Source organism: Prorops nasuta, unplaced genomic scaffold (genome assembly GCF_024137725.1).
Source record: "Prorops nasuta isolate Cenicafe-Biocafe unplaced genomic scaffold, Cenicafe_Pnas_1.2 PNAS00011, whole genome shotgun sequence".
Lineage (NCBI taxonomy): Eukaryota > Metazoa > Arthropoda > Insecta > Hymenoptera > Bethylidae > Prorops > Prorops nasuta.
The window spans coordinates 6,550,291-6,694,469 of NW_027116808.1; the positions used below are offsets into that span (position 1 = coordinate 6,550,291).

A 144,179-nucleotide genomic window follows, 5' to 3' on the forward strand; every position below is an offset into this window, starting at 1 on the left:
TATTGGGCTCAACTGTAGTATTGAGCCGACTGTAGCATAAAACAATCAATCAATCACAATGAAAGAGTCATCGCTATTCCCATTGTGATTGGCTCATTCCTTGCCTAGTGAATAAGGCGTCATCACTGACATCACTGTACAGCGTAGAATAATGAAAATGGCGGAGTTGGCAACGCTGCTCCACAGTGACCCTAAACGAGCGCGCGTAGGCATCTGTAAATTGCTGTAATCGTCCTTTTTATTAGTACCGGCATTTCACTTAAAATTTTGTCTAACTATTTAATATTATATAAGTAATATAAATTATTTAAGTTTTTGATATATATAATTAAAATAAAATGAAGTAAATATATTCGTGCTAGTAATTTATTATATTTTGAAATAGTCATTAATTCTTACATTGGAGTGTTTTTCTTTCAGAATTATTGTTGATGGATTGATTGTTTTTTTTCCATATGACTACATTTATCCAGAACAATATGCCTATATGTTGGAGCTTAAACGTGCATTGGATGCTAAAGTAGTTTAAACTACAGATATTTTAACAAATTGTTTTAACAAATTGCATATAAGTTCAAATTTTATACCTATTATTCATTTGCAGGGGCATTGTCTTTTGGAAATGCCATCTGGTACTGGGAAAACTATAACATTGTTATCACTGATTGTGGCATATATGTTAGAAAATCCTTTGGATATAACTAAGTTAATTTATTGTTCTCGAACAGTTCCAGAAATAGAGAAAGTTATACAAGAATTGAAAAGATTGATAGAATATTATGAACAGGAAACTAAAAGTAAACCAAAAGTTTTGGGGCTAGTACTTAGCTCTAGGAAAAATATGTGTATTCATCCTGAGGTAAAATAGAATAATAAATTTTTAAACAAGGTCAATCACTGAGAAAATTATAAATTAATTAATGTGGATAGGTAAGCAAAGAAAAGGATGGTAAAGTTGTTGATGGCAGATGTCACTCGTATACAGCATCATATGTCCGAGAAAGGCATAATTATGATGATATTACACCGGTATGTAATTTTTATGAAGGTTTTGACATAGAAGGAAGAGAACAGGTGATACCTGCTGGGATATATTCCATTGATGATATGAAAGATTATGGAAAAGATAGAAATTGGTGTCCATATTTTCTTGCTAGATATACTGTAAGTAACATACATAAACTATAGTAATAAGTAGCAAATACTTTCCATATATACCCAAACACAAACAAAGTATTCTAGAACCTTCAATTTCCCAATTAGTTTTCTTTGTTAGTTTATAAGATTAATTATATTTTTGCTATTGAATAGAAACAATTGATTTATCATAGTATTTATAAACAAGCAGCAGAAACAGGCTCAATGAATTGAGTTGGTTAGGTATACAGGGATGCTTGTTCAGAGACAATTGCAGATTTCTTTTGTATATGATAAAGAATTTAGGTTGCTTCAAAGTTAGAATATAAAAACTCAATTATCTTATATATATATATATATATGTATATGAAATTTCAATTTTCTATCAGGCCTTGCATGCAAATACAAATGATTTTCTAGAAGGTCCTATAAAAACAGTTGGCATTCATTATAGTTATTGATATAAATGTCCTCTTTTATGCTCCTGGGTATCTTAAGTGACTTACTCTGCATAATTCATGAATTATCTATGGAAACTTGATTTGATGATCTTTTAACTAAATTCTGTATTTTTTTGGCTAAATATGTATAGGATTTCTAATTAAAGGATTCAAAGCTGGAAACCTTATATTGAAGGATCAATTCTTGGAAGAAATATCTGAAACAATTTTTGAATACCATCAAAATTTTCAAAGTTATATAGTAATATAATTAAGCAATAAGTCTTTATAAATTAATATGCAGCATTATAAGTATTAAAAATGTGAAAATGATTTTTATATTAATTTTTTCTAGATATAATAATAATGACAAAAAACATGTGATACCTTTTTTTCATATTGCAAAATTTTTTAAATTTTATGAAAATCTATTTCAGTGTAAACTTGTTAGGTCGATAGCCTCATAAGTTACTGCATAACTTTGAATACTTACAAAATTGAAAATAGTGCAGAATAAATTTTTGTGTGGATATGGTAATATAAAATGAAAAGCTAATGAATGTTTATCATATTTTTGATATTTATCAAGTTGTGTAATGATATGTTTAGGATACATACACTGTTATGTAGCTTTATAAGTATCAATTATATGTGTAAACAAAAATTTATTGGAGTGTTTTACTATCTAATATTATCATGTCTACTGACTAATTATTCTACAAGATATATAATATTGTTCATATTTAATGAGTCATATAATAATTTTTATAGACAGTCATTGTAATGAATGTATATCTAAAGAGATTTTTGTGTATCTTGATAAATATTAAGAATATGAAAAATAGTTATGAAACGTTTTTTATCATCATTATTGTATCTACGAAAAATTTCCACAAATCTTTTCGTATTACTAATATTTACCAAGCTATATCACAATTTATGTAAACACTTGGTCTAATTGTATTATTATATAACAGAGAAAATATTGACAAAGTTAAAAAATAACATAAGAATTTTTTTCTCAAATCAGTCATTCTATTTAGAAATTTTAAAATGGAACTCTTAAAGTCAATACCTTACTTACTACATTGTAAAAAGTATAAGAAATTTTTTAATTTAATATTGTATATTGTGTATAAAATTATAAATTAATTTAATAAATTTTAACATAATAATATATATATTCTTTGACAGATTTTACATGCACAAATTATTGTATATAGCTACCACTACCTACTTGATCCAAAAATTGCTGAAACAGTATCAAAGGAGCTTAATAAATCTTCTGTTGTAGTTTTTGACGAAGCACACAACATTGGTATGTATTGTAGCATTCATATATTTATAATAGATTTTATATATATTTCTTTTAGATAATGTGTGCATTGATTCAATGAGTGTAAAACTCAATAGAAGGCTTATGGAAAAAAGCTCAACCAATATATTATTGCTTGAAAAGACTATAGCAGAGTAAGTTGAATATTTGTGATCATGCTAAATTTAACAACAATAAAATATTTATATTAAAGTGGTATCTTAATTTTTCTAAATATTTGAATGTATAGAATGCGGGAGGACGATGCAAATAAATTGAAAGATGAATATGATCGTTTGGTTGCTGGATTAAAAGATGTGCAAGTAGCAAGAGAAACCGATATAATCTTAGCTAATCCTGTTTTACCAGATAGCATTCTTCAAGGTAAATGGCAATTTTATAATTAAATAATGATTACAATTGTCCTGATTTCATTTAGGGTAAATGAAACAATATCGCCAAATCCACACTTCTCACCACTTTGTTTTGCTTAAATATATATAGTTTTTAGGATCCATACAAAAAAATATAAATATGCAAATATTTAGAGTTTCTTTTACGTTCCTCAAAAGATTTTTTATATTTTAAGATTAAAAAATGTAAATATTTAAAGAATTACGATTTAGTTGGTGTAGACTGTAAGTATATGTGTTTTGTATTTTAAACTTTTAATTTCATACCTTTTATATAGGTTGAAAACACGCTTGAAAAATTTTGTACATTATTTGTATGGAATTTAAACTGTAAAATCAGAAATGGTATGACCTGTATGATTTGGCGTGGATGTCTCATAAGCAAAGTACTCGATTAGTTTGTCATTCAGATAAATAGAAAGAACAGAGACGATCATAATCTGGTATTTCATATGCAAATTCCCGATCTTAACCTCAACTGAATAATTTCGATCCAAACTTGTTTAATTCAAATGTTTCATTGCTGTAAACATTGCTAAACCAATTTAGATGAGAGGATGGACTCAAACCACAGTCTTACATATTAAATCATTGGATCCCTTTCTTTTATAGTACTTGTCAGGAATTGAGATTTTAAAATCAGTTAAAAAACAAATAATAAATTGAAAGTTACAAAAATAAGAAAGAAATTTCATATAATTGATAGTTAGGTAAATGATGAAGATAACAATTTTAAAAATGCAGATTGAAAATTTACATTACTGCTTTAAGATATTTTAGTGTTATTGTTACTTTCTTCAATATTTAAAAGTTGCTGCTAAAAGAGTGACCTAATAAAACATCTGTTAAAACAAAGGGTTCAACTAGACGGGGCGAAAACTTCGTATTCATGGAAAAAATTATCCGAGTCGATTTATTTGCATAAACACATTTGTTTTATGTGCTTGAATAAGGTCAATAGTTTGCCAGGTTAAAATATGGGGAATATTTATTTAAACAGTTTTTTTCACCAGTTAAATGCACAAATAATTTTTTTGACCTAAAACTTTTTGTTTTTTCGGTATTTTAGGATATTTTGAAGCATTAAAGTCTGTAGACATTTTCTTGTAAAGTTGCTCATTTTTGAGTTACAACTATTTCATGTTCTAAAAATCGCAAAAACGTCGATTTTCCACAGTGAAAAACGATATTAAAAAATGACATTTTTGTATTTTCTAAAATTTTATTGTTATCTTTGGACATCCTTTAACCCTTAACGCTCGAAACGCTCTACTGAGGGGACATGTATTAGTGTTATAAAAATCTAAAGAAAAATTTTTATCTAGCATTAAGGGTTAATAACCAATGTTAGTCTCAATCGTTTTACAGATACTTTGTCGAATGAATTAAATTATTAACCTTTAAAACTCGATAAAAATTTGTCTTTCGATTTTTATAACACTAATACATGTCCCCTCAGCGCAGTCTTTCAAGCGTTAACGGGAATTCGTATACCGACATTACAGGGCAAAAACTATTTCGCATGTAGCGTTGTTATTTGTTGACGGATTGTAAAGTTATTAAAGGTTTTTGGAAATGCCAGAAGCTTATTTACTAAGTTACGTTAAGAAAGTTAACAAAAAATGAAAAAAAATTTTTGTTTAAATAAATATATTAACATTATTAAGAAACAACAATTAAATCGCAAAATCCCCCAACGCACTTTACTAGATAATGTTCTTACGGTTCTAAAAAGTCCACAAAAATGCAAATCCGTCAAGAAATGATGATGCTGGGCCATTACACATCAAAACGGACAGATTTCGGAGTACAACACCGATTTTTTTTAATTATATGTTAATGTATAAGAAAATACAAGACTTTTGGCGCTAATTAGAGTCAAAAATCTTTTTTCGTTTCGGAGATACGAGCTATCAAAGTTTGCACTTTTGCTGTTATAGCTAAAAACACGTAATCTTTGAAAATTTATATATCCTAAACGAATAAAGATAGAAGACTCTGACTGGACCGAGAGCACTCAGGCAGAATCATATTTTATTAGAGAAATATTAAAAAAAATAGTTTTTTATAATTGGTTAAAACTATTAACAATTAAAATAAACATTTGAATTAACAAATGTGTTGTCATGCTCTGACAATTAGAAAAAAATACCAGGAATGTTCCTTGTAATGTCCTCTACAAAGAAAAAAATTAAAACGCGTATACTCTCTTGGTGTTCATAGTGAAAAAAAAAATTATCACGACGCGCACGGCCAGAAGCGTCGTGATAATTTTTTTTTTCACTATGAACACCAAGAGAGTATACGCGTTTTAATTTTTTTCTTTGTAGAGGACATTACAAGGAACATTCCTGGTATTTTTTTCTAATTGTCAGAGCATGACAACACATTTGTTAATTCAAATGTTTATTTTAATTGTTAATAGTTTTAACCAATTATAAAAAACTATTTTTTTTAATATTTCTCTAATAAAATATGATTCTGCCTGAGTGCTCTCGGTCCAGTCAGAGTCTTCTATCTTTATTCGTTTAGGATATATAAATTTTCAAAGATTACGTGTTTTTAGCTATAACAGCAAAAGTGCAAACTTTGATAGCTCGTATCTCCGAAACGAAAAAAGATTTTTGACTCTAATTAGCGCCAAAAGTCTTGTATTTTCTTATACATTAACATATAATTAAAAAAAATCGGTGTTGTACTCCGAAATCTGTCCGTTTTGATGTGTAATGGCCCAGCATCATCATTTCTTGACGGATTTGCATTTTTGTGGACTTTTTAGAACCGTAAGAACATTATCTAGTAAAGTGCGTTGGGGGATTTTGCGATTTAATTGTTGTTTCTTAATAATGTTAATATATTTATTTAAACAAAAATTTTTTTTCATTTTTTGTTAACTTTCTTAACGTAACTTAGTAAATAAGCTTCTGGCATTTCCAAAAACCTTTAATAACTTTACATTCCGTCAACAAATAACAACGCTACATGCGAAATAGTTTTTGCCCTGTAATGTCGGTATACGAATTCCCGTTAACGCTTGAAAGACTGCGCTGAGGGGACATGTATTAGTGTTATAAAAATCGAAAGACAAATTTTTATCGAGTTTTAAAGGTTAATAATTTAATTCACTCAACAAAGTATCTGTAAAACGATTGAGACTAACATTGGTTATTAACCCTTAATGCTAGATAAAAATTTTTCTTTAGATTTTTATAACACTAATACATGTCCCCTCAGTAGAGCGTTTCGAGCGTTAAGGGTTAAAGGATGTCCAAAGATAACAATAAAATTTTAGAAAATACAAAAATGTCATTTTTTAATATCGTTTTTCACTGTGGAAAATCGACGTTTTTGCGATTTTTAGAACATGAAATAGTTGTAACTCAAAAATGAGCAACTTTACAAGAAAATGTCTATAGACTTTAATGCTTCAAAATATCCTAAAATACCGAAAAAACAAAAAGTTTTAGGTCAAAAAAATTATTTGTGCATTTAACTGGTGAAATACTGTTTAAATAAATATTCCCCATATTTTAACCTGGCAAACTATTGACCTTATTCAAACACATAAAACAAATGTGTTTATGCAAATAAATCGTCTCGGATAATTTTTTCTATGAATGAGAGGTTTTCGCCCCGTCTAAATGCCAAACTATTCATAAGGTGACTGGATTGTGGTGCAGAAGGAGGAAATTAAAAACATCTGAATATATATGTTTATCAACACCGAGTGTAGTGAAACGATTGCCTTTTCTTTAAACTACATGTTCGAAGTGGAAATCTAAGCGCAAGTTTTAAATTTTATTCAAATTAGTTGAGAGATTGGAAAGTTATTCCTATTTTAACGGAATCCGTTAAGCCCGTTTTACCGACAGTACAAGTCAATAAACAATTAGTTTAATAAAATTCAAACAAAATAAATAGAACACACAGGCGTCTTTAAGAAAAGATGTCAGTCTTAGCGAGTCAAACAAGCCCAAGAAGACACTAATCGGATGAGAAATAACTCTGTACCATTGTCCCGCGTTCTAGAAGTGGAAATAACCCGAAATGACGTCTCTTCAAAATAGCAAGACAGTGGTACAGAGCTATTTATCATCTGATTCGAGTCTTCTTGGGCGTGTTTGACTCGCTAAGACTGGCATCTTTTCTTAAAGACGCCCGTTTATTAAATTTGCTTCGTGTTGGAATTTTATTAAACTAATTATTTATTGACTTGTACCATCGGTAAAGCAGGCTTGAGAGATCCCGTTAAAATGATCCTTTCGGAATGAATTTGAGAGCAAGGTGCAAATTGGAGAAAATGAAGAAACAAGTGACAATGAGCGACCCGCGAGGAAGCAGCAAGTGTAGATCGCATGATTGTATATTGGCTGTTTATTTCTTTAACTTGGTTATTAAATTAAAATCAGTTTTATAAGGGTGTACCACTTAAAATGACCCAACGCGAGATCAGGCTGAAAGCGAGTGGGCGGGGAAAACGTCGGTTGCTAATGGAGTGTGGGAATAGCGTTGAAACAAGCCTAGCCTTTGTGGTCGATAGCTGTCGAAAATTAGACCTTCCCTCCTCACTCCCAAACCAAAATCTCGACAGCTGTTTGGATTTGAGAATCTAGGGGACAGGGAGCTTCGAGTGTCAACGTTATGTACTAGGTACGTGTTTCTTCATTCCTCTCTCTCTCTCTCTCTCTCTGTCCTTTATAATAAATTAAGCTATCTTTTATTATAAAAAACAGAGAGAAAGAGAGAGGGATAAAGAAACGCGTCGTACCTAGTACATACCGTTGACGCTCGAAGCTCCCTGTCCCTTAGATTCTCAAATCCAAACAGCTGTCAAGATTTGGGTTTGGGAGTGAGGGGGGGGGGGAGGTCTGATTTTCGACAGCCGTCCACCACACAGGCTAGACTAGTCTCAGCGCTATTCCCACACTCCATCAGCAACCGACATTCTCCACGTCTGCTCGCTTTCAGCCTGATCTTGCACTGGGTCATTTTAAGCGGTTCACCCTGTATAAATCCTTTTCATTACAACCCTGAATCAAATCAAGAGAAAATTAAAACTACTATCATTAATTAAATTAATAAAATATCAAATTAACATAATTAAAAAGAAAGTATCAGATGCTATAATGTAAAGAGCAAACTAAAAGGTAAATAGTTAATACACACGTAAGCATGCTTTTTTTATTGAAGTTGAAGAATGATTTAAAATCAATGCCTTGATGATACAGTAAATGAAACTTACCGATTTAATGGTTACGTGTTTCCTTCGAAGCGAAGATCTAAAAAATGCTCCAGACAGATTTCTTGATGGGGTTTTCTAACACAATTGCTTTTATCACTTTTAAGGGAATCCATCGAGAATGTGAATATTTTAATTTCCAATTGTCTTCTAAAGCTTTAGAAATATTAACTTCTTTGTAAGAATTAAATCGATTTATTGGGATCCGCCTTAAGTCGGTAAAGGGCCGTAATTGAAAAGAATAATAACTATTATGCATTATTATAACAAAAATCACGAAAATAATTTAAAATGTAAGTTTTTACGCAATGGGCTAAAATTTAAAGTGTAATTTGAGATCAAGAATAAGCTGATATTGCTGAAATTGTATAAAATTTGTGGTTAAAATCAATTCAGTTAAAGGGAGAACTAATTTTAAACTGTTTTATCGACACGAACGCATGGTAATATGTCAGACAAAGAATGGTGGCGCGCGCGTGCGCGTATTAGCTCTCTCGCTGTATTAGGAGCGTCTCTATCTTATCCTCGCTACTCCCAGCCTAAATACACTAACAAATCTTTCATACTAGGCTGTGTTCGGAAATTCTTTATGCGGGTAAATCCGGGTACATTCGAGTAATTGGTGGTGGGGGTCAGTTTTACTCTGAGTGAGATTAGGTAAGAATAGTTTTCCGACCTAGTCTCTGAAGTAGGGTAAGGAAATTAAGACATTTGGAGGCGGGCAAGAATTCATTTTTGTATCAACATCACTAATATACACACGTGTATTATATTAGCAATACCAATGGACAACGTAAATTAAAACTGTATTTTAATTGATATGGAAAAAATACAAATTGCTTCTATTATTCATTATAAATATCATTTTAATTAAATAATCTTGGTGACTACGTTTAATACTTAAATTAAACGGAAAATAGTAATTTTACTATAGTAAAAAGTACTATAGTCAAATAACACGAAATCTCATATGTCCCGCCGTTAGGAAAAGACTCTGTATATATAATAAATATATTAAATAATAATTTAATAATGATAATAAAATTACTTCTTTACTTTGTTGAAAGGAATGCCATAAGGCATATATAGTCGAAAGAACAAATGAAGCTATTACAATATCATCCACTTTTAACACATCCATCAATTTGATAAATTCTTTAAGCCAATTAATTTAATTCTTAATCGTCTCCAAGGGTTTCCAACTGTCTCTGAAGTCTGAAGACTGAAATAGTCTGAGTGACTCTTTAATTTTCATATCCCCACCACCCAGTATTTACTATTCACCCGATTCACCCTGAAATTTCAAGGTAGAAAAATTTCACTTTATGGTGTGACTCGAGAAAAAGTTTCTGATTTCCGAACGACATTGCTAAAATCACTCCAGTGCAACCCGACAGTTTCCGAACGGCTAAAGTTCATGGGATCACTCTAGAGTGCACCCGAGTGGTGTTTCCGAACACAGCCCTAATATTCCTGTCTGTGTGAAATTGCAGCGCAATGGTGTAATTATGATTTATTTTTAGATAAGAGAAGAGCTTATTAAAAAGATTTCTTGGTCTACCTCATTTCTCATAAAGCAACGAAACTGCATAATTTTTTATCGTAATCTGGTCTCTGGAAATCGAAAAAATGGGATAAAACTATGTATGCATGCATCTCAGCGTGCTTTGTCGCGAGCTTCTTTATGTTTATCGATACGAACAAATGAATGTATAGAAGTTCCCAACATAGCACGCTTCTTCGTTTTCTTTCTTTGAATTAGGTTTCACCTTCAATGATTGATGTCCTACTTGTGAATCAATGTAATCGGCACCGTAAGCGGAATGAAACGATAGAGAAGTGAGAATGTGGTGCTTTATACGTATATGGAATAAGCAGTGAAAAACTGCGAAAATTTAACGATAACAGTGCTGTTAGCAAGTTTTTCACTGTGCTTTTCATATACATACACAGCGATACATTTTCACTTCATTAACATTGTATTTCGCGCACGATGCATATTGCTAGTCTGAGTGCTACTTCCACTATAGGTTTGTGCTATTGTATTGCTGAGTGTAGTTCCCGATCAATGTGGCCAAATGTCTGTGTTTGTCAACTGTATTGACCCTGTGTTATCTTTTAAGATAATATGGCATTTGATACGAATTTCAAATTGGCAGTAAACGAGTTAGTCTTATTAAATTTGATTATATTTTGTAGCTTGCAATGAAATGAAATAATTTCTTTAGGTGGACCTCGTCTAGTTGAAATATGATGTTGATTATGTATAGTCGTTTAGATCGGCGCATTTTTCTAGTATTAAGTTGAAATTGGGTCTCATGCTGTCATTAGTCGGACAGTCCCATAGTGTGATTAAGTTCTGAGTTGAAGCGGTGTCACAATTGCAATATGGAGAATCTTTAATTCCGATATTATATTAGGTGAGAGATAATTGCATATAAACTAGTTTGTTAGGATTTTCCTCGGGATTTTCTTTATAGTGGCAACTTTGTGTCTACTTAGATTTACTCCCTTAAACCAGAGTGTTTTAAACTTCTGTCTTATATATTTTGAAACTCTTTTTCAGTATTATTTTTTTGTATGTAAATTTTTCTGATGAATTCTTCGATGATAGTTTTCAATATGTTTGCAGATAGTGGTTGTGTTTTTGGTAAGTTTGTTTTGAGATGAATAGGTAATTTCCTATTTTTGGCAATAGGGCCAGCTATTTCATTACCCTGCATACCATTGTATCCAGGAACCCAGATTAGGATAATTTCGATTTTGTAAGTGGATAGTTTTGACAGTATAAGCAATGGTTGAACGATGAAAAAGTTGTAAAAATTTTTGTAGTTATTAGTTTGTACTTTGCGGATTGCGCTAAGAGGATCAGAAATTAGAATGAATGATTTATTTCTTAATGCATTATTTCTTAATGCTTTATCTGAGATTTGTTTGTGGATTTTCCTGAGAGTGTACCATATTGCAGCCATTTCTATTTGTACTAATGTCAGAGAATTGAATGTAATTTTAAAGTATATTTTAGTTTTGCTGTGTTATATATGGCTGCGCTGTAATAACTGAGTTCTGAATTGATTTCTGATTTAGGACTTTTTGACCCACCTGTGTATTAGATATCTTTGATGTTTTTTAATGGAATAGCTTTGTTCTTTAGTATTTTAGAAATGCAAAAATTAGGGGGCTTGCGTTTCTCTTACATTTTCCCCCCATGTCCACTTCCACTAAGAAGGTCTTAGATTTATCAAAAGGAGATATCAGTAATTATGAGAGACAAGGGAATATGGGTATGAATTTGATCCATTGGAGTAACTGCATAAATGAATTAATGAAAAATGATATACATATATCACTTTGAGGTGTTCAGGTTTTTTGTCTATGGTTGAGTTGTGATGATATAGGTTTTTGATAGTGGGATGTGTGGCAATGCATAAATGAGATAATAAGAATTTGGTTGTTTTTATCTTGGTAGAAGAAAGTATATCGTGAGAACTTCAGAGATATCATGTAATATTGTTAGGAGCTGAATTTGAAATGCATAGAGATCTTTTTACTGTGATAAGTAAAAGTATGTTGGATTTATTTGCTCTGTGATTGTTTGAAGGTTTCAGATAGATGAAGAAACCCAATTTTAGTTTTGGCCTAAATAGTTTTTTATTGTTATGGAAAATGTGTTTGGATGACTTTCCCATTTAAGGTGTGGGTGAGCCATCTTATTAAATTATATAAAGTAATAAATTTGTCCACTGTATCTTTTACATGTTTATCCCTAAACTGTTTTTCATCCAATGTTATTCCCAAAAATTTGACTTCTTTTTTACTTTTGTATTGTACCTGAGTTGGATGTGATATAATCTAACTTATTTACAGAAATCTTCCTGGTGAAGTGTATCAATGAAGATGTTTGGATAGAGATGTTAAGACCAATATCTCTTAAGTAACCATCAATATTGTTTAAGGTATTTAAGAGGATGGATTTCGCCTGGATACGGTTGTCCTCTTCGGTACATATGATAACATTATCCGCGAATTGTAATATTTTGCAGTCTGGTAACATCTGATTTACAAGTGTACTAATGTATAAATTAAATAAAATGGGACTAAGAGGGCAGCCTTGTGAAAAGCCTAGAGAAGTTTGACCTTGATAAACAAAAAAAATTGTTAATGAAAAAGTTAATTTTTCTATCGATTAAGGAATAATAGATGTATTTTTGGATTGAGGTAGGGAAATAAAGAGAGACTATAATTTTTAATAATATTTGAGATTGAACTTTGTGAAATACTGACTCAATGTCCAAAAAGACAACTATTAAATTGGATCTTTTGATAAATGTCTCATAAATGTTGGATGATAATATTAATTGGCAATCCGTAAAAGGTCTATTAGATCTAAAGCCGAATTGAGAATTTGGGAGTAAGTTATTAGCTTCTATATAGTTCCTGATTTTTTTGGTTATTAGTTTTTTATACAGTTTTTTAAATCCTCCTTGTAATGCAATTGGTCTGAGTTTTACCGAGTTGGATTTTTGAGTAGGATGGTACCGTTGGTGTTCCAGTCATTTGGAAATATACCAATAGTTAAAATGAGGTTAAAAATAGTAAGAATTTGCTTGAGGAACTCATCAGGAAGTATTTATAGAATTTTGTTGTTAATTAGGTCAGGATCTTCGGCGAGGAGGAGATTATCCCTTCGATGCCTGCCTCTAGTTCTTCTAAGGTTATAGGATTTATATTGAATTTATTTTTATATGAGTTTGAACGACGAGAGGGAAAGTATATTTAGGACTGACAATGGTAGATGTTAAATTTGTAATTGTATTGAGCAAGTTCGACTCATTAGTGAGTTTCTTAGTTGTGATTTTTGCTAGGTATTTAGAATGTTTTAATTCGTTAATGGTATGCCACATGTCTTTTGTGCTAGTATTGCGATTGATGCTTTTCACAAATTCGTTAAATGAGCCCTTTTCTTCTCGGTACAGATTTTTTTAAATGATTTTTTCTCTGATAAGACTGTTGAGGTTTGTATCTGATGTATCGGTAAAGTAGCGTTTATATGCTATGTTTTTATTCAACCAAACTTTCTTCATCATTCCACCATATGTTGTTAGTTAAGTAATTGTTTCTCCCTGGATGGGTTTTTTTTTGGTTTAATTGATGTATGGAATGAAGGGTTTGTTGGAAGGTTCGAGACCGCCGCTCAGTTCCATCGCGTTGATTATATCATTTATGATAGCTTCGTATTCTAAAAAGTAGTTTGCTGAATTTATTTCTCTAGATGTATTTATATCTTTTAGAATTGTAGATAGTTGTATTAACTTGATTTCTCTGATATTGATACGTTCTTTTTTGGGGTTGTTGTTGCTGGAACAAGATATTTCTATATCAGTTATAATAAGGAAGTGGCCACTATCAAAACTTGAACTATCTATCATAGTTGTGTGCAGTTTTATAAGGGAATGATGAATGAACCAATTGTATGTCAGAAATGCTTAGTGTTTGTATTATTGCGGTGAGTACCTACGTTATTGTTATATAAATATGCGTAGAGAATTCCCATTAATAAAGAATTTAAGGGTTATCCCATTCCTATTATTATTTGTGCAGTTCCATTTTTTGTTTAAACAGTTTAAATCGCTTAACGTAGCTCATGCGATGGATTCAGACTGTACTAGTCAGACATATTTTAAATTTGAAATAAACAAAATGCTGATTTATAATTTAATCAATAAAGATGAAATATTAAATAATAGGTGGAACACAATGTAGAAGAAAAGTTTTTACTTTTATATTTGCATCTAATGCCATTTTATTAACTATCATATTTTTATTAATTTTTTAACTTGGTTTTTTGCATACAACATTTTTATTTTTCGCTCGATTTTAAACTTCGATATGACATATTAATTGCGAGAACATACCATACAATTTCACCGAATCAATTTTTCAAATCAACTACAGAAACAATAATAATATCATTTTTTCTCATATCATTAAGTATCTTTCTATTAAATAAAAAGATTTCCATACACGCTAATCATTATTTTAAAAATTCGATTCCGTGAAATTGTAGAGTACGTTTTCATAATTAATATGACATATCAAAATTTAAAATCGAGCGAAAAATAAAAATTTAGTATGCAAAAAACCAAGTTAAAAAATTAATAAAATTATGATAGTTAATAAAATGGCATTAGATGCAAATATAAAAGTAAAAACTTTTTTACTACATTGTATTCCACCTATTATTTAATATTTCATTATTACTAATTAAATTATAAAGCAGGATTTTACTTCAAATTTAAAATATGCATGACTAGTACAGTCTGAATCTATTGCATGAACTGCCTTAAGACTAAGCTTTTTTTTTTTAAATTAGAAATGTGGTCCATTTCATTGATAAATGTCTTCCAATCTTTGTAGCGAATTTTGTAACTAGGCTTTTTATATGTGAGTGTCAAAAAGGGATATTCTATTAATTTTTAATTTAATGGTAATAGATTCGGGGAAAACGTTATCTATTATGGTATTTTGGATTGAAAAGGCCAACATGTCATTTCTTATGAAAATATGGCTATACCGCCTCCCAAACTGTCTTTGTCGGATCTAATTATCTTGTAGTTAAAAAAATGGAATGGGTCTTCATTATCGAGCCCAGTTTCTGTTAAACAAACTAACTCACATTAAACTTATCAACCACAGACGGATCAAAGAAAATTTTTTGTACTTAAGGCTTCGAGCATTCCAAAGAGCTATTCTAAATAACATGGCTAATTTGGTGAAGATGATATTTGTATTGTAATTTCGATGGAGATGGTCTAATAATGAGATTGTATTAGGTTGATATAAAGTTTATGGACTTGGTTAAATGGTCTAATTTCTCATTGGATTTGTTTTGATTTCATTTTAAGGAAGTTTCTAATATCTTCATTTTTCGTTAACAGGTCTTGATTCCTTGTTGGTTTAATAGATGGACTTTTTGTTTGAATTAAAAAGAGAAGTTAATTGTGTGTATTGGAATAAACTCAGATGTTCTTGTATGATCCAGGCTGTATGGTGTTTGTGGTATGTGGCTGTAAGAAAAGACAGAAGTTTTTTCATTAGTTACGTTGGGAATATGGAAGTTATTGTTTTAATTTTCAATTTCATTCTCCCTAAGAATGAAAGATTCTAGGGGCGGGGGATGTTTTCTATGTTATCAAAATCTATTGGGAATATAGTATTACTAACAGGATTGTCGTCGATATTTGGCTCGTTAATAGTTTTAGTTATTAAGAAATAGTAAATATCACTTGGGATAGTTGAAGGTTGGGAGTTTGGGAGTTAGGGAGAATATGATGAGGGTTAATGATGTTGTTGTTTTTGTCCTGTAAACCTATGTCTCACTCCGATGGGAATTGGTTTTGGGCTGTATGTGAATTTTCGTTGGGATGATTTACTGTTTGGTGAGAGCATATATGATTTTTATTTTCTATTTTTTTGACTGGATCGTCGTTTGCTTAGGAATATTTCCATCCATTGAGATAGGAAATTGTTGTTATCTTTAAATAGGTTTTCGAAGCAACTATCGACTTCAACGTCAGAAATAAATTTATGATTGTTTAACCCATTTAGTGCCAAGGAGCGCCGTCGCGCTGCTCTCGCTAGTTGCAAAAAATGCTAGCGTCGCGATAGCGCTCCTTTTGACAGTTCACTTTTGGCGCGCGCAGGTGACGGCCGTGTTACCGTGTTCGTATTTTAATTCATTATATTGCATTCTAACTATTTTCGATCGTATATTCTTTTTTACTGGCATTTTTAGCATATATTGGTAAAATATGTATAGCACTAAAAGGGTTAATAATATTTTCCCTTCCTTATTGTGGAGCAATTTTTATATGCCTTAATTTTCTTTATTAACTTGAAATATATTTAGGAACTGGACACAATTGGCTTAACTCTCATGTGAACTTTTTCAATTACCGCATTTAGACTTGTTAACGCAATCCGCTGATAGATAATTGCACGCAAAATTTTTGCATCACGGATAGCCTCTACATAGAATTTGTGAATGGCCAAATCTTTGGCAACTGCAATATTTACTGGCTTTTTCTATGTAAAGTTTTACTTTTAACTTAACGTTAAATAGATAAATGTAGGGAAGGAGTGTATTGGATAAAAAAATAAGCTTAACAGAATTGGTGGGAATTGGAACGTTGTTTGAATAGTCCCATCTGGCTAATATTTCAGCATTGATAATTTTCAGATTTTTATGGTTATGATTTATATTTTTTATAATTTTTTTATTTCATTAAACTATAAATATTGTACAGCAATTTTATACAAAAAGAAAACAAATTAATTGTGATCGATCGAAAACTGCCATACGACGTTTTCTTTACAAAATGGTTCGACCGAAGAAGAAGAAGGAAGTAGCACGCAGTTACAAAAGATATAGATGGCGTTCCTTCGTTCCTTTCAGTGTTACCGAGTCACCTGTTACACAAGTGAAAAGAAGCGCGCCAATATAAAATCTCCGATTTATACATTTTTCCGTACACATGAGTAATGTTAAGTCCAACAAGATCGTTGAGGACGTTTCTTACAATTCCCAATTTTGCTCTTGTGTAATTTGGTATGTGGAATATTCAGTTTTTGTGAACTAATTTGTAATTTAGTTCCACTAATCTGTTTGCAAATTTTTTACTGTTCAGATTAATTTTAATGGTGTTGAAGTTGATCTTTGCTATATTAAAATTGTCTTTGAAGACTTCTTTGATAAATTTGCTTATACTCATTAGATGCAGGTTTTCCAAATTGCCTTCAATGTCCGAACAGATTACATTGACTATGAATGGTCCTACATGATGATTAAAGTATCTATTATTTTGCTGCTCCTTTGCATATTTTATTTGTTTTTTTTTTCTTGAGGTCTAGTTCATTATTGAATTTATCTGGAAGATACACTTCGGCTTGTATATTGAATAACATGTTGAATTTTTTCACGCTATTGCTGTTATTGGCGTTCTCACTACTGCGGTTGTTTTTGTTCATCATTGACTTTGCTTTCTGATTTGTATTGTACTGATATTTTATTATAACTCTAGTATAGCTTGTGTTTGTGTGGTATAAGCCGCATCAATAATAGTATTTTTTAAAAAATGAAATATTGTCATGGTGTAATTATTTCGATATCAATATTCCACGGTGTATAGAGTAGTTACTTTACTGATTGCCCGCCACTCTTCGAGTGAAGAAAGCACGCTGAGATTCGAATACATCCGTAAAATTGTATCCCATTTTTGAGGCTTTTGGAAGGTAAAATATGGCCGCGTTGGGGAATCTACTGTCAGTACTGCAGGTAGCGTTCGTTTTTATGCGACAGTATACTTTTACAGTACTACAATGCGTTCCTGACGTCACAAATTTGGCTTTACTTCTTACTGCGATTAGTGCTACCAATGAAGGTAGTATAAACGTAGGTATTTAAGATTTGAGAACTTCAGTGTTTTTATGACTCTATGTCACTTTCTATGCTGCGGGAAATTGATTCGGTAACCTTTTTGGCTAACTCCACTCCGTACATTCTCTTTTAAATTCCTATACCACAATATAGCATGAAGACGACGATTCAATTTCCAACGGTATACTGTGGTTCGAGAGGCAGTGTATTTGCAGTAAAACAAACACACTTCTATACAGAAATCATTGTGTGTTTTGGCATTATTATTTTATGTTCGGCCTACGTTAGTCAAATTAACTGGATCCCTCACGCCTGCTTTACCGACAGTACAATTCAATAAACAATTAGTTTAGTAAAATTCAAATGCGAAGCAAGTTAAACAACCGGGCGTCTTTAGAACAAGGTGCCAGTCCCAACGAGTCAAACGAGCTTAAAGTAACTCAAATTAGTTGAAAAATAACTTTATACCATTGCTTCGCGTTCTTGAAGAGAGGTTACTTCTAGTTATTTCCACTTTAAAAACGAGGGACAGTGGTACAGCGTTATTTTTTATCTGATTTGAGTGATTTTAAGCTCGTTTGACTGGTTGGAACTGGCACCTTGTCCTAAAGACACCCGTTTATCCAATTTGCTTCACATTGGAATTTTATTAAACTAATTGTTTATTGATTTGTACTGTCGATAAAGCACGCGTGAGGGATCCCGTTAACGGGATCCCTCAAGCCCTCTGTTATCAACCTTACGGAACGAAAAACGAGGGACAATGGTTTGCCGTTATTTCTCATTCAATTTTAATGTTTTCGAGGTTGTTGGAATCATTACGACTGATACGTTGTCATAAAAAAACCAAAGTTTTCAAAAAACGACAAATAAAACATTGTTTAAACAATTGCATTCATAATATTTAAACGCAAAACAAAATTGAAAAAATGGTTTTCTTTAAGACAAGGTGCTAGACCCAACGATTTCAACTACCCTAAAAGTATTGAAATCGGATGAGAAATAACGCCATGCCATAGTCCCGCGTTTTTGAAGTGGACGAAATCCAAAGTCAGGAGAACGATAAAGAATGAAGGTAGTTTCTCGCCCCTCTCGCGGCTCACGGTAACGTGTTCCCCCATTCTAAAGTCAAAATATGGTCTACTGCGAAAGCTTTCCCTACTTATGCTATTCCCCTACCTGCAGCTACAAAAAATAACAGGAAAATAATGTTGAGAACATTTCATCTTGCCGATATAATGAAGTTGCTCAAAATAGCTTTATTGCTTTAAAATAAAATTGTAGAAATGTGATTTCGTAACGCTTGAAATATAAGTCATACGGCACAAATGCCGTATACTCCTACAGACGTATTTCCAAACAGAAATTGATGAAACTGGACATAATAGAAGTTTTTCTTGATATAAATCGTCATAAAAAACTTGCATCTTCTCTCAATGTAGCTTATAATTATACCATTAAGGACGATTGGAAATGGGCGTACGCCACAGCTGATCAATACGGTCAAATGAAATATATGTGTGTGCGCCATTCAACTTCAATCATTCATAACTATGAAAGTAAAAGTCCCAAAAAAAATTCTAGCTATTTAGGAAAACCTGCACGAAGAATAGCTTCAATTATGATGAGTCTTATCAAATTCTGTCAACAAATGCGTTTGTTTCATTGTTCTACGTTTTTGCTATATTTTTAGATCTTCAAGCGTCACTGATTCGTCCATTTGGCAATTTGTTTCAAGAAAAGTAAATATGCACCAAGAATTTGAGTAACATCATTAAGAAGAGCATGAAAAAAAAAGTTCTCATAATATTTTCATATATTCCAATGTTTTTTGTGGTCAGGGTAACGCAAAATGTAAAAAGACGCATATTCGGTGTAAATAAAGTTGCCTTCCCCTCTCCCCTCAACAGTTTGTTCCTAATTCAGTGTACACTGGCCTTTGTCGAATTTGCTCCTGGGGACAATGGCGTGCAAAAGAATCAAGCGCAAACAATAGCACATAATAACAGTTTGCTAACAAAATGGAGGTAACATTGGCGTAAGACGAGAAATTATAGATATTTAGCTAAAATTTATGCCGCCTGATCGTCATTTTATTCCACAAAATACTGAAGCCGAAAAATGCTATAGAAAGTCAAATCACTCTGGACGTTTACGTTCGTGATCCGATCCAGATCATGATCCAACCTAACCTGAGGAACGCAACGTCGAAAAAAAAAATTTCTAGATGGATCAGAGGCTTCCGCGTGAGCTCGATCTCCGATCCGCGATCAGAAGATTCAGAGAGTTAGTAATCAGACTGATCAGAGAGATTTGGCTACCGCATTGGGGTATTGCTGACATTCGAACGGCGAACGGACATTGACGTGATTGAAATAACAATAACTATTATCCAAAATATTTTTAATTTAAAAATTTATAAAAAAGTGAAGCTGATATTATAGAAAGTAATTATATTTAAAATTATATAAGCCTAAGGTACCTTTTTATAATTCTTTGACATGGATATTGTACAAAGTGACAGAATTAATATTGATTTTTTTCTATAGATTTATGAAATAGAACAATAAATTGAAGATGGCAATAGCATAGGTATTTTAATGATATTGTAGAATATATTATAAAAGATATGTACATAGTTAAAATGATTCTCCTATTTAGCGAGATATGACACGGATAGCAAGGCCTATCGGCGTTTCAAAATATTATGGGAGATCGCGGACGAACACGCTCAAAGACTCGGTGTGTGCGAAAAGCGTGCGCGAAAAGGCGGGAGTCAGTCGAGCCTTGGCGAGAGCACGAGGAATAGCGTGTAAAATAAGAAGGCAGTTTGTCCTGCAGTGAAAGGAGACTTTGCTTTCTTTTAAGCCTGACCTGTCCTCCGAAGAGCCGAGTGTCCCGGTCAATCGCGAAAAATTCTTTATTTCTCCTTACCATATAGAAAAATAAATATCTGAAAATATTTATTTTTTTGATTACTATATATATATACAGGGTTAGCCACTTAATTCTTATCAAGAGACGGAGATCCTCTTGATGCCCCATAGTGGGGACTAAGCGCGTGATTGACCGATGCTTAAGAGAAAAAGAATGAACGACGGAGAGAGACGGCAATGCTGCTCACGCTGCTTCTCTATCATTTCTAGCAGTGTTTCTTTCTGCAACATAGTTACGCTAAACGTATTGGTTGCTAGAGAGAAAGGCTACTAGAAGTGAGCGAGAGAGAGCGATGCAGCGTGGAGCGTGGTAACATTGTAATTCTCTCTCTCTCTCTCTCTCTCTCTCTCTCTTTTACTCTTGCTCTTTCCAGCAGCTACTCATTTGACTGAAAGAGAGCTATCTTTTCCTCACCACTTTGCGGTGGATAGATAGGTGCGTTTTTGTTTTTACATTCAGAAAAATTTTTCAATTCATTAGCTGTTATTCATTGCAACAATAAATTAGCTTTATTATTGTAACGGATATCAGTTAATAAATGGAAAATTTTTTCTGAGTGCTAGTGGTTTCCCCGGTAGGCCTAATCCACTAAACTTGTATTGACTTATAATTGCTCGAAGTGCCTACCTCTGCTTTGAAGGCAGAGTTCGGCTCTTCGAACAATGTCGCGCGTTGCTCGATGCACCATGTCTGGCGTGAGCGTTTGGAAAGCCGCAACAATTGCATCGCGAACCTCCGATTCTGAACTCTCACGCCACTTTTCCACCAGACACTTAATGTGTCTCCACAAGAAGAAGTCCAGTGGGGTCAAGTCTGGTGACCGAGCTGGCCAGGTGATCGGGCCACCACGACCCATCCACCTGTCCGGGAATCGCGCGTCTAATATGGTCCGTACGTTTCGATGAAAATGTGCATGAGCTCCGTCGTGCTGGAAAATCATACTTTCTCGCACGAACAGAGGCACATCTTCGAGCAATTGCGGCAATTGCTCCTCCACGAATCGCAGGTACTTTTCTCCGTTGAGCCTGGGTGGTAAAAAGAAAGGTCCAATCTGTAAAAAACCAAATTATATCAAATTTTCACATTTTTTTTATCTTTTTGTAAGTTTTATTTGAGATTAGCTTACCACTCTATCTCCAATGAGACCAGCCCACACATTTATCGTCCAACGGAACTGAAGGGCCCCCACTCTTACAGCTCTCGGATTTTCCGTTGCCCAATGCGTGGATTCGTCCGTCCACAGAATTCGGTCGGGGAATTGACTATTGCGCCTACATTGCGCCAGGAATCCTAAATTTAAATAGAGAAAATAAAATGAGAAGAAGTAATGACAGCAATTTAATTAACGCAATAAGAGGATATAAAGCAATGAAAAAACATGTACCTTCGCAAAAATTCACCCTTGGCTGATAATCTTTGGCCAATAATTGATGTACCCGTTGCAGATGGAACGGGTGATAATTATTATTGTGCAATATTCGACGAACTGTTGTACCGCTTACGCATAGCTGACGAGCCAAATCGTTCGTACTCGTCCGCGGATTTTCTTTTACCGAGTCCAACAGCCGCTGTACCAACACTGGATCTCTGTATCGAGATCGATTAAATTTCACTACTGACCCTGTACGCTGGAAACGTCTCGCCGCACGTAAAATTACATTATAGTCAGGGTGTCGCCGGCTTGGAAATTTCATGCGATATATTTGTGCGGCTTTTCGCGCGTTTCTATTCGCTTGACCATACGCAAAAACCATCTCACAATATTCTTCTTGCGTGAAAACCATGGCTGTTGCCTTCTTCTCAGCTCGACGAGAACTGACAACTTTTATTACAATATTGAAACATCAGCAAACTGCGGCAGAACCTTAAAAGATTCAATGAGACTTTTGTCGGTTTTAGTTCTAAGATATCATTTTCCATGTCGGGATTGACTTCATTGTTTACATCTTAGAACCAAAACCGAGAAAGTCTCATTGAATCTTTTAAGGTTCTGCCGCAGTTTGTTGATGTTTCAATATTGTAATAAAAGTTATCAGTTCTCGTCGAGTTGAGAAGAAGGCAACAGCCATGGTTTTCACGCAAGAAGAATATTGTGAGATGGTTTTTGCGTATGGTCAAGCGAATAGAAACGCGCGAAAAGCCGCACAAATATATCGCATGAAATTTCCAAGCCGGCGACACCCTGACTATAATGTAATTTTACGTGTGGCGAGACGTTTCCAGCGTACAGGGTCAGTAGTGGAATTTAATCGATCTCGATACAGAGATCCAGTGTTGGTACAGCGGCTGTTGGACTCGGTAAAAGAAAATCCGCGGACGAGTACGAACGATTTGGCTCGTCAGCTATGCGTAAGCGGTACAACAGTTCGTCGAATATTGCACAATAATAATTATCACCCGTTCCATCTGCAACGGGTACATCAATTATTGGCCAAAGATTATCAGCCAAGGGTGAATTTTTGCGAAGGTACCTGTTTTTTCATTGCTTTATATCCTCTTATTGCGTTAATTAAATTGCTGTCATTACTTCTTCTCATTTTATTTTCTCTATTTAAAATTAGGATTCCTAGCGCAATGTAGGCGCAATAGTCAATTCCCTGACCGAATTCTGTGGACGGACGAATCCACGTTTACGCCTAATGGCGTATTCAATAGCAAAAACTATGTGCATTGGGCAATGGAAAATCCGAGAGCTGTAAGAGTGGGGGCCCTTCAGTTCCGTTGGACGATAAATGTGTGGGCTGGTCTCATTGGAGATAGAGTGGTAAGCTAATCTCAAATAAAACTTACAAAAAGGTAAAAAAAAATGTGAAAATTTGATATAATTTGGTTTTTTACAGATTGGACCTTTCTTTTTACCACCCAGGCTCAACGGAAAAAAGTACCTGCGATTCGTGGAGGAGCAATTGCTGCAATTGCTCGAAGATGTGCCTCTGTTCGAGCGAGAAAGTATGATTTTCCAGCACGACGGAGCTCCTGCACATTTTCATCGAAACGTACGGACCATATTAGATGCGCGATTCCCGGACAGGTGGATGGGTCGTGGTGGCCCGATCACCTGGCCAGCTCGGTCACCAGACTTGACCCCACTGGACTTCTTCTTGTGGAGACACATTAAGTGTCTGGTGGAAAAGTGGCGTGAGAGTTCAGAATCGGAGGTTCGCGATGCAATTGTTGCGGCTTTCCAAACGCTCACGCCAGACATGGTGCATCGAGCAACGCGCGACATTGTTCGAAGAGCCGAACTCTGCCTTCAAAGCAGAGGTAGGCACTTCGAGCAATTATAAGTCAATACAAGTTTAGTGGATTAGGCCTACCGGGGAAACCACTAGCACTCAGAAAAAAATTTCCATTTATTAACTGATATCCGTTACAATAATAAAGCTAATTTATTGTTGCAATGAATAACAGCTAATGAATTGAAAAATGTTTCTGAATGTAAAAACAAAAACGCACCTAGCTATCTACCGCAAAGTGGTGAGGAAAAGATAGCTCTCTTTCAGTCAAATGAGTAGCTGCTGGAAAGAGCAAGAGTAAAAGAGAGAGAGAGAGAGAGAGAGAGAGAGAGAGAGAGAGAGAGAGAGAGAGAGAATTACAATGTTACCACGCTCCACGCTGCATCGCTCTCTCTCGCTCACTTCTAGTAGCCTTTCTCTCTAGCAACCAATACGTTTAGCGTATCTACGTTGCAGAAAGAGACACTGCTAGAAATGATAGAGAAGCAACGTGAGCAGCATTGCCGTCTCTCTCCGTCGTTCATTCTTTCTCTCTTATGCATCGGCCAATCACGCGCTTAGTCCCCACTATGGGGCATCAAGAGGATCTCCGCCTCTTGATACGAATTATGTGGCTAACCCTATATATATATATATATATATAGCACATGTCAGATCCATGTAAAAGTGTAGTTTCTACTAGTTATAATAATATTTTAATTCTACATATATGCTTAATGTATGATAATGAAAATAAATAACATTTATAACACTTTAAACGACAGTATAGGCTTTGCTAATACTATGTGTGAAATAAAAAATTACTCACTTTATACATTTTAGTAATAATTTAAAATTTATCATTATTTGGAAAGCTTATAAAATTTATTTCTGAAGTCATATTTGAGCAGTGTCTCCTCTTGACAATTGCCTTATCAAGAAAAAGCATAATTAGTGGAATCATTTGTTGAAGGCATATTACAGATGTAAAGAGACTACGCATGAGGTAAAACTTTTTACGAAGAGGTGATATGACTATATAAGCTAACAAATAGAAGAACATGCACTAATTATGTCTATGTAAAAGGTTTTACCTCGTGCATATAGTTCCTTTGCATGTGTAATATGCCTTCAACAATTGATTCCACTAATCATGCTTTTTATTGATAAGGCAATTGAGAAGAGGAGATATTGCTCAAATATGACTTCAGAAGGAAAGTTTATAAACTTTCCAAATAATGATAAATTTTAAATTATTACTAAAATTTATAAAGTGAGTAATTTTTTATTTCACAAATAGTATTAGCAAAGCCTATACTGTTGTTTAAAGTGTTATAAATGCTATTTATTTTCATTATCATACGTTAAGCATATATGTAGAATTAAATTATTATTATAACTAGTAGAATCTACACTTTTACATGGATCTGATGTGCTATATATATATATATATTTATTCTTCTTTTTTACTTATATACTTGTACATAGTTTTGTTTTAATGAAGTACCTCCAGACTCAGGGTTAATATTATATTCTGGATAGAATATTGGTAATGAATTGGTGCATAAGCACACTGAAAAGGGAGTGTAAGAAACTCCATTATATAATCCTAGTCATTTAACTTTCTTAGTAATGATTTTGATATTGATGGACCTGGCAACGCCTTGCTTGACCTGGTGTTACATATTTTTACTTGTGTTTTATATTTCCTACAGGAATAGTGCAGCAAGTAATTAGGTTCTTGAAGGGCTAGCGTTGGATAAAATTGGAGAGAGTCTTTTGTCCAATTAGACTTATTCATATCTGGACTGAGGGTCATCCGATTAATCCACCTCCTGAATATTATCTAATATTCATTTTTTTCTATTTAAATATAACTATTTTCTTGTAAATAATTATCACTTCATGGCTCTTGTCTTTATAAGTTAACGGTAGATCTGGGGAAAGTCCCATGTATCTTTATGTAATTATCTATAGTTGATACTTGTAAATTGATTGACAGAGCAGTTATAAAATATAGTTCCTATTTTAATTTTTATTAAGGTGTAAAAGTAACTTTTCTAGAGAATCCACATTAATTTCACAGCATGCCACGCTTTTGAAAAGTCTCAAGCCGGCAAGCCTCAGACTGGCTCATATACAAGGTTCATGAGCCTGGCGCTCTTTATAAGTAAAGTCTGTGTGCCTTTGCACTGATTACTAGTTAAAATTGTGTCTTCCCCACAATAACAGGAATCATGTCGCAAAGCATTCATACTGAATGACACCTCGATTAATTTTACGTTCGGCAAATACAATTTTCTCGTATTATCAGATATTACCGTCCAGAAAGAACCGGAATCAAGTTCCATTTTAAACGCAGTCTCATTTATTTTTACATCGAAATACGCAGGCGACAATGCTATCTCGCAGTTTGTTCCGCTGTTCATCGTATTTACGTTACCGCTTGGCGCCATGCAGTGGAATTCGTACGTCTCGTTTTCTTGCTCGTTCTCGCTTGTTTCATACTCGCTGTGTTGCTCTAATCCTTCCTGTAGGTATTGTAGATTCCGACCTTGTGATCTACACGCTGCCTGTACGCGACCCCAACGATGACATTGCCTACAGACTTTAAACCTCAGGCTACAATTCCTGCCGATGTGTTCAGCTGTACCGCAACAATAACAACGGATTTGCTCTTGTTTGTTTACATATCTTCTATTGTGGTTAACTTGTCGACGAGTCGATTCTTGGTGTTCCTCTACCTTATTATGCTTATAACTCGATTGCTATGGAATTCGGTTGTTACCACTATTTTGAGATGGTGTGCGTCGCTTGTAAATTTTATTTATTTCCTTATTCGATATGCTGGCTTCGCTTATTTTATTTGCTGACGTCGCATTCTTCTCGGCTTTTTCTTCGGCTACTGCTATTTTATATGCTTTGTCATATGTAAGACCTTCCTCCTTGAATAATTCTACTCTAGTACCATGGTCGCTTAATCCGCACGCCAACTGATCCCGAAGTGCCGTTTCCACCGATGCGAAATTACAGTTCAAGGACAAACTTTTTAAACGAGCTACATAATCCGATACCGTTTCTGTTTGCGCTTGCTTCGCCATATTAAAATTACATCTCTCCATCGTCTCTGACGGCTTCGCACAAAGGTGATCTGTAAGAACTTTCACTATGTCTTTTTACTGCTTTTCTTTCGGTTTCTGGGGATGACATCAATTTCTTACTAATTTGTATGTGTCTGGGCTCACCTTTGCCAACAAAATAGCTGTCTTCTTTGTATCAGCTGTCATGCCGTTAACGTCGAAAAATAGCACCAACCTTTCTATGAAAATTTCCCAGTCGTCCTTCCCGAGCTCGAATTCCAATTTTATTTTTGAATCCATCGTTATCCCTTCCTCTGCTTGTGATTTACTATCGTTTGTTTGCACTGTCTCCGTAATTACTGCTTCTTTTTTCTTTTTATTTTCTATCTCCAACAGATTTTTTAGGTTTTGTCTAAGTCGATCCGTACTATCCTTTGATTCGCATGGAACGTTAGCACTTCTTAAACGTGTAATCAATTCATCTCTTGTAAGTGTTGGTATTAGTGCAATAGTATTCTTGCCATTGTTTTCTCTATCACTTGAATTATTTGCTGACATTGACTCACTAACGCACGGTTCATTACCTCCTCGTCGCCAAATTGTTATATATTAACTTAACTAGTCTGGTTTCTCTAACAATGTTTATTGATCTGAAGTTACAGTCACCCGTCCTGACTCGTCACGCCTACTCCCGCTTCTTGCTCCACGCAGAGAATGTAGCTACTCTCGTGTCGCCATCTGTCCTGTCGGTACTACTCATACATTACGGAATTTTTTTTTAATTTTGTGGCTTGTCCCTTCATAAAATGAAAAATGGCATCTTTATTCGTAAAGGGGTCCTTCAAGCTCTCCACTTAGGTCTAAATTTCCAGAGAAAACTATGGCCTTACTTGAAAATCTATTTTCGAGTCATTTTGCTTTTCCAATGACGTAGCAAACTGTTCTTTCTGATAAAACAGTAAGATTTTCAAAAATAGAAAAAATAGAATTTCTTATAAAAGCTTTTTTAATATAATACTTATTTCTTGACTACCTTAAAACACTTCATATGTCGCGTCACCGAAAAGATAAAATGACTTGAAAATTAATCTACGAATAAAGCCGCGTATTATTCTCCAGGCAATTCAACTAAATGGGTGCTTTCGAGGAATCTTTTAAAAATAGGCAGAAAATGAATTTCATCAGCACCAGGATCAGGAATGTAAGACATTAGGAGGTAATATTAATAATTGGCGTAGTTGCGTTCGTGTGTGTATATGCGTGTACGACAATACGGATCGACAGAGAAGTACAAACTTCTTTTGTTTTTTAAAGGGGAATTGTCAACTAAAGTGAAAGTAAAGTAAATTTTCCGTTGAACCAAAGCCTTGATTCATCGGTTTCTAATTGATTTATCTCAGCAATGATGCTTTTACGGATGGTATAGTATAGGAATTTTCGACTTAGTTTAGTCCCAAGAATATGTGGTTAAAATTAAAAACATCATTACTGATACACCCTGTATAATAATTAAAAAAATAAATATTTTCAGATATGAATTTTTCTATATCATTAATATACCTATGCTATTGTCATCTTCTGTTTATTGTTCTATTTCATAAATCTAAGGAGAAAAATCAATATTAATTCTGCCACTTTGTACAATATCCATGTCAAAGAATTACAAAAATATACCTTAAGCTTATATGATTTTAAATATAATTACTTTCTATAATATCAGCTTATCTTTTTTATATATTTTTGAATTAAAATTATTTTGGATAATAGTTATTGTCATTTCAATCACGTCAATGTCCGTTCGCCGTTCGAATGTCAGCAATACCCCAATGCGGTAGCCAAATCTCTCTGATCAGTCTGATCACCAACTCTCTGAATCTCCGGATCGCGAATCGGAGATCGAGCTCACGCGGGAGCCTCTAATTTTTTTAGAATTTTTTTTTTCGACTTTGCCTTCCTGCAGCTCGGTTGGATCGTGATCTGGATCGGATCACGAACGTAAACGTCCTCTATCTCCGTCTACTTGCATATAAAAGCGAGAGAGAAATATATATATTGGACTCTACGCGCGCGCGTAGGATCATCGATTTTGTTTGAGCATATTTTAATATAGTTTGTTATACGAAAGAGTAAACTGTAGTTTCATATTATAATCATATATTATGCTTATGACTTTAAAAAGCGCGTATCTCAAATTAATGACATTTAACATTGATAATAATATCGGAGTTTATTTATAAGCCATATGATTGATAAGATGTAAATACTAGAGCAAAAACAATTTGAGCGCACGAAGAATATATGAATGAAATATATCAAACAATTTGACATATAATTCATTGAGAATATATGGAGGGAAAGAAGATAAATAAATATTACTGCTATTTTTTTATTTAACTCATTATCGCCGAAGACGGTCGATTTTAGACCATGTTTTTTTAGCTGAATTTAAGGTATTTAACGAAGTAGTAACTGGATCTAAAGTGTGATTCTTTATGTTTTTGAGTGTGCTGAATTAGAATCCGGGCTCAAAATCCAAAATTTTTTGCCACAAAATTAAATATAGCGGTGTTTAACGATGAATTTTTACGAACATACTTTATTTGCCAAAATGGTTGGTAAACTGCAAAAAAGTAAAAAAAAATTGATTTTTTTCTTCATTAATTTTCTTCTTAATAACTAAATGCTTAAATAAAAATTATTCAAGAAGAAAAATATCTTAGAATTAATTGAAGAATTCTCTTAAATTTTCTAGAGACATTTTTCAAATATTTTTATTTTGCAATTTTTTAAAAAATATAAAATTTTTTTCTAAAAAACTGAACAAATTTGGGAGTATCTTTCAATCAATTCTAAGATATTTTTATTTTTCGACAGTTTTGATCAAACTATAGTTTTCGAGAAAAAAAATTATTTAAATTTTAACTGCATGTATTTTTAAAACTGTACATATTTATACTTTAATAATTTTTTTCTTGAAAACTATAGAGTTTATGAAAACTGTCAAAAAATAAAAATATCTTAGAATTGATTGAAAGATACTCTCAAATTTGTTCAGTTTTTTAGACATAATTTTTGATGTTTTGAAAAATTAATAAATTAATATATTCAAAAAATCTTTAAAAATTTAAGAAAATTCTTCAATTAATTCTAAGAAATTTGTATTCTTAAGTAATTATTATTTAAGGCTTTAATTTTTATGGAAAAATGAATTAAGAAAAAATTCAACTTTTTGGATTTCTTTTACATCTTACCAGCTATTTTGGCAAATAAAGTATTTACGTAAAAATTCATCGTTAAACTTCAGGAAATTTTTGCACCGATGATTGATCGAATCTCCATATATTTATGCGTTTTATACTTGAACAAAATCATAAGCTTAAAAAAAGACAATTTTTTTTGCAAAAAAAACCGCGATATATGATTTTGTGGCAAAAATTTATGGATTTTAAGCCTGGATTCTGATTCAGCACACCTAGAAACAAAGAATCACACCTAAGACCCAGTTACAACTATGATAAATATCAGAAATTCAGTTATAAAAACATAGTCTAAAATCGACCGTCTTCGGCCTTAATGGTTTAGGAAACATTTGGGATAAAAACAACATAATTAAATATAATAGCATACTTTTTTTAACTATTCTTTATAATAAACTAAAAACAATAATATTAACCTTACCATAGATCATTTAACTTTTCTATCATTTTTAAAGTTGCAACATTATATTAGTAATCTTTTTCATATTCCGTCCCTTCAGTATTGTAACATTCATTGCCAATAAATGCAATGTGGTCTCGGCAAATATTCCTTTGACATGATTTGCATTGATTTTCAGACTGTCTTCTCTTTTTAGATAGTTATATTTTACAGCTTCCTCTCGAAGTATTAAAAAACGTGTTTTTGTACAGTTAGCTCGGAATGGACCAAATTTAAAATGATCGACGGTTTTTTTCCTAATAATTTCACATTTAGAAAAATTGGTGTACTAACTGTACAACACGTATCGTTCGATATACGTGCGGAATGCTTATTCCAAATTCGATTTTTTTCGACATGTCACGAAGTCGAATGTCGAAAAATCTCTCGTTCGGAATAAGCTATATTCCGCACTTATATTGAAATATACTGTTCTTTGCTTGATGAAATCATCATCATGAAGCTGTAGATGATCTCGTATACTCCTTTTTAATTTTCTAAGTAAATTGACTAATGGAGCTGTCCTTCGCACGTATTCTTTCATTAGTTCTAACTCTAATTCATGTCAATATTTACGCCTTTTGTTTATTTTTTCTCAATTTGCCTTCAATATTACCATTGCATTTATTCCACTCATATCCAGAAGACGAAAAAAAATGTTAATGGCCTTCAATTATATTTTCTTGATGTAGAATAAAATTTTACTTTTTGTCAACATCATCAACCGCTCCTTTAATTTTATCACAAGAAGTTATAATAGAAGGTTTCTTGTTTTCCTGCGTACTTTCATCAATTTCAGCGACGTTATGAAGCGATAATACTAAGACGACAGATCGATTTTTTTTGGGCACATATACAAAATAAGCGTAGCGACATCTGAAAATCCAAATTTGCATAAATATTATGATCTGTCTTTTGCAATAAAATATGGCGGAATTTCTTTTTTATTTTTACGCAAGGTGCCTACGACTGAAAGTTTATAATTTTTTGCTTAGTCATGAGAGAACCAAAGAAATATTGGTATTCCAGTTATCGATAGTGAAGTTATGCTCTGTCCCTGAAATTGGTGCAACCAATCTCTTCACAACGTCAATACCAGTATTGCTTATCTTGTATGGTCCTTTTGACTGCTTACCAGCATACAGCTCAAGATTCAAGACACGTAAAGTTTTTGAATTCACTAGTGGGTATAGCTTGATTCCATATTTATCTGGTTTTTCTGTTATATATTGTCTAAAGGGGCATTTACCTCGAAATCCGATCATCATTTCATCAATGTCGACATTCTTTCTTACAGAAGAGGGAAATAAGCGGTTTTCAGTAAATTTTTGGAAAACTTCTCTTTTACGTGCAGCTTTGTCCTTAGCACCGCGAGTAGAACGTGTAAGTGCATCATCAAATCATAATGCGTTCAATGGAAATTTTAATCTTGTTAATGACATAGTAGTTGGAAATATGGAAATACCAATACCATAAGAAGCAGACAGATTTTCTAAATTTGCACGTGACATTCGCAAGCTTCCAGCAATTTAAAGTAATCTTAAGAGTGCCCGAATCTCGATAGTGTCAGTTATTTTACAATCACTAGTTCTACTGCATGATGCACGTTTATTTTTTTTTTTTTTTTTATAAATTCCTTTGTATATTTGACCACCATTTCAATAATTCATTACGTATAAATAATTTGCAAGCTTCTATAAAAGTAGTTACTCTTACGCCGTTTCTGCATGTGTGAACTTCTTCTGTAATGTGTAACGCTATTCCCGTCAGTGTAAGGGGCCACTCACACTACGGGTTTTCCCATTACCTTCGTCCGTCCTTATTTATCGGTATCAGGGCGCCAGTTGGTCAGTTGGGTGGCCAACAACCCTACGGTATCATTTGAGTCTTTCGACTCCATTTTCTTTGCATCTTATACGGCCCTGCGGCCATGCATTTGGACGGTAGCGGTAGCCAGGGTCGCTCAGTATGCTAGGTCGTGGAGAGAGGGGAGGGTTCCTTGCGGAAGTCCGAGCCTCGCAGACCTACCTGCTGAGGGGCATACATTCATCCCTCACCACCCACACCCAGGTGGTGGTGAGGAGTGCGGGAACATGCGGTATCCTTTGCCAAGCATAGAGCTTGCCAGGAGCGGACCACCACGGAGGCAATGTTCGCGGCCCGTCCAGCCATAGCGCAAGCCTATGAGATTACGGAGGGCACCGGGACACATTCCAACGGGCTAACTACGCCCCTGCACAACCCACTATGCATTGGCCGGTATCCTGTCATGACGTACGTGCAGGCTGGCCTATAGCACACGCCTCACGTACGCGAACCGACCCATGGCTGTCCGAGTGTCACGTCACGCGCTCACCAGCACGCACGGACACATCAGCACAGTCTCATGGTCGCGTTCCGACTGCCTGCTATGGCAATCTGCGCACGACATTCGCGCAGCCTGCTAGAAGCGCGTAACTAGCGTTCAAGCCAGGCTCGATGTTCTATCTCCCCTCCTCGTGGGGACTTATAGACACGGTCATTCTTTTTAGGGCTCCCCGAGGCCGCTTCTCCTTATCTCAGGTTGCCTGGGTTGTTTGGTATGGCCCTGCCTTACTTCTCAGGGTAACCTGGACATCGTTTACTGGAGCGTCGGTCTTTTCATCCGGGCCTCTGCCTGTCAACGGGGTCTATCCTTGACGTTAGCTATAATCCACTCGTCAGCCTATCTCATGAGTCGGTAACGTAGGGATTAATAATATCCACTGTTCGGTAGCTTTTATACTTTTTATTCGGTATCTCGTATACGTAACGGGGAACTTCGTTACAAATGATATTATCTGACAAATGTCTCATCATGTGGTTATTAGATTTTCGCCATTGCGTTGTTTTATCACGTCCTGTGAAAGATATAGCTCTAACTGATAGGGGCACATTTTCATATAAGTTATTTGTCTCATTTGTTGATTCAGCAATTTCTTCAACGTCTGACAGATGATCTGAAATTTCTAAGCCCTGATCATTGAGTACTGGATTGCTTTCTATTTCCTCTTTATGAAGCAATTATGCTATTTCATCGTCGCTAATATATCTGCGAATCATTGTATATTACACTCCGAATTTTTACCTTCCGCGCAGTCCGAAAACTAACAACCAGATTCTAAAAAAAATGTTTTGTAACAAATACAAATTAAGTTTTGGTGAGTAAAATGTAAATAAATTAGATATTTACTATTAAGCTTTTCCACTGATTGCACTAAAGTAAATAAAATAATGGTAAATTAAAAAAATTCTTTAGATTCATCTGTACTAAGCGCGCATAACCGATTCGACGCTTAGATCCAACAGATAAAAAAGGCCTATTTACGGGATAGGACGTGTAAGAAATAAATTAAAATAGATAATTTACATGCTGTATAAACTAAATAAGAGCTATTCGATATAAAAAATACCTTCAATGCAAAATAAACATATTATCCAGTACTGCTTATTAAGAGCGGTCTATTCGACATTGCACGACCGTTTGAAAGTTGAAATTGCATTACGTTAAACCAAATTAACTCTGAAATCTATGCCTATTATGAGGAATGGTCATTTTTAATTGAGATCGGGATTTAAAAATAGAACATGAGTTTTTAGCCTACAACCCCGACTGCATAATACATCGTATTTCAAGTCATAATCAAACCTATAACTTAAATGGAAGGACCGATTCTGAGATGAAAACAAATAATTTTTTGTATTACTAATATTTTGCAAGACATGTAATTAACTGGCTGGGTGTAAATTCGATAGGTTGATAGCCTATAATAATAATTATGTCTCATCAAATATCAAAAATACGAAATAATTTCAAGAGTTTTTTTATTGCCTATTATGTCATATCCGCCAGCAATTATTTACATTATTATTTATAATCTTCACACTTGATGAGTTTCATAATTATTTGTTGTAGGCTGTCAACTTAATAATTTTATATTTAGATGGATTCGGATGTTATTTAAAAAATATTAGCAGTATAAAAGAGTAATTACTCTTATTAATATTATCCTATCTCAAAAAACTCTTACAATTTGTTTTAATTTTATGAATATTTATAGAATGGTAGAAAAATTTATGCAAACTCGTGACCTAAACTTATTTTTATGTGGCACCTTAAATACTGACAATCTTATAAAATATTATAGGAATTTTCTTTTCAAAGTCTACCCTTTTATCAACAGTTTCTGATTTAACTATGGTTTTTCAGAAACCCTATGTTTTATACACTTATCGTATTGCTCAAATTGCATAAAGACACTTAAAGTAATGGTCTCGTAAATCGACCGGTTTTACAGGGTATTTTTTTTACTACGTAAATGAAATGCAATAAATCCAAAAATTGTTTATGTTATTAATGGTATCTCCAGTTATAAATTTTTTTATAATATTTTATATAATTAAATGGGATCAAAAGAGGTGCCGAAAAAAAAAATGCTACAATGTAAACTACATTCTATGAACGCTGTCCCGTGAGCTTACTTCAGTTTAGGCAATACGAAAAACAAAAAAAATACAATAGATTATTGTTCTGTAGGATTGTTATTCTGGTCGGAACTAGAATCAATTAATTTTGTTAAAAAATAACAAAATGGCGGACTTAGACACAAAAGGTACCATTTTTTGTAGTGTAAATTGGCCTGAAAATTGAAAAACAGTGGATGAAAAATATAATTCTATTTCCGGCCAGAATTACAAATGGGTAGATCAATCTGTTAAAATTTCAGCCCGATCGGCTTAATAGAAAATCTGTTATTGCTCGGCCCGACCGAGAGAACGTGATTTCGAAAAAACGCGTTTAGTTTGGTTAACAGAACTTTCATGCTCACACTAATCGTCGATCCCCGGTGCGTACAACAAGCCTTTGGTCTTTTCATATGCGTCGAACACTGGTATATGTTGTTATATTCTTTCGTGTATCGAAAGGTAGAAGAAGCTCCAAGAAAGTATATAGGTGATGAGTCATAATAGAGTGAGGAACAACCGTTAGCAGCTATCGCGCAACTTACAGTGTGCAACTATGTGGGGCTCTCGAATATGTGATATATCTTTGTTAATATTTTGAATATCGGTTTAAAATTTATACACCGTATTCTTATGATGGTTTACTATCAAAATACGGGGAAAAAATTCAACCCAAACAACTAGACTACTACCTTAAGATGGTCTGCTTTATTAGTCTGTAAACTTTAATATAATAATATATTTGTTTATTTTCAGAAGTGGTGCCCGGAAATATAAGAAGTGCCGAACATTTTATATGCTTTCTAAAAAGATTTGTCGAATATCTGAAAACTCGTTTACGTGTGCAACATATTGTCCAAGAGTCACCATCGGCATTTCTGCGAGACATTCAAACCAAAGTTTGTATTGATCGGAAACCTTTACGTTTTTGTGCTGAAAGATTGGCATCTCTTCTACGAACTATAGAAATTACTGATTTAACAGATTTCTCACCACTTATCTTGGTTACCCATTTAGCAACTTTAGTATCAACATATACAAAAGGGTTTACAATTATTGTAGAACCGTTCGATGATAAAACACCGACTATTTTGAATCCAGTTTTGCATTTCAGCTGCTTAGATTCATCTATAGCGATAAAACCAATTTTCGATAGGTTTCAATCAGTAGTTATTACATCAGGAACTCTTTCACCGTTAGATATGTATCCAAAAATTTTAAATTTTCATCCTGTTGTAATGTCATCATTTACTATGACATTGGCTAGACCATGCCTATTACCAATGGTGAGATGAAAATGGTAACAATCCAAATTTCGTATTAATTTAATTTGTACATAAAAGCACCATTTTTCTAATAGATTGTATCCCGAGGAAATGACCAAGTTGCAATTTCATCTAAATATGAGACAAGAGAAGATGTGGCTGTTATAAGGAATTATGGCCAATTGTTGGTCGAGTTTGCTGCTACTATTCCTGATGGACTAGTTTGTTTCTTTACGTCATATTTATATATGGAATCAGTAGTAGCTGCGTGGTATATATTTAATATTATTATTAATATTGAACATAGATTATTCTTAATGTTGTGTATTATTTTTGTAGGTATGATCAAGGAGTCGTAGACCAGCTACAAAGATATAAATTATTATTTATTGAAACACAAGATTCAGCAGAAACCAGTTTAGCTCTATTAAATTATATTAAAGCGTGTGAAAATGGGAGAGGAGCAGTTCTTTTGTCGGTAGCTCGTGGAAAAGTTTCTGAAGGCGTCGATTTTGACCATCATTTGGGAAGAGCGGTATTAATGTTTGGTATACCGTATGTGTATACACAATCAAGAATTTTAAAAGCCCGGCTGGAATATCTTCGTGACCAATTTCAAGTATACCATCAATATTTTAAAATAGGATATAATATATTTCAAGGGGAATATTCAATTAATTTTATGCATTTAGATAAGAGAAAATGATTTTCTAACTTTTGATGCTATGAGACATGCAGCACAGTGTGTCGGGCGTGCTATAAGAGGAAAAACAGACTATGGCATAATGGTGTTCGCAGATAAGGTATATTTTAATAAAAATTGTTATTACTATACCTTCATCTAAAAACCTTACCTTTAATAATTTCAGAGATTTTCAAGGATTGATAAGAGAAGCAAATTACCAAAATGGATACAAGAACATTTAACTGATAATCTGTGTAATCTTTCAACAGAAGAAGCAATACAGGTAGGTCGTTACTTGCACATTTCAATATCGGGCAATTCACAAAAAGTACAGTTTTTGAGTTTTGTTTGCTTCAATTTTGATTCAACTTTAATATGCTGTAGGGGACGAGATACTAAGTAATGTTGTCTCTCCCTATCATTTACTACCCATTAAACACATGTATGCAAGGAAAAAATATGCAACAAGTTCTTCCCGTGTATATCTTAACACTAGATTTACGGACTGAGCCAATTTGACTCATTCAAAGGTATTTCAAAATCATAATTTATATATAAAAAATATTTTCAATAAATTTTTTAATAATTAATCTTTCATTTAATTTAAAGTAGGACTAATTTCTATTTATAAAACTTCAATTTTCGTGTATTATTCAAATTATCTCACTTTGCTAAAAATAGGTTTAATCAACGTCCGTAAATCTAGTGTTAACGGGAATCCATATACCGACATTACAGGGCATAAACTATTTCGCATGCAGCGTTGTCATTTGTTGATAGATTGTAAAGTTATTCCAGGTTTTTGGAAATGCCAGAAGCTTATCTACTAAATTACGTTAGGAAAATTAATAAAAAATGAAAAAAAAATTGTTGTTTAAATAAATAAATTAACATTATAGAGAAACAACAATTAAATCGCAAAATCCCCCAACTTACTTCACTAGATAATGTTCTTACATTTCCAGAAAGTTAACAAAAATGCAAATCCGTCAAGAAATGACGATGCTGCATGCGAAATAAATAATAGAAGAATTTCGTGTTCGGGAAGTTGCCAACACGAAATTCTTCCATTATTTAGTTCCCATGTAGTATCATCATTTCTTGACGGATTTGCATTTTTATGGACTTTTTGGAAACGTAAGAACATTATCTAGTAAAGTAGGTTGGGAGATTTTGCAATTTATTTGTTGTTTCTCAATAATGTTAATATATTTATTTAAAAAAATTTTTTTTTATTAATTTTCCTAACGTAATTTAGTAGATAAGCTTCTGGCATTTCCAAAAACCTGGAATAACTTTACAATCTATCAACAAATGACAATGCTGCATGCGAAATAATTTTTGCCCTGTAATATCGGTATACGGATTCCCGTTAATGTTCTTAAATTAACTTTTAAGTATGTAATTCACCTTACCTTTATTGATAATTACATTTTCTCGGTCGAAGATTTCAGTCTTCTTTGAAGGACTATTAAATTAATAAAATTATACTTGTTGAGTTTATAATATTTCTGATATAAAGGATGTAGCAGCAATGATTCTAGATAACATTTTGTGTGCAGATTGGCAACAGAATGTGCAAATTCTGTTGTCAGATTGGTATTAAATATAAAAGCATTTGACTTGGTATTTGCTGTCATAACATGTACACACTATCCCTTCAGCAGATTGGCGCCAAAAACAAATGGAATCTGTACACAACCTGAGCGCAGATTTATAGCAGATTTGCGACAGTCTGCAGTAGTCTCTGAAGGCAGATTACAAACAAAAACAAAGCAGGATTTGTTACTCAATGTACGCTCCTTAAATAGCTTTAAATTGTTACCCTATAAAACCAAAAACGTTGAATCGACGTAATTTTTTAACGCTTTATTTATAGTTGAAATAGCGTGCCCTATGTCGCCAAAATCAACGTTTCTATCAACAATTGATTTAACGTTAAAATAACGGTTAATTTAACGCGTTTTTGTCCGGTTGAAAAAATTTTAAAATGAATAAATTCAACCGCGTGAATAATTGTACACTTCAATTTGCATTACAATTACAACATATTATAAGTTACTATTATAGAATCAATTTTTATTAAAAAAAAGAAGAAAAAATATTACGAGATAGTTGGACGCGAACCTGCGTCCTGAAGGTTTTCCCTTACGCATGTAAACGCATCTTAACACCATTAGTAGTCAGGGAGAAATAGCATTTGAATTTCCACTTCGTGCCATAGAGAATTTTAATTTTTGTATGTATACTTTAGAACGTCCTTAAAGAGCTCCTAAAGTCTCGCACACGAAGGAGGTCGGGAAAGGTTATTATTAATTCAAAAAAATGTTGAAAAATGCGTTTCTTTCTGGTATAACTTAAATAACTCGCTTATTATTAATCGTATCAAAAAATGTGTCAAATAAAACTTGTTCGTAATTAAATTTTCAATAAGATAGGCGGGGTTTAAAAAATCAATTTGTTTTGTTTATTTGTAAAATCATTAATGAAGTACAGGAAGTGGAGAAAAGTTTAAGTAGTGAAAAACCATATAACAAATGCTTCATTGCTACTGAAAGTTCACTAGAAGGTGTCGTTTAGTTAGTAGAGTTTGCTATAAAAGCCATTTTTCGATATCTAATAATGGTGGCCTATTGCAAAATTATTTATGTCAAAACTTTAAGTAGCTGCCAATTTTTTCCTGGCGGTCATAAATTAATGAAACTAATTGCTAAAAATTGGTATTAACGTTATTAACAAATAGTGTAAAGAGCATATTTTTTAATAATAAACAAAGCATTTTTTAATTGAAAAAACCCGTTGCTACCGTCCGTATTTTAGCAACTATTGGATTTTAAAAATTGCAATAAAATGCATTGTAATGTTTATAAAAGACCATGAATTTTATAAAAAAAAATCATGGCGATTGGAGCAGTAGAAGCTGAGATCATCAAGTTTTACTTCACGGTGCACTACGTCGAAAGTATTTGACCTATCGACCTGAAATTTGGCACAGTAGTAGTGTAGATATCACCCTATCATATAAATTTTTTTCTTAATCTTTCGTTCAATTTTTCTTGTTTGCAACGAAGAAGAATCTGTTAGAAATCACGCGCTCGGTGGTAGCAATCTCCTCGCTGCGTAGCGCGGTGGTGGGGGTAGCGCCTGAACAGTGGAGGAGGCGCTCTCAAGATATTAAACAACTTAATTGCAAAATTTATTTCTACATAACCAAAGGTCGTAGATGGATTTTTTTTTTTTAATTGTATATCATTTTTTCCGTACTTTCCAGCAATATTTATAAAAATTTTATAAGAGTACGGCAAGTGTCAGAAAACTATGCTATTTAACTTATTTGTAATTTTCCAGGATTTCGAAATAAAGTACAGAAATGTTTTTAAATTGTATAGTTAAATATACATATAATATTTAACTGCAATTTAAAAACATGTCTGTACTTTATTTCGAAATCCTGGAAAATTACAAATAAGTTAAACAGCATAGCTTTCTGACACTTGCCGTACTCTTATAAAATTTTTATAAATATTGCTGGAAAGTACGGAAAAAATGATATACAATTAAAAAAAAAAATCCATCTACGACCTTTGGTTATGTAGAAATAAATTTTTCAATTAAGTTGTTTAATATCTCCAGAGCGCCTCCTCCACTGTTCAGGCGCTACCCCCACCACCGCGCTACATAGCGAGGAGATCGCTACCACCGAGCGCGTGATTTTTAACAGATTCTTCTTCGTTGCAAACAAGAAAAATTGAACCAAAGATTAAGAAAAAAATTTATATGATAGGGTGATATCTACACTACTACTGTACCAAATTTCAGGTCGATAGGTCAAATACTTTCGACGTAGTGCACCGTGAAGTAAAACTTGATGATCTCAGCTTCTACTGCTCCAATCGCCATGATTTTTTTATATAAAATTCATGGTCTTTTATAAACATTACAATGCATTTTATTGCAATTTTTAAAATCCAATAGTTGCTAAAATACGGACGGTAGCAACTGGTTTTTTCAATTAAAAAATGCTTTGTTTATTATTGAAAAATATGCTCTTTACACTATTTGTTAATAACGTTAATACCAATTTTTAGCAATTGGTTTCATTAATTTATGACCGCCAGGAAAAAATTGGCAGCTACTTAAAGTTTTGACATAAATAATTTTGCAATAGGCACCCATTTTAAGATATCGAAAAATGGCTTTTATAGCAAATTCTACTAACTAAAAGACACCTTCTAGTAATCTTTCAGTAGCAATGAAGCATTTGTTATATGGTTTTTCACTACTTAAACTTTTGTCCACTTCCTGTACTTCATTAATGATTTTACAAATAAACAAAACAAATTGATTTTTTAAATCCCGCCTATCTTATTGAAAATTTAATTACGAACAAGTTTTATTTGACACATTTTTTGATACGATTAATAATAAGCGAGTTATTTAAGTTAAACCAGAAAGAAACGCATTCTTCAACATTTTTTTGAATTAATAATAACCTTCCCGACCTCCTTCGTGTTCGAGACTTTAGGAGCTCTTTAAGGACGTTCTAAACTATACATAAAAAAATTAAAATTCTCTATGGCACGAAGTGGAAAAAGTGCTATATTTTTGTGTCATTTCTCCCCGACTATAGGGGCACTAGGCTACATTATCATATACAATAGATTATTTCAATTTTGATGAATATACAACTGATATTGAAAATCACCTCAGGTTTTTTTTTTCAAATTGAATCCTAAAAATCTGTGTTGTTAAATATTTTTATATCTTATAGTTTTTTAAACAATTGAATAAATGTTATTAAAAACAAAATTTGAACTATATCCTCGACATAATTTCAGTTCACTAAGAAAACGTTGTTGTGCTAACGTCATTTAATCGTTGCATCTACAGAAAAAATCAATATTTAAAATACGCTAGAAAGATGTCATCAATTCTACCGTTTCATGTTAGTTGTGGAGAAAACCGTTGCTTCATCAACGTAAGTTAAACGTTATATTTCATGGAAAAATCAACATTTAAAAAGCGTTAGAAGATGCCTTCCATTCAACCGTTTTGAATTGGTTATGGGTAAAAGCATTCATCTGTCAACATCAATTAAACGCTATTTCTCCTGGATATTTCTTATTATGTTTAAAAATTTTCGGATACTATAATTAATAAAATTTTAAACGATGCACCACACCTAGTAGCCTTAACGTTGTACTAAAATGTGTTGTTATGTTTTTCGTTCTGTGCGTGTCAAAAGGGGTAAGAGATTTAAATACAAGTATGCAGAGTCTGTTGCGTTTCTGCTACAAATCTGCTGCAGGCTCTGACACAGGTTCTGTTGCGTTTTATGTGCTAATCTGCCGCAGGTTCTGCCACAGAAAGCGGTTTCATTTTGTTATTAACACTAGATTTACGGACGTTAATTATACCTATTTTTACCAAAGTGAAATAATTTGAATAATACACGAAAATTGAAGCTTTATATATAGAAATTAGTTCTACTTTAAATTAAATAAAAGATTTATTATTAAAAAATTTATTGAAAACTTTTACATATAAATTATAATTTGGAAATACCTTGGAATGACTCAAATTGACTCTGTCCGTAAATCTAGTGTTAATCTGTTTTAGGAGGAACTGACAAGTCAGGCTCGGTTTCAAATATGGTGTCATTCTCCTGACCAGATTTTGTAGCAGAATTTCGTTTACTTTTGCAAAATCAGAAAATGTTATCTGAGAATGCTTTTCATTTTATCCACATATTCTTGAAGATAAACTAAGTCAGAAAGTCATATAGGGTGTAACGAAACGACCGCATTTTCTCGTAACTGGAGGTTCGGGGTGACAAACTGAGTGCACATGTAAAATTTCGTTCGAATCGTTCAAGGGGTTTAAAAGTTATTTACATTTAAAAATCACCCTTTTTCGGTCCTTTTCGAACGACTTTGATTGCACAATGGAAAGTGAAAAAACAATTGATGAACACCCCAATTAGAATGTAAAAGTTATCGATCGCACGCGATAATACTTTTGCTATTTATTCCATTAATCTGGCTATCAGATTAATTTTAAATATAGCAAAATCCTTTTTTTTCACATTTCCAATTCAATTCAGTACAATTATCATTGATTGAATTTATGGAAAGAGCGAGAAGACGCAATGAAAAGGAAAGTATTAAAAACTAAGATGTCGCGCGAACGCACTGATAATTTAATAGGAAACGCATGAGGGCATTCTTTTTCTACTAACAAAGCTAAAGAGAATGATTCAAAATCAATACATTGATGATAGAGAAAACTAAACTTACCCATTTAATGTTCTCCAAGTTCTTTTACATCAAAGTTTTTAAGAAAGCTTTAAACTGGCTCCTCGATGATTTCCAGAAAGCACACTATCACTGATTTTGCATTTAAAAACTCGCGAATTTAAGCAATTTAGGTATTAACCTACGTTTCTTCAAAACACCGGTTAATTTGACACTTTTGAACTGTTTGAAGTATGCTGAAGAGAAAGAGAGAGAGAGAGACACAGAGAGGAGAAATAATAAGTAATTCGTTTCGACTACTCTTAATCAGCCTACTTCAAACAGTTCAAAAGTGTCAAATTAACCAGTGTTTTGAAGAAACGTAGGTTAATACCTAATTTGTTTAAATTCACGAATGCTTAAATGCAAAAACAGTGATAGTGTGCTTTCTGGAAATCATCGAAGAGCCAGTTTGAAGCTTTTTCGAAAACTTCGATGTAAAAGAACTTGGAGAACATTAAATGGGTAAGTTTAGTTTTCTCTATCATCAATGTATTGATTTTGAATCATTCTCTTTAGCTTGGTTAGTAGAAAGAGAATGCCCTCATGCGTTTCCTATTAAATTATCAGTGCGTTCGCGCGACATCTTAGTTTTTGATACTTTCCTTTTCATTGCGTCTTCTCGCTCTTTCCATAAATTCAGTCAATGATAATTGTACTGAATTGAATTGGAAATGTGAAAAAAAGGATTTTGCTATTTTTAAAATTAATCTGATACCCAGATTAATGGAATAAATAGCAAAAGTATTATCGCGTGCGATCGATAACTTTTACATTATAATTGGGGTGTTCATCAATTGTTTTTTCACTTTCCATTGTGCAATCAAAGTCGTTCGAAAAGGACCGAAAAAGGGTGATTTTTAAATGTAAATAACTTTTAAACCTCTTGAACGATTCGAACGAAATTTTACACGTGCACTCAGTTTGTCACCCCGAACCTCCAGTTACGAGAAAATGCGGTCGTTTCGTTACACCCGTATAATTATATCCGTAAAAACGTTATTGCTGAGATAAATCAATTTTAAACAGATAAATCAGGTCTTCGAATCATCGGGAAAATTACTTTACCTCTCCCTTTCATTGAAACTTCCCTTTCGATAAACAAAGAGAAACTCGTACTTCTTCACCTTTCCGTATTGCCACACGCACACGTGTGAAACTGTACTGTTATGTCGCGTTTCGCGTGGCCCAGTCACGAAAAGTGTTCTCACTAAGGTATTACCTAAATTTTTACTTTAAGATACCATTCGGCCTTGGTTTACCGGGGTAAAGCAGGGACTAGAAACGGACGACAAGATACGTGGAGCGTGATGTTGGCCTAATGACGATAAATGATAAATTATATACACCAGTGTGAATTTAAATTTGTTTAAATCCTTTTAACGAACCATACTATTTTACAAATTTAACAATTATTACAATTTTTGTTGGGCGCCAAGTTCGCTAATAGTTCTTTTTATCTCTCTGTGGTTGACCAGCTTGAGACTGTCTCTAGGCGTGTACCAAGATGCTTTAAAATATTCAACCGGAAATCAAAATAAAACCAGGAGGGGGGGGAGCTATCGCGCAATAGGCAAGAAAAGCCTTAAGGGGGTTGTCGCAATATATCGTTTTCTTAAGAATTCTTTGAAAAAATTAATATTGGTTTATTTCATTAATATCTACCCCATGTTAACATTTCAAGAAGGTAGGCTTCATAGTTTTTGAGAAAAAAATTCATAAAGTTACACGCTTACACATTGCATCTTATGGACAAACCGTTGTGAAAGTTAGAGTTTCATTAATAATAGCAAAAGTTTTCTTACCATTTGTTTCAAAAATCGACTTTATGTTGAGAAAGTTAAGTAGAATAACATGTTTCAAAATGGAAACATGTGCCTTCATAGTTTGCGAGATATGTCCTTCGAAAGAGTGCCCTTTCGTAAAATTATCATCGTGCGTAAGACATGGGTGGGAAGTCAGAACGGAGACTTGGCAACGCCGTACGTTCGAAATATCAGCGCGAAGATCATAAGTTTTGAATGTGCATTAAGAGTATAATACATAATAATTTAAGAAAAAGACTGAATAAAATCTTATAATTTTATAAAATTGAAAATGGATAAAGGATAACAATAAATTAATAATAATAAATGGTAAATTTGGATTGGATACTACTAAGTACTAACAGCCAGCTCGTAAGGCTAGGTAAAAATGCAACGCTGCCAAACCGCTGTACTCTCCTATATAAACTAGTGTACGTATGCACAGACAAGGCGCAGCTGTGTGTGCGTGTACAATCCCTACCAAAAATTTTGTTTCGAAGAAAGAAGTAGGAGCATAAGAATACGATTACCGTTGGCGGCATAATTTTTGATGCGGCAGTAACACGACAACCCCCTTAAAGGAAACATCCACGATACTCACCTCCGTCGAGGGGTTACACCCCGACCTATGATTATCTCTAGGATATAGAGTATTCCCTTAGCGATTCGCGTTATTAATCCCAAACTAGGTTTAGACAAGCACGCGAAAAAGTGATAATTAATTATAAAATACTCGTGATACAATTAACACAAATATATAGAAAATTCTACGAGTAATAATGCCGGACGAAGCTCAAAGAAAGAAGAATATAAGATAAGGAAGCTTGACTTAGCAAATGCGAAGTCAGAGTTTCCTAGAATCATCTATATAAATAGATAAAATGGGAATATCATGCAGGGGCCTAATTAAGAGGTTTACCACGTGTTAGACACTCCTTTCTAAGTTCTGCCTTCCTTCCATGCTTCCTGTATCGGCTCCATCCACCATAATACACTTTTCCCTTAACAACCAGGAAATTTCTTTAGTATAATCGCTATGGAGCACTACTACGGATAGACAGTGATGCCGATCTACGGACGGACGGACTCCCCACCATCCGTCCGCGGATTTACTAACACGTTTAGGGATGCTTGCATCCGTGAGTCGACCCCACTTCCCTAGTTACGCACACCATAGCAGGAAGGTATAAATGTCTCGGCTTGCATTGCTCAACTTCTGTGAGCGTCGGTGGTCTGAGGTGCAAAAGAGAGCGAAATCATTTTCTCGGATCTCTCTGTCTTGACCCCGAACTGATTCGAACTTAACTTCGTTCAGCCGGCAGATTCGCCTTTTCTTTTATAGAATCCAGTTCGATTACTCCGAAGAACTTTAAAATGATAATTCAGAAATGCTCAACATGCTTATTTGTTCTAGTACCATTAAATAATAAATAAAAATAGTATTCTAAAATAAAATAAATATAGAAATGTACGAATTTAATTCCTACATCCTATTTCACGCAATACAAATTTCATTTTCTATTCCATTAATAATAATAATTATATTATTAATTGCTATTCACAAGCACTCTTCTAGTATATAAATCTTATAAAATTAAAAAAAAAAAAAATTTGAAAAGGATTCGATCCCGCGACGATCAGCGTAGCGAGCAGATACTTAATCACCTGCGCTACATATGCTTTCAAGAGCTTGCGGATAAGTAGGAAATATAAATGAAGGCTCTCTGGAAATAATAATTATTTATATTCTTTTTTTTTCTTGAATATAGTTTAACCCTTTGTACCCCGTTATCCCCTTTAAAGAGACAATATTTTTTGTGTGATAACAGTGGAGTGCAAAGAGTTAGTAGCTGAAATTATTGAAACTGATTTTGGGATTCGATTAGTATTAATTGTTTGGCTTCCGTTCTACCTGATTTGTCGTTTCGATTTATAACTCTAGATATGATTTCATCTATTAAACTATAATCAATAAAAAAAAGAATATAAATAATTACCATTTCAAAAGAACCTTCATTCATATTGTCTACTTAACCGCAGGCTCTTGAAAGCATGTGTATCGTAGGTGATTAAGTATCTGCTCGCTACGCTGATTGTCGCGGATTCGAATTCTTTTCAAATTTTTTTTACTTTTTTAATTTTATAAGATTTATGTATTGGAAGAATGATCTTGAATAGCAATTAGTAATACATTCATTATTATTAATGGAATAGAAAAGCAAATTTGTATTGCGTGAAATAGGGTGTAGGAATTAAATTTGTACATTACTATACAGGGTGTTTTTCTAACGGCGGCATATTGGAGATTCGTGTTAGATGACTATAGCGCTTAGGATGATGGTATCTGAGAGCGCTGATTGGTCAATATCATGTAGTGCCAACATGAAATGGTCCGTTACCAATAGATGAATAAGAAAAATGAGACCTATCCGCCATTTTGGAGTGGAGAAGTGTTTACATGCTAGTTGTAGCAGAAAGAGGTGTGAAATGGAAAAATGTCAAATAGTGAGGTTACTAAAGTACAAATGGAAAATAATGAATGGAAAGTAAGAATATTCGAACTTTCCATTCATTATTTTCCATTTTTACTTTAGTAACCTCACTATTTGACATTTTTCCATTTCACACCTCTTTCTGCTACAACTAGCATGTAAACACTTCTCCACCCCAAAATGGCGGATAGGTCTCATTTTTCTTATTCATCTATTGGTAACGGACCATTTCATGTTGGCACTACATGATATTAACCAATCAGCGCTCTCAGATACCATCATCCTGAGCGTTATAGTCAACTAACACGAATCTCCTATAAGCCGCCGTTATAAAAACACCCTGTATATGGGGCATTCCATGTCAAATCACTGAGTCGCGGACCCGACCATTTTTTATTTTCTTGTAAATTTTTTGTTTTGAAGTAATCACAAAAAAAAGCTCTTATGCAAATTTTTAGAACTTTTCATTAAACTTTAAGAAAGTTACGAATTTTTGAAAATCTCAGAATCTTTAACGTTTCCGAGTGTTCAAATGCTTGTAACTTCTTGAAAAAAAAAGATATTTACATGATCGAAACGCCATTTTTCTCGTCTTGAATTGAAGTTTCTTCGAGAAAATTGAAGCAAATGTAACTTTTTTTTATCTATGATTTTTTCCAATCTAATCAAAGATTCATGTTTTCGACTACAAACGTCATTTTCAATATTTTTTAAATAATTATATAAAAATTCTATGGTTTAAAACCTAACTTTTAAGCCTATCGCTAGCATGGGACGATTTTTGCTTCTACTTTTTTTTACGATAAAAATTAGGAGCAAAAATCGTCCCTTGCTAGCGATAGACTTAAAAGTTAGGTTTTAAACCATAGAATTATTATATAATTTTTTAAAAAATATTCAAATGATGTTTGTCGCCGAAAACATGAATCTTTGATTAGATTGGAAAAAATCATAGATAAAAAAAAGTTACATTTGCTTCAATTTTCTCGAAGAAACTTCAATTCAAGACGAGAAAAATGGCGTTTCGATCATGTAAATATCTTTTTTTTTTTTCGAAAAGTTACAAGCATTTGAACACTCGGAAACGTTAAAGATTCTGAGATTTTCAAAAAAACGTAACTTTCTTAAAGTTTAATGAAAAGTTCTAAAAATTTGCATAAGAGCTTTTTTTGTGATTGCTTCAAAACAAAAAATTTACAAGAAAATAAAAAGTGGTCGGGTCCGCGACTCAGTGATTTGACATGGATTGCTCCATATATATGAAAAAAAAGGTAGAAGCAAAAATCGTTCCATGCTAGCGATAGGCTTAAAAGTTAGGTTTTAAATCAGAATTTTTATATAATTTTTTCAAACATATTGAAAATGATGTTTGTAGTCAAAAACATGAATCTTTGATTAGATTGGGAAAAAATCATAGATAAAAAAAAATTACATTTGCTTCAATTTTCTCGAAGAAACTTCAATTCAAGACGAGAAAAATGGCGTTTCGATCATGTAAATATCTTTTTTTTTTCGAAAAGTTACAAGCATTTGAACACTCGGAAACGTTAAAGATTCTGAGATTTTCAAAAATTCGTAACTTTCTTAAAGTTTAATGAAAAGTTCTAAAAATTTGCATAAGAGCTTTTTTTGTGATTACTTCAAAACAAAAAATTTACAAGAAAATAAAAAATGGTCGGGTCCGCGACTCAGTGATTTGACATGGAATGTCCCATATATTCTATGTTAAAATATTATTTTTATTTATTATTTAATGGTACTAGAACAAATAAGCATGTTGAGCATTTCTGAATTATCATTTAACGGGATCCCTCACGCGTGCTTTACCGACAGTACAAGTTAATAAACAATTCGTTTAATAAAAGTAAAATGCGAAGCAAATTGCAAAAACGGGCTTCTTTATGACAAGGTGCCAATTCTAACGGGTCAATCGAGCTTAAAAAAACTCAAATCGGATGAAGAATAACGCTGTACCACTGTCCTGCGTTCTTGAAGTGGAAATAACCAAAAGTTACCTCTCTTCAAGAACGCGGCACAATGGTACAGCGTTATTTTTCAACTAATTTGAGTGTTTTTAAGTTCGTTTGACTCGTTAGGACTGGCACATTGTCCAACAAACGCCCGATTGTTCAATTTGCTTCGCATTTGACTTTTATTAAACGAATTGTTTATTGACTTGAACTGTCGATAAAGTAGGCGTGAGGGATCCCGTTAAAAGTTCTTCGGAGTAATCGAACTGGATTCTATGAAAGAAAAGGCGAAACTGCCGGCTGAACGAAGTTAAGTTCGAATCAGTTCGGGGTCGAAACAGAGAGATCCGAGAAAATTATTTCGCTCTCTTTTGCACCTCAGACCACCGACGCTCACAGAAGTTGAGCAATGCAAGCTGATACATTTATACCTTCCTGCTATGGTGTGCGTAACTAGGGAAGTGGGGTCGACTCACGAATGCAAGCATCCCTGAACGTGTTGGTGAGTCCGTGGACGGATAGTGGGGAGTCCGTCCGTCCGCAGATTGGCATTACTGCATAAAAGTAACCTTGTGTTTTATAAATAGGACCGCCTAGTTTTTATTACATATTTTTATGTAGCTTGTCTCAAGATCTTTTTAAATATCAATACTAGTTTTCAATATCACTCATGCGTTTAGGAATTATTTCGATTTTAAAATAGAGATAACTTAATTAGTAGGTATATGTTCGCAGAGCGGTTACGCATACTACTTCAGGAGAACCCACAGCTCAGTCCAATTTCACATCACAATGTATCTCGTAAATACTTGGATGAAATCGAAAACCATTACAGGGTTTTGGAAAGTCCTTGATATAAGCTACAGTACAAGAGTTGGCAATAAAAAATAGGGGGTTCTATTAAATAATCTCCAGATGACTTTCATATGATTTTCAGTAAGAATACCAAAGTGAAACCAATACAGCAATTTAATAAAAATTTTTAGGCATTATACTTTTTATTTGAAAATTTGTTGGAAAAGATTTACCTTCTCTAACAGTTCTAATCGTTCCGGAACTTTGAGTGTACACAGTATATTTTAGATCGTATTAAAATTGGAACAAAATCAAAGCAACAAAATATGAATTGTGTGTTTAACTTTTAAAGGGATTCCTCACGCCTGCTTAATTGACAGTACAGGTCAATAAACAATTAGTTTAATAAAATTTAAATGTGAAACCAATTGAACAATCGGGCATCTTTAGGACAAGGTGCCATTTCCACCGAGTCAAACGAGCTTAAAATCGCTCAAATCAGATAAAAAATAACGCTGTACTACTGTTCCGCGTTTTTGAAGTGGAAATAACCAGAAGTGTAATCTCTCTTCAAGAGCATGGGACAATGGTACAGAGTTATTTTTCAACTGATTTGAGTGATTTTAAGCCCGTTTGGCTCATTGGGACTGACAGCTTGTCCTAAACACTCCCGTTTGTTCAATTTGCTTCGCATTTTAATTGTATTAAACTAATTGTTTTTTGACTTGTACTGTCGATAAAGCACGTTGAGGGGTCCCGTTGAAACATCCTACATAGTAGTATCTCAAACGTATTGTAATTATATTTTAAGATAAGTAAGGGATGGCTGCGACAAATGGCACAACCGTTCTCACGCGAAGATCAACTAGGCCTCTCATTATTAACACGAGAACAGCTTGAAAAAGAAGAAACTAGTAAAATAGAAAAGAAGGCACAGCAAATTTAAGAGAAAATGAAGAAATTGATTGTACGATAAGACATAGTTTAGGATTTTACTATTAAGATTTAATATTCTTAAGAATATTTCATGTACTCTCATAAAAATAATTATTGTTATTTTTTTGATGTTATAATGATTTTTTCTTATTTCTCGTTTTTCATTATATTTTTGATATTTTATTATGCTCCAACTATAAAGTTGATAACAGTTCGACTTTTCCGATTTGTTTCGACAATAATCTATTATTTTAGTCCGATTATTTTTTACTTAGTGTACTGTTGTTTAACTGAATAAGAATGTATGTTACTGAAATGACGATGTTACAGTCAAAAGAATTACACAAAGAAGACATCCCTAACAACAAAAAGTCTACTATAAGCCTCCTTTTAGTAAGCAAATCTTCCGAATGTATTGCCAGCATAATGTCGACTTTTTAGAGTTAAGTGAAAGCCGAAGTGAAGAATTCAAAATAGTAGAAGTTACGCAATTTCCAATTAGAGCTACTATGAATTGTAGTAGTAAAAGATAATACATAGTACATGATGTTACATACTAATTATATATTGCGACACTACAAAAATTTTGGCTATCCTACTAAATGCGTAAAACTGCAACTAATTGATGATATACAGCAAACTATAGTATTATATGTATGTTGGGCACCAAGTTCTCTAGAGAACCATCTGTACTGTAATAGTTGCTAAATACTGAAATCCTCAAAACTATAATGCCAACTAGCTCAGTTAATGTCAGTTTAGAATCGCGGAAGCGGAGAGTGGGTTAGTTCCTGAAAACATAATAGAAAGGAGACTGGCAATTCGGGTCAATGGACTAAACATTGTAACTTCATTTTAAATCAAAGTTTCTGTATATTTCCTATTAGACATTGATAAGGTTAGTCCAATTTGATAGCGCAAGATCGTTATTACTATAATGAATGAACTATAATTCGGAATGGTTAGTCGGAGTGCTCGGGAATTGATCCAGCGAATTTTTTAACTAGCATTAACTCAATAATCAAAAGGTCTTCTCAAGGCAGGTGTCTCTCCTGCGGCCTTAACTGTAAATGAAACTATAATTCCGCGAAGAATACCGAACGGAGTAGCTCCTTTCGGGGAGAATACAAACTTGGGATCCACAACTGGCCGAACATAACAAACTATATTGAACGCAAGCAAAATCCGAATTTGAACGATCACCTCTGTCACTCTTTATAATCAATTCCGAACCTTTTAGCTGTACTGTATGCGCATAACTCTATTGTCAGAAATAACGAAAGACTTTATTTCGAGAATATATATACGGTAATCGATAAAGACTTAATATAAGTCAACTATAAATCTTTATATACAACATATTCGAAAATCCGTACTTGACCTTCATATCTTGATCATCGAATTGAGTGTAAATTTCATACTTTTACTGAAGTGAGTCTACAGCCAAATATACCATTCTGAGATTCTAAATCCCAATTCACGCACTTCGGAATGTATTTCTCTCATAATTTCTGGTCTATCGACCTTCTGAACGCGAATCACGCTATTGCCGAATGTACTCGTATTATAAGCAATTTTGGAAGCTGAGTCTCCCGCTAACCTTTGTGACATGATTTTTGGCTAATACGGGGAAGGCACATTTTAACCGAAATCAGCACAAAGGCACACAGACTTTACTTATAAAGAGCGCCAGGCTCATGAACCTTGTACATGAGCCAGTCTGAGGCTTGCCGGCTTGATACTTTTCAAGGAAGTGGCATGCTGTGAAATTAAAGTGATTTCTCAAGGAAAATTATTATTACTCATTAATAAAAATTAAAATAGGAACTATATTTTATAACTGCTCTGTCTATCAATTTACAAGTATCAACTTTAGATAATTACATAAAGTTACATAGGATTTTTCCCCAAATCTACTGTTATCTCATAAAGACAAGAGCCACGAAGTTATAATTATTCACAAAATAGTAATTATATATAAATAAGAAAAAAGAATATTAAATAATTATGTGGATGTACGGTAATTGGATGACCTTCAGTCCATATATGAGTAAGTCTGATTGGACAGAAGAATCCTTCTCAATTTATCCAACGCTAGCCCTTCAAGAACCTAATTACTTGCTGTACTATTCCTGTAGGAAATGTAAAAGGCACAAGCAAAAAGGTAACACCAGGTCAAGCAAGGCATAGCCAGGTCTATCAATATCTAAATCATTATCAAGAAAGTTAAGTTACTAGGGTTATATAATGGAGTCTCTTACACTCCCTTCTCAGTGTGCTTATGCACCAAGTCATTAACAATATTTTATTCAGGATACAATATTAACCCTTAGTCTGAAAGTACTTTATGATACAAACTATGTACAAGTATATGAGTAAAGAAAAGAACAAAATATATATATGTGGCATAAAGCCTAAACCTTGTTACCGGACAGGCCAAAACGTCTCAAACTTAATTATGTACAACCAGAGAGATATTTCCGTTATATATAAAAATATTGGAATTAACTAAGGCAAGAGAATTGACTTTAATCTGACTCTTATAACTAGAATCGGAGTGACACTACTATCTATTAGACCTACTATGCCCTGCTCACACTGGAGCCACTATTTAATTTACAAAGAAATAATAATAATGAGACGTTGGATCCTTTCTGGGACCATAACGCTTACCTCCATGCAACGAGAACAGTTAAGCAATCAAGAGACAAGGTAGGGTCTCGACGGCAAGTACATATAAAAGTAGATAATGAGATGTCTATACCGCCGAGCACTACCATGTAACTTATACAGCAAGTTTAGCCGTCCCAATTTTCAAACCGATTTATATCTATGAATGATCAATTGTCATGATTTAAGTAAAGCTTTATACTTATATACAGCATGCACAGCATTATTAAATTTTGCAGGTTATGATGGACAGTAGCGGGGATGCAGCCAGGGTAATTAAATCCTCTCCCACGATCCGTCCTTCCTTCCAATAGTGTCAACTTCAGTAGTCCTTCCACTTACATGGAAAATTTCCTCTTAAGCCGAAGTTTCTTATTTCTCCAGTCTATGTCTGGTTCTTTTGATAGGTGAATATGGTGTGCGCGCCTAAACCTTTACGCTAGTCCAGGCGAGCGGGGAAGCTGTACACGCGTGCACAGCGCCGCCACCCGGGATCGAGAGCAATTTCATTTAAGCGCGGCGTTTTAAAAATCAGAAATAACTTATGTATGAAGGCAAGAGAATTTACCTTGTTATACCTTTTTAGCCGAAGTTGAAGGTGGAGGACAATCTCACGGCGGTAGCGTAGAGTGGAGCCGAGCAGAGTTTAGCCGCGTTGAGCAGAGCAGAATTGGGCAGAGTCGAGCTGAGCAGGGCAGAGCTGAGCAGAACAGGACAGCGTAGAGCAAAGTTGAGCCGAGCAGAGCAGGACAGCGTAGAGCAGAGTTAAGCAGAGCAGAGTCGAGCCGAATTGGTATATCCGAACTTTACTTGGTCCCAGATACGAGTTTAGGACGACCATCATACTCTTCTAGATCCGTAATATGAGTAACATAAAGTTCGGAAAGCGCGATCTGCGAGCAATCGGTTGGTTACCCCCAGCTTATCAGATCAATCAATCTGGATTGGCGGAGCTGGCTCATCTGCTACTACCGCCAATTAGACTCAAGGTCATACTTTTTTTGAGAATTCAACTTGAATTTTCGAGAGTTGCGGAAAGCCAAAGTTCGTTGGTTACATTTAACACAGAACTTATAGGCCAGTGCCGTTACTATACCTTTATAACCCGTCAATCACCGAGCCTTCTACTGTATGTCGTATGATTGTTAGGCCGAGTATATGGGATTCAATATTAGGGTCTTGATAATATGACCATAATATACTCTAATATTTAGTAACGGAATGCTACATGAATTTTTGGTGAACATGTACTATCCTAAAATAGTACAGGGTCACAATACATAGGCCGGGATTCATAAACAGAACTTGAGTTCAAGCTCACCTTGAAACCTATAAGATGTGTTACGTAGACTATAGATTTTACCCGTCTTAAGCTTGAACTTGATCTTAAGTTTTGTTTATGAATCCCGGGGATAGTATTTCTTAATATCTATTACAATATTAAGAAATTGAGGGTCCGCAAATCATAACGCGACACGCACTCGAGGTAGCCTGCTTTAGTACGCAAGGGAGGGGATAACATCTACTCTCCGCAACGAACGTAATATTTCGAGGAAATTTAAAAAATTTTCAAATCGCGATTTCTCAGTTAACCCTTTCCTGTGCCATTTACCTCAATGATAACTAAATTGTTATGTAATAGCAATTATAAAAATTCTGACTAACTTTAATGGGGTAGTTACAGTATTAACTTTGCATTATGAAATTAAGTAAAAAATGTGGTCACAAGCATACTTCATGGATGAAACCTTATTTTTTATACACTATAGCTCAATAATCTTGCGTCAGGCGAGGAGAAGTAAGAATCAGAAGGGCGAGGGAATACCTAGGGAGTTTGTCCGTAGCTGTCAAATAGCGCGGTTAACCCTCATTTTTGTATCGTTAACAAAAATAATATTTTGGAAAACGATTACGGAAAAGAAAAAAAGATTTTAATAAATAATAGAAAAGAATAAATATATCAGATGTGTATTAATTAGTAACAAAACATGAAAATTAATGTAAATTTGTAAGCAAATATACTGTGACGCTACTGTCTATCTCCGGGGATAGAATAGAAGGGGAGCGAGGAGTGATCCCTCACCGATCGCATTCACGTCCCAATAGGCGACTTCCTACAAGACCCGGGCGCCTTCGATGTACAATGACCGGCAGAAATGGCGTCCCTTGATGCGTTTAGGAACCGCGTTTTAGAATCCTTCACTATATATTCTATTCTGCTAGGCGGAGATAGGGGAATGGAACGCAATAACTATAGTAGTTCGTGTATCTCGCTCTAAATGCGTGAGTGCTGGAGAGAGAGAGCTTTATACGGCATAGCAGGGCAAGCCAGGCGTCCCAAGGTTTATTTCTATCTGTGCCATTGCCTATGGCTATCTCTCTCGCTCGGTAAGAATCATTCGTCCACCCTTGTTTAGGTCAGTTCTACGCCAATGGATACTCTCTAAAGAAGATTTTCTAAGGCGACACCATTGAAGACTGCGATTACAGCGGGGATTTTAAAATAATGTGCACCTTTCACTGTCAAACGTCAATATGAAAAATTATTGTCACTTACAGCCTTTGGTGCAATTAACATCATAAGTCTATATTATTATATGATATTCTGTAATTCACATATATATTTATATATATATATATATATATGTTAATTTACTTTTAATTTTTTAAACCAATAAGTTACTGTCATTATAGAAGAACCTCATTTAAATATAAGAATTGTAATGTTATTCCCGTCAGTGCGAGGGGCCACTCACACTACGGGTTTTCCCATTACCTTCGCCCGTCCTTTTCTATCGGTATCAGGGCGCCAGTTGGTCAGTTGGGTGGCCAACAACCCTACGTTATCAATTGGGTCCTTCGACCCCATTCTCTATGCATCTTATACGGCCCTGCGGCCATGCATATGGACGGTAGCGGTAGCCAGGGTCGCTCAGTATGCTAGGTCGTGGAGAGAGGGGAGGGTTCCTTACGGAAGTCCGAGCCTCGCAGACCTGCCTGCTGAGGGGCATACATTTCTCCCTCACCACCCACACACACAGGTGGTGGTGAGGAGTGCGGGAACATGCGGTATCAATTGCCAGAGCATAGCGTTTTGCCAGGAGCGGACCACCACGGAGGCAATGTTCACGGCCCGTCCAGCCATAGCGCAAGCCTATGGGATTACGGAGGGCACCGGGACACATTCCAACGGGCTAACTACGCCCCTGCACAACCCACTATGCATTGGCCGGTATCCAGTCGTGACGTACGTGCAGGCTGGCCTATAGCACACGCCTCACGTACGCGAACCGACCCATGGATGTCTCTGAGTGCCGCGTCACGCGCTCACCAGCACGCACGGACACATCAGCACAGTCCCATGGTCGCGTTCCGACTGCCTGCTATGGCAGTCTGCGCACGACATTCGCGCAGCCTGCTTGACGCGCGTAACCAGCGTTCAAGCCAGACTCGATGTTCTATTTCCCCTCCTCGTGGGGACTTATAGACACTGTCATTGTTTTAGGACTCCCCGAGGCCGCTTCTCCTTATCTCAGGTTGCCTGGGTTGTTTGGCCTGGCCCTGCCTTACTTCTCAGGACAACCTGGACATCGTTTACTGGAGCGCCGGTCTTTTCATCCGGGCCTCTGCCTGTCAACGGGGTCTATCCTTGACGTTAGCTATAATCCACTCGTGAGCCTATCTCACGAGTCGGTAACGTAGGGATTAATAATATCCACTGTTCGGTAGCTTTTATGTTCTTTATTCGGTATCTCGTATACGTAACGGGGAACTTCGTTACAGAATATACTGGTTTCCATTTATGTAACTTTTCTTGTAAATATAACATAATTTTTATTAATAAAATTCGCTCATTTATTAATCAGACTAAGAAGAGTTATTTCTTTCAAATTTTGACATATATAAAATAATATCCGAAACTCACACAACTAATTATTATTAAGGAAATATTTTTATAATCGTTACACATTGATAATAATATATCTGAATATCCTTCAATTTAAAATAACATTTACACTGAAGAAATCTTGATCAATGGTCATGAAGAGTTCGTGGCTCAGTGGCTAGGTCGCTTGCCTCGAAGATTAGTTCAAGCCCTTTATTGTCAGTGGTTCAAATCCCGCGGGAGATAATTTTTTTTTTCGTTTCACAAGCATTACTATTTCTTTTTGTACTTTTTTAGAAACATTGCTACTGCTTCCAAATAATCCAAAGAATTACAAAAAAAAGATAGTAATGCTTGTAAAACGAAAAAAAATGATCTCCCGCGGGATTTGAACCACCGACAAAAGGACTTGAACTAATCTTCGAGGCAAGCGACTTAGCCACTGAGCCACGAACTCTTCATGACCATTGATCAAGATTTCTTCAATGTAAATGTTATTTTAAATTGAAGAATATTCAGATATATTATTATCAATGTGTAACGATTATAAAAATATTTCCTTAATAATAATTAGTTGTGTGAGTTTCGGATATTATTTTATATATGTCAAAATTTGAAAGAAATAACTCTTCTTAGTCTGATTAATAAATGAGTGAATTTTATTAATAAAAATTATGTTATATTTACAAGAAAAGTTACATAAATGGAAACCAGTATATTCTTATATTTAAATGAGGTTCTTCTATAATGAAAATAACTTATTGGTTTAAAAAATTAAAAGTAAATTAACATATATATTGCTACACTACAAAAATTTAGGCTGACCCTTCAGTATTCGTAAACGATAACTCGACCAAAATCTAAAACATAAGTTGGGCGCCAGGTTCCCTAAAGAACCACTGTACTGTAGTGATCGCGAAATACGGTAATCGTCAAAATGTTATACCAACTAGCTCAGTGTATATAGGGTTAGGATTGCGTAAGCGGAGAGTGGGTGAGTCCCTGAAACGTAAAATACGGAAAGATTTGGCAGTTCTGGTCAAATCACTACATACTATATTCGATAATAAATTCTCTATATTTCCTTAAAGACATCGTTATATATGTCAGATATCATAGCGCATATATCGTAATTCATATACTATAAAACTATAACTATGAATGTGACATTGAAGACGGTTTTTCGGAGCGCTCGGGATTAATCAAACGAATTTCTCTACTAAAACGATTAACTAATACACTAAAGGCCTTCTCAAGGCAAATGTTTCTCCTGCGACCCTTCACCAAAACGAATGATACTCTCTCGAAGAGAACCGAACGGAGTAGCTCCTTTCGGGGAGAATTCACCTCCGGGGTTCCTTCCGACGAGAAAACTGTTCTCCCACGAGGTGATCGAACGAGGTAGCTCCTTTCGGGGAGAATTCAACCTCGGGATGCACCACTGGTTAAACGCGACGAATTATACTAAACCTAACTGAAATCCGAACATGAACGAATATCCCGAACACTCTTTATAACTGAATTCAAGCTATCAACTATACTAGAAGCGCATACTCAAAATTCGGAAATGACAATGAATCTAATACTGTATTAAATACACGGTAATCGATAAAAGAACTTAACGTAAGTTACATATAAAACTATATACATTCCATATCCGAAAATCCACCAGTGACTTGGTCGTCGAATTAATTGCGAATCTCAGAATTTTCTCGACGATAGACTATTATTCTACTATCATTTTATGATTCTAACTCCCAATTCGCGCACTTTGGGAATATGTTTAACCCGTAATTCGTGCTTTTCGACACTCTCGAGGCGATCAAGCGCGTTTTCCGAATTTTACTCGTATTATAAAGAATTACTTGGAGCTGGGACTCCCGCTAACCTTTTTCGCTGAAGTTGGAGGAGGAGGCCGAATCCCTCGACGGAAGCAAAGTAGAGCAGAGCAGAGCAGAGTTGAGCCGAGCAGAGCAGGGCCGAGCAGAGCAGGGCCGAGCAGAGTAGAGCAGAGCAGAGCAGAGTTGAGCAGAGCAGAGCAGTCCAGAGCCGAGTAGAGCAGAGTTAAGCAGAGCCGAGTTGAATCGACCAGAATCGGAGATGCTTCCACACTTTTATATATGAGCCTCAAGTTCACGTCTGAACTCTTTCAGGACTAAATTACGAGTCTCAAGTTCGCGTCTGAACTCTTTCAGGACTAAAGTACGAGTCTCAAGTTCGCGTCTGAACTCTTTCAGGACTAAAGTACGAGTCTCAAGTTCGCGTCTGAACTCTTTCAGGATTAAAGTACGAGTGTCGCAAAATTCGGAAGGCGCAAGCAACGAGCCGTTGGTCCTTTACCCCCAATTTATCATAATTATCGATCTAATTGGTAGAGCCTGTTAGGTTATTGGTACCACCAATCAGACTTACGATCCGACTTCGTCCGAAAATTCAACTTGAATGTTCGGGAGTCGCGGAAAGCTGAAGTCCGTTAGGCCTATTTAGCACGCGACTTATGGGCCAGGATCGTTACTCTACTTTTATGACCCATCAATCACCAAGCTTAATACAGTATTTCGGATGATAGGTAGGACAATCGTATATGGCGCGATATTATGGCCTTGATAATATGACCATAATATGTATCCTCGTTCTATAGAAAAACATATAACTTTTTAGTGAACATGTACTATCTTAAAATAGTACAGGGTCACAATATATACAGGGTCTTTTCCTAACAGCGGAGCATAGGAGATTCGTGTTAGTTGACTATAGCACTCGGAATGATCGAATCTGAGAGTGCTGATTGGTCAATATTGCGTAATACCAACATATAATAGGCCGTTACCAATAGTTGGATATAAAAAATGAGATTCATCCGCCATATTGGTGTGGAGAATGTTTACATGCTAATCCTAGCAGAAATAGGTGTAAAATGGAGAAATGTCAAATGGTAATGTTACTAAAGTAACAATTGAAAATAATGAATGGAAAGTACGAATATCCTTTATTTTCATTCAAAGTATTTAATTTTTACTTTAGTAATGACAACATTTGACATTTTTCCATTTTACACCTCTTTCTGCTACGATCAGCATGTAAACATTTCTCCACACCAAAATGGCGGATGAATCTCATTTTTCGTATCAAACTATTGGTAACGGCCTATTATATGTTAGTACTACGCAATATTGACCAATCAGCGCTCTCAGATTCCATCATTCCGAGTGCTATAGTCAACTAACACGAATCTCCTATGCTCCACTGTTAGGAAAAGACCCTGTATATATTGTAACGTGGTGGAAACACGTTACCGAAATGTACATATTTTTTTAGTTCTCCTCTCTCCCCCTTAGTGCCTCCGGCGCCCCCCCCCCCCCCCCCCAGTATGCCTGCTGATGTGTGAGTGTAGTATGATGAACCTTCCGTGGAGCTACCATGTAGTTTTCCGCAGAAGGAATATTGTAAGTGTCGCCCACGGAAGGAGAGTGTATGTTTTTAGGAAATGGTATGATTGGGAATTGGGCGAATGTTTGTAGGATTAGTTGTAAATAAGCTTATTCGATTTAAGAATATTTTATTTTACTTAAAGTTAGTATTAAGAAGTCTCCTCTGCTCCAACATGAGCTAGAAAACTGTTGTTCTGCTATCCTTTACTCTCCCATGCCCCAATGCCTATAATGCCCTCTCACTCTAACCTTCCTGCTGAGCGCGACTGTTTACGCGAGGCTCCTACCGTCCCCCTACCGCCTATCCCCGCTGAACGCCCCACCAGTTCCTTCCCGTTACCGCGTCGCGCCGCTAGCGCGCCGAGCGGCGATCGCCCCTGACCGCGCCACTACCGACCCATCATTGCCGACCCCGCACCGCATCGCCCTGCCCGAGCAGCCACCAAGCCATGTAGCATACGACGCCGCTGGAAGAGAGATTGAGAAACCCAGGGAACAGTGCGAATGCGGATCATAGTCAATATTACCTCTGATAATTGGCTCGATGATCGAGAGCATGCGCTGTTGCCCTGCTGATTACTAATGTCCTAGGAATTAGGAAACGGACCCGGACCCTTGGACAAACGAGGAATTAAGGACCGGGCCACTTCTGCCGGCAGTGAGGACTGCCAGATCTTTTCCTGCTATCGTACGAGTCGGTTGGACACCGATTGCGCTTCGTGATTAGCAGATCGCACGTCGAGGACTGTGAAGTTGATTGGGTCGTCGCGGGATTATTGGGGAGCACCGACTTCTCATTCCTGGCCCCCATCCTTACATTGGTTTCGTGCGGAGTTTTAGAAGAGTGGCGACGCGGGAGGAAGCCGAGAGACGTCGCCCTAGCGGTTGAGTCCTTTTTCCCTGCTTTTCTCCCTGCCGTCCACCTTCCCAGTTAGTGCCCTCCCTGAATTTGACCCTGCCCACCTCCCTCAAGTCCTCCCTTCCCTCCTTAGTGATAAGACAATTGGTGTAACGTATAATAAGTGTGCCAGAGCATCGCGGGAGGCCCCTGCTTTGAGTTAATATTAGTGGTGAATAAAGTTAGTGTTCCCGGACTAATTGTTTAGATTATTTTTAACCTGGATCGATTCCACCGGTTACAATATATATATATATATATATATATATGTAATAGAATATTTTACAACACATCACAAATTAATAAAAATGTTGCAGTAGAACACAGTTGATGTATTAACTTTTAACTGCATATAATAATTACTTCTTAAATATCTCTCATTTGCAAACGTGCACAAATTAAATCTCTTTTTGTTACAGCTGTTTGGAGTACATTGCAATTATTGCTTTGTAATGAATAATTTTCATGAGTATCCGCAGCATTTACATCATTTATATGTAATTCATCGTTTTGCATGATACAGATGTTATGGAGCACACAGCATGCAAGTATGTGCATAGGAATAAGGTCTGTACGATTCATTACGAATAAATTTAGGAGGCTACGGAATCTTTCTTTTAAAAGACCAAATGCCCTTTCGATATAGATCCTTGCAGACGAGTGGCAAAAATTATAGTTTTTTTGTCGTTGGGTGAGATGGCCGTTATCTCTGTAAGGAACAAGAAGGTTTTCGTGAAGCTTGTAAGCTGAGTCACTAACTATATGGCTGTCATTGGGAAATTTTTCAAGATCACCTAAATAATTTTGAATCTCCGACTGCCTTAAAACCCGTTAATCATGCACCGATCCTACCTGCCCTGTGTAAATATGGGTGAATCTGCATCTTTGGTCACAAACAGCCTTTAAAAAAAATGGGACAAAATCAAAATTTATACTATGGTTTATACGTCTTCAAACTTAAATAATTTTAAATATATTTAAATCCAGGAGGAATAGCACAATTAGGTATGATTCCACCTACATTATAAAGGATTCAAATATTAATTTACATACTTGAAGCTGTATTGAATGATATCCTTTTCGATTCACATACAAGGCAGGATTATCTTTCGGCGCAGGTATATGGATGTGTGTACCATCTATGGCACCAATTATCCTAGGAAAACCACTTATATTTTTGAAGCCAACTGCTATTTCTTCAATATAACTTCCTGATGGCCACTTAATAAAATTAGGTGCTATTTTTACGAGTGCGTTAACAACACGTCGGGTAACGTACAGCGATGTACTTCTACCAACGTGGAATCTTTCACATATGGATCTAAAGAAAAGGAATTAACTACATGCATAAACCCATTTTACCTCTAAATATTTCAATTTATCTAATTGATTGCTAGAACGTGTTACGACATTGTGTATGTTTTGTATGATGCATTAAAATTGTTTTTACATTAAAATCAGCGAGATAATTATAATCTTCCATGTAACTTTTTCTTAATAACAATAAAGAATGTTATTAAGAGAAGCTGAAGGCTATTACATACATTAAACTTATCTTACCTAAAGGAATCAGGAGTACCAAGTCTCCATAGGGCAAGAAGGAATTGGGTACGGGGACAAATCATAGGAGCTCCAACTATTTTTCTTTTTAAATCATATTCAATCATGCTTAGAATATGATTAAAAGTTTCAGGATACATTCTAAACCCTTAAAAATAATTAATAAAATGTTGCAATAATAAACAAAGAAACATGATTTAAAATTTTTATTATCATGAATTATGTATACAAGTTATCATAAAATAAATAGCTTGAGGTATTTTCCTTTCGACTTTTATTGATAGATGGATCTTATATATATTCTATAGCAAATTGAAATGAAAATGCAGTTAGTATTAATATATGAATTCTTTTGTTATTATTTCCGTATTTCATGGCAGTATAAATTGTAACGTGGTGGAATCACGTTACAGAAATGTACACATTTTTTAGTTCTTCTCAGGTCTCCCCCTTAGTGCCTCCCGTCCCCTTGAGTATGCTTGTGAGTGAGTGAGTATAGATGAACCTTCCGTGTGATGGTAATGTAGTTACCCGCTTAGGGATATTGTAATTGCCATCCACGGAAGGAGAGTAAATGTTTTTAGGAAATGGTATGATTGAGGATTGAGCGAATGTTTCTAGGTTGTAGTTTATTTAGAATTACATATTATATTCCCAATGGTAAATTTTATTAGTAGCTTCTAAGACCGATTCCCCTGCTCCAACAAGAGCTTGAAAACTGTTGTCCCTCTATCCTTTTCTAGCCCATACCCGATCCACATAAGTCTATCTCCCTCGCACCCATTGTCCCGTCCGCGTATGTTTACGCGTCGCTCTATCCTTCCCCTTACCGCGCTTCGCGCCGCGAGCGCCTAGCAGCGTAGTCCCCAATTCCCCTTACCGCGCTTCGCGCCGCGAGCGCCTAGCAGCGAGTCCCGTCCCCTCTCCTTACCGCGCTGACGCCTCGCGCGCCTAGCTGCGTTCTCCCCTGTCCGCGCCACTACCGACCCATCGTCGCCGACCCCGCACCACATCGCCCCGCTGCCGAACCACGAAGCCATAGTGTCGTCTGCTGCTAAGGACGATCACGCAGGATTCTCGCGCAGGAGCTAGCCAGCCGGCTATCATGCCAAGTATATGGGTGATTAGCCGGAACGGCGAGAAATATGGATCGCGGATCCATACCTAATTAATGATTGCTCCCTGGATCCCGATCATAACCATGACACCCCGGAATGAGGGGAATAATTGGGAGAACGGAGAATATCCGTCAAATTGGACTACATCTTGTTCTACTCTTGGAGCATCAGTACGTGGTTTAGAACAGAGAGCTGGGTCGTCGCCGCGAATATTGAAATTCGGCGTATTTCAATATTGCGGGCCCCAGCCATCGATTTAGCAAAGTTTTCTGTGGAGTTCTCGTGGCGGACGTCGAGGGATCGTTGGACATCGCCGTCGGAGCCACGGAGGATTTTCCCTGCCCTACTTCCTTCTCCCTTTTGCTTTTCCCCCTGCCGCCTTCTAGCCGTTGCTTTCCCTAAGTTTTCCCCAGTTTTCCTTTTCGTTTAGCGGTTAATGAAATCATTGTGCGCGTATAATAAGTGTACCAGGACATCGCGGGAGGCCTCTCCCCCCGAGATTTTATAGTGGAAAATAAAGATTGTGTCCCCGGATTCTTTTTGTGTAATTTTTGGTATTTTCCAACCCGGAATCCTTTCCGCGCGTTACAAAATATAATAAGGATCTCCGGTAAAGCGAGATAGGTCATGTTGACGTCATTAGGATTAATTTTGCTACTGGTATCCTTTCTGAATATGTTATTAAAATTAAAAAATCTATTAGAACTCCTAAAGAAATGAAAAATTAATTCTTTTTAACTGTAGTATATAATATGGAGTTCCAAAACTATCCTAAGAACTTTTTTGTACTCTAGCTGGGAGCATGAAATTTAATTGATTATCACCATTAATTATATAGTAATCGTATTTTTTTTACAGGAGCCAACAATACAGCCATTTATACCTTACTTCAAAAGGAATTATTCACAATTCCTATAGTTTTTAAAAAGAATTATTTAATTAAATACCTGAAATTGCATTTAAATTGGTCCTTGGTAAACTTGGTTACCACCTCTTCGACATACTTCTCTATTCGCGGAACGTATAATTTTTGCTTATAATTGCTGCATAAACCCTGCAGCAATTTAAAATTAATTTCATCATCTTCTGAGGATGATGATGAATCCATAATTTCATCAACTACTGCTACAATAGCAGGTATTTTTGGAGTCATGGAATCCATTTTTAAAAGTAGCGCTACCTTTCGTTCGGAGAGCTATTTCAGCGCTATAGCTGCTATCTGCTATCAACGCACTACGTCGAAAGCAATAGCAATCGTAGTGCGGAATTATGACGTCACCACTACAAAAAATGACGTCACGGTAGCATTTATTAGCGCTACTTAGCACCTCCCTGAACACTTAATAGCACTGTGTAGCAGCGTTGCAAAGTCCGCCATCTTGAATAGTACTACGCTCTATAGTAAGTGAATTTTGATATAAGGAATGCAGACTGCACAAAGTATACTGCCAGCGGAAATACGTCAGTCGCCATCTTAAATGCAGAACGTAATATATCAAAAATTATATATATTATATTCACAGCCTGTCACCGTGAACGGCATGAACGAAGACAAATGTTAGTATACTGAAAAATAAAGTGTAATAAAGAAATAAGGAGTAGTGACAGCTTTGATCTATCTGACAGCTGAAGTACTTATGGTATAAGGGAATGAATAAAATAAAAATGCTTTTCCTAAATTGGTCAAATATAGCCATTAATTAATTAGATTTGGTAATAAATACACAAAATGCGTTTTATTATAACAAATGAGTTGAGGTAAAATAAACTCAATGTTTTTATATTAATCTGTTAACAAATGCACTTTTTTTATTTATTATTGAGTCCAATAAGTTAATGGATATTAAAAAAAAAGTTCCTTGTAATGAAAAAAAAAATGAAAATATTTTAAACTTCACCAAGACTCGAACCCGAGCCCACCGCATGACAAACGGCAACCTTACCGCCTACGCTACAGCGCTCACTTGATGTACCAAAAGCAAAACAGCCTTTTAAAGACTGAATACAATTCTTTCATTAACTCGTCATAAACGATCAAGAATTGGCTGTAATAATAAATACATTTATCTACACAGCATTATTGTACCAAATTTATTGTTTTTAATTTGAAGCATACATTTTGCATGAAGATATGATAATTTAAGGGTAACCATTCAGTACTCTAAATACATTAAACTATTCATATGCTCATCTATCATAAATTATACCATTACACGTGTAACATATATTATAATATTATTTAATTAATTTATGACAATGGCGCATATGAACAGCTTAATGTATTTAGAGTACTGAATGGTTACCCTTAAACTATTGTATCTGCATGCAAAATGTATGCTTCAAATTAAAAATATAATAAATTTAGTGCAATAATGCTGTATATATAAATGTATTTATTATTACAGCCAATTCTTGATCGTTTATGACGAGTTAATGAAAGAATTGTATTCAGTCTTTAAAAGGCTGTTTTGCTTTTGGTACATCAAGTGAGCGCTGTAGCGCAGGCGGTGAGGTTGCCGTTTGTCATGCGGTGGGCTCGGGTTCAAGTCTTGGTGAAGTTTAAAATATTTTCATTTTTTTTTTCATTACAAGGATTTTTTTTTAATAACCATTAACTTATTGGACTCAATAATAAATAAAAAAAATGCATTTGTTAACAGATTGATATAAAAACATTGAATTTATTTTACCTCAACTAATTTGTTATAATAAAACGCATTTTCTGTATTTATTACCAAATCTAATTAATTAATGGCTACATTTGACCATTTTATAAAAATTATAAATCAATTTAGGAAAAGTATTTTTATTTGCTTTGAGTTTTTAGGTAAACGCAGCACCACTTCACATGGATGACACTTAAAAATGTCACGGTTAGCGGTAGTCGCTCTTCTTCTAAAGCCAATGTTGCCTGAAGTCCAAATCACACCTATGCTGACCAGGCATAGCTGTGTTTGTACCGTTTCCCTTCAAATTTTCTATACTGCTGCTGGCTAGCGCTTATCTTTATTTTTGTTGCTAAAAGCTTGATTTTGGCATCACTGCCTTGTAAAACTTTTAGTTTGCTAATAATAGCAGAGGCTTAATTTTAAGAGATTGCAACATATAGTAATTAATATAGATACAATTGTAAAAAGAAAAAAAAAAATTATTTTACATTTATTAACTTTAAATAAAATCCCACAAAGTACTGTAAAATATCTTACATTTTATATTATATATCTAATCTGTCAGCTGCTTTATTTTAATATTCATTTCAATTATCACAGTTTGATCCTCAGCGATGACACAGTAACCACATTATGGTGAATCTATTCTTTTTTTTTAATGTTCGATCCACATAGCTTCATCCTCAGCAGTGATACAGTATACACACATTAGTATAATTTAATCTGAAACAAAATCCCACAAAGTACTATAAAACATCTTACATTTTATATTATATATGTATTCTGTCATTTTCTTTATTTATTATTGTATTTACCCAAATTGCTGACTCGTTTATTTTAATATCTGTCTCAATCAACACAGTTTGATCCTCATCAGCGATGACACAGAAACAACATTATGGTGAATCTATTCTTTTTGTTTTAATGTTCAATCCACATAGCTCCATTCTCAGCATTGACATAGTAAACACTTCACTATAATTTAATCTGAAACAAAATCCCAAAAAGTACTATATAAAATCTTACATTTTAAATTATAAATGTAATCTGTCAGCTTCTTTATTTGTTATCGTATTTACCCAATGTGTTGACTTGTTTATTTTAATATTCATGTCAATTAACACATTTTGATCTTCAGCGATAACACAGTAACCACATTATGTTTAGTCTATTCCTTTATTTTAATTTTGAAAATCCGCATAGCTCCATCCTCAGCACAGTGACATAGTAAAAACATTGCTATAATGTAATCTGAAATAAAATCCCACAAAGTACCACAAAATATTTATATCTTAAATTTTATATTATAAAATTTATTGTTACACTTATCTAAAATGTTAAGTCCTTTATATATTTATAAAAATTAATTTTATGTACAGTTTACAAATTTCGTCACTGTATTTATTCACTTATACCATCAGTATATCAGCTGTCAGTAAGATTAAAACTGTCACTTTACTCTTTATTTCTTTACAATATTTTATATCTTGTGACATCTTCTGGGGGATATATGGCTTTAACTGTTAGGAGCATGACATCTTGTAAGACACTTGTATACACCTGAGAATTCATTTTAGTGTCTATTTCATGAAGCTCTCCAACACCATATTTGGACATCCATCCCCAAAAAGCTATTGATATCCTACAACTTCTATCCCTAAGAAGAACATATTTTTCTTCCATCCTCTTGTCATTTGGCCTCCAAACGTGTAGTCTCCCTTCCGCTGTGGAAACAAAAACTTTTTCATCAGACCAAATCACATAATCCCAGAAATCATGGCGTACGCTTAAATGTTGCAAAGCAAATCCAATTCTTTGCTCTCAATGGAAATCTGTATGTTTTATTTTCTTGCAAGGTCTATGACAATGAATCACCTCTCAGTGCAAGATGTTACGTACAGTCCTTGCTGTAATATTTGCATTTAATTCGTTTAAAATCATGCTTGAGGGTTGAAAGGGATCTTTTTCAATTGAATTTATAATAATTCTTTTACCAGCATCTGATATTTTTTCAATTCCAGAATTACTTTTTCTTCTATCTGTCAGTCCTTTAAGCCCATTTTGTTCGTACCTGGTTAACCATTTACTGACAGTTTTTCTGGAAACATTTAATTTTCTTGCAATTTCGCAATAATTATACCCCTCATTTCTCAATGCTATTAATTGACCCTTAAATATTAATTCTTTTTGTTGGTTGTTCATTTTGCACTTGTAAATAAACGAGAAGCGATTTTCTACAATCGACACGATGTGGTTTGTCATTTGTTTTGTTTTATTTTCTTTTGTTTAAATCTTAATAACAAAAGTGAGAATAACAGATTGTAAATGATATATTGTAATTTAATAAATAATATAACAACATTATAATATCCATGAAATATTAATTTTCAATTACTTAAATACCAAATTTATTAATAATAATAATAGCTCTTCTATTTTGATTAAGAATTTCAACCTTCATAAAGAATAAAGTAGAAATATTATTTTCCATAACTTTTTTCCATGCTCTATCGATTATACTTTTAAATAATAAACAGCAGTCATAACGGATACAGTTTTACTTTTACTTAAAGTTACGCTAATAGCCTTATATCAATGTGCTACCTGCTGTAAACTTTTTAAATAAATTAATTTAAATGAAGTGAATCTTGTTTATAAAACAGCTTGATTTAAATTTAATATGTATTATTTATTAAATAAAAGTGATAATATGACAAGAAAATTAAGTATACATAGAAATACATTTTAGTAAAATAAATAAGTAAATGTTAATAGTTATATATCAAGACAGCAATTTTCAAACAATGTAAGAAAAGAAAATCATCTAATCGAACAATACAAGGTACTATATATCGGTTTGCCAAAGAATGCGTACTACAGAATTTATTCTTCTTAAAGTCAGTGTAACAGCAAATCTATAACCACTTAACCATGCATCTGTACTTTAAAAACAATACTTGTTGTTATGGAAGATAGAAGAATGAATACGTAGAGACTGACCCCGGGATTCATAAATGAAACTTAAGCTCAAGTTCAAGCTTAAGACGGGTAAAATCTATAGTCTACGTAACACACCTTATAGGTTTCAAGGTGAGCTTGAACTCAAGTTCTGTTTATGAATCCCGGCCTGAGTAAAGATGAATGATCGGTAATTATGCTTTTCCATTTACAGCCAGGCATGTCCCGTCCTTGATATTTTTGTGATGTAAATGTATAATATTGCTGATTTGCAGAATTTCATGAAGCAGGAAAGAGGAAACAATATCTCTTTCAAAAGATGTGTCCAACTGTCAACATTTTTCTTCTTTCTAGTTCTGCTCATATAAATAATTATTTCTTTCATAGTTACCCATAAATTTCTGAAACCAAAAATTATAAAACAATTTAACAAAGCAATATATTCTTCTTCTCTTATTGTTGTATAATTCCAATACTCATCTGATGGTTATTCCTTTCTTCAGTTTTCAAACCAAAAAGCTGTTTCTGATGCCAAATATAATAAATAGTATTTTAACACAATTTTCAATGTTCCCCTGTGTGTATTTTCTTTACATTATTTTAATTCAAGCTAGAACAATACTTTTCCAAAATATTTTGGGGCCAGATGTCACATTTATCTACTGTTCGTTGAAACGTACCAACCTAAAATTTTAGTGCTATAAGATAGTATAGCTAATCATGTAACAGTCTGAACCTAGCTGAAATGTAACCGAATCAATTTCCCGCACTGTCCGAAAGCACTGAGAGCCGGTGTAACGGAGCAATTTAGGCAAGCCTCATGTACAACATAGCGAGTAAAATTCTGAACATGGAAATTTGGGTTGGCAGCAGTGATTATTAGGTATAATGACGTCATTTTTCATAGAATCATATTTTTGCCAAATGGGTAGTACACGAGACTTTTGACAGGTCCATTTGTTTACATTAATATCTTTTTAACAATGTTAAATGCAAAGCATGTGTTAACAATTGGTGAAGTAATGTATTTAATAATTATCATTACGATTTGTAGCTGACAAAATGTAATGAAATGTTATTACTGAATAAAATAAATTAAACCTTGATTTTGTGTGTTTTTAATTAAATTATAACTGTAGATATTGTTATGTTAACATGTAAAAAAAATGAAAGTTGCCGGTTTTGTATAAGAATTATATAGGGCAGTGCTTTATAATTAATTTTGAAGCGGTGTGATAAATGAAAAAAAGTTTAATTTGTTGAAAGTGAATTTTATTAAACTCTTAAAGGTGTTATGTAATTTAAAATTATCTTTTAATTAATATAAATATTTATAATTCTATAGAGCGATAATTACATAAAGGTATTGTTTCCTGGTTTCATGAAGATTTATTGGTGTAAAAGGACCACAATGGTATTACGTCAGTCAAAAGAACTGGCCAAAAACTAGGAATAGAAAAAGTACAGCTTTGTAGTCTTATTAGATATAAAAATTATATATTGAAACCAATAATGAATATTATACTGTTTGTGTTCAATTAGAACCCAAAAGTGCCACCAATAAGCTCGCTACATCCTTGAACCTGCCAAAAGTCTCGTGTACTAACCATTTGGCAAAAACTGATTCTACAAAAAATGACGTCATCTGGCTTTTCAATCACTGCTGCCAACCCAAATTTCCATGTTCAGATTTTTACTCGCTATGTTGTACACTGTGGATGTTTACGTTCAGTGATCTGATCCGGGTTAGGGTTTACTACAGTCGCAGTAATACAACTTTTGAAAAAACCCTAGATTAACCCGGATTTGGTGAGGAGGCTTCCGCGTGTGGATCTGATCGGGTCTGGGTTAAAGGGGTTAAGGTAGGACGTATTCCGACGTGATTGAAGTGTCAAAAACGGACAAGTGACCAATAGCAATAGGTTTTACCAAAAAGTTAAAGGATTTCCATTTATTTGAACACTGCTTTCCATTAACTAAATATCCTTTTTTACCTAATTCTGCAGCAATTACCTCCCATATTTTTTTTTGACCAATATTTTTATTTTGTATTATATTTTTATTTTTCCTTATATGTTCCAACAACAATTTTGTGCTTCCAATTGTCCAGGAATATTTATTCAGATCTGTCAAAAAAAAGAAAGTATTAATTAAAATATTTCCTTTTAATAAAGTCTAATGAAATTAAGATTTAATAATTAATGCAAATACACTTTTTTCACTCCAATGTTTTGGGTTGTGCAGGAAATTAAAGTATAATTAATAAAACTGAATACTTTACTATTTTAGTATTCTGTACTAAATTTAAACTTTACATACCTACATATCTATTGTGAGCGTAGTATTGATCCATCTTTATTTCTGAAAAATTTTAGTAATTAATTGCAAATATACAGAAAATTTATTGCCATTTAAATACAATAAAAATAAGATTAAGGTTATCATTTTAAATATAATTTAATTCTTCTTAATTTTTTATTTTTACCTGATGAAATTAAAAAACTACGTGATAAAATGTTAATAATAAAAGTTTATAACTAAGTTTACCTTTATTTGCTTATTGAAATTTTACCAATGCTGTTTTGAATTTCGATCACGTCTGAGTACGTCCTACCTTAATCCCCATTAACCCGGATCCGATCAGATCCACTCGCGGAAGCATCCTCACTAGACTCGGATCCATCTAGAGTTTTTTCGAAAGTTGCAGCTCTGAAACTGGGTCAACCCTAACCCGCATCAGATCACTGAACGTAAGCATCCTGCATATATTTAATACTACTATATTGCGGGTTCCCTATCTCACTGCCTGCACAGATGAGGGAGCAAGACTGAAGGACAGAAAACTAACTGCCTCTTTGTTTAGTAGTACGAATACGTCCTTATACGCATGCGTCACGTCAGTATGTATGTGTTGTAACCGGGGTCACAAATAATCCGAAAAACTCAATTATTGTCTGTGGAAACCACTTTATTCCACGAACTCTCAAGGAGGGGGCCTCCCGCGATGCTCACGCACACTTATTATACGCGTATACACTGTTTTTTCGGGTTCTCACTCGGGGTATGCGGGGAGGGAATTATTCGGGGGCGGATGAAAAAGAAAGGGGGAAAAGGGGTGAGCAGGGGTATACGGGGAAAGACTTTGGGGGAACACGGCAACGACCACTCCGACCACGATCTCCTAACTCCACAAATCCCACGTCGGGACCACTCAATAATCCGAAGAAGGGGCCCGTATTTAAAAGACGGAGCTCCTTTCAAAATACGGCGACGACCCTTCTGTTTCTCTTACACAGTAATTGCGAGAGAGCTCGGCGCGGCGAACGGTCCTAATTCTAGAACAGAAGTGGCCCGGTCCTTGGTTCTTCGTTCGTCCTGGGCCCCGGGTCCTTTTCCTAATTCCTAGGATTTCATTATTCTTCAGGGCAACAGCGCATGCTCTCGATCTATCCGTCAATTATCACCTATCAAATTGACTGGGATCCGCATTCGCACTGTTCCCTGGGTTTCGTAGCGTCTCGGCTATCCGTGTCGTCTGCTTCGTAGCTTGGTGAGGTCCGGGCGGGGCTCTGCGGTGCGGGGGCGGCGAGTAGTGGTCGGGGAGTCGGGCGGTCGGGGAGGCGGTAGCCGTGGCGCGGGGATGGCGCGGGCACGGGAGATCGCAGCTCGGCGCGCTAGCGGCGCGGCGCGGTAGAGGAAAGGAATGGGTGGGGCGCTCAGCGGGGACTTGCGGTGAGGGGACGGTAGAAGCCTCGCGTAAACAGTCGCGCTCGGCAGGAAGGTTAGAGTGAGAGGGCCTTATAAGCAATGGGGCATGGGAGAGTAAAGGATAGCAACAACAACAGTTTTCTAGCTCATGTTGGAGCAGAGGAGACTTCTTAATACTAAATTTAAGTAAAATAAAATATTCTTAATTCGAATAAGCCTATTTACATCTAATCCTACAAACATTCGCCCAATTCCCAATCATACCATTTCCTAAAAACATCTACTCTCCTTCCGTGGTCGACACTTACAATATTCCTACATCGGAAAACTACATCGTCGCTCCACGGAAGGTTCATCAGGCTACACACACACCTACACGTTCATACCGGGGGGATCGCAGGAGGCGCTAAGGGGGACAGGAGAAACTAAAAAACCTATGCATTTCTGTAACGTGTATTCTACCACGTTACAGTGTATATATATTAATTCTGCTTACTTTTTTCCATCTTTTCCAGTATTCTCACCTGTCACTGTAGAAAGTTGTTGAGGTTATTGGGATAAATATATATCTATTTAGATAAGTATTATTTGTAGATTGTATAATTTATGAAAGTATTTAATAAAAAGATAAATAAAAGTACATTTTGTAGTAAATGGAAAAGCTGAGAAAGAATAAAAATAATATTAAAAACTGCTACTCAATATAAATTTATTGATGTTTAAAATGTACAAGTTTCGTGTATTTTTGCCTTATAAATTCATCTTTTGCAGACTTAATTTTACATTCGTGGTGCATACGTACATTAATGTAATATGTAAGAATTAATTTCATAAGTTGAAGCTTATGATTATCTATAATATCTTGTGACATAATGTGATCTGTCATCAGCATAGTATCAAAAATGTTAGGAAGTTTGTTTATTATTTTATTAATTAAAAACTGTTGTATGTTTTTAACTCCGCTATTTTTATATTGTCTAATATAATTTTCAGCAACTTTGCAAATCGTAATTAAATCTTTTGACGGACTTTTATATGATCCATAACTTTTTAATTTACTTAATAACGGCATATCTTCAACACTACCAAAAATCACAGTTTTACAAATTTCACAGTCAATACTTTTAAATATTTTACTTGCAACAAATCCAGCTATATACTCAATCACATTTTGTACATATGGTGATAGCTTACATAATTGTTTAACGTAATCATGATCCCACTCTGGATCAGATTCAATTGAATTGTTTAAAGGACATTTAATATTTTTTTTGTCAGCAGAAACATGTAGAATATTTATGTCGTCGTATAAACAGTTGCCAGTTTCAATTTCCTTTATTTCATGCCTAACTAAAAGTCTTTTATATGCTGCTTTAAATTGTACAACATTAGGATTATTATTGAATCCTCCTCTACTACGAATTGCGCTAAAAAATGTTTCTAAATAGTCCTGAGATAATTTATATGTAAGCAAATAATCTTGTCCTAGCGCATTAAGTTTATCAAATAGGGGAAATATATTTCTTAAAGCTATTATTAAGCCCAAAAATCCAGTTTTTCTATTAGTATTTAACAGAGACATATCTTTTGTGTCCTTAAAAGAGGCTACATATTTTTCAAAATTAATAGCATACACTTTTAATTCGGCGTATGTGGTTTTATTAATTGGACGATCGTACCTCCGTTTGGAAAACCGATTTTTACAATTTAAAATATCGATAATATTATTAATATTTAAACAAAAGTTACTTGTTTCTTCGGACCCTTTAAAATTAGTTTTCGTTTGATCTAAATTAACCAAAAATATTAACGATTTAGCAACGCTTTCACTTAAAGTTTGAAAGGCAATTTTTACATTCATTTTATTGTTGTGATAGTTTATATGCTTCTTTGTAAGTTTATTTGCTGTTTTCAATCCTTCTTCTTCTTGTAATTCCTGAATTTTTGATAAATATTCCCATTTTATAAAGTTTTTACCACATTTAAAAACCTTTTTTTCACCAAAAGCATTTCGCACCAATTTTACCATGTGGGAAATATCTAAAAAAATATAGCACTGTTCATTGGTGGCAGGATTTATAAAAAAAGGTTGAAAATCTGTAGGATATGCAAATTTTGCTCCCAAACATGTAGCCATACTAATATTTGATGATAAACCATCAAAAGTAATTGAATATATTTTTACGTTAATGTCATTCAGCATGTGTAAAGCTTGCTTAATTAAATTTGACTTTTGTAACGGTATTTCCGTCAGTGTGAGGGGCCACTCACACCACGGGTTTTCCCATTACCTTCGCCCGTCCTTTCCTGTCGGTATCAGGGCGCCAGTTGGTCAGTTGGGTGGCCAACAACACTACGTTATCAGTTGGGTCCTTCGACCCCATTCTTTATGTATCTCATACGGCCCTGCGGCCATGCATATGGACGGTAGCGGTAGCCAGGGTCGCTCAGTATGCTAGGTCGTGGAGAGAGGGGAGGGTTCCTTACGGAAGTCCGAGCCTCGCAGACCTGCCTGCTGAGGGGCATACATTTCTTCCTCACCACCCACACACAGGTGGTGGTGAGGAGTGCGGGAACATGCGGTATCAATTGCCAAAGCATAGAGTTTTGCCAGGAGCGGACCACCACGGAGGCAATGTTCGCGGCCCGTCCAGCCATAGCGCAAGCCTATGGGATTACGGAGGGCACCGGGACATATTCCAACGGGCTAACTACGCCCCTGCACAACCCACTATGCATTGGCCGGTATCCAGTCGTGACGTACGTGCAGGCTGGCCTATAGCACACGCCTCACGTACGCGAACCGACCCATGGCTGCTGAGTGCCGCGTCACGCGCTCACCAGCACGCACGGACACATCAGCACAGTCCCATGGTCGCGTTCCGACTGACTGCTATGGCAGTCTGCGCACGACATTCGCGCAGCCTGCTTGACGCGCGTAACCAGCGTTCAAGCCAGACTCGATGTTCTATTTCCCCTCCTCGTGGGGACTTATAGACACTGTCATTGTTTTAGGACTCCCCGAGGCCGCTTCTCCTTATCTCAGGTTGCCTGGGTTGTTTGGCATGGCCCTGCCTTACTTCTCAGGACAACCTGGACATCGTTTACTGGAGCGCCGGTCTTTTCATCCGGGCCTCTGCCTGTCAACGGGGTCTATCCTTGACGTTAGCTATAATCCACTCGTGAGCCTATCTCACGAGTCGGTAACGTAGGGATTAATAATATCCACTGTTCGGTAGCTTTTATGTTCTTTATTCGGTATCTCGTATACGTAACGGTGAACTTCGTTACACTTTTCTATGGCTGTCAAGTTTTTTTATTAAAAAGTACCCTATTGGAATTTTCCAATGTTGGTTTAAAGCAACGACCATTAAAACCAAAGCATTATTTGCCAATGATATGTTGTCCTTATCTTCTATATTTGAGGTTCCTACATCAATACTTCCAACAAGCGAGCCTTGAAAATATATTAATTGTTCCCTGATTGACATTTCGTCAAAGGTTAAATTCGCTGTTACCAATCCTTTATCCGTTTTCAATTTGATAGCTGCGAAAGCTTCTTTGGTGAAACCAGGGTTACCGTCAACGACTTTATACCAATCTCTTATGGTAGCTGTATGTGGAAGTAACTTATCCCAAGTTTTCCTAATATAATTATAGGCTTTTGGCGAATAAAAATGCAGAGTTAGAGCGAAGCTTCTTAACTCTGGTCCATATTTTCCCTTCTTTTTCAATTTTCTTTCAAATACTTTTTGAATATTTAATGGCATTAAATCCTGTAATTAATTTTTACACCTATTAATGAAATCAAACGTTCAGTATGCCAATGCATACTGCATGATTGTAATAGTGATTTTAATTATGAAAGTGTGTTCGCTTAGCTAGTTTACTTATGACATTTAGCCTAACGAAAACATGCGGTGATAAAGAGCAAGTGGAATATGAAAAATGTATCGAAATCTGTTTTCGTTTGATTAATAGTTGTGGATGATCAAACTAAGTGAACAAGCGTACATAATTAGGAGCATAGGATCACCATCACTACCAGTCCGTGTACATAGGCTTACTGACGTCGTTTCATCATAGCTGTTGCACATTATAATTGCAAAAAATATTATACCATTAAATCAATTGCAGCGTTATCCTCGATCAATTTTTTCTTCTGTAAATGCTTTACCAAATCTTCTAAGGTGTTTATTTTTTTCATCAATTTATACATTTTTTTGTGTAAAGATTGAACCTTTTTATTTTTATCCATAAATCTTTTCTTCACCATATTTAAAGTTCTTTTACCTCTTCTGGGTGTAGAAAAATCGTATAATTTTATTTCATTTATATATCGAGGCTCCTTATAAAGCCTTCTTTTTGGTGTTGTCGTTACAACTTCGTCATCATTATTTCCATTAGTAGAATAACCTAAAAATGTATAATATGATAAGTACAACAGAGTATAAATATAAATTACAGTAGTGCTTTAAATTAATTAAATTTAAAAATTGTATTTACGACGTATACATTCATTACCCATTGTAGGAAACACAGATGATACAGATTGTATACTTGTTACTGCTGCTTCATTTACCACAGTTGAGATGCTTTCAGCTGATGGTTCCAACAAAGTTGGTGGTTCGTTCAAGCCTACTAATACAAAAGTGTAACTTGCACTTATGACGCTTAAACATTTTAAATAAAGTTATATAAAACAAAATGAAGAACTTGAATCAAATAGTATAAATATAAATTACAGTACCTTAAATGAATAATATATTGAAAGTTTTATTTACCAGGTATACAATCATTAACCATTGAAGAGAAAACAGATGTTTCAGGTGATTCGGAAGATACACTTGTCACTAATGCTACATTTGCCACAGTTGAAACTTTTTCGGCTGATGGTTCCAATGATGTTGGTGGTTCGTATAAGCCTACCGACATAAAAGTTTTATTTACATTTATTATGCTTAAACATTTGAATATAAACAAATTATAACATGAAGAAAATTTTCACTAGCCTAATGTTACTGGTAATGCTGGTAATGGATTTATATTTTTAGATGGAATTGAATTAAGCATTAATCTTCTCTTTTTTGAACTAATTGTTGGATAGCCTATATAATTTCTATCTTCAAAGTGTGATGAACAGATTACCAAAGAGGAAATGTCATCTATACCATCAGTTAACCCACAAATTTTCATCCAAGCTAAACACAAGGTCTTGTCTGCAGGAAATCTAAAAAATGAAGCACCTATTAATAGAAGGACTTTTAAGTGGAGTAATTTTTATGCTATTATAAAAAATTATGCTATAAAATATTACTTTATTCATACACATACTTATGTAAAACTATGTTGTTACTTCGCTTGCTTTTGCATATATAACATCTGTATGCCCCAGGCATTTTCAAATCTGAAATGATTTCAATAGACATGAAATAAATAAAACATATTTGTATTTAAAATAAATTTTCAAGTTCATAAGATGTTATAACCTATATGTTTAAACCGCTGTCGTGATAAAAGCGTTTATAGGTTACTCAAGCAGCGGGCTGCAGAAACTCGCATGCGCATAAGCATTCTTGGAGAGCGTGTCTAGTTATACTAATACACTTCAAGTATTTTACTTGTGTGTTCAGATAAGTAGGAAAACTAAGAGACAGAGATATACCTCTGTCCTCCAGTGTTACTCCCCGACTTTCGGCCAAGTCCGCAATATAGTAGTATTACATATATGGCATCCTGTGCTAAATTGATTCGTGTGTTAATACCTGTAAGATTTGGAGTAAACCATACTATAGTAAAAATATGTGAAATTGGAATAAACTATAGCTAACAGTTTAGACAACTGCAAAGAATATTTAGTACGTTTTGGCTATTAATCTTGAGTCTTGGCGAGGGGAAGTTAGAATCAGAGGGGCGAGGGGATTTTTAGGGAGTTTGTCCGTAGCTGTCAAATGGCGCGATTAACCCTCAATTTTATATCATCAACAAAAATAATATTTTCGGAAAACGATTGTGGAAAAGAAGGAAGGATTTTAGTAAATAACAGAGAAAGAAAAATATATTAGAAGAGTATTAATTAATATCAAAACAAAAATTATTGTAAATTTTTAAGGAAATATACTTTGTGATTATTTTATTTTTGTTACAGGTGAAATTCTGTTCCTGATGAATTTCAATTAAGGGAAAAAGTACTTATAGATCAATAAATGAAAAAGCATTAAATTATAAAGCATTTCTGTGTAGTCCAGTCATTTCAATAATTGTGACATAATGTTATAACAGTGAATGTGTAAGCGATTGGTGTATATACAACCAAGTTTTATTGTAAATTAGTAATGATGTACAATAATGTTTTGATTGCTACTTTTATAAATTAAAACTAGTTCAATTAACCGATTATTTATATTTCTTCCCTTATTCCAAATTCTATATACACATAGTACGTAATTGCATATTCTCATATTAGTCATATATTCTTTAAATTACTAACAAAATTACTACAATTTTATATTTGTAGGGCATAACTGTTTCTTGCAATGATTTTTATTATTCGATCAATGTAAGACAAGTTGTATAGTGTTTCTGCTAAAGCTTTATTGATCCACCACATCCTTCCACATCTTGTGTGACATTTATTTGGCTCCGTTGCACTATTTTCTTCTAGTCTATAACATATAACATTAATTTTCTAATCATTTATACATACACACAGATCTGATAATACTGCTGATCTGCAATTATTTTTGTAATAGTTGAAATGATTGTTAAACCATTGTCTTGTTTAATTTGTAAAATGGACATTTGAATGATACTATTAAAATTTGGCATCTTTTCTGCGAGATATGTTCTCATAATACTTGTGAAAATAAAGTTCTTTAAAAGGTATTTGTATACTGCTAAATTCATCTTGTTTTCAGCTTCAAATAGTTTTCCCACTACACACATAGATATCCATTTTGAATATAGAATACATATTTCATTACATCTATTATGATGTTGTTAGGATTGATAGAAAGACATATCAATTCGTTGAAAATTATATAATATATATCTAGTAAAAAGATAAATTAAGATTTTAGAACAAATGAATTTCACAAACAAATAGGAGTAACAAAATATGTATCATATATTGAGGATGGATATCCAAATGTGAAGTTGGATAATTATTTGAAGCTAAAAACAAGAAGCATTCAGCAGTACATTTAAATGTATTGGAGAACAACATTCTCTCAAATGTAAAGAGAAGATATCCTATGGAAGAGGTGCCAAACATTATAAGCACAATATTCAAGTGTCCATTTTTCAAATTTAACAGAACAATGGTTTACCAATCATCTTAATATTTATAAAATCAGTTAGTTAATAGAATAGCCATATCCAAGTGTATTTAAAAATAGCACAAAAATATTGGTATATGTTGAAAACTTGAAAAAGGGACTAACAAGGAAAATAGATGTCATACAAGATGTGGAAAGATGTGGTGGATCAATAAGACATTTGCAGAAACCCTTTGCAATTTGTCTTACATTGATCGAATAATAAAAATCATTGCAACAAACAGTTATGCCCTACAAATATAAAATTGTAGTAATTTTGTTAGTAATTTAAAGAATATATGACTAATATGAGAATATGTAATTACGTACTATGTGTATATAGAATTTGGATTAAGGGAAGAAATATAAATAATAGGTTAATTGAACTAGTTTTAATTTATAAAAGTAGCAATAAAAACATTATCGTACATCATTACTAATTTACAATAAAACTTGGTTGTATATATGCCAATTGGTTACACATTCACTGTTATAACATTATGTCTCAATTATTGAAATGACTGGGCTACACAGAAATGCTTTATAATTTAATGCTTTTTCATTTATTGATCTATAAGTACTTTTTTCCTTAATTGAAACTCATCAGAAACAGGATTTCACCTGTAACAAAAATAAAATAATCAAAAAGTATATTTCCTTAAAAATTTACAATAATTTTCATGTTTTGTTATTAATTAATACTTATCTGATATGTTTTTTCTTCTCTGTTATTTACTAAAATCCTTTCTTCTTTTCCGCAATCGTTTTCCGAAAATATTATTCTTGTTTACAATTCAAAAATGAAGGTTAACCGCGCCATTTGATAGCTAAGGTGCTAAGGGGCGTTTTCCATTTACAGACTCAGGCTTAGCGCACATAGAATTACTTAAAGCTTTAAGTTGAGAACTTACGTTACGTGACACGTAGGAATGCCGTACGTCAAGACACAAAGAAGTTGGCTTGCGTTGCGACTTGCACAAAAGGTGTTTAGCAAATTAGATATTGATGATCCATAGTTTAACTTGATTCGCTTGCTGGCTAAAAAGAAAATATATTGCAATTCAAAAATTAGAATTACAACAAAATTCAGAGGTAATCAATAAAATAAGAAAGAAAATATATGTTAAACTTCTTTAAAAATATAACCTTTTATTCTTTTGTAATTTCAGATATTCGTTATTTGATAAAATTCTGTCACATCGAATGGACAAAATGAAGTGTTTATATTTGTCACAATTGATATAATTAGACTTGTTGGTTTCTATATAAATGAAATTATAATTAATGTAAAATAAAAGTACGACAAATACTTGAATAAATATTAGTAGAAATTTGTTAATTGTGATAAATTTTTAAATGTTTAAAATATCTCTCATTTTTATAGAAAAATGAAATTTAGAAGGTCGTTTAAAGTAAAACTTTTACTTTTAATCACTACATTACTTTATTACATTAAATTGAAAAGAACATACATTCATAAAAGATGGAGAACTAGGAGATGGGTTATAAGACCTATTAACCAATTAAGGAAAGAGCAAGGGGAATTTTACAATCTCTTTAAAGAATTGAAGTATGATGACAAGATGTTTTTCAAATATTCAAGGTTAAATCTTCAACATTTTCAAAAACTATTACAGCTCTTAAGACCTTCGTTAACTAAAAAAAATAAAAGGGCAATTTGTCCAGAACAAAGACTTATTATACTATTAAGGTAACAATTTTTAAAAATGAAATATTAGTATCTTAGTAAAGATTTACTGAAAAGTTTATTAAAGGAGTTTTCCTTTCTACAGGTATCTTGCAACTGGAAATTCGACCTCAAGTTTGGCTTTTTCATTTCGCATTGGTCAGTCCACTGTCAGAAATATAATTAAAGAAACATGTGTAGCTATCGTAAATACATTAAGACAAACATATTTGAAATGTCCTACAGAAAATGAATGGAAAAATATTGTTGAAGGCTACTGGAAACGTTGGAATATGCCAAATTGCTTCGGAGCTATTGATGGGAAGCATATTTTACTGCGATGCCCTCCAAATTCTGGATCCTTATTCTTCAATTACAAAAAACAATTTAGCATTGTACTTTTAGCTGTGTCAGATGATTTGTATAAATTCAGTTTAGTAGATATAGGCTCATATGGTGGAAATAGTGACGGGGGGATTTTTGAACATAGTAATATTGGAATAAATTTAAAAAATAACAATTTAAATTTGCCTAAATCTTTGGGTCGCCTTCCCAATAGTGATATTATATTGAATGGATATTTTATAGCAGATTCTGCGTTTCCACTATCCATAAATTTAATGAAGCCATACTCAGGTAACAACTTATCAGAAGAACAAAAAATTTATAACTATCGGTTGTCTAGAGTTAGAAGAACTGTTGAAAGCGCTTTTGGCATATTTGCGAACCGGTGGAGAGTTTTTCACACACCTATATGTGTTCTTCCAACTACAGCGGATTATATTAAGAGACACGGTAGTGTCTCGACGGCAAGTACATAAAAGTAGAAAAAGTCATGCCTATACCGCCGTCGAGGCACTACTCTCTTATACAGCTAGTTGGGGCGTCCTAATTTTCAAACCGATTTTTCTCCGCGAATAATCCATTGCCATTATTTAAGTAAAGCTTTTTTTAAAATGGTTTTGAAAAAGCTTTCATTTACGCCTAAGAACATCAAAATCAGTTCACGCAATCCAGAGATCTCATACTCTGTTAGCTATATATATATCGAAAATTAAAATTTTCCTTCATAATCTTCTTCTCCAGTCAGCAATGTCAGGATGTATGTCTCGGGCTGAAGTTGGTCGCTAAAAAAGAATGACGTCATTTTCACAACGCTTTCAACATAATATACTCAACGACCAAACTATATGTATATGGTTGTGAACTGTCAATTAAAATCGATATAATCGATAATTAATTCGGCGACTATATATTGAACTGTGTAAATTGTAATGTGAGTTTATTTTTATTTAATGCAGTGAGGTTATTCATCGTGTTGCGATATTGCATCTGTTAAATTTCTACAATCACAAATAAATTCAATTAACAGTGACTGAAGGATTCGCGAATTAGATAAGTATAACATTATATTTTACAATGCAGGATGTAGTATACTTTGTGGTCTTTCTTTTTCAGATTAAATCAAAACAGAAAATTTTCATTTTCATTGATGAGGATAGAGCTGACTGGATTAAATAAGATTAATATTTACAACTCTGTGCCTATGAGAAGTATACTTTCAACATTAATGTGCATCGGTCATTATCAGGAGGATATTAATTGAAAGAAATTGTTAAGGTAATCATATGCTAAACTTTCAGGTATTGAAATCATTAATCAAATACATGTTTTGCTTTTTGTTTTCTTTAAACTGATATTGATTGTAACTATCCGATAGGTTATATCATATATATACGAACAAATATTTCAGATTAAATTATGGCAATGCTTATTTGAAAGATATGAAATATTCCAAAGAATCTTCATTTACGTAAAATACAAGTTGACCAGTATTTGGATTTGAACAAATTATACGGTAGTAGATGTTTACAAAAGATGCGAAGACAACCAAATATTACAGAAGATAGGTCAACAAGCAATAAAGAAAATGGAGACGGGGCAAAATCAAATACTGGTAAGCAACTGAGATGCTTCATGTTGCTTCAAATATTTATTTTCTTTGAAGATTAAGATGGTTAAATGATGAATTTGATTTCAGGCTTACTCATAGTGTTATCATTTAGTATTTTACAGTCACTGTGGAAGTGTCTTATAGCAAATGGTAATACTTGTACTTTGACTTAAATACATTTGGTACAATAGAGTTAAAAATCCAAGGAAGAAGGTTCGCTCACATACTGACTATTGGAGTTGAATCAAACATTGGGCTTTTCATTCCTGCATTCTGGTATTTGAAACAGGCAAGGATGAAAGCATTGAAAGATTGGCAAAGTAAGATTAAGCCAATATTCAGAAAAACGTCATCCATTGCTCAACGGTATTTTAAAGATGAGATTCATTGGATGAAATTCTGTAAAATTGAGTTAATAGCTTGATTGTTTTCCTCTGTTACCTATATGCTCGTATTCTAGGCCAAAGGTAATATACTGGTCATTGGTATGGATGAAAAAATGCAATGTTTATTCTCAATTGAAAGTCAGTCCAAAAATTAATGGTTTCTACTCCATTTTGTAGCACCAGAAGTCCGACCAGTTTCAACAGTGTATAGAAATTAGCGAAACAAACATCTGAGGACTCTGGCACATGAAATGTTATAAGGATAGAACATACGGTGAATAAATTTGGGAAAATGAAAGCAGTATATCTAAAATAGAGACTTCCATTTCATTAATTTGTGTATTTTCTAGTTTATATTGATGAAAAGAAAATACAAATGGCACTATTTTGCTTGAAAAAGAGCCCTGATTCATAGCTGATATTGGGAGTAACAGTTAAGTAAAAGAGATGAATTTCTAAGCAAATTCTTAAAAGTGAAGGGCTTGTAGATGATTTTGGGTATACAATTTTGGAATTGAAAATCACATATTTGATGAGAATTATAACAAAATCATGTAGATCTGTAAATATGAAAAGAATTCATGATTGCAATATTTAACATGTGATGGGGCATACGGTGAATAAATTTAGGAAGCTGAAAATTATATATCTAAAGAAGAGGGGCATCCATTGCAGGAGTTGGTGTATTTCCTAGTTTATATTAATGAAAGGAAAATATAAATGGCATTAATGTGCTGGAGAAAGTGCCATAATGCAAAGTTGATATTGAGAGTGACAGCTAAGAAAAAGGTGGAAAAATGAGTAAATTCATAAGAAAATCTTTGAGAGGGAAAAACTTGCAGGTGATTTTGGGCATACAACTTTGGAATTAGAAATCACATAGTTGATGAAAATTATAATAAAATCATGTAGATGTGTAAATATAAAAGTAATTCAGGATTTCAATATTTCACATGTAATAGAACATACGATGTGTAACTTCAGGAAACTGAAAGCAGTATACCTAAAAATCATAGGCTTCCATTACATTAACTGGTATATATTTTACAGTTTATATTAATGAAAAGAATATACAAATGTCACTAGTTTATCAGGGAAAGAGCCATAAAGCAAAAGTTATAGTGAGAGCAACAAACTAAGAAAAAGGTGGATTTAAAGGTAAATTTAGAAATAAATTTTTGAAAGCGAGAGGCTTTAAAATGATTTTGGTTATAAGATGTTGAAAATATAATTCAAACAGTCATTGAATCCTATGTTAAATGCATCTAAAAGTGTAATTATGATAAGAATTGTAATATTATGTATTTTATTTATTAGATTAATAAATTAATATCTCGAATTGAAGCATTACATTATGGAACGATCACAACATTGGAAAATGTTTTGTAAGATTGAATTAGTTAAAACAATTTTTTAGTTTTAATTCCTATATTCTTACAAAACGTTATAAGATCCCACAAAAAAACAAGCTTCGTTTGTAAAAAATGGACGGCAAGTACATAAGTCGTATCTAGCATGATTAACATATAATAATATAAAATATTTTAATTAAAAAAAGATAGTGAAATCCAAATGTTAGGCAAGTATAAATTTTTACCATGGCGAAAATTGAAATTTGGAAAAAAGTAAATAGCAATACAAAAATTACTTGCCGGGACCGTTGTATGCAGTCGTATTAAATAGCGACATTTATAACTTACGAGAAGTAATGCTTATATAGCAAGATAACGACTTACACATGGATATTACGGGCCCGGCAAGTAATTTTTGTATTGCTATTTACTTTTTTCCAAATTTCAATTTTCGCCATGGTAAAAATTTATACTTGCCTAACATTTGGATTTCACTATCTTTTTTTAATTAAAATATTTTATATTATTATATGTTAATCATGCTAGATACGACTTATGTACTTGCCGTCCATTTTTTACAAACGAAGCTTGTTTTTTTGTGGGATAACAATAACTGGAGTTATTTTACATAATTATATTATGTGTGAAGAACAAAAAGATAATCTAATGAAATATAGTCAGAAACTTTACTGTAATGAAGAATTAAGTTACGATTGGATAGATACACAACACCCACATAATAGCAACATCGCAACAGCGATAAGTCAAAGAGATATTCTCAAGGAATATTTTACCTCTAGTGGAATAGTAGCTTTTCAACAAGATTATGTTCACAGAGGTCAATATTCGGAATATTGATTGATATCTTACATTGTTCTTGATGTTGCGTTCAAATAATTACTACAGACTACTACCAAAGGTGTATTTTCATACTAAGTATTTTTATTTATAACTTTGCATAACATACAATAGAACAATTAATATACAGGGTGTTTCACGTAAGGCGCCCCAGCTCGAAAAGAGAACTTAGAGCGCATGGTGGGGGCAGATGCATCTAATTGGCCGCGGTTGGAGAGAGAGAGAGAGAGAGTAAGAGAAAGAGGACAAGAGTTGACCAAAGATGACTGGTGTGAGCGGGGAAGGGAGGGGCAGCGATACGCTAGGCGTATCGTATACCAATGTATAGCTCTTTCCTTCTCCAATTATTATTTCTCTCTTGATCCTCGATCGGGATAGGGATGGGAGAGCAATACGCTAGGTGTATCGTCTAGTAAAGGATAGCTCTATCCTTCTCCACGTTATTCCTTCTCTCTTCCTCCGCGGCCAATTAGATGCATCTGCCCCCTCCATGCGCTCTGAGTCCTCATTTCGAGCTGGGGCGCCTTACGTGAAACACCCTGTATATATATATATATATATATATATATATATTACTATTTAGAGTATTGCAAAGCATTTAAGCAGTTAAAATATTTTTTGGAAACCAAATACTTATGAAGTGACCCTTAAATGATACAAATTATTTTATGGATATTCTATATTCACTAAGAATTATAAGAAAATAGTACATGAGAAGTCGCATGTTTCTATGTACGTACTACATATAAATAGTAATATCTGCAGTTATAAATTAGCACATAAATCTACGTAATCTTTTGTACGATTTTAATTTCATAAACAACAAAGTTTACATATTGATTGAAATAAATAATACTCTTATTTATTTTAAAACTATCTCAAACAGAAATATTAATTAAAACATACTTTTTTTTTACTTATTATTTTTACGTAGTCAAATACATATAATAAATGAAATTATAATTATTTAACAAAAAAATAAAGATCATAAATTAATTAAATCAAATAATACTCTAGTTTCTTTTCAACCTATCACAGACAGAACAGTTAAAACAGACTTTCTTTTAGTTGTTGTTTCTATATGAAAATATAGATATTACACAAACCCTGTCAGTACTTTGTCTTTGACATTTAGATAATAAAATAAAGTAAACAATTTTGCGTGTTAAAGCAATGACAACCGGTAGATCAATAATAAATAACATTATTATATTTCATCCACAGTCGAAAATAATACTTGCATCAATTTTTGCTTTTTTATTGATCTTTCAGGTTCATTATATCTTTGCAATTCCATTGCAATATAACTACCAAACGCGGATTCAGCTGATTTTTCAACCTCTTCTGAGGAATCAGCTGATAAAATATTTGTTAGATTGTTTATGACTCCCAAAATTTCATCTTCGTTACATTTACGTTTCATGCTTTTAGTTTCGATGTTTTGTTCCTTATTCTTTTTAATTTCTGTAACATAACTTTTCTTTTGTGAAGATATATTAATATTTTCAATATTGTCTAAATCGTCAGACGTTTCTTTTATATTTGTTACATTACTGAAGGTTCTAGAAATGTAATAATTATTATCAAGTTTATACTAGAATTTATTGATAAGGCAAAAATAATATTTGTTTAACTACCTTCGTCTTTGAATATATGAATCTAAAAATGACAATTGTTTTAATAATGGGCATTTACTCTCTACAGTTGCTGCACTGCCAGTTTTTATGTATCTGTTACTTTTCTGAAATCTATTATACTTCTCTCTTAATGAACGAATTTTTTTTTGGCAATACTGAGGTGTGTAATGATCCCCTGACAAAGAAAAACAATATTAAATTAATTATTAATGGCAAACGAGTATTTATAACCTTACTTACCACACATTTTATTTATCATTATTTTCGAAATTTCTAGCCATGCGTTATCTTTTACTAGCGTATCTTTAAAATCTTTATGACTTTTATCATATAAAAATCGACGCTCTCTATATAAATCTATTAGGTAACAATCATTTACATTTTCTGTTATTTGTATATCATCGACTTCAGCTTCATCATTATTGTCTATCGAGACATCAGAGGAAGGTATAACAGAAGAGCAATATAAATGGTCCATAATTTGCTTTTAAAAGTATCACAGATTTTTATCAAGTAATAAATATTTGAAATTACAAAAGAACAAAAGGTTATATTTTTAAAGAAGTTTAACATATATTTTCTTTCTTATTTTATTGATTACCTCTGAATTTTGTTGTAATTCTAATTTTTGAATTGCAATATATTTTAATTTTAGCCAGCAAGCGAATCAAGTTAAACTGTGGATCATCAATATCTAATTTGCTAAACACCTTTTGTGCAAGTCGCAACGCAAGCCAACTTCTTTGTGTCTTGACGTACGGCATTCCTACGTGTCACGTAACGTAAGTTCTCAACGTAAAGCTTTAAGTAATTCTATGTGCGCTAAGCCTCAAATCGACAGAAGTCAACAGAAGTCGACTCATATTTACTTTAAAATAATTTTGTTGACAAATCGGTACTACCAACATTAAATCAGTCTATCACGATAAAAATTAAGCACTATGACGATAACTGTAGCAGAGAATCATATTTGAAATTTTGAATTTTTGAATGACTTGTAAATAAAAGTAAAACTGATCTGTGAGCTACGTTGTATATTAACTGAAATTTTTTAATTATAAACATGGAGAGCGATAAAGAATCAATTGACGGAAAAAATAGTATATTATTAATCGTTTTGAAACATTTAATAAGTAAAAACTATTCATTCCAATTAATAATTTTTGTAGGTGCTATTTGGGATCGAAATGCTACTTTAGCATTACTCAGCATCTATGAGGCAAATTTACATCTCATGGATCACCCGAGAAAGAAAACAAAAGTTTGGGAGATTATATACAATAAATTACACGATATTTTCGATATTGATGTAAGTAAATAGTAGCTTTTATAGTAATTGTGTCGTACAGGTTATATACATGTTGAAAGCTTACTGCTATGTATGTTTTATGCTTATACACGGTGTCACAGCGACACTAGTCAAAAATTGAAGGGGTGATAAAGGAGGCAATAAGGAACGATTATTATTAATATATGTGTTATCTCAAACCTTTCAGCTCTTCTCTGCAGCCCTTCAAAGTTCCTACGTCGGTGAGCGCTTGAGTTAATAGTAGTGTCAGGCGTCAGCTGACCGGTACAGTCCGACCAGGGCTGTAGTTGTTGTTGCGGCAGACTTCTAGCTCCTGCTCCTCTCTGTTCATAAAAGGAACTTATAAAAATTGTTCAATGTGTTTTCCGTTATTGGAGACACAAAGTTCATATCGCCTTCGTAAGGAATCGCGCACATGACCAAAAATTCCAGGCGTTTCGCGAACGGTTTCACAGGCAGCCACAATTCGTGCGAGCAGTTCTTCCTTGGTGTGAACGGGAGTTTGGTACACAAGAGCCTTTAAATGACCCCATAAGAAGAAATCTAATGGGGTAAGGTCTGGAGATCGTGGCGGCCAGGCAAACTCACTACCTCTGCCGATCCAACTGCGTGGAAATTTTTGCAACACGAATTGTACTGCACTTCGCGTAAAGTGAGCCGGTGCTCCGTCGCTTTGGAACTACATTATCTTTCGGATAGATAATGGGACGTTTTCCATAAGCGTTGGTAACGACTCGCGTAAAAATGCTTCGTAATTCGCACCAGTTAATCGCGACGGTAATACGTACGGCCCGATTATGTCGTCACCAACTATACCTGCCCAAACATTAACGGAAAACCGATTTTGTACGTGTACGACAGCCGTAGCATGAGGGTTTTTCGAATTCCACACATGACTATTCCTTAAATTAAAGAAGCCGTTGCGAGTAAAGCACGCTTCATCTGTGAAAAGTACGTAGCGCGAAAAGTCTGGATCTGTCGCACATTTTCTTAAAAATCGGGCACAAAATTGTTTACGCTTCACAAAGTCACTGCCACTTAAAAGCTGAACTTTTCTTAAATGATACGGGTGCAAGCCTTCTTCATTTAAGACACGCCAAACACTCATTCTGTCCGATTGTAGTTCGTATGCAAGAGCTCTAGTGCTGATTTTTGGCTCCTCGTTGACACGTTCGAGCACTGCTTCCTCAAATTCAACAGATCGCGTTGTACAATTAGAGGTTTCTGGAGCCCTTCGCTTCACCGATCATGTTTCGCGTAATTTTTGTGCGATAGACAAAAATATTCTTCGATCTGGGTGCTTTCGGTTTGGGTAACGTTCTCGATAGATACGCGCGGCCTCCATCGAATTACCGCAAGCCATTCCGTACACGAAATGCATATCAGCAAGTTCGGCAAATGAATAATCACCATCCATTTTTAATTCGCAATAGACGCTAAATTTTAGTTCAATGTTCTCGAAACGAAGACACGAATAATAATAGTGCTAAATTTTTAGCTTCTGCGTTAAAACAAAAGCCGTGCATTGCTATGTTTACATTTTTTCAACAAAATGAATTGATAGAGTTCTTACTAATTTGGCCACTAAAAAAATGTAAACATAGCAATGCACGGCTTTTGTTTTAACGCAGAAGCTAAAAATCTAGCACTATTATTATTCGTGTCTTCGTTTCGAGAACATTGAACTAAAATTTAGCGTCCATTGCGAATTAAAAATGGATGGTGATTATTCATTTGCCGAACTTGCTGATATGCATTTCGTGTACAGGATGGCTTTTGGTAATTCGATGGAGGCCGCGCGTATCTATCGAGAACGTTACCCAAACCGAAAGCACCCAGATCGAAGAATATTTTTGTCTATCGCACAAAGATTACGCGAAACAGGATCGGTGAAGCGAAGGGCTCCAGAAACCTCTAATCGTACAACGCGATCTGTTGAATTTGAGGAAGCAGTGCTCGAACGTGTCAACGAGGAGCCAGAAATCAGCACTAGAGCTCTTGCGTACGAACTACAATCGGACAGAATGAGTGTTTGGCGTGTCTTAAATGAAGAAGGCTTGCACCCGTATCATTTAAGAAAAGTTCAGCTTTTAAGTGGCAGTGACTTTGTGAAGCGTAAACAATTTTGTGCCCGATTTTTAAGAAAATGTGCGACAGATCCAGACTTTTCGCGCTACGTACTTTTCACAGATGAAGCGTGCTTTACTCGCAACGGCTTCTTTAATTTAAAGAATAGTCATGTGTGGAATTCGGAAAACCCTCATGCTACGGCTGTCGTACACGTACAAAATCGGTTTTCCGTTAATGTTTGGGCAGGTATAGTTGGTGACGACCTAATCGGGCCGTACGTATTACCGTCGCGAGTAACTGGTGCGAATTACGAAGCATTTTTACGCGTGTCGTTACCAACGATTTTGGAAAACGTCCCATTATCTATCCGAAAGATAATGTGGTTCCAAAGCGACGGAGCACCAGCTCACTTTACGCGAAGTGCAGTACAATTTGTGTTGCAAATATTTCCACGCAGTTGGATCGGCAGAGGTAGTGAGTTTGCTTGGCCGCCACGATCTCCAGACCTTACCCCATTAGATTTCTTCTTATGGGGTTATTTAAAGGCTCTTGTGTACCAAACTCCCGTTCACACGAAGGAAGAACTGCTCGCACGAATTGTGGCTGCCTGTGAAACCGTTCGCGAAACGCCTGGAATTTTTGGTCGTGTGCGCGATTCCTTACGAAGGCGATATGAACTTTGTGTCTCCAATAACGGAAGACACATTGAACAATTTTTATAAGTTCCTTTTATGAACAGAGAGGAGCAGGAGCTAGGAGTCTGCCGCAACAACAACTACAGCCATGGTCGGACTGTACCGGTCAGCTGACGCCTGACACTACTATTAACTCAAGCGCTCACCGACGTAGAAACTTTGAAGGGCTGCAGAGAAGAGCTGAAAGGTTTGAGATAACACATATATTAATAATAATCGTTCCTTATTGCCTCCTTTATCACCCCTTCAATTTTTGACTAGTGTCGCTGTGACACCGTGTATATACATCTATATTTATATGTATTATATAATTTCATTAAATCAAATTCTTATTTACTTTAAATGACTATAAATCAGATAAAATGGAAAATGGGTGCTCTACTTAAAAAATACAAAGAGTGTGTTGACAATAATGCTCAGTTAGGAAGAAATGCTAAAACCTTTCCGTTCTTTCGAGAAATGGATGACATTTTTGACAAAGGAAAAGATTGTAGCAAAAAGCACATTTTCTCGTCCAAGGTTGCTACAACAAAATCTGTTCTACATACTACACAAAAAACATATTTAGAACCTTCAACATCATTTGCAGAAGATACTGCAGCAGAAATATTTACAGGAAATTTATCACTATCTGCAGAAGAAACAGAAGTAACTGAAAAGCCTGGGATTGTTAATTTTGAAGAGGCACTTGTGGAAAAGTCATCGTCTGATACAGTAGAAGGCTTTCTACAACCATTAGATGCATGTATTTCCAAAAAAGATTGCCAGTCTTTGACTTCCAATAACAAATATGCCATACAAAAAAAAAAATTACTAAAGAAAATAAATGTCAAGATAATAGGCTGAAGGTAAAGAAAGATATATTAAATAATAAATTGCTTGATTATATAAGCAAGAGAATAGACAATGAGAAAGAAAATGATGAAAAAAGGACAGTATTTTTACAGCAAAAAGAAGAGGGTCTACAATTAAAAAGAAAACATTATCTTCTTAAAGAAGTAGAAGCTAAAGAGAAAAAGGAATATTTGGCACAAAAATTAAAACAGAATGAGATTAAAAATGTGGCTATAATTGAAATTGAAAATAAAAAATTGAAATTATTACAAAAGTTGTTAAAAACTAATATTTCTGATTCTGAATAGAAAGCATTTACTTAGTTCATATGCTGTAAAGATTATATAGTTAGTGTTAAATTATATAAATACTCTTGTTCATATGTGAAATCTTTGTTATGTGTGAATATATTTTATCATATTCAATTACGAAACTAATAAAATAAGAATTATATGGTTAATTTTATATATCATTCATGTACTAAATTTTGTACAAAAAAATAAATACATTTTATTTTTTTTTTATTTTTTTAACACAAAAATATATAGTTTGCAACATAACGAAGACATACAAAGTAAGCAATTTGTTTAATAATCACGATAATATTTTGATTGCTTTATGTTGAAGGAAACAACTCTCTGAATAGCTGCATTCGTCGATCTGCAGGATCATTTTGTAAACTAGATTCATCACTATCTACATCGATAAAATTATTGTCATTGTACTCTTCAAAATTATAATTATCATTACCTAAAATGCAAAGATTATGTAAGACACATGCTGCCACTACACTGTTAGTTACGAAACCTATTTTACGATAATCCGTAAAAAACTTTAACCGGTGAAAGCGACCTTTTAATAAACCAAATGCTTTTTCAACAACAATTCGTGTAGAAGAATGCATGTAATTAAATTGGTGCTGTTCTGCTGTTAAGTGTCCATTATCTTTAAAGGGTGGTACGATCCAGGATAATGATGGGTATGCTGAATCGCCTAATAAAAATGTTTTTTCAGGAAATATTATACTTTGTTCCATATTAGCTGTTTCATATAAAGAAGATCTCCTAAAAACACGAGCATCATGAAGAGAGCCTGGTTCGCCACAGTAAATATTTCTAAAACGCATATCGGAATCTACTATTGCTTGTAAATTTATTGAGAAATATTTTTTACGATTGCATTAGGATCGTGCATCAACAGATGGTTTAAGAATTGCAATGTGAGTCGAATCTATCGCTCCTAGAACATTTCTTAATCCCTGTTTAATTCTAAATCTGTGGCAGATTAATGGAACTTCTTGTTCTAGTGGCCAAGTTATAGTTTCATCAGCTTTTGTAATGAGCCAAGCTACAACTCTGCGCAGAACTCGAAATACACATGATACCGATATATCAAATCTTTCGGATAAAGTTCTTAGCGGTTCTGTATTTGAAATATACCACAAGAAAATATAAAAAGTAGTGTAGCAATGCGGTTCCGATGACAGGGAGTGGGGGTAGCTGTTTTGTGGTGTGGAAGGGGGATGGGTGGGGATAAGACTCTCTTAGTATGGTAGTGGTGGGGATGAGGAAGGAAAGGGTCTTATAGTGGGATCGAGTTTGGTTAGGGAGGGAGGGGGTATTTTTCACCCTATGTCACAAATGGAAGGTCTTATAGTGGGACCGAGTTTCGTTAGGGAGGGGTATTTTTCACCCTATGTCACAGTTGGAAGGTCTTATAGTGGGACCGAGTTTGGTTAGGGAGGGGGTATTTTTCACCCTATGGTACCGTTGGTTAGTTATCCTACGGGGACCCTAGTTGAGGGAAGGTTTTTTCACCCTTCGAAGTCGATGGTTAGTTACCTTACGTAGCCTAACTATTTCCGACTCTGCTACACAGATAAACTAGCTTGAGTTAATTGCTAGTTCCAGTAGTCAACATTAGGTGACTGCCTTCCTTAATATTCTTTCGCGCTAATGGTATTTTAATATTACGTAATTACACACACGGGTGAACTAGTTCAATTTAATTGATAGTACCAGTAATTGCCGCTAGGTGGCTACCGCAATCTCCCCTTTTCGCGTTAGTTAAATTGTAGATAGGTATTGTGATAAGTTGCTGATATCGTGCAAGGAATTAACTTTCCATCGAGCATGGAATTATAACTTTGCATGGTTTTAACTAAACCGATGCAAAGAATAACAAAATATCCTTTAAATGAAAGGATAGAATTTTAATAGTCTCCCCTATTGGGGAGAATAACAATTTAACATCAATTTCAGGAATATTAACATTTTTGTTAGGACAACTTATTTAGTCCTAGCTCTTACTACACCCCAGGTCAGGTTCACCCTTTGCATGGAGGCTTTCCATCGATTTGGGGAGAATAATAATTTAATATCAATTTCAGGAATATTAATATTTTGATAGGACAACTTATTGAGTCCTAGCTCTTATAAAACTTTAGATATTGAATAAAAAACTGTTCTAAGAATTTTTATAGCCTACCTTTAAGATTATCCCAACCTAAGTTATGCCATTTCTCCCGGACTTATCTTCTAGCCATTTTTTTTAGCTTTTTCAGGTAAGCATACCATACTTATCCATCTAACAAGCAGGCTAGGCTTTAGAAAGGGAAAGAGTTGTCAGAGCACTTCAGTTTTTTTGAAGGGTAAAGCAAAACATAACTTTTACCTAAACATTAAGAAGCTGTATTGGCACCATTCTAGCGATTGGAGAACTGATTGCTGAGTGTGCTGATATCTTCTAGAATGGATATGCTCGAGTACCTGACGCCTGAGATCGTGTCATGACTTGTTACTTGATTTATGACCTTTTAGATCCTCGATTTTTTCATATTCTCTCAATTTTTTATATGCCTAGCTATCGAGAGGAATGTGCTCGTAAATTTTACCGTTTTACTTAAGAAAAGTCTGCAACACGTTTGTACAATTAAAAGAATTCTGGAGAAACCACTGGTAACGTGTCATGACCTGTTTGACGCAAATTTTCCCCAGTTCACTTTTGAAAAGTCTACAACATGATTATGCAATTAAAAGAATTCAGGAGAAACCGCTTGTAACGTGTTACGACTTGTTTGACGCAAATTTCGTAGGCGGGCAAGAATACACACCACCCAAATATTAACTTCCAATTAGAATGCATCTCATCCCTTCCACCATTTTTTAAAACCAATGTTGTTAGCAATCGGGAAATTTCAGTCAGCCAGTTTTCATTAGAAGCTTCAAGGAGGTGAAAGATCCAGTGCAAAGCTATATTCCGAATATTTTCCTTGCTATACCACAGAAACTCTTTTTGGGTGGTAAGAATTATTCTTTTATAATTCTGTTTTCTTGCTATTCTATTTCAATGTTTTTTCTTTTCTCAATTTCTGTTTTTTTTTCACAGAAAAATGGATTTAACCAAGATCAATGCACTTGCAAGTGTAACTTACAAACCTAAGACTTTCGTAAAGCTGAATACTTTTGAGGAGAATAAGGAGTATCAAATCACTGAATTAGTGAAAATTAAGACCAAATATGGAGAGAAATTAATAGCGAAGCTGGTTACAGACGAATGGTTCTTCCTACCCTCAAGGATGATGAAATTACTGGAGTCGCCTGAACCAATCAAAGAACATCAAAATTCTGCATCAGCGAATACATTAAAAATCTTATATGTTGGAGGACGATACAATAATTTAGAATTTAAAGTTAACCAATGATAATCATAACATAAATTTTGGAAATATTTGTAAGGAATGTTTTTAAGGAATGACATCAATAAATGTTTATTATATCTTATTTATTTATTTTTTCTTTATCCCTCACTACATTAGTAAGATACATATAAATCTAGTCTATTAACTTACATTTCTAACAATACTAGTAAGCGCGTTATATTCAACAATTTTATCATGTATAATTAAACAAAACGCAGTAGTATTACTTGGAATATTTCTAGTACAATCAATCTCGATTTTAACGTCAACAGTGCCCTATTTTATAGATTCATTTTGATGCGAACAATCGATGACGAAGAGAGGACCGTATTCCACAAAGTTTTTGTAATTAAGCATTGGTTTCGACTGTTTTTCTCCTGCATAATATGAATGGATAAATTTAACATACATATCATATAGTACAGAATAACGGGTTTTTTCGTTATCACTATCAATTCGGTCATATGGATAAAATTCTGAATTCAGATAGACTTTAACATCACGAACAGAATTGTCATTGAATCTAAGCACCTCCATATGCTGCGTACTCTTCTTATTTTGTCTAAATGCTAGTATAACATATCGATGTTTCTCCAATTGTGTTGCAGCTTTTACGGCCCATGTATGCCTCTGTGTTTCAGGTAGAAGTGGATATTCGTAGAGTTCCCAGGAACGAAAAGCCATGGTTAGAATTTTGTTTTGCTCAATCAAACGTAGAAATTTAAGTTTTGTATAATCATTCAGTGATACATGAGGAATCCTCCACTGCACTTTTTGCAAATCAATTTTGGAGTTGATGATTTTTCTCGAAGAATGTAGTGAATTTATATCATCACGTGCTCGAATAAGAACGAGTTCATGACGTGCATTTATTATAACTTTTCTGTAGTCTTCAGAAAAACCCAACAGCATTTGCAATGTTACACAAAAGTTGAAATGATTCGTAGACCTGTGATCTGTTAGAAACCATCCTGAATGACGTAGACTTGTACTTTCCTCAGCAGTTAAGGAGATGAGATTCTTCATGGAGCTAGTAATACCCACATTCTTACAACGATCAATCTCAATACCATTCAATTCATAACGAATTTCATCAAACAAGAATGCCATGGAATTACAGTCAAGTCCTACGACATCTTGGGCTGCTGCATCCGGAGCACGGGTTCCAACGATTATCTTTCCCTCAATGTAAAGATAACTTTCACAGGATAGAAGAATTAAATCTTGCTGTTGTATAGGAATTCAAATTTCATCACTATTTCCCAATGATGCATTTGCATAAGGATTGTAAGCATGCATTTCCATTTTAGTGATGCGATTGTCTAACACCGGTTGAGCGGTTACATCTAATGGATGCATTTTTATTTCTAACGTTGAAATCCAGTGATTGTAGAAAGGCGATATTTCTTCTTGTTAATGATGCTCCAACGTTACCTTCGCTCAATGTATTTTGTCCTCCAGCGTTACCTTCACTCAATGTATTCTGTCCTGCTGCAGCAGTAGCAGTTGGACTGATAGGCTCATCGAGTATCGGTGATTTATAAGTATTCTTGTAAATCAGCATTTTCTAATATGTAAACGAATTGTGATTTCTTCACCTCCGAAATTTACTATACGATCTTCCTGATCGAGAATACGCAAGGTGAGACGGTCAATTACTTTCGCAATGACTGGCAAGTAAATGACGTTCTTCGGTGTTTCTGCGATTTTATAACCTGGCGGAACACTCGGAAAAAATTCATGTATAACATGTCGAGGTCTACCGTTTGTGTACGCACCAACTGTAATGTTGCATTCAATTCGTAGAATATTTACTCTTATAATATTTACGGGCTCGTCTGATTCAGCTAGTGTGTTCGGTGGAATAACACGATCTGATGAAAAACCCAACAAAGAGCCTATATTGTTAGGTTGTGTAAAATCAATCTGATATTTACACTTTATTTCACTTTTTAATGTATTATTATTAGCACGTAGAACAATTACTTCTTCTTCATCACCTTCGAACATCTGAGCACGTAAAAAGTCATTTATAGCATTGAGCTCATAACAACCTGTAGGTATAGTTAGCTCCTGATCATCAACGTAAAATATATTGTTTGTCTCATCAACATTAGCGATTGAATTGAAGCTCTGAAAGTCTACGAGACCGAGTTCATATTATCCATCTCGAAGATCGATCGGGGGGAAAAAATCTGACTCCAATACCGAATCACGGCCAGAGAGTGTAAATGTTAAAGACATTGTTCACGTAGAAACTTGACACACAACTGACTGCATATGCTTGAATCATACGATTGATATTGGTCATGGTTGTAGTAGATTATAGCAGAAGGTTCAAAATATTCCACAAGTTCAATTGGAGGTTTTAAATTTCCGAAGGAATCGAAATACCTAACGTGCTTATTACGTTTAACGTAAGCGACCAAATGTGTTCCAGGACCTTGTTCGTCATCAAGATTCACAATTGCGCACTCATTGCGTTGCACATTTTGAGGTAGAGTTGTACGCATAAAGACTCCCCGAAAATGCGGTATTTCACGGCAGACGTCTGATAATTGTATATTACTAGTAGGTCCAGATTTAGGAACTCCATTTATTTTCTTTTCCTTTTCACTCCCTCTCCTATTCGGCTGTATGGTGCGAGGTATAAACCTTGTCCCCGTCTCGCTTCCATTAAGCGATTGTGTCGATGCATTTTTTCCAATTGTTTTTTGGCTGCTTTGGTGTCGTTTACAGCCTTTGCTATACCTGCCGCACCGCCAGCTAATGCACCCACCGCACTCAGCAGCGGAAGCAGTGGTAATAACCCCCTCCCCCCGTTTTATTTTAGTAAGTGACTTTTTCCTCAATAAACCACCTCGTTTTTTCGGTACACGAATTTTTCTTTTCTTCGTACTTTTTCTAGACACTCGCAGTCCTAAGCCGAGTTTCCGTTTTGTATTCATTGATGCCCAGACAGCAGTCGCTGTCGCTCGTTCACCTACGGATGAGTCACTAGCTATGATACGTTGTCGTGCACGGCGTGCAAGTACTTTATCAGCATGATGACGCGAGGGCAGGTCCTTATATACTGAATATGCGATATCATGCTCACTGCAAGCATCATCCAGAGGGTTTATTCCTCGATCACCACGTGCTAACCGTTCATGAAGGCGAGTACCTGAACCGCAATAATTGTAGCCAGGTACATGCAGCTCGAAGGGTAGTTTATTTAGCAGCTTATTGAGAAAAGATCCACAACCATAACTCATCATGCTTTCCTAACGGGTTCGTTGACACATCCAGCAATTTTTTATTGAAGGTGGTAATACATCAAAATGATCTTGATTAGGTAAATTATAATGTTCCGTACAGGCACGATATTGTTGCACTTCAGGATCTGCACGAATGTGCTCAGGCAATTTACACCAAACCAGTCGAATACTGTTTGGAAAGCGCTTCAATAGTAAAATTTTTGGAATGTATTCAAGCTGCTCAATAGTTAAATCCTCCAAACGTAGCACATCTAACATTAACAACGACATAATGAGAACTGATGAGATAATCTTCTTCAAGCCTATAAATAGCTTGCATGATCATAGAGTTTTACAGTTATGGATTTCGTAAAGCAACTACTGCACATTCGTGTCTCCAACGCCGATCACTTTATTGTCGGTGGGGGTTGTGGAGGAAGGAGTAAACGTCATGGATCCCTGCTTCCATCTACAATTCGTAGTATAATTTGCGGACCCTCGAATTGCGGTAAAACAAACGTACTGCTTAGTATCGTGGAAAGTCCTAACGATCTGAGATTTGAAAATATTTATGTATACTCAAAGTCACTTCAACAACCCAAGTATCAATACCTTGAACGGTTATTAAAAGGACTAAAAGGTATTGGATATTTTAAATTTTCAAACAATAGCGACGTTTTAAAGGTAACTGAGGCGTTACCAAATTCTATTTTCATATTTGATGATGTTGCTAACGATAAGCTGGATAATATCAGAGACTACTTCTCCATGGGTAGACATTCAAATATTGACTGCTTCTACCTCTGCCAGACTTATGCTAAAATTTCTAAACACATGATTCGTGATAATGCAAATCTTCTCATAATCTTTAAGCCAGATGGTACTAATTTAAAACATATTTATAACGATCATGTAGACACGGATATGTCATTTGAAAAATTCAATGAATTGTGTTCAAAGTGCTGGCACCATGATTATGGATTTCTAGTGATCGACAAGGATAGTACAATTCAAAATGGTAGATATCGGAAAGGTTTCGATGAGTATGCTAAGATTAAATAGTATACCGTTTACTTAAGATTGTTCAGTTTAGAGCTAAGTGTCCATCAAAAAACACACATCAAATAAACGTGGAATAAACCTAGTATAAACGTGGAAATAAGATTGAACGTGGATTGAACATGGACTGAACGTGGTTTGAACGTGGATTGAACGTGGATTGAACGTTGATTGAACGTTGATTGAATACAGCTTGAACGTGGAAAACATGGAAAGCAGAAAAATGGAAGAAAAGATGCTGCTTAAGAAGATTGCCGCGAAAAGTAAAGTAATTCGTGAAAAATATCGTGCACTCAAATCAGGAAGAGAAATGATGGAAACCAATTTAAATGAAACTTTTAAACCAATTGTTGAGCCATTGAAGAAGCTCACTGAACATAATGAGATGACCTTCGTGTCCCCGAAATATGAGTATAAACAGGAACCGCTACAGAAGACTACTGTAAGCAATAATTCTTTTATTATTCCATCGAAACGTAAAAGGACTTATCTCTCATCGACTCCACAACGTAAAGATTTCGCATACAACTCTAGAATTAAAATTCCAACCCCTTCATCTGATGATGATGAGCAAGGACATTCACGACCTAATGAAACATTATACCTTTCTCTGGAACAGGATGGGGATGAGGAGGAGGAGGGAGTGAAAGTGGAAAAGGATGTTAATGATTTAGCAATACCATCACCAATGCAAGCAGAAACTCCATCATCGCCATTGCAAAGATCCTTAGATTTAAATAGTTCTTTGTCAGAATATGGAGCAATTGGACGTAAATATAAAAAGATGTTTATCAGTAAAAATAAGGAAATAATTGATTATAATTTTGGAGTTGAACAAGATGGTAGTCTTAACAAAATGAGAATTGGAAAATGTGCTTTTAAAGTAGATCGTGGAGATTTTATTATTATTGATGAGGAGTATTATCAGGGTACTATTGGTCTATTTGAATTGATCTTCATGAAAGAGCCACATGATTATACAGAAGATGATTTAAAAACATATAAGAATATTCTTTCTCAAACTAATGTACACAGAGCAGATTACAGTAGCGAGGGAAAGCTTCGTGGGAATAAGGGTCATAAATGGAAGAAAATAATTAGTCCATTACTTCCTCCAAAGAATATTGTAAAAGGCAGCGGTTATATGTGTGTTAATGATAAACCAGTGAACTATGTACATTGGAATGATCCGAACGAATTAGTTGAACGTTTGAGACTTTTGATAGCATCATCTGCTGCAGGACATACGAATCATCATAATGAGATACAATCAATAATTGAGGAGCTTCACGAAGAACGTATTATTCTATAAAAGAGTTTACACTTTCCATATTTTCCCAGTTGATTGTGTTACTTCACAATGTCGATAAATAAATTTGGAGGTATTTCCACTACCAGTAATGTGAGAAAATATTTCCGCAAAACTGAAGATGAAACATTAAAATTTGATAAACGTATGAATGCATTTAATGCTAAGGGGAATATTATTTCAAATTTAGGATTTGATGCTACTGATGAGAAATGTGCTGTGAATATGCGTGTTCTGCTGGATAATATGAATGCTGTACGTGAGAACCTTAAAAATGAAATGCAAGAAAACAGTGATATTTTACGAAGTATTGCGTTAAGACTGGATGAAACCGAGTTAATGCTGCATGATTTTCAAGTGAAATTGAGAAATTTTATGCAGAAAAATGCTGAAGATAATGCAGATTTAAAGAAATATGCATCAATTTTCATGGAGAATCAGGCTAAAGAGGATGGTGAATCGAAGAAGCATATAATAAAGATAATGCGGAATTAAAAAAAAAAAAATAGTCCTATTTTTCATGGGGAAAATCATGCTAACGAGAATTCTTCTTGAAATAATTCGTCAAAGAGTTTTATTAGGAAAAAGAAACTTTTACTACCATCAGTGCTCGATGTACCCTTGTAAACCCAACACATACCTGAAGAGTTATGGATAGTGAAGAAAAGAAAAAATTGGTCGAAGAACTGCATGTACCTGCAAGACGGAATTTTCAACGTAGAAGAGTTATAATACGAGGCTTCAATGACCTCTGACAAGCAGATCTGGTTGATATGAAGAATTATGCTGACGGAGGTTACCACTATATTCTCACAGTTATTGATGCATTTTTGAAATTTGGATGGGCAGTAGCACTAAAAACCAAAACTGGCAAGGAAGTGACAGCCGCATTTACGAAGATTCTGAAAAGTGGCAGATGACCCAAAAATTTGCAGACAGATGATGGCAAGGAGTTTTATAATAGTGATTTCAAATCGCTTATAAAAAAACGTAGAATAAATCATTACTCAGCATACAGCGTATTGAAAGCTACGATAGTTGAGCGCTGGAATAGCACACTGAAGACTGAAATGTGGAAACGATTTACGTTGAATGGAAATTATAAGTGGCGAGGTATACTGCAGCGACTAGTTGAAGACTACAACGCAAGAAAACATCGTACTATAGGAATGCGACCAGTTGATGTGACGCCAGATCATGCTAATATGTTCCTGAATACAGTATACAATAATATAAAGATTGTTGGCCGTGCCAAGTTCAAAGTAGGTGATTTTGTACGAATCAGTAAATACAAGAATGTATTCGCAAAGGGATACACACCAAATTGGACAACTGAAATATTTGAAATTATAAAAGTGCAGAAAACAAATCCTGTTACATATTTACTTAGAGACTCTAGTGGTACTGATATATACGGAGGATTCTACGAATATGAACTTTTCAAAACTGTTAATCCTAATGTATATCTAGTGGAGAAGGTATTACGTAAGAAGGGTGATAAGGTCTTTGTGAAGTGGTTAGGATTCGATAATACACATAATTCATGGATAAATAAAGATAATATTTTGTAAAAACATTATTTATTAATAAAATTATTCAATTTAAATATAATTAATTTATTCTATAATGACCCCATTGTAGAGTCGATACAGTTCCGTGCACGATATAACGTTTATCATCATATGGGTTGAGAGCTACTTTCAGTTGTGCAATCGAATAAACATTATGCAATTTTGAGCGAATTAAAGTTGGATAGCGGACTTGTACAGTAAAATTTGTTAAACATTCCTTATAGTCCTGAAAGGTTATGTTTCTAGCAACAACGTAAGTCTTAATACCTTTAGCTTTTTTGATAATTTTATTTTGTACTTTAAATGTGTACATTTTTGATCTCAGTCCAATAAACTCTGTCATTATCTGCCCATTATTCTCATCTTTCATCAGACCAGGGACTTTTTCATTCACTAGAGGTAAATTGTACTGATTGTTGGGAGAATAATCGCTTGTATCGAATCTAGAAAGATTCTCCATCATAATAGTGTAAATATCATCACACTCAATGTAGTATATTAGACTATCCGTATCGGTATATAACGCTTTACATTTGCTACCGAACGTAGGAAGCATATAATGATAATGAAAATCATACAAACATGTTTTCGAAATATCAAGAATGCTCATACCTACGTTTATAGGCTTATCGAATTTAGCTGCTAATTTTGATAATTCAATCGCGACCAAATTCTCACTGAATATAGTGCGACTGTGAAAATTAGGCTTAGCAATCATTGCTTCAGCACCATATCTTCCCTCCCACCTACTCACGAGTCTCACATCAACTCTTTTTCTAACATTCTCCATAGTCTTACCGAACACCGCATTGTTCATTAACTTGAAAAGATTTTTCTCAAACTCATTTTTAGATGCTGCACGGAAACTAGTGTTCAGATCGATATATTTACGTAACCAGGTGGACTGCTGAAATCCTAAAACGCGATGAATGTGTTTTAAGACAATACCATTACGCATACATTGCTGTAAAGCACGATAGTGTATAACATAGCGTTCCTTATTTTCTAAAGTTGCAAGTAGCTTCTTCTGACGTGTACCCGATGGGGCATCACGTACGGGACAAAATGGAAGGTCGGAATGTTTATCGTGAAGCATGCTTGGATACTCTAAGTCAACCTCTAAAATATACCCCTCGGGTGAATCTATCGGTATATTAGAGATATCCAAATTATTAACATTTTCAATCCAGCGAAATCCGTGAGTAGGTAGCGGTTGAGACATTGCCCACCCATACAAATTATTTACGTCGTAGTACATTAAATACTTAGAAGGTTCCTCGGGATTGTAGTTTTGCATGTACCGATTGTTAGCCTTTTCATAGCGGTGCGAACATTGGCTTAAACCACCACGTATGCCCCGTTCTACGAAAAGCAGCATTTCTACGTCAGTGAAAAGTTCTAATCTTATTCCTGTATGTTTGAGCATTGCTTCCCAAGTGAAGCCTGGGAGTGTATAATAATGAGCAGGATCCAAATTATAAGTTTGCATGCAGCTATCACGAAAATTTTCGAAAACGTCAGCCAACAATAGTACATCAGTTTTCAAATTGAGATCGCTATACTCCCCAAGTGTTCGCATTTGAAATTTGGTCCATACCTCCTTAGCGTGATTATACGCACCCTCACTAATATCACTATCAGATAATCTATTGTAGAATATCTCGCGTGGAGGTAAAACAGTTTCTTCCAGACGGTTCAGACTATCTATGTAATCGTAAGGAAAAATACTTTTCCTTGTCAGAAGGTTAAATTGTTCTGTTTAAATATGAGAATTCTGACTCTAAATTTTTCAATTGTGATCTTGTAAAATATGAACTCAATTTGTTAAACTAGATGCCATAAATTTGAAAGAATCGATAAACCTTAGTTGTATATTATATTTACGGATGAATTTAGTGAATGAAATATACTTCTCCTTATGTACAGGTAACAAGTGTACTGAACCTTCATACAAGTTAGCGATTGTACCGAAAATAAAATGTGCATCATAACCTGATAAATTATGAAAAATTACTGGTATTACATGTGAATCTTTAAAGTTTAAATTACAATTATTATGAGCAGGTCCCCTATATTTACCAGTTAAATGATCATGATCGCAAACACGTATTTGATCTGAAAGAAACGGCTTTTTACATATATGACAGTTGGGTTCAGTATAATGCCTTGAATTTTCACTAATACTTAATTTATGCATAGGTATTACTGTTTTCAGTTTTTCACTCGCTATACTATCCATTTTATCAAGCTCATGTCCAAACCATTCAATACAATCAAGTCCTCGATATGGTTTATAATTAGAAAGCGTTGAATCACGAACGCTTTCAAAATAGTAACCTATACTAAAAGGTATGTGTTTTTGATAAATATACCAATATCGTCATCCATTTGATCAACTTTTTCAAGCAAGCATTCAATGTCAGCGTATATGACAAATGGTACCCTCTCACTGTTTTTCGTGTTATTGAAGGAAACCCAACGGTCCTTGTCAGCAGCACATTTCGGATGTTTTTATTGAGTTGCGCACAATCACGTTCATGCGATTTTAGTTTCTCATCATTGTGGAAATAGTGTAAGCAACTATAAAAGGGAAAAAGTAATATTAGAATATAGAAGCAGTAATTATTGTGACGGGATATTTCCCCGTCACAGAATTTTTGTTGATTGCGGTAAAGCTAGGTGGGCGCGGTCGGTACTTGGGTTACCGTCGCGCGGCCCACTGGCCTAATTCCGTTAGTGAGTCGCCCGCGGCAGCACGTGCCGGGATCTAGGATCGATTACGCAATAATCCGCGAGGAGCGCTGATCGATCCCGGCACGTGCCAATTATCGCCGCGGGGACTCACTCTCTTCCTTGGATGACAGCGTCGAGGACGGACCTCCCTCGTTTCGCGGATTTACGTGTAGGTACTAGCTACCTGTCGCCGGCCGGTTTATGGTTTTATTCTTCCCCCCCCCCCCCCCCCCCCCAGTTAGTGTTTTCCCTCGGTCTTTTCCGCGAGTGCATGTGACTGCATCGGACGAAGGCGAGGGACCCTGGAGTGCTGGTGGAGGACGGAGAGACTGTCTGAATTCGTAGATAGTGAGCAGGTAACGTGGAAACCCCATATCGGGGAAGTACACGCTTTTCTCTTCGTTGCCGTGGGGTTCTCGGGGCAGCAGCGGGTATAAGTGTCTGAGGGAAACCGTCCTCCTGTCTTGAGAGAGCCGGCGATCGTTTTCGCCGTTATTGAGTCTTCTTTGATTGTTGTTCGGATGCCGATTCTCAGGCGGGCGGCCATGTTGAAGGCGGCAGCCACCTAAGGAATCGACTCCTAATATTTCGTTATCGTTGTCATATTCTTCGGTCAACACTTTTCGGGTTTTCAGGTTATCCAGGACCAGTGCCCTCTTTCGAGTTTTCTTGTTTTGTCCTATTATTTCCAGGTCATAGGTTCACCTAACAAAAAGCCAAAAGCAGAGTGGATTCTCTAGGTTTTTGTTAGATGTTCCTAAATGCATTTTTAATTAGGTAATCGTGATTCAGGTTCCTAAAGGCGTCGGATTAGGACCTGGTAAAATAACTTATTAGAATTTGGTACGGATTCGGTAAGCCAATTCTAGCACGACCTGAGACAGTCTCAGCCGGTCAAGCCGCGGAATGAAATGGGATGCCTGGCGCCCAAGAACGAGGTTTTCACCTGTGTAGTTGCAAGTTAATAAAGTGATGTTGAAGAGATAAAATTGGCGTCCATTTCTTTGTTTAAATTCCGTGTGCCTTGTGCACCTCACGCTCGAACTCGTGTTCCCCTCGCGAGTAAAAGGCGGAATAGTCCGCCTTCGAAAGGTTGTCGTCACAAATGGCGCCCAACGTGGGGCCCGACTTGGCTTTGGGGACGAATCCACCTCCGGGGAAATAGTTTTTTTTTTACGAATTTAGTATTATTAACTTGTTTTTGATATTTCGGGGATTAATTGAGTTTAAAATTTTCACTTGTTGTTTATTTGATTTTTTTTTTTGCCGGATTTCTTGGAATTATTATTGAGTCGGTTACAGCAACCAATTCCGTTGGATAAAAATATCCAATTCTAAATCTATTATTGATTAATTGGGAAAGGTTGGCTGAGATTGGGTTGTTGAGGAGTAAGAAGTTCTTGTTCTCACACAACACCAATCTAACCTACTATTATTGTTTTCTTCCGTGGTTCACGTCAGAAATTTGAATCGACGGTTTACATCACCTGGCATATTTATAGCTTCTCACCGGACCATGGAAATTTATTTTGAGTTTTGTCTTAGATGTTAGGTTTAAGCAACCTCGTTTGAGTAAATAATTTTTCATTGTTAATTATCAATAGCAGGTTTTCTTATACCTACACTATCAATAATTTTTTTTTGTAATTGGTTGAATTACATTTAAACGGACGGGCCTGGTAGATTTTTCTCGGCGCTCCCTATGATTTTCAGGTTTCAGCGGCCTCCTCATGGAATTATAATATGAATGGTAAATAATCCATGAGCGTCGCTGAAGATTGTGTTGTAAGGGAGTAAGTAATTATTGTCTCTGTACAGCCACAGTTAAGCCTGAGAGTGGAGATTAGCCGGCATTGCTCTGTTAGGACGTCGCGATTGTTTACATTTTTTGTTTTCACTCAATAGCCTACATCGTTAATAGCGCTTCGAGAAGCAGCTACTTGATACGGATTCCGTTTATTATAGGCATTGACCGTTCTAAAATAATAATTCGAATATCTCACGTACAAGCTGCTGCCGGGAGCTCTGCTGGTAATGGGAGGAGAGGATACCTGCCTTCCCCGTAGTTTAATGTTTATTCTTGATTAGAATTTATGGGATTTTGGCGTGCGATCGTACTATTGATCCTCTTCTCTGTACTAGTAGATTAACTTATGATTACGCTATTTTGATTAATATTTATGTATTTTCTTTTTGTGTATTTAATAGCATTATGATTATATTTCATTGTTTATTGCCATGTTATTTGTGTCCCTGCTTTTTCTGCGCTTGCTTTTCCAATTTTAGGTCGACGAATGAGTGAGTACCTCGTAGTTTAATACTACGCGCACAAAATTTAACAAATTTTAGGTTCTCCTTCTAACCTGTAGCGAGTTCAATTAAAAGTTATCTGGGCTTATCCACATCACCCTATTTTTTTTTTCTTGCACTTCTTGCTTTGTGCTTGACATCATTTGCTTTTGGCTTGCGTGGTGAATAGATAGGGCTGCGTTAGCAAGATTGACGACTTTTCATCTATTATTGATTTAGCGGTAATTAGCGAGCAGGAAAGCAGGTCCCGAGGACTTTAGGTGTGTAACCATTTAAAATCTTCAGGGAGTTAGTTTTTTTTTTGACTATTCAATTTTTTTTTTGAGCAATTATTTGGATTAAAAAGTTTTTATTTGGTAGCCTGGATTTACTTATCGTAAAATTCATTTAAGGTAACTCGTGACCTGTCTGCCGTGTATAAAGCGTGTTTTTAAGAAGCTGCCTAATTTTAATTCGTAGGGAGTAACCATTGAGTACCAAAACTATTGTAACCCGTAAAGTTCCTTGTCCTTGCGAGTTCAAGTTGAGATCATACCACATATTTATTAGCGCGTTATTATAACTTATTCCTTTTTTTTATTTTTTTTTTGCCGAATTAAGAAATACGTAATCTAGTAAACAGAGATTCTCGCGGGACAATAAAGAGCTATATCGACCTTGAAGGAGGACTTTAAGCGACCCTCTAATTAACCAGTCTTACGAGGTGACTTTCCAACCTACTCTTTCGGGGGGCATTACCCTTAAGTTTTCCGATTGTATATATCGTTTTCTCAATTATTACCTCCCCCTTATTGACTCACTGCCATCGTCGAGAAAGGTCAATTTCGACGAATTAAAATGGCGTTTTCCACCAGAAATGAACTAGATAGAACCAACCGGGCTCGAGATCAACGAGCACAGCAGCGGGAAGAGCATCGCCAAACGGATCAAAACATCAAAGAATGGCTTAAAACCCTTCAATTCGGCGAACTAATCAGGATCCTGCAGCAGGAAGACCTCAGCACTAACGGAGGAATTAATAAGCTGAAGGATCGGCTTTACCGGTTCATGAGGAGAAGAGAACTTGGCACGGAAGCTGCTAAATGGAATCCCCTGCACGATGAAGTGGTACCAATGGCGGCAGCTCCTGTCCAACCGGAAGTATCTCGTAACAAAAACATCAATTTGCCTGGACCTAGTCATCAGATTGTAGTGCCTCCAATTGGCGTAGCACCTTTACTGGAATTCACAGGAATACAATCTGTTACCTCACCTACTACCACGGCTTTAGCCATCACAACCACTGCGGTGACCGTCACTGATACCAGGCTGGTGTCCACCATAGTAAGACCCATTCCGTCTATTGCTCGACAAATCTCGCCAATAATTTCTACCATGGGCACACCACCCCTAAGAGTCGAGGACCGCAGCGGCCCTAGACCAGGGCTGAATCTAACCCTGTGGCCAGACTCACACCAACCAACAACCACTCAACCTGATCCACGCTCGAGAGATCAGCCTCCGAGTTTACCAGTGGTTACGGAAGTGCCCGGGACAGGTGCGATACCTAGAGGAGAACACAGCCCCCTATTTTTGCTACCTCAACTACTCGGAGCGGAGTAACTCCAGCTTGGTGGTTACCCGGAGAACGGGATGGAAGCGCTACCGATATCGAAGAAGCAGCTCATTCGGCTTTGGATCACTTCAAGAAACTGACCATTGAAGCACGGCATCGTCGGCGACAACAGAATGAGGAGGTCTTCCAACGACTTGAAAACCACCGAAGAACAGGCCCGCCTCCCCTTGTACTGCCGAAATTTCAGGCACACATTAGGCATCGAGATATACCAATTTCTGTACAAAACGAGCCACATAGGGTGCAGCGGGACTTGCCTAAGCTTACTTCAAGAAGAGGCCCATAATCCTCAGGAGAGAGCATTCTATCCCAGACAGGTCCAGATCGACAATCGCTAAGACACCGACCCCGTGCTGAACCTATAAACCATCAAAGGAGGCGTTATAGAAGGGACCTTGACGAGAATGAATCTGATCAAGATCGATATGACTCCAACCTTAGACCTAGACATCGACAGAAGAGGTCGTACAGGACACATAGCTCTTCTACTGATGATTCAACCGAGTCTGATGACTATTCTACCGATAGTAACACACGTCGACCCCGTCGTCACAGGATACAGGACTCCTCAACTGAACGTCATCCTACCAGAAGAGGAACTAGGGCGGTAGACACCTTGCAAAAGTGGCGAATCTCTTTCGACAATGAAAGAAAAGAAAGTGCAGTATCTTTTCTAGAACGCCTGGAGGACTGCATAGAAGGGTCTGGTTTACATAAACGGGAAATACTAACAGCATTACCAGTAGTTCTCACTGGCCCCGCTAAGAAATGGTATAGGCTGTATGTGTGTGGACGAGATTGCCAATCGTGGTCAGAATTTGAAAGGGAATTCAAACGAAGATTCTCAACGAAGGAGTATAGAACTCGAGTAAAAGAACAGGCACGCAGTCGCCTTCAGGGAAATCAGGAAGCTATCACCGGGTATATCGAGAATATGGAGACCATCTTTTCCTATCTGGACCCGCCTTTATCCACTAGGAAAAGACTAGATATCATTTACTATAACCTCTTACCGGCTTATACCCGTCATTTCCTTAGGAGCGACTTCTCCTCCGTGCGAGGCCTCATTCAGCAGGGACGAGAATTGGAATACCAATGGAATAAGCTTAAGGAGCGACGGACTCCTGGCAGTGTAGCGGCGCCATTACCGGTACCTACGGCGGCATATAACAAACCAACTAAAGCTAATCAAGCTTGTGCCGCAATTGAGGACCCGGGCTCCTCCGATCAATCAGACTCTAGCTCGAAGAAAAAGAAAAAGAAGAAGAAATCAACACCCAAGAACGAGGCTGAAGCTAAACCGGAGGCAGCTACCGTTGCCAGCATTGAGGTGAACCTACCTAATAGTCCCAAAAAGAAAGGCAAAAGAAAAGGGAACTCTAAGCCATCTTCTCCCACCCCACCGACCACCTTGCCTCCAGGACCTCCTCAGTACATTGTTTTTCCTACTTGGCCACAAGGATCGCCTTGGCCCTCTGGGTCAACTGGGCCGCTTGGAGTATCTTGGCCACCACCACCGGCTATGTCTACGAGTCCTCCTACAGAAAATAGACCACAACCATTACCTCGGGAACAGCGCAATAGAACCAATAGTCCCTGTCATAATTGTAGGCAATTAGGTCATTGGATGTCGGAATGCCCTCAACCTAGATTACCAAGGTTCTCAGGGATGAATTCAGCATCAAATAGTCAAGAAGCGAGTAATTTAACGTTACCTAGTACATCAACGGGAAACGCCAACCCTGGTGGACCCTTGGGGTCAAGCCCACCATAGTACCCAAAGGAAAGACCCTGAATCCAGGTGATAGCCACCTTCTCTTACGCACATTGAGCGTAAACTGTCCAGGTGATAGCCACCTACCCACACGCACAATTAGAGTAGACAGAACACACCCGGACATGGCTACCGATCTTAATGAAATTGATTGTTTTTATGAGAAATCTATTATGGAAGAAAGTGAGGAGGTCACCGCACATCGGGAAGAAGAGGATCCAGAAGGTAACGTGAATCTGCTGGACCGACGTTCACAACCAGGTAAGGACTCGGACCATTTGCTAGAGGAACACCCAGAGGAGGAGGTTACCAGCGACCTTAACAAACCGATGATGGCAGTTGAGCCCCCTGAAACCGCTTTGGAAACTTTTGTTATTAGGTCTAAGACCATTTTACCGGATTTGGCGGGCATGCGGCCCGAACCTCTTGATTTTCGTGGATTTTTGTACATCCGATTATTTGATAAGTTTTTATTGGGATTGATAGACACTGGAGCAGAGCTCAGTTATCTAAGCTTAGAGGCTGCGAATGAAATTAGCCTCTCTGAAAGCTTAACGGCGTCGACGGGCGTGCAGGTAGCAGACGGACGATCTTGCGCGATAGATCGAGATACAATTCTGCAGTTTACCGTTAATGGGAAGTCTGCCAATCTTCAGGTTAGTATAGTACCGACCTTAGCGTTTGATTGCATTTTGGGAGTAGATTTTTTTAAATTATTCGACTTAGTAGTCGACGTTAATAGGGATATGTGGGGAACTAGAGACGTTCCTCAGTATTCGCTATTACTGCCTGGAGTGAATCATTTACCAGCGGATGGATTAGCCGTGGTAGCTAAGGTGGTACAGGACCCCGAAATAATCAGACGACCTAGCGTAAGAGACGAACGGCCGTTTTTATGGCTTCAGATTGGCGATGTTCGAGCCAAAGTTTTGTTAGACACAGGAGCAGTGAGAACCTTCATAGGTGAGCGTCTGGTTGAGTTAATCCGCCCATCCATAGACGTTACTAGGAGTAGTCTGATGCGACTGGGGGATGGAAGTGTAACTAAAACCGTGGGCGAAGCTTACATCGAATTTGAAATTGATAAGGTGAAGCGAGTTCTAGCGGTTAAGGCGGCGCCTGTGTTGGATTATCACTGTATTCTTGGTATCGATTTTATTAAAGCTTTTGGAATTACAATTAATTTGCGTCGACGATCATGGAAAACATCCGCGGGAACATGGCGAGAGTTCGCACCAGTAAATGACTCTAGTAGTTGGAAGGAGGAACCCTTAGATTGTGTGGCATTAATGGAACTTTCGACGGATCAGACGACTGCGCTCGAGGGACTGAAGAAACGTTATGCAAAACCTCTTTCGGATGAACCAGGGATTACGAGATTGGTGAAGCACCATATTGATGTACAAGGCCACGCACCTATAAGGCAACGAGCCCGGCGAATCTCTCCAAAGATGTACGAAGTCGCCCATCAAGAAGTGGACAAGATGCTTGCCAGTAGAGTGATTGAATGTTCATCGAGTTCCTGGGCGAGCTGCCCTGTGATAGTTCCCAAACCTAACGGGAAATTTCGTTTCTGCATTGATTACCGGGAGGTTAATGCTGTTACCAAAAAGGATGCGTATCCTCTACCCCACATGGAGGCGATACTGGATAAACTCAGGTCAGCCAAGTACATTTCTACACTGGATCTAAGTCAAGCATATTTTCAGATAGAGCTAGAGGATGCCAGCAAGGAAATAACGGCTTTCATCGTTCCCGGGAAAGGCCTTTTCCAATTCCGCCGGATGCCTTTTGGACTAACCAATGCGCCGGCCATGTTCCAGCGGCTCATTGATCGCTTAATAGGACCAGAGTTGGAGCCTGTAGTATTTGCCTACCTCGACGACATAATTTTAGTGACCCCAAGTTTCTCTGAGCATCTGGAATGGCTCGAGAAAGTGGTAAAAATTATTGAAGGCGCAGGCCTGGAAATCAACTGGGAGAAAAGCCAACTCTGCCGTTCCGAAGTGCGATTCCTGGGATACCTAGTAAACAAGGAAGGATTGGCACCTGATCCAGAAAAGGTCAAACCTATCGTGGAATACCCACCCCCTACTAATCTGAAACAACTTCGCCGATTTTTAGGTATGGTGGGATGGTACGCCAAGTTTTTGCCGAGTTTATCAGAGGAAAAGATCCCTTTAGTCCAATTATTACGGAAGAATGTAACGTGGAATTGGGGGCAGGAGCAGGATGAAGCTTTTGTTAAAATGAAGCAGTCGTTGTGTTCTGCACCGATTCTAGCAAGACCGGATTTTTCTTTACCTTTTCTCCTACAGACTGACGCGAGCGATTACGCTATAGGAGCGGTTTTAGTCCAGAACATAGACGGTGAGGAACATCCTATAGTTTTCATTAATCGGGTTCTTTCAGCAGCTGAAGTCAAATATACCGTTACCGAAAAAGAGTGTCTGGCGGTGGTCTGGGCCATTAAAAAGCTGCGACCTTATTTGGAAGGATATCCGTTCACCGTTATAACGGATCACAGCAGCTTGCGATGGCTTAACAATCTCAAGGATCCTACGGGGAGACTAGCGCGATGGGCATTAGCACTCCAAGCTTACGACTACAACGTAATACACCGGAAGGGTGCCTTGCACCATGTACCAGACGCGCTATCCAGAGCTTTTGAAGGAACCAAAATAACACCAGCAGAAGGAGAAGAAAGAGCGGCTCCTGTCGTAGCCGTGACTGAGGGGGCAGACCCCTGGTACACTATTGCTCAATAATCTTGCGACTGGCGATGATGGCGAGGGGCAGTGGGGATAAGAGAGGCAAGGGGTTATCTGGGGAATTCTGATCGGCACCGTCAAATTTTAGAACGGTTATCCCTTTGACGTCAAAAGAGCTGTCAAAAGCTAAATTAACCTGTATTTTCAAAAAATACAGAAGAATAAATACTTTTAATAAATAAGTAAGAGGAAAGAAATATAGGATTTTAGTAAATAAATGAAGAAAAAACATCAGATGAGTATATTAATTAATAGGAAACGTTGAAGTAATTGTAAATTAATAAGAAATATACTTTGTGGTTTTTTTATTTCTATTACAGATTAAGTCCTATCCTGATGAGTTTAAATTACAGGAAAGGAATATTTATGGACCAATGAATAACGAGGACTAATTTATGATGCATTTCTGTGTGGCCCAGTCATTCATTAATAGTGATGTAATGTTATAATAGTGAATGTATAAGAAATTGCTGTATATATAAAGAAATTTTATTATAAATTAATAATGATATACGATACTGGTTTGGTTGTAATTATTATAAATTAAAGCTAATTTAATTAAGATATTATTTTTATTTCTTCCTTATCCAAATTCTATATATAGTAATTACATATTTTAATAGTATCTATCTTTAAACAACTCTAAAAAATTACAACTATTTTAAATCTGCAAATCACATAACTATTTTCTTCGATCATTTTTAATATTCAATGCGAAACAAATTGCATAGAGTTTCTGAAATTTCCAACTTCAGAAGACTGGAAAACCTTTTCGTCAATCCAGATAGCATCTCAAAATCTTTTCACTTTGCTCATATATTCCAAAACAAAACAAATCCTTTGCTGCCTATGTTGAGCAGTCAATTTTATTTTGTTTGCTGCGTGATGGTAGTATATGCCAGCATTATGCAGCCCTCTACGTACAGTCATTTCAGATACATTGAGCTGTAATTCATAAAAATATTTAGTTGAAGGCTGGGACGGATCTTTATTTATGGCATTAACGATTTGCCTGTTTTCCTCTTCTGCTGTAACTCTAAGTGTTTTGTTGTGTGTCCTCATATCACTTAGAGTTTGAATTCCTTCTTTTCCAAACTTCTTGATCCATCGATTAATAGTGGATCTATGTATCTAAAGCTCTGTAGCAATATCTTTTGAAGATTTTCCTCTCTTCCATATCCCAATAACCATTCCTCTTTTAACTAATTTATCGTTGATAACTGACATTTCTTAGTTTTGTTTTTTAAAGAAACAAAACACTTTTCAATGTATAAGCAATAAAACAAATGCCAACTTTGCCAGTTTTCATTTGTCTGTTGGCATTTGTTTTATTGCTTAACATTGAAAAGTTTTGTAAGTGTTTCTTTGAAAAGTTAAACTGAGAAATGTCAAGTGATAATGATAAATTAGTTGAAAGAGGAATGGCTATAGGGATGTGGAAGTCAGGAAAGTCTTCAGAAGATATTGCTGCAGAGTTACAAGTGCATAGATCCACTATATACCGATGGATCAAGAAGTTTGGAGAGGAAGGAAATCAAGGTCTTAGTGATAAGAGGAAAAACAACAAAAGGCCTAGAATTACCACAGAAGAAGATAACAGGGAAGTAGTTAGTGCCATGAATAGAGACCCATTCCAATCTTCGGCTAGAGTTGTACAGGAATTGCATCTTAACGCATCACCAATGACTGTTCGTAGAAGATTGCATGAAGCTGGTGTTCACTGCCATCATGCAGCTCATAAAATAAAGCTGTCTGATGACCATAGGCGACAAAGGATAGGGTTTGCATTAGAGTATCTAAGCAAACCAGAAGAGTACTGGAATGATGTAATCTGGACTGATGAAAAAGTGTTTCAGTCATCTGAGGATGGAAGAATACATGTTTGGCGTCCAGATTACACAAGGTTTGACAATAAATATACTCTGCCAACTAATCGAAGCAACAGAATTACTGTTGCATTTTGGGGGTGGATGTCGAAACACGGATTGGGAGAACTATATGAAATCGACACCAAAATGAATTCGACAGTATACACAAACCTCCTGGAAAATTGCATGCTTCCAAGCGTAAGAAGAAGGTATCCAGCGGAGCAGATGCCAATTATCAAGTTTGTCCAGGACAACTCAAGTGTGCACACCTCGAAAATGACCAAATTATGGTTTGTAGAGCACCCAGAGGTTGAGAGAATAGACTGGCCATCCAAATCTCCAGATCTCAACGTCATAGAAAATATCTGGGGCATCATGGTTAAACGTTGGAGGCCTGAAAATGAGAGGACAAAGGAGGCACTTAAGTCTCATGTAAAAAGAATGTGGGAGGAGTTATTGACTCAACCACATATATGTGCTAACCTTGTGCAGTCTGTTCCAAACCGTTTGAATGAAGTGATCAACTCCAATGGTTATGCGATTCGGTATTAGCTTCATTCACTGCATTGTGGTCCTCTTAGCTATCCATTATATAGCCTTGTAGTGCAGGAGGTTTTAGTGGGTATACCCAAGGGTGGCGGCTTGGTTGCGGTTGTCTTTTTTAAGACAACCAAATTACCACTCCCCTTGGGGGAGTCTTGACCTTTAATGGGGTCTTTCCACATAACCTTGGTCTGGAAAGGCCAGGGTATGCGTAACAGCATTTCCTCACGCACTTTAATCTAAAAAAATAAAAAAAAAATCAGAGATTACTAAAATTAGTAGAAAAACTAAAACTATATCTACTTCTTTCCATACAGAGAAATTATAATTAATGTATACTATTATGTTATCAAAATAGAAAACAAAATAATTCTTTTTATTGGATTGAATATGATTTATAGACTAAATACAAAAAACAATACCTTAAATCCTTGTCATAATATATGGTTACAGGTATTTGGATGACGATGTCACACACAGAAATGCTTCATAAACTAGTCGTTTTTTATTCATTGATCCATAAATATTTCTTTCCTGTAATTTAAACTCATCAGAAATAGTTTTTAACCTGTAACAGAAATAAAAAAAACCACAAAGTATATTTCTTATTAATTTAAAATTACTTCAACATTTCCTATTAACTAATATACTCATCTGATGTTTTTTCTTCATTTATTTACTAAAATCCTTTATTTCTTTCCTCTTACTTATTTATTAAAAGTATTTATTCTTCTGTAGTTTTTCAAAATACAGGTTAATTTAGCTTTTGACAGCTCTTTTGACGTCAAAGGGATAACCGTTCTAAAATTTGACGGTGCCGATCAGAATTCCCCAGATAACCCCTTGCCTCTCTTATCCCCACTGCCCCTCGCCATCATCGCCAGTCGCAAGATTATTGAGCAATAGTGTACTATCGAAGGACCGAAGAAATACAGAAATTTCCAGATAAATACCCAACTTGGAAGATTGCGGGCCTGAAGATGTATCATCATTTGCCCAACAAAAACCATGCGATATTGGGCCAGGAATTGGACGACTGGAAATTAGTATTACCAAGGGCACAGAGAGTCGAAGCGATTAGGTTGGCCCACGAACAGCCTTCATCTGGACATCAAGGCGTTGCAAAAACCAAGTATCGTTTGGCTACTCGATTTTATTGGCCGGGAATGCAGCGGGACGTCTGGAAATTTGTACGCTCATGTGAAACTTGTCAAAAGACAAAGGTCTTCCAGGCTCCGCCTACTGGGTTAATGATACCTAAAGTGATCGAACACCCGTGGACCGTTGTGACCGCTGACATTATGGGACCCTTACCCCCAAGCCGATCTCAGCACCGATATATCGTGGTGTTCTTAGATAATTTCAGTCGCTGGATCGAAATGAAGCCTCTTCGCAAGGCTAATGCGAAGTCCATCGTGTCTGCTTTCGAAGATTTAGTAATTTATCGTTGGGGAGCACCTCGTGTGTTTTTATCGGACAACGGAACAGAGTTTGCGAACCACGTCTTGCGACAGTGCTTGGAAAAACATGGAGTGAAACATTTTACCATTGCACCCTATCATCCGCAATCTAATCCTGTAGAGAGAGTGAACAGAGTGGTAAAAGGAATGATTTCTGCGTTTGTGGGACAGGACCACAAGGATTGGGACGTTCATCTACCGCAGTTTCGCTACGCGATAAACAGTTCTTTTCACGTTTCTACTGGAGAGTCTCCAGCTTTCTTAAACTTTGGGCGTGAAGTGGAGTGCTTCAGGGTTAATGCGGGAGTGACTAACTTAAATGAAGTGGTAGTGAAGAATGACACGGCCAACTGGGCCGAACGTTTAGTAAAAATGTCAAAACTATACGAGGTAGTGCGCCGACAAATGCGTAAAGCCAGTGAACGACAAGCGCAAAATTACAACAAAGGTAGAAAAACTGTGTTGTATAAGGTCGGAGACCTAGTGTGGCGTCGCAATCATGTATTGTCGTCTGCAGCAGACAATTTTGCGAATAAATTAGCTCCTAAGTTCGAGGGACCTTATAAAATATTGCGTGTTTTGTCTCCTAGCATTTACGAATTAGACGATACCAAGTCACGACGCAATCCACAGGCGCATGTGTCAGACTTAAAACCATTCATAGCTGTCTATCCCGAACTTGAGTTATCAGAAACTGTAGATACTCAAGTAGGCCCTTCGCCGAAAGAAACTGATCGCGACTCTCAGGTACAGAAGGACGATAAGTTAGCGCTTGAGGATCCTAATGATCCAGGAGATCGCAGAGACTCCTCAGGCAAGGGAAAGCAAGCCGCGGATAAGCCAAATTTTTGGACCCAGCGTTTACGTCCCCGCAACCCTAAACCATAGTGTCCCTTTTCGTTGTAAAGATTATTGAGAAATTGTTCCTCGTTTCACTTGATGTCTTTTAGTAGAAATTGCTCTTGTTGTAGGCATTGATTTTGTTGTATGAGTTCTTTACTGATTGATTGAATGCCTGTCCTTGATCCTTTTTATCCTAGTAATCTCCCCGGTGAACGGTTAAGTACATTTTTTTTTAGGGTCAACAGTGGACCAACTTAGTTGCATGGAGTGCGTGGGCAAGCGCCACGATTAACGATAGATCCCAATTAAATTTGGCTTGATTAACCATCTCTCTCCTTTTACAGGGAGGAGTTAGACTCTTAGCAGCCGCTTAATTTTTCTTTGCTTCTTCATTTTTCTCATTTAGATTATAGCCTTTATTAGTAAGCCCCTGAGATGCCGGGATACGTTCCCTTCGGTCATGGGTCCTATAGGCCCCTCGTTGGAGAGTTGGACGGAGTGTACCGGGTGCCGCCGGACACGGAGGACCGATTCGTGGCACGGCACGCCAACCCGTACGGGCCGATGGTGGAATTTGCGGGCGTCAACTGGCCCTCTTCCTTTCGGGAGCCCTTCAACCGCCGTCATCGGGCCTGGGGCGAACGAGTGGCTCCAGCGATGCCTCTGCAGCCATCCCTGCCTCCTCGTCTTCCCATGCTGGAAGTTGTGGCCTTAAGGACGACTCCAGCCCCCCCTGGCCCTTCGGACGCCTATGAAGCCGGAGCGGGAAGCCTATTGGTGCGGCCTGCCTCCTTCATGGTGCCCCGATCGGAGGAACGACGCCAGCTGACGCAGCAACAGGAGGCCATCCCCGTATTCCAGCCGAATCGGCAATGGTGGAGTCAAGGACCCTTGCCCAAGGACCGCTGCTTCCAGTGCCGATTGCCTGGCCACATTTGGAACGTGTGCCCCCGTCCTGCACTTTGGGCCTATTGTTACCGCTGCGGATGGCCCTTCGAAACAATAGAGTCGTGCCCCAAATGCTCCGGGCCCTACTGGAGGAGCCTGGGACGCCGACCTCCCCCGCGACCCATTACACTTGACTGGACGCGAGAAATGCAGCAACCGTCCCCGGAATTGACCCGAAGGACTCGGTCCCAGGGTGATTTAGAGAGGAGACGAGCTTATTGGGAGCGGCGTCACCAGGGTCGCTCATCCCGGTAGGACCGCGGACTTTGGGAGGCTTAACCTTCCACCAGGTGGCAGACACCTCCGTTATCAAATAAGGCCGTTTTGCGTTTTCTTTTCTACCAGGTGACGGACACCTCAGTGGTAGAATAGCTTAATTTTTTTCCAGGTGGCAGACACCTCAGTAGTAGAATAAGTTTTTTTGGGTGACAGACACCTCGGTAGCCCATTAGGGCATAAGAAGTTTTTTTTTGGGTGAAAGACGCCTATTACTTGCTCCGTTGAGCATTTTTTTTCATAGTTCGTTGGTAGATTAAGTTCCAGGTGACGGACACCTCTAGTCAGTTTACTTGATTATTTAATTATTGCTTAAATTTTATTCTTTATTGCCTAACTTTAAGTGCAGGTGGCATACACCTATTGTAAACTCGTTGAACCGAGTATAGGTTTCGTTTACCATTTTGTTTATATTCATTCTTCGCGTGGATTTCTACATTTTTTTTTCTCGTGTGACGAACGTTTCATTGGCTCGTAGAGCGACGTTTTGTTTAAACTCTTTCGGCACAGAGTTAACTTTTTGGCGGCGAGCACCGTTTGCGCTCATTGGAGCTTTCATTTTGTTTCTTTATTATTTCTCGTGATTATTCGAGCGTACCGGTTAGAGTGCATTTTTGCAGGTGACCTACACCTATTCACTTTTGGAACTTTTGCTTTTTTTTATTTGTGTTGGGAGAAGCCATCGCGGCCTCATTACTCTTTCCTTCTGCGGCAGTGGCGTGTGGAGCTGATTGACTTTTGTATTCGCTTCAGCACTAATCCTTGAGCTTGTGGCGATTGTCCTTGCTAACACGCTTATGCAGTAATGTCTTCTCTGTGCAGATTCTCGATCCGTGTATAGGCCTCTGAGCTTTCTTAATTATATTCTTTGCTGCTAAGGCTTTGGTTTTCTTTTGATGATTATTGTTGTTTAGCAGAAATCCTCTCCCCGCATGTTATTAATTAATTTTATTCTCGATAGAGCTGGTAGTTACCCGTGGCTAGGATTATCCCCTCCACTAGTGATCGTACTCCCGGTTCCTTTACGCGTGTAAGACTTCATTCAGGGTATCAAGTTCATCAGGAACGAGCATGCGAGGACGTGGAAAGGTGGCGAGTCATATACACCTTAGCCATTGATGCATCTCTTCTTTGGATAACGGAGAACTCCGGAGGACACGAAGGATGAGAAGCACATGTCCAAAATCAAGAGCGCTTCTTCAGTCAAGGAGTTGGCATAGGACACGGATGCTGGGAGGCCCCTTCTGCTGAGGATGTCAACCAACCAGCTTGCACCCACAGGACCGGATGGGGGATTCCAGAATATCTCCTATCGTCTCAGATTGGCTGAACCTCTCGTTAATTATTCTTTTCTTGTTGTTTCTGTTTTTGTAGCCCTCGTCCCTTCGGGAGACGGGTCTCGCTTAAGGGAGGGGGTGTTGTGACGGGATATTTCCCCGTCACAGAAATTTTGTTGATTGCGGTAAAGCTAGGTGGGCGTGGTCGGTACTTGGGTTACCGCCGCGCGGCCCACTAACCTAATTCCGTTAGTGAGTCGCCCGCGGCAGCACGTGCCGGGATCTAGGATCGATTACGCAATAATCCGCGAGGAGCGCTGATCGATCCCGGCACGTGCCAATTATCGCCGCGGGGACTCACTCTCTTCCTTGGATGACAGCGTCGAGGACGGACCTCCCTCGTTTCGCGGATTTACGTGTAGGTACTAGCTACCTGTCGCCGGCCGGTTTATGGTTTTATTCTTCCCCCCCCCCCCCCCCCAGTTAGTGTTTTCCCTCGGTCTTTTCCGCGAGTGCATGTGACTGCATCGGACGAAGGCGAGGGACCCTGGAGTGCTGGTGGAGGACGGAGAGACTGTCTGAATTCGTAGATAGTGAGCAGGTAACGTGGAAACCCCATATCGGGGAAGTACACGCTTTTCTCTTCGTTGCCGTGGGGTTCTCGGGGCAGCAGCGGGTATAAGTGTCTGAGGGAAACCGTCCTCCTGTCTTGAGAGAGCCGGCGATCGTTTTCGCCGTTATTGAGTCTTCTTTGATTGTTGTTCGGATGCCGATTCTCAGGCGGGCGGCCATGTTGAAGGCGGCAGCCACCTAAGGAATCGACTCCTAATATTTCGTTATCGTTGTCATATTCTTCGGTCAACACTTTTCGGGTTTTCAGGTTATCCAGGACCAGTGCCCTCTTTCGAGTTTTCTTGTTTTGTCCTATTATTTCCAGGTCATAGGTTCACCTAACAAAAAGCCAAAAGCAGAGTGGATTCTCTAGGTTTTTGTTAGATGTTCCTAAATGCATTTTTAATTAGGTAATCGTGATTCAGGTTCCTAAAGGCGTCGGATTAGGACCTGGTAAAATAACTTATTAGAATTTGGTACGGATTCGGTAAGCCAATTCTAGCACGACCTGAGACAGTCTCAGCCGGTCAAGCCGCGGAATGAAATGGGATGCCTGGCGCCCAAGAACGAGGTTTTCACCTGTGTAGTTGCAAGTTAATAAAGTGATGTTGAAGAGATAAAATTGGCGTCCATTTCTTTGTTTAAATTCCGTGTGCCTTGTGCACCTCACGCTCGAACTCGTGTTCCCCTCGCGAGTAAAAGGCGGAATAGTCCGCCTTCGAAAGGTTGTCGTCACATTATATATATTGCTACACTACAAAATTTTTGGCTGATCCTTGGCTATTCGTAGACTGTAACTCAATCAAAATCTGAAACGTAAGTTGGGCGCCAGGTTCCCGAAAGAACCACTGTACTGTAGTGATCGCAAAATATTATAATCGTCAAACTAAAATGCCAACTAGCTCAGTGAGTATAAGAGTAGGATTGCGGAAGCGGAGAGTGGGTGAGTCCCTGAAACGTGAAATACGAAAGGATTTGGCAGTTCGGGTCAAAGTACTACACAATATATTCGATAATAGTTTCTCTATATTTCCGTAAAGACATCGCTGTATATGTCAGATCTCATAGCGCATAGATCGTTCTTCATATTCTACAAAACTATAATTACGGGTGGCCTGGAATACGGTTTTCCGGAGTGCTCGGGATCACTCCAACGAATTTCTCTACTAAACTACCAACAAATAAACTAAAGGCCTTCTCAAGGCAGGTGTCTCTCCTGCGACCTTTTAACGAAAACGAAACGGTACCTTCTCGAAGGGAACCGGACGGAGTAGCTCCTTTCGGGGAGAATTCACCTTCGGGGCTCCTTCCAACGAGAAAAGCAAACTGTACTCCCACGAGGTGATCGAACGAGGTAGCTCCTTTCGGGGAGAATTCGACCTCGGGATGCACCCCTGGTTAAACGCGACGAACTATACTGAACGTAACTGAAATTCGAAACTGAACGAATATCCCGGTCACTCTTTCATAACCGAATTCGACCCATCAACTATACTGTAAGCGCATATCCAAATTTCCGGAAACTACAAGACTTTAGTACGGCATTATATACACGGTAATCGATAAAAGAACTTAACAGAAGTTACATATAAAATTATATACATTTCATATCCGGAAGCCCATAGATGACTTGGTCCTTGAATTAATTGCGAATCTCAAAGTTTCTCGACATTAGACTATTATTCCAATTATCAATTTATGTCTCTAATTCCCAATTCACGCACTTTGGGAGTAGGTTTAACTCGTAATTCGTGATTTTTTGTGATTTCACGGCTAGTAAGCGCGTTTTCCGAATTTTACTCGTAGTATAAGGATTTCTAGGAGCTGGGACTCCCGCTAACCTTTTCCGCTGAAATCGACGGAGGCGGCTGGATCCCTCGGCGGAAGTAGAGCAGAGTCGAGCAGAGCAGGGTAGAGCCGAGCAGAGCAGAGCAGAGCGGAGTTGAGCAGAGCAGAGCAGAGCAGAGCGGAGTTGAGCAGAGCAGAGTAGAGCAGAGCAGAGCGGAGCAGGGCAGAGCGGCGTCCAGCAGAGCAGATCGGAGTAGCGTCCAGCAGGGCAGAGCAGAGCCGAGCAGAGTAGCTTCCACACTTTTATGAACTCCAGGCTTCACGTCGGAACTCCCTTTTAGGACTCACGTACGAGTTGCCAAAATCGCGACTGATCTCCTTCAGGACTAGATTACGAGTGTCGCAAAAATCGGGAGACACCAGCAACGAGCTGTTGGTCCCTTACCCCCAACTCTTCATAACTATAAATCTAATTGGCGGAGCCGATTAAGTTATTGGTACCACCAATCAGACCCAAGGTCCGACTTCTTCCGAAAATTCAACTTGAATGTTCGGGAGTTGCGGAAAGCCGTAGTTCGTTAGGCCCATTTAACACACGACTTATGGGCCACGGTCGTTACTCCATTTTTATGACCTATCAATCACCGGACTTTATACTGTATTACAGATGATAGGTAGGCCAAGCGTATATGACACGGTATTATGGCCTTGATACTGTGACCATAATATGTCTCATGGTTCTATAGAAAGACATGTATATTGTTTTAGTGAACATGTACTATCTTAAAATAGTACAGGGTCACAATATATATATGGCATTACAGCCTACTTCCTGTCATCGTACAGGCTATGGAATTTATAATCCGACTCATCTTAATAATAGTTAACTTTCCTTATTGGAAATACTAAACTATATGAGTGCAAATGGAAGAGCTTTGTATATATCTCCTATATTTGGAGTTGGATTCAATAATACTTTCTAGGTAGACCTGCTATGCCCTACTAGATCTGGAGCCACTAAGCTAATCACATAGGAATATTAATACTTAAACGTTGAGTCCTACTATCGGTCCTCAACGCTTACCTTAATACAATAAACAATATAACAAAGTATAAGCCAGGCATGCACAGCAGTGTCAAATTTAAGGTTAGGAGTAGTGGATGGAGTGAAGTCCCCAATTGAACCTCTTGACAGTTCCCAATTCCCTGTCTAGCCTCCTTCCTTCCTTCTTAGTATATCGAATCCAGTCTCGGGAGTAGTGTGGCTAGGAGGATTCTGGGACCGGGTGGCGAGGGGGTCGGGGTTCCGCAGGGGTAGGGGAAGTAGGGGAATTGCCCCACTCCTCGGCTGAGACCGATGGGCGAGGGGGTCGGGGTCCCGCGGGTGTAGGGGAAGTAGGGGATGTGCCCCCTCTCCTCGTGCGGTTGTGCGCATTGTGTGTGTGTGTGTGTGTGTGTCACCCACGTTAAACTCCTTTGGTGTGGGGTACACATGTGACCTCCCCCCCTCTTACGTAAAGCAGTGGATGCCTTAGAGGGAGAGAGAGAAAGAGCTTATATTATCTTACTAGGTATAGTCTTTCATAATGCTAATGTAGGGTTTTTTATTCTTTGAATACGGAGAGGAGAGCAATTATCACTTCAGTAGTGATTCTAACAGTGGTAGTGGAACTTTTGGACATGGATGAGGAATATTATACATATGTATTTTAATAAAGAAAAGTAACGTATAAAGATGTTTTTTTTTTATTTAAAAAACATTTGTAATTTTTAAAAAAAAGTTATAATTAAATATAAAAATTAAATATTAAAAAAATTGCGAATATATTCTTCGCTTCTGATAGGGGGCCACCCTTCCTCATCATCAGGGTCTTCGTGTTGGAGGTTGGGTGACCCCCAAACACCTTCTTGCATCCAACGGATGCCAACAAAATCAAAATCTTCTTGGAAATTGAATTCCTTCACCATCTCTTTTTCCCATTCAGCATTCCTCTCTATAATGCCCTCCCGCAAATATTTTGTGTGCTCCTCGATAATTTTATCCCGTAAAACTGCATGCGGATGATTAAAAAAATAAATATATATTATTTTATTTGTTAAACAAAAAAAATATTATTTAATTGGTTGTAACTTACGGTCTCTGATTTTATTTAACAGCTTTTTATCTGGATTTATCCGTTTTAGGTACCACAGAAAATCGTACATTTGAGCGTATATTTGATCGTACATTTTTGTTTTTTTAAATAATATTCTTCTGATATCTGCCCAAGTGCACAAACTAGAATGAGCGTACCCATCCACAGATCCACTATAGGAATTTCATGTAAGAGGGGAGACGTCATTTGCGTGTTTGTGTGTGTCACCCACGTTAAACTCCTTTGGTGTGGGGTACACATGTGACCTCCCCCCCCCTCTTACGTTAAGCAGTGGACGCCTTAGAGAGAGAAAGAGAGAAAGAGAAACCGCCAGGCGCGAGCCAGGAGAAGCTGCTGTTTACTTTAAACGATAAGACGCGTTACTTAATACATTATCGCGCTCTGCAACAATGTATGCGTAATGGACTCGTACTGGAAAGAGAAAGAACATTCGTAGAGAACGATGCAGTGATCGCTCCCCCTTATTTATGTTACAGTATCTTTGACGATCGTCATATTCATTTGTATATCCATCGTCGGAAATACTTACCATCCGCTCTGTAATAAGAGCGGAGCCTACGTGACCTTAACTACAGAAAAGTAGTTGGGACGTATGTGAAAAACACTTGAAAACATTCAGAACAGTTTTCAAGCTGTAGATCCCCCTGGAATATCTCAGTCGAAGCATCGTCCGATGTCGGTTGAATGGAAATCTTCAAGGGTTTTATGTTATGATTTGCAATACTTATATTACGGAGTACAGTGGATTGGTGGAGAGGTAATTGAAGAAACACCAATGTAAGGGGGAAAAAGCCTTCGGCATAAAAAACTTTCTTTATTGAAATACAAATTTACTTATAAAAATATATAAATGAACCAGGAATTGTGCGTCCTGTCGAATCACAGCCACTTAGCAACAGTATACTTTAATGGAGTAGACTGCATATTTCAGGTTATTCCAGATGACTTCCCAATAAAAACAGCAACAGCATCTATAATTAAAAAAAATTATTTATATATTTATATTTATTATATTTTTTTATTTGTCTTTGACTTTTATTAACTCTTACCGATTTGGTGGTGACTGCCTGTCACACACAGCTCACATAGGCTGCATATTACGTAAACGTAATAGTAATTGTTGCCTACACGAGACTGCAGGTTGCTCAGCTGCCGGTTGCTCCGCTCTCGGTTGTTCCGCTGCAGGTTGCACCGCTGCGGGCAGCATTTGCAGGGCTATGGGCAGCGAATGTGGCCGCCGCAGTGGCTGCTGCTGTTCAGGTATCGTGCGATACCCTCTTCGCACTGCTTGCTGCTGCTGCTGCTCTTCATTCTGCACAAATGGTCTCACTACTGCCACTGGCACAGAGGACATCTCCACGTTCGACATAGTGAACTTTTTTTGTGGTAGCACAATTTTACGTCCGGAGCTCATGGTGTTTTACTGAAGACTAAAGTGAAGAGTGCTCTCCTCTACGTATTCCAGATAAAGTTTACATATCTTTATCATTACATATTAGCTTTCTCTCTCTCCACTTCGGATGAAGTTTACATCTCATTATCAATGCGGAGAGAAGTTTATATCCATTTCTCAATACATATTAGGTTTCTTTCCGTTAACTCCAGATGAATTAGTAAAAGGTATATTTACAATAATATTTTTCAATTTATTTGATAAAAGAAATAGTAAAGGTTAATTTACAATGATACTTTTTCAATTTGTTGGATAAAATAATTTAATAGTAAAAGGAAAAGAAATGTAGTGGTTCCTCTTCTTCTCTCTTAGTCTGCTTTGACGCAATATCTTTTTCCTCCTCCTCCTCCTTCTCCTCTACTTTTTTCTCCTCTTCCTTCTTCGTCTGCTTTGACTCAATATCTTTTTCCTCCTCCTCCTCTTTCTTCTTCGTCTTTTTTGACTCAATATCTTTTTCCTCAGCCTGTTTCTCTTCGTCTTTCTTCACTTTATTTAAAAAAAAAACAAACAATAATTATGAAAAAATGTAAAAAATAAATACTTACAGTTTTTATGCAAATAAAGATGCAGTTTCCGTTCATACTCTTCGAAGTAACGATTGAAAAAATCGTTAATTCGATTGACGTATTCCTCTGTCAATTCTCTGGGAAGAGTGGGTGAAAGAGGAACAATATCCTCTTGAATCATGATTAATTTACACTTTTCGCAGCTCATTTTTTTTTCCTGTGTGCAGCACCGACGACGGTATAAGATTGAATGAAGATTTGAGGACTTGTGTTCTCCTCTTTATTTCTCTTAATAGTTTTTAAAGAATCATATATTTGCTTTTATCCACTTGGCAAAAACTGACACCTTCTCGTACGGATAGTGGATACGTTCATTGTCCAAGTTCGTCTCTCGAACGTGTAAATTACACGGTGTTTTTTCAAAATCATATAATTTAATTAAATCCTAAAACTTAGGACAACCATACACTTCTAAATTGATATTTTCCACATTCATTCTATTCAATATATTTTTTTCAATATTGCTTGTAGGCTGCTACGGGATTCTCGCAGGTGAAGCAATCTATAATAAAATCTTCAACATCCTCCTGCTCGTATTTCTTGAACCCCGTATCACTGTATTTTATACCATGCACCATATTGAGCAAATACCACACAGTATTTTTGTCTTTCTCACTAAGGTTGTTAATAGTGTCACGCAAACGAAAAGATGCGTAAGAAATTTGGTTACTTTTTAAATCAATTATAGCTATATCTTTATATTTAAGTTCTTTTTTATAAACTAAGAGACCTTCTATATCCATTATGTGAGTTATTCTATGCATTGTTGCGCTCGCCCTATTCTCGACGAAGAAACAAAACAAAACTGAAATGAAGCTCCGAAGCAATTCCCTTAGAGAGGAAGAATATTTATCGTTTCTTTAAAATATAAAGTTACATTTGATAAGGAGTCCATCCTTTCCTAATCAAAGAAAGATATACCCTCTGTATAATATCCGTAAGATATTTTTTTTTTCCTATTGTAGTATACTGTGATTAAAATATAGATAACAATCACAATGGGGGAAAAAAAACATTGAATTTTAATACGTTTAGCATATTTGTTCCCCTGTTAGAGGGGGAACAAATTTTCTTAAATGCTATAAAAAAAAAAGATCGTTCAGTATTGCATCGAGCGACTGACGACGACGATAATGACACCGACATTCGTTGATTTTCAAGGTTTTGTATTGACCGACAAAAGTTTTATAGTTAAAGAATTTGCGGTGTTGCATGATAATGAAGTGTATCACAATGTATTTTCACCACCATTTCATGAAGCTTGGTTGAGCGATCTCGAGAGAGAACAGAATGAGTAAGTATTTTTTTTTAATGTAATGTTTTGTATATAATTTATTTCTTTTTTAAAGTTGGCTTTATTTTAATCGACATGGATTCAATTGGACCGACGGTCATTCACCTTATTACAAGTATAAAGATGTAATAAGAAGGTATGTAACGTCGTACGAGGAAGATTGGATTTTCGTGAAAGGACGGGAGAAATATGATTGGTTGAGAAAAATTTGCAACTTAGAAAATATATACAATGCGAAGGAGTGTGAGTAGGGTAAATTTAGTCTTGGATGGAGTAAAAATTTCGAACCACCGTTACCCAAGTGTATGAATCATTATGGTATATGTTCACTGCAAAATGTCTACTTTATGAAATGTGTATATGATCAATATATAAAGGAATAAAAGACTTCTGAAAAAAAACAATGTATATCAATATCAGTATGCATTTCGGACGAAACAATGGGATGTGTAGATACCCCTACTTCCATTCTCTATTCGATATATATAAGCGTTACTCTTCGGGAGAGACGCATTCGCAATTATTAATTTATTGTTGTTCACCGTATGACAGAGTCATTTCTTTAAGAAACACACAAAATGTCGACTGAATTGCGAAGAAAATTTTGTACAATTAATAGCGCGAATGAGTACGATGCGTGGGTACTGGAATGTCGCGAGCATATTCGACGATTGAGCAACGCGGATCGAGCTTTGCCCGTTGGAACGCGTCAAAAGAATCTCGCTGAAATCGCGTGTATAAAGTGTCTGTATCTACGAGCGCAGAGAGAATTGAATTATATTAAATCAGGGGCTGGTTGTAGCAATGACGTACAAGGACTTATGTGGGAGGAGCTTGATTCGGCGTTTCGAAGTTCAATATGAAGCGGCATGGTACTTAATAGTAATTATATAGAGCCTAAGGATTTTTTAGTAGACGCGGAAGTATTAGTACGTACGCGTATAGATAAGGTATTTGTTAGTGCAAATAGTGTTAAGGTTAACTGTGTATTTAACGGACAATTCATCTCTAAGTACAATAGTGATGATAAAAACATTAGTACGACTAATGCTACATTGTATAAGACTGATAATTTTAGTGATTGGTATAGGAAAAACATTTTAGACGTTATTATACAAAAATTAAGTGAATTTCAAGAGCGTGATAGTGGATGAGCTTTACACAAAATTCATTATTTAATAGTTAACATTAATCGTTTTAACCCGTTGCACGCGGGTTGTAAAATTAATCTACCATCCGCTATCACAAGTAGGAAAGCTCTGATAAATTTAGAAACCAGTGATAATGCATGTTTCGCGTGGTCCGTGACGGCGGCACTCTATCCGGCAAAACCTACGGCTCATCCAAATCGTACGTCCTCTTATCCACATTTTCGGACGGTTTTAGACGTCGGTAGCCTAACCTTTCCGACTACGCTAAAACAGATCCCGAAATTCGAGACGGATAATGACGTGTCAGTTAACATCTTTACCTTGGAGAATGAAGAGCCAAATATCGACGCAAAAATCGTACCTCTTCAGGTGACGAAGAAGAAGAGATCGAGGCATGCTAATCTTCTTCTCGTCAACGATGAACAGGGAGCAGGACATTTTATATGCATAAGGAATCTGTCGAGATTGGTGCGAAGTCCACTCACCAAGAAAAAAAATGCGCATTATATATGCGATCGGTATGTATTAATAATGATACAAATATAACTGCATATGTTTTATTTTTTTTTTTTTTAGATGTCTCCACTACTTTTGCACAGTGGAGAGGCTGGAGTCACATGAGCAACATTGCTCGCGGCTCAACGATAATCTCCGATTGATGTTACCGAGGGAGTCCGAGGATCGCTGGGTTTCCTTCAAGAACATCAAAAATGGGGAACGAGTGCCATTCGTCGTATACGCGGAACTCGAGTGCATTTTATCCAAAGTTGAACAATCGAATAATAGTGATATTTATCAGAAGCATGAACCTATAAGTGTAGCCTATTATTTAAAAAGTGCTCGCGATGCGTCACTCTCGAAATACGATGCTCATTGGGGTGCCGACTGCATCGAATGGTTCGTACGCGAGCTCGAGGTCATTGCGCGCATCGCGAGCGAGAAACTGGGGACTGTCGTGCCCATGAGTAATCTCAGTATTAGCGAACGATCGCGTCACTATAATGACCCCAATTGTCATATATGCAAAAAGACGTTTCTTCCGAATCAACTACGAATTCGCGATCACGATCATCTGACCGGCAGATACAGAGGACCGATTCACAATAATTGTAATTTAAATTTCAAAGATTCGCATGTCATTCCATTCATTTTCCACAATTTTTCCGGCTATGATTCACATTTCTTTATCGAGACGATCGCTAATTTGTACGAGGGATCGGTATATTTGCTGCCTGTACATAGGGAAAAATACATTTCATTCACCAAATATCTGCGAAATTATAATATACGGCTGAGATTTATCGATTCGTTGAAACTCATGGCCTCCAGTTTGGACAAATTGAGCTCGTACTTGGTGGAATCTCAGCTGACAAATTTGAGGTCACAATTTTCGGAATTAAGCGTCGAGCAGTTCAACTTGCTTACGAGGAAAGGTATTTTTCCTTACGACTATATAGATAGTGCGGCTAGATTGGAAGAGACGGCTTTACCACCGCGCCAGTCGTTTCGCAACAGACTGACCGACAGCGATATCAGCGAGGAAGCATACAATCATGTCGTAGAGGTATGGACCAAATTCCAGATGCACACACTTGGGGAGTACAGTGACCTGTACCTGAAGACCGATGTCCTATTGTTGACCGACGTTTTGGAAAGTTTTCGAGATAGTTGCATGCTAAATTATGAGTTGGATCCAGCCCATTATTATACGCTACCGGGCTTCACCTGGGATGCGATGTTGAAGCATACGGGAATCAGGCTGGAGCTTTTCACGGACGTGGATATGTTGCTCTTCGTGGAGCGCGGTATACGCGGTGGTTTGAGTCAGTGCTCCCATCGCTACGAGAGGGCCAACAATCGGTACAAGCGTGACTACGATCCGGCGGAACCGTCGAAATATCTCATGTATTACGACGTAAACAATCTGTATGGGTGGGTAATGTGTCAGCCGCTGCCCACCCATGGATTCCGATGGATCGAGTACGCTGCCAATCTCGATGTCTCCGCTATACCCTCGGATCATCCCGAAGGTTATATTTTGGAGGTCGATTTGGAGTATCCGCGCGAGCTTCACGACAAACACGCGGACCTACCGTTCTGCATGGTGCGCGAGAAGCCGCCGGGCGCGAGCTAGGAGAAGCTGCTGGCCACTTTAAACGATAAGACGCGTTACGTAATACATTTTCGCGCACTGCAATAATGTATGCGTAATGGACTCGTACTGAAGCGTATACATCGCGGTTTGAAGTTTCAGCAGTCCACCTGGCTACGTGATTACATCGAGCTGAACACGCGTTTGCGCACCGCGTCCGCTAACGAATTTGAGAGGAATCTCTTCAAGCTGATGAACAACGCGGTTTTCGGTAAAACGATGGAGAACGTGAGGAATAGAGTTGACGTGAGGCTCGCAACCAAGTGGGAGGGAAGATACGGGGCGGAAAGCCTGATTTCCAAACCGAATTTTCACAGTCTCGCGATTTTCAACGAGAATTTGGTCGCGATTCAATTGTCGAAATTGTCCGCGGAATTTGATAAACCCATTTACGGGGGAATGAGTATTTTAGATATTTCAAAAATTTGCTTGTATGAATTTCACTATGACTATATGCTTCCTACATTCGGCAGTAAATGTAAAGCGATGTATACCGACACGGACAGTCTGATATATAGTGTCGAGTGCAACGACGTTTACTCGTACATGAAACGCGATCTCGCGCTATTCGACACCAGCGATTATCCTGACGATAATCGGTATGACTTGCCACGCGTCAACAAAAAGATACCTGGTCTGATGAAGGACGAGAACAATGGTCGTATCATGACCGAGTTCGTAGGACTGAGGGCTAAAATGTATACTTTCAAGGTGCAGGACTGTGCGAGAATTACCAAAAAAGCGAAAGGTGTCAAAGGTTACGTTATCGATAGAAATATAACATTTGACGACTACAAGGATTGTTTGGACAATTTCACCGTACAGTCTCGCAGTCAAAACTTAATTCGATCGAAGCTGCACCAAGTTTTCTCGATCAGTCAGAGAAAGGTCGCCCTCAGTCCGTACGACGACAAGCGTATCGTTACACCCGGCACCGCGGCGACTCTACCCTGAGGACATTATAGTCTAAAATAATTTATTTATTTAATTATTTATTCTATATTTTTTAACAATAAATCTTAATAAAAGTTCTTAAAAACATTGTTCTTATTTATCCAGGAATTGTGCGTACTGTCGAATCCCAGCCACTTAACGAACACTTTATCGCCCTTTCTGCGCAATACTCTCTCCACCAGATACACATCGGGATTGATGGTTTTCGATAGCTCGTATTCGTAAAATCCACCCAACAGTTCCGTGCCCCTGGAATCCTTGAGGAGATACGTAGCGGGATTGGTCCTCTGCAATTTCGCCACCTCGAATATTTCGGTCGTGCAATTTGGCGTGTAGCCTTTGGCGAACATCTGCTTGTATTTACTGATTCGTACGAAATCGCCGACTTTGAACTTGGCACGACCTGCGACCTTGATGTGACTGTATACTGTCTTGAGTAGCTTATCTACATGCTCGAGTTTCACATCCACGGGACGCATTCCCGTGGTACGATGCTTTCGCGCATTGTACGCATCCACCAACTCTTGCAGCATAGCGCGCAACTTGTAATTGCCGTTCAGCGTAAATCGTTTCCACATTTCCGTCTTCAACGTACGATTCCAGCGCTGGACTATCGACGCTTTCGTCACGCTGTAGGTCGAGTAGTGATTTATCCCGCGTTTCCTCATCAACGCCTGAAAGTCACCGTTGTAAAACTCCTTGCCGTTGTCGGTCTGTAAATTTTTCGGACATCTGCCGGTCTTTAGGATTCTCGTCATTGCCGTCGTCACTTCTCTGCCGCTCTTGGTCTTTAATGCCACCGACCAAGCGTATTTCGAGAGGGTATCGATTACAGTGAGAATGTACTGGGGACCCGCATCGACGTAATTGCGCATCTCAACAAGATCGGCCTGCCAGAGATCGTCGAAGCCACGCACGATGACCCTTCTGCGTGGAAAATTTATCCTCGTCGGGGCATGGAGCTCTTCCACCAACTGTATCTTTTCTTTGCTCATTTTTTTTCAAAACAAAAAAAATAGACAGACTCTTTTCCTGCTCGACGATTCTTATAAATTAACACTGATAGTTCCGTCCGTTTCAAGTATCAGATCTTGCTTACTCAATTTCTCACCAATTTTTTCACACATTGTTTTTGCAAAATTTGGTCCATCTTTTTCTCAAATTGTTCATTGTGTTTATTCAATGTTATTGTCAAATATTGTTTAAATTCGAGCAGTAAATGTTCTAAATTTGGTTCGTGAAAGTGTTTCCTACTCTCACCATCCAGTCCAATTCCAAATTTATTTATCGACATTTCAAATGCACTACTGTCACTTTTTTTCAAAAATCAGTCTCTTGTTGTTGCTCGATATTCCTCCTTTTGATGGCTCGTAATGTCGAGAGTATACATTCTACGATGTATGTTAAACAAATGTAAATTTCACAACAGCAGGAATCAGACATTTAATTTTTTTACCTCGTACTACCGAAAGATGTTGAAATTACACTGAGGTAAGAATGTAACGTGCAACTTTCTTTATACGATAAGATCCTCGTCGCGCAACTCCTCGATTATCGACTGTATCTCGTTGTGATGACTCGTATTACCGGCAGCCACCGATGCGATCAAAAGTCTCAAACGTTCGATCAATTCATTCGGATCGTTCCAATGTACGTAGTTGATTGGTCCCTCGGTGACACGCATAAGACTTTTACCATTTTTTTTTCGATGATAATGATGATGATGACGCTTTACTTGCGCCTGACGGTTTACTTGCGCCCGACGGTTTACTTGCGCCTGATGTTGACGCGTCAGAAGTTGACGATTTTCTTGCGCGTGATGTTGATGGTAACCGATCAGGCAGTAACATAGGTTTTCCCAATAGCAATGGTTTCATAATTTCTTTATATTTTGCACCTTTATTACCCTTGGTTTGTTTTAGACTATCGTTTAACAGTTTATGCGCTTTAGTTTGATTGAGAATACTCTTGTATTGTTCCAAATCGTCGGGTTTTATAATGGCTCGATTGGGTTCTCTCATGAAAATTAGTTCATAAGTACCTATTGTACCGGTGTATAACGTCTTATCGAGAATAATATCTCCTTCATGACTTATTTCAAATTTACATCTACCAAGCGTCAGTTGATCATTTTAATAAAGAGGTCCAAAAGCACGATCAATCAAGTTATCCCTATCGGTCAGAAGTAATTTAATATACTTGCCAGGGATCGGATGAAATCGAATATGTTGAAAGACATGTTCAAACAAGCCTGGTTCATTTTTTTCATCAATATTTAATTTTTCTAGCAAACTTTTTTTTTAATCGGGCGACGGTTGATTGGTTATAGAAGACTCGTCGTCGTCGGTCATGAAATCCAATGGATTCGTAATAGTTTCACTAATACTACTACTAAGATTCTTTGCTCGTTTATACGGTGTCGATGTGAAGTAGGCTCCCCTCTTCAATTTATCGTTGTATTTGACAAACGAATTATTATTATTTGTGTTATCCTCCGTTTGCGAAACGAGTTTCTTCAATGGATCGACTATCGGTTTGAATGTCTCGTTCAAACTGCTCTCCATTATCGCCTTCTCCGATTTCAAGGCACGATGCTTGTCGCGAATGACCTCGCTCGTCTTGGCGATCCTCTTCAGAAGCGATTTTCCATCCATCGCGATGCTGTATACAACAGCTTTCCTCGAATTGAACGGTTTTTAACCGACCTGTTGCGATGCTGTATACAACAGCTTTCCCCGAACCGACACGGGTTTTAACCGACCTGACGCGGTTTCTTAACAGATCCGAACGGCCTGCACTCCACTATCAAACTGACACTCAAGGCCGTGATCGTGGGTTGAAACCTTACCGGCCTGATTATCGACATTCACAAGGCCGTTCACTCGATCGTGGCGTACTCGTTGAAACCTTTGCGATATCGACCGTTCTTCAGAGAGCTATCCTTGTCTATTACTAAGAAACCGTAATCGCGACTCCAACAGGTCGAACACAATGTGAGAAATTTCTCATACGACATATCACTGTTGACGTGATCGTTGAAAATATGCTTCAGATTAGTTCCATCCTGCTTAAATATTATTAGGAAGTTTGCGTTATCTCTTATCAGATGCTTTGGTATTTTCGCATAAGTCTGACAGAGGTAGAAGCAATCGATGTTGGAATGTCTACCCATGCAAAAGTAGCCTCTTATATTGTCCTGCTTGTCGTTGGCCACATCGTCGAATATGAAAATGGAGCTCGGCTTTGCATCCGCGACGTTCACAACCTCGCAATTGTTTGAAAATGGAAAGTAACCAATTTCCTCCGTGTCCTGCAGAAGCTGCTCCAGATATCGATACTTCGGTTGCTGCAGCGACTTCGAGTAGACGTACAGGTTCTCAAATCTCACACCGTGCGGACTCTCTATGAGGCTCAGCAGCACGTTTGTCTTACCGCAATTCGACGGACCGCAAACTATGCAGCGTATCGTAGATGGTAATAGCGATCCGTGGCGTTTTCTTATTTGCGTGGAAGCATTGTGAGCATCCAAATTTGTCACGCGAATAGTCGGCACGTGCTTCACGAAATGCATCCTCGCTATTAACCTTCGGGAACAGCTGTATCGTTCATTTATATTTCGCGATTTACGGAACTATTCGGTCAGTTGCCATTACGATGGCGTTCATGCTAGTCGTCGTCGATTCCCTGCAGAACTTGACGAATCATCAGCTCGAACACATACCGAAGATCGTATTGGTCCAGTACTTTCCAGACAGTATCGCGAGTGTGTGGAAAAGATTACCTCGGCACATTCGCGCGGACTGGGATGTGCAGCAATATGAATATTGCTTGCAACTGTAACGTAGGGGTCAGCCACCTCGCCGAACCAAAGTAGATCGCACGCGTCCGTGTGCAATACCGGTAGTATTACACATTGCTGACGCCCGGAATTCCTTTCCGGAAATGCGTAAATCCTTAGGCGTCGGCCGTGGATGTGGAGACTTTTTGGTCGTCATGTGTCGAAAGATCATGGCGATACTGACGACACATGACCTATTAAGCCTCCTACATATATGCGAGCTCCGCGACCCTCGAGTCGAGTCTTATTCTGTGCAAGCTTAGCAGCTGCCGCATCATCCGCGTTCCAAGGTCGTAACTCTAGTGTTCGTTCCACGGGAGCAGAGTACTCCACCGTATTCTAACTAAAATCTCTTGCCCAGTCGCCGCGTACTGGTAGTTAAGTCTAGTATAATTCAATCCGAAAACAAGTCGTGTGGAAATCATCGCGAGTGTGTATCTTTCAGTCGTGCCTAACACGTACCGTTCTGAAAGATAACAACAACTACTACGAACTGATTATAATAATTTAAGTGCGAGTAATCCACAACCATAGGAGGGTCTAGTCTCTCCAATAGTTGTGACGAATAATAAATAATCCTGCGAATGCTGATACAGCATATTTAGTGTTTACTGTAAGTACAATTGTAATAGCTGAAAATATATAGATTTGTGTCAAATCTGCTGTTCCAACGTGTGTTTATACACACTATCATTCACCCCGAATTCTGCCAATTCATTACATTCTTACCACTCGGAGTGTAATACTTTAGTTCATTGTACTGTGAGTCGCAAAGCTCAATCGGCGTTTCTACTGACCCAGACTGTCGTGTCTAGTCAGCGCGAAACACGACCGATAGGCGGCCACGACTACCCAGAACGTAACAAATCTGGTGACAGCGGTGGGATTTCGCAGGAAATTCCGTTTCTACAGAATTTCCTCAGGGTGTGAACAGCTTGTTTGACACAGTTTTATTCAAATTTTTCTACTAACTTCCGATATAAAATGCCTTTCACCCCTACACGATCACCACCCGGACCTCCACCTCTTCCACCCGCTAACGGTAGCCACCGCGGAAACACGTCCGGTTATTTAAATGTTTCAAACGGAATTTGCTCTCCCCGCGGAGAGGTTTTAATCCAACTCCAAACAGTACCATCTTACAATGGCTCCCGAGACGATATGGGACCTTTTATAGAAAATTTAGAAAATATTTACTCTACCCTGTCTGACGCCGCACGTCTGGAATTTGTTCCCTTGGTATTAGCCAAGTTAATCGGTTCTGCTCGTGTGAGCGTTACTGGTAAACGGTTCCCTACCATCAAGGACTTGATCACTCACTTACGACGAAAATTTCAACCTCCCCGGACTTTCATAGATTTAGTCACGCAATGTGGAAAATTAGCTATGCGCCCGAACGAAGCCTTAGGTTCTTATATAGACCGAGCTGAACGCCTAAAAGCTGACCTTGATGCCGCTTATGAAAACAAATACGGGTCAGAATCGCTCGATTTGATACAGGAACCCAATGATCGGGAGTTTCTGGAAGTATTCATGGATGGACTAGCTCCAGAATATTACACCCCCGTGTATTCCAGAAACCCCCGAAATTTACAAGAGGCCTGCGATTACGCGCGCTTACGAGAATTCGGTATAGAACGAAGAGAAGCCTTCGATCACTCTAATTACCCTCCTTATTCCCAAAATCCAAATGCATATCAACCTTCCCCGTACTATTCATCATATCCTTCTCCTCATCCTCCCCAATACCCTCCTTACCCCCGCTATCCTCAACCTCCTCCTGCACCCGGACCTAATGGTTATCCACCTCCTTCAGATCAACACTATCGATCTCGACCCCCTAGACCCCCACAATCCGAACCCTACGATCCAGAGCTCACCTGTGGACGGTGTCGAAGGATTGGGCATAGAGCATCCAGCTGTAGAGCCTCACCCGCCTATCCTTCCAATACCCATGTTCCCACGACTGCAGCAATGGAGGCTGTTGAAGAGACCGGTGATTTAAACTACGATCAGGTTCGCCCGGACGACGCGTCGACGAACCCATCATAGAAACCGCGTCCATTCAAATTTTAACTCCACCCGAGAAAAAGAATAAAAACCCGCCACCTGTACCCGCCATTTTGAGCTATTCGCCTCACGCGACCTTAGTACTCAAGAAAGTTCCCCAACTGAGCTACTTGGACGGAGAATTTTTGGTGGATACAGTCTCGCACATTAACATCATAGTGTATAATGCCCTTCGAGAGGATATTGGACTCGAATACCCCGACTTCCCGGCCCTCCGAGGTCTCAGAGGACAACTGGAAGTAGTAGGATCGGTAACCCTTACTATCGATGAGGAACCTCATAGATTCCAAGTCATAGAGGACTTCGACCTCCCTTACACCGGAGTTTTGGGGATGCCCTTCCTCAACCAAACCGAGGCACAGATATCCTTGTTACATCGGACCCTGGTTACCTCTAGTAAACCAGTGAGGTCTCTACCATTCAAAAATAGTGACGAGCTCCTAAGTATTAGAGAAGGGGGTACCAAGGCCAACGCCTCTCATCACCCTCCTCAGTCCCTTAATGTTACCATAAGCCCTCCGGCAACATCACCTCCGGAGGAAGACACTCCAATCACTCTTCCCCACCTAGGTGAAGACCCGAGACGAGAGTTGCCCTACGAAGACGATATCCGCGGAATTGCCCCTTTAAAACCGCAAGAAAGGACTATAGCTTTAGAAGCACTGTTCCTCAAAACCCCTCCGGAAGATCCAGAAGCTCAAACCGTGATTAAGTCACTAATTCATGAGTATTCTGACATATTCTATTTGACGGGAGATCGACCCGACATGGAGAACAAGGCCGATCTTTACCATGAAATCGATACCCCCGGAGGAGCCGCTTTCAAGATCCGACAGTACCGAATTGAAGAAACATTACATTCCGAAGTACAGAGCCAGGTCAATGTACTTTTAGAGAATGGCATAGTAGTCCCTTCCTCGTCGCCCTACAATTCTCCGCTGTGGATAGTACCAAAGGCGCCCGACTCTCAAGGAAAGAAGCGGTGGCGCCTAGTTACCGACTTCCGTCGATTAAACGAACAAACCGTAGGAGACTCCTACCCTCTACCTATCATCGTGGACATCCTGGACAAACTAGGAGGATCTAAGTATTTTTCTATTTTCGATTTGGCCAGTGGATTCCACCAAATTCACCTCCATCCTAAGGATAGGCATAAAACAGCATTCTCTACTCCCTTCGGACATTACGAGTATACCCGGATGCCCTTTGGACTCAAGAATGCCCCCGCCACCTTCCAGCGCCTAATGGATCAAGTCTTACAAGGACTCCAAGGACAAGAACTTTTTGTATATCTTGACGATATCATTGTATTTTCTGCCACACTCCCTGAACACATCGAAAAATGCAAGCGCTTATTCAGCAGAATTCGACAATACGGTCTCAAGTTACAATCGGAAAAGTGTGCCTTCCTAAGACAACAAATCACGTATTTAGGTCACCTTATCAACCCGAATGGCGTCCAGCCCCTTCCCTCTAAGGTGGAGGCTGTACGAAAATTTCCAGTACCTACCAACCCCAAGAACATCAAACAGTTCTTAGGATTAGCCGGTTATTACCGACGTTTTATTCCAAATTTTGCTCAAAGAGCCAAACCCCTGACTCAACTGCTCAAGAAAGGTATCACCTTTACTTGGAACGAGGAAGCCCAAGCTAGCTTTGAAGACTTACGAGCCTGCCTGTGCGAAGCTCCAGTGCTGGCCTATCCAGACTTCCAGATCCCGTTCATCATCACCTGCGATGCTTCGGAATTTGCCATAGGAGCCATCCTCAGCCAAGGAAAGCTTGGACACGATCGACCCATAGCCTACGCATCTCGTACGCTTACCGACCCGGAAACTCGATATTCTACTTCTGAGAAAGAAGGACTGGCTGCTGTATATGCTATAAAGCAGTTCCGTCATTACGTGTACGGAAGAAAATTCACTCTCGTGACCGACCACCAACCTCTCGTCTGGCTCAGCAAGGCAACCGACCCCACCAACCGCATCCAAAGATGGAAACTCTGTTTAGAGGAGTTCGACTACGAAATCATCTATAAGAAAGGAACGACTAACTGCAACGCTGACGCTCTGTCGCGAAATCCGGTGCCGATTGCTCTGCCCGTGTTCCGTGATGACCCCAGTTACCTTCCCCATCAAAAACTACTTCCGGTAGACTCCCAATCAATTGGTGCCCGTCTGAGAAGTCGTCGCCGCGAGACAGCCGCTCCTCCTATTAACTATGCC

The 144,179-nt window shown here is 36.7% G+C and overlaps 1 protein-coding gene and 2 pseudogenes across 4 annotated transcripts; 1 reads left to right on the forward strand and 2 right to left on the reverse strand.

The window, feature by feature from the left end:
• The first annotated feature begins 205 nt into the window (after positions 1–205).
• On the forward strand, positions 206–94,254 carry Xpd (general transcription and DNA repair factor IIH helicase subunit Xpd). 4 transcript variants are annotated; one of them, XR_010823235.1, is made up of 14 exons: positions 206–343; positions 421–520; positions 605–859; positions 931–1,164; positions 2,772–2,895; positions 2,951–3,047; positions 3,143–3,276; positions 36,147–36,676; positions 36,751–36,926; positions 36,995–37,274; positions 37,348–37,458; positions 37,525–37,623; positions 90,889–91,028; positions 94,151–94,254. XR_010823235.1 is itself a non-coding variant. In XM_066733667.1 (13 exons), exons 1-13 carry the CDS (start codon positions 339–341, stop codon positions 51,639–51,641), a joined length of 2,280 nt encoding a protein of 759 aa, XP_066589764.1. In that variant the 5' UTR covers positions 206–338; the 3' UTR covers positions 51,642–51,997. The 4 variants fall into 4 exon arrangements, 2 of the variants coding, with proteins under 2 accessions (XP_066589764.1, XP_066589765.1); XR_010823236.1 differs by lacking the exon at positions 94,151–94,254 and adding an exon at positions 90,375–90,501 and having other exon boundaries at positions 90,889–90,981; XM_066733667.1 differs by lacking the exons at positions 90,889–91,028; positions 94,151–94,254 and adding an exon at positions 51,507–51,997.
• LOC136777635 (putative nuclease HARBI1) lies at positions 62,432–66,347 on the reverse strand (annotated as a pseudogene).
• A 989-nt stretch (positions 94,255–95,243) lies between the features above and the next one.
• On the reverse strand, positions 95,244–105,962 carry LOC136777307 (uncharacterized; annotated as a pseudogene).
• Positions 105,963–144,179: the final 38,217 nt, after the last annotated feature.

Bases quoted from the DNA above. Each gene is read 5' to 3' on its own strand.
- Xpd (XM_066733667.1), top strand. The intron at 521-604 runs GTAGTTTAAACT...ATTCATTTGCAG, and splicing joins AACGTGCATTGGATGCTAAA to GGGCATTGTCTTTTGGAAAT. The intron at 2,896-2,950 runs GTATGTATTGTA...TATTTCTTTTAG, and splicing joins TGACGAAGCACACAACATTG to ATAATGTGTGCATTGATTCA.